The sequence below is a fragment of the Panicum virgatum genome, chromosome 7N (genome assembly GCF_016808335.1).
Source record: "Panicum virgatum strain AP13 chromosome 7N, P.virgatum_v5, whole genome shotgun sequence".
Taxonomy (NCBI): Eukaryota; Viridiplantae; Streptophyta; class Magnoliopsida; order Poales; family Poaceae; genus Panicum; species Panicum virgatum.
In genome coordinates, this window is record NC_053151.1 from 40,142,981 (window position 1) to 40,279,839 (window position 136,859).

Sequence of the window (136,859 nt, forward strand, 5' to 3'; positions counted from 1 at the left end):
GACCGCGACCCGTCAGGGGACACCCGGCCCGCAACGACCGCTGCTTCGTTTCCGAGAGCGTCAGGGCGTCAACGCGTACGAGAGAATGCCATGGCGATTGCGAGCGAAGAGCAGGAACAGGCGATGGGAATGCGAAAAATGGAACGAGCAAAAGGACTAATCCATATGCTCGATCGTGCGCTCGCCACCAACCTGCCACCACACACCACAAAGGTCGTAGGGCACTGTGCATCTAGCTAAACGGCTGCGACGGCCCTTTAGTTGTTGTTTTTTTCCGAAAGCAACGTGGCGATGGTTGTCAACGTCTCTGCCTTTGCTGATGGGAATAGGGCCACCCCAAAAGTCAGATGTCGCGGAAGGAAATGGGTGCGTCGCAGGTCGGCGAGGATCGAGTTCGTACGACAAAGAGGAGGGAGCGGGCAAGCGTTGCTTTTGGTTTGTGTGGCGCGAATGGCCAAGAGATAGATCTGCTTTCGCACAAGCACAGCGAGGAGAGGATCCAAAAACCCAAGACCGGGGGATGCCAGGAAACAGCGAGGAGGGTTAACGCAGTAAATACACTACACTATGGAAACCAGAATTTGAGCATCCGCAAGAGACAAAATGGTTTACGTACTGGATCATGTTTTACTTTGGAAAAGTTTGGATTGTTCATACAAATCTTTTACTGGGATTATAATTAATATACAAATCTGGTGTTACGGCTGGGCCTCATCATCATGGCGCGCAGACCTCTCAGTTGGCCCAGCACGGGGAGGGAAGTGAGTGTGTTGCCTAGGGCTGTCTAGGCCTTTGTGCCGCGACACTTACTGGCCCATCTAGATTTGACCGGCGGGAGGGAAAAAAAAGAAAAAAGAGAGATGAAGAGGAGAGAAGCGTAGAATGGGCCGTGGGTAGGGGAAATCGCCGATGAAAACGGGCCGGACAAGGGAAACCCTACAAGAAACCCCCCAGTCAGAGGCATTTCGTCGAACACCGCCAACGCAGCCATGCTCCTCACCAAACCCCAAGTCTCCAACCCGCTCCTCCCGTCCGCGCCGCCCTCCAACCCCGCTCCCAGCTCCAGCCATGCCAGGCCCCTCGCCGCCCGCGCCGCCCGTCGCGGCCGCCTCCGCGTCTCCGCCGGGCTTAGCCGAGTGGACGTGCTCTCGGAGGCGCTCCCCTTCATCCAGCGCTTCAAGGGCAAGACGGTGGTGGTCAAGTACGGCGGCGCCGCGATGAAGACGCCGGAGCTCCAGGCGTCCGTGATCCGCGACCTCGTCCTCCTCTCCTGCGTCGGCCTCCGCCCCGTGCTCGTCCACGGCGGGGGGCCCGAGATCAACTCCTGGCTGCTCCGCGTCGGCGTCGAGCCGCAGTTCCGCGACGGCCTCCGCGTCACGGACGCGCTCACCATGGAGGTCGTCGAGATGGTGCTCGTCGGCAAGGTCAACAAGAACCTCGTCTCCCTCATCAACCTCGAGGGGGGCACCGCCGTCGGCCTCTGCGGCAAGGACGCCTGCCTCATCACCGCGCGCCCGTCCCCCAACGCCGCGGCCCTCGGGTTCGTCGGCGAGGTCGCGCGCGTCGACGCCACCGTCCTCCACCCCATCGTTGCCTCGGGACATATCCCGGTCATCGCCACCGTGGCCGCCGACGAGACTGGGCAGGCCTACAATATCAATGCCGATACGGCGGCCGGGGAGATCGCCGCTGCCGTGGGCGCCGAGAAGCTGCTGCTGCTCACGGATGTGTCTGGGATACTGGCGGACCGTAATGATCCGGGGAGCCTGGTGAAGGAGATTGACATCGCCGGGGTGCGACAGATGGTGGCCGACGGGAAGGTGGCAGGTGGAATGATACCCAAGGTGGAATGCTGCGTGCGAGCCCTCGCACAAGGTGTGCACACTGCGAGTATCATTGATGGGCGCGTTCCACACTCGCTACTGCTTGAGATTCTCACAGATGAGGGTACTGGCACCATGATCACTGGCTGAGGTGGTTATGACTTGTGGTATTTTCTTGCGTCTCTCTGCTCTTAGCCATGTATTTTATGGTAATGTAGACTTGACTCAAGATTGCAATAAGAATGCATTACTCACATTGTGAGAAAATTAGTTTGGTTGAGGTTGTCTTGCGCCCATTTATTTGTGACTTCGCTGGCTTCTAGTTGAGAAGATGTAGAGATCGTGTAGTTTGTTTAGTAAATTTGATCAATTAAGTTTAAAATCTATTCAAATGAAGTAGTATTTGTTGTGCTGCATTCAAAATTTCAAATGAAACTTTTTATGAGATTGGCCTACAAAGGCTGTAACTATGTAATACTCCCTCCGTTTTAAAAAGTAGGTTGTTTTGACTTTTCTAGATTCATATATTTTGCTATGTACCTAGACACATGTTATATCTAGATGCATAGCAAACACTATGAATCTAGAAAAGCCAAAACGACCTACATTTTGGAATGGAGGGAGTACATATTAGCTGCAGACATCATGGGAAGTGATATGATGCTTGGACTAGTTAGTGTTTTCCTTGAATGAGAGAACAGAGAAGACGCATGTAAACAGAGAGAGGTGTTTTCAGTAAGTTCAATTGAAGATTAAGTTTGCAAAATAAGGTGTTTGCTTTGCGTCTGAGACAGCAATTGGATAGCCTTTTATAAATGCTTGATTTGTGAATCTGTTATATATGTAAATTTGACATAACTATAGTATATGCCTGAACAGAATTGGTCTAAAGGCACCTAATGAAATGTTTCAGTTCTGCTCTTCTGCCCACCATCTGTTGTCCTTGAGGCACCACCATACTGCCATCCTCAGTTGACTATACTTGATGATTTGATGCTTGTAAGTAACATGAACTTGAACATCATTATTTCAGCAACTCACTAGATAATACATCAGAGATAAATAGATGGTGAAAATGAGGACCAAAAGAGTGCCCATCTGTAATCTGTAATTTTGTCAATCAATTTAACATGAGTTAATTTCACAGAACTACAACCGTCTGTGTAGCTATCGAAGAACTAGTACAACTTTCAGGATCAGTTTCTCGTTAATACAACTTTTATGTTTCACAAATTTACAACATCGCATGGACTCACCTATAAGCCACACAACCACAAATTGACACGTGGGTCCACACATAACTTGTGTGGCTTGCATATGTGACATGGATGCTTCAAGTTGTTTAGTTTTATGTAACTGATCCTAAAGGTTGTTTTTATGCACAAATAGTTGTACTTGTGTGAAATTAGCATGTATACCTTATAGTCCACTCAATGCCTGTGTACTTTGGAAGGCCTTGTGCTTCAGGAAAAAGACCCTTCTAACTATTGATGTTGATCAAATGATGTGATCAATTGATCATTGCCTCCATGCTACCCTTTTGGGCTGTATGACAGTCATTCATCTTTGCTTTGACGTTTGCTATTGTGTATGGCTACTTTCAGCAAGAGACACCAGTTGAAGAAACCAAATTTAAATTGGGAAAATGAGAACTTTATCAAGTTTATATCCAAAATAAACCTGCTAAATTTAATGAAACTACTCCAGTCTTTTGCACAAGGAGATACTATGCTCTCAATCACATCACGAGAATTCTTATGAGTAAGCTGCATGCCACCCTTTTCTTTAGAGGGATTTTATTCGAGAAATCTCCTAATGTGGCTAAAGAGATTGTTTTTTTTCCTTTTTCCCAGTAGTGGCTAAAGAGATTCCACTCGTAAGAAATTTGAAATTGACCTGTGGACTGCTGGCCTAGAACGCATAACAAAGCATATCTCTGATAGTACCTTGGAGTCAGGATGATAAAATTTCCTTGACTGGCATTTTTGACCTGTTCAAATGCAGCAGCCCATGCACAGGTGTCTCAACTTGGCAATTGCTTTTTTTTTTGTCGTGCATATTTTATTTTGTATATTGTTCCATGGTTCCTATGGGTTGATCTGAACATCTATATTTTACTTCGAAATGGTTTTCTAGCATTGATGTTAAGCATCTGATTACTCCACTCCTTTAAATATTGAATCGGAATCATGGCTTCAAGGAATGTAACTCTGGAGTGCATTTCATGGTTAAGTCGTGGAAACCGGAAAGTGGTGGTTCAGAAATAAAATAAACTATGTTGGCCGGTGACTAAACTAGTACATACGCCTGGCCTGAGTCTTGTTCAGCCGGTTCAATCTTGACGTTCTTGAGGTCTTGGCTCTTGTCGAGCTCCTGTGTTCATTGGCCCACTTGCTACTGCTGTGTTTGCTTTGTAAACATAAAACAAAGGTTGTGACGGCAAATGACAAATCCATGTCCGAAAGCATAAAGATTCCATTTTTCTGCAACATTCAGAGTAAAGTTGTAGTGCCAATCGAAGTTACAGGTTACACACAGTTGCATTGGTTGGTACAGAGGTTACACTAGTTAGTTACCCATAAATTCTACGAATAGTTAGCCCTGTTGCATTAGTTGGTGCCGACTTGCGGGGCTATGGATTGGAGAAAAGACTTTGACATGGCACCACCACTACATCAAGCCCCATTTGTGCTACTCGCAGTCGCAAGGATTGTTGCGAAACCTGAGGTGGTGGATCACAAAGATCACAACAGTCTTGCAGAAAACTCCACTTGGATCCAATGGACGACGTGGGATGCGGATGCCTGCCTTTTGGTTCTTGACCGCGCACTCGTGGAAACTTTCTGCCGGCTCGCAGCACATTTCTGAGTCCTGGCCTGGCTGACCCGTTGCCGTGAGGACACCTCCTAGCCCTAGGTATTTGAATGAACACGTCATCAATTTGATCCCGTGCAGTGGCAATAGGCACTGCGCTGCAAGCATGTGATGTGTACCCGGCCGGAGTATTGTGTGCAGTGTGCTGCTGTTTATCACTGTACTGTAGCATCTCGTCTGGGTCGTCGGCCGGGGAACAGGATCGCCAACGACGGCGTGCAGTCCTTGACGTGGCAGTGGCCACAGCACCGGATCTCGGACGTCAGTATAGATGCCATGATGCTTCGAGAAAAGCGGGGAGCTCCACCCATTCTCGCATTCAGCGGTTGTTGCCGAATCTGTTCCCCCATCGTGCTATTGCTGCCCATGTCTACTGCCTTTTTCTCGTGCCTCATGCATATTTTTAGTGCTGCCTGTGCGTCTGCTGTGCTTAAGCACTCGACCCAAGCCCCTTGTTTTATTGTTACAGTGACAAACCCTTTTAAAACCTCTCCCCGTGCCGTGTCCATTATTCTAGTTCTTGCCTTGTTGGCAGATGAATGGGCGAGGAGACGAAAGCGAACGGTGTGCTGGCCCCCTGATCGATCAGCTCCGTCCGGCCCACCGGCCCTGTTCTCGTCCCCCCGCAGCGCCCTCCGGCCGGCAACAAACTTAGCGGCGCTCACATTCACAGCACGTTTTCCCGTCCCAGATCAAACGTGGCCGTGCCGGCTGTTAGCATCGCCCACTTGTCTGGTGACGACAGCTCGGGTTATCATCGCGGCCTTCGCGGGCAAACCGGCCGGTGGGCTCTCGTCGGAACGACCACTGAGCAGCGGCAGTGAGCGATGGGCGATCCCAGGCGGCAGGCGCCACGATGATGCCAGCGGCAAACGAAACCCGCCCTTGGATTCCACTCCCGAACGGCAAGGATTCCCACGCCAAAAACCTCCAAAAAACGCCCCTCGATGCCTTTCAACTTTCAAATAAGATGCCGTTCACACAGCACCGCTTCCTAATAATCCATTTATGCAACAGGGTATCCTGCCATTAATTTTTGTTAAGCGCCCACGTCACGAGATCCAACCCAGCTTTTTTTTTTTGAAACGAACCCTCCTGCCAAATTTAACCAGGCGCCAAACACCAGCAAGCGAGCCACTGGGCACTCTGTGGCCAGCGACCGATCGAGACCGCACGCCCGGCGCACAACACAACGCCTGTAGTATTCTTGATGAATTCTTTCCCATCGGCCGATCTCGATCGAATGGCCACGGAACAGCTACTCCAACCTGTCTTTCGCTCTCCAGCTCTAGCTCCGTGAAGCGACGGACCAACGCCTCTCCTCTCTCCTTCGCTTCGCGTACTTGTACACATGTCTTCGCCGCTGGAATGGATAGCTAGCTAAGTTGTTGTCATCGCCTCCGGCAAACCCGACACGATATATCAAGGACCCCCGCGACCCTTCCACGGCTCGCGCAGACCCAAGGCGACACGTCGCAGCACGCACACAACCAAACATGTCTCCACACACCATCGCCGCCACGCACGCCGTCCTGCACCACCACCACCACCCACGCCACCACCGCGCGCCGCCGCCTCGCCGCTGCTCGCGCGGCGGCGTCCGCGCGGTCCGAGCCACCCCCGCATCCGGGGCCGCGGCGGCGGCGATGGACTCGCTGTCCGCGGCGTTCTGGGACTACAACCTCCTCTTCCGGTCGCAGCGCGCCGAGTGCCGCGACCCCGTGGCGCTCCGCGTCGCCGAGGGCGCGATCCCGCCGGACTTCCCCGCCGGCACCTACTACCTCGCGGGGCCCGGGATGTTCACCGACGACCACGGCTCCACCGTCCACCCGCTCGACGGCCACGGCTACCTCCGCGCCTTCCGCTTCGGCGGCGCCGGCGAGGGCGCGCGCTACTCGGCTCGGTACGTGGAGACGGCGGCCAAGCGGGAGGAGCACGACGCGGGCGCCGCGTCGTGGCGGTTCACGCACCGGGGCCCCTTCTCGGTGCTGCAGGGCGGCGCCCGGGTGGGCAACGTCAAGGTGATGAAGAACGTGGCCAACACCAGCGTCCTGCGCTGGGGCGGCCGCGTTCTCTGCCTCTGGGAGGGCGGCGAGCCGTACGAGCTCCACCCGCGGACGCTCGAGACCCTCGGCCCCTTCGACATCCTCGGCCTCGGCGCCGGCGGGGCGGCACCAGACGGCGATGCGGCGGAGCGTCATCGGCGCCGGCGGCCGTGGCTGCAGGAGGCAGCCATCGACGTGGCCGCGCGCCTGCTGCGCCCGGTCCTCAGTGGTCTGTACCGTCACCACCTCGGCGTGCGGTGGCACACCAGACCGGACCTGACGTTTGTGCGCGCGCGTGGCTCCCGCAGGTGTCTTCCGCATGCCGGCCAGGAGGCTGCTGGCGCACTACAAGATCGACCCCGAGCGGAACCGGCTGCTGATGGTGGCCTGCAACGCCGAGGACATGCTCCTCCCCCGCTCCAACTTCACTTTCTACGGTCAGCACCTCGCGCAAATCTTCACACCACCTGCTCGATCACTGACATTGACGACGACGACGCAGAGTTCGACGCCGACTTCGCGCTGGTGCAGAAGCGGGAGTTCGTGTTGCCGGACCACCTGATGATCCACGACTGGACCTTCACGGACAAACACTACGTCCTCCTCGGCAACCGGATCAAGCTCGACGTCCCCGGTACGGCTCGGATTAGACATTTTTTTTAGTCGCTCAGAGGCTAGTTAGTGTCATTTGGATTTTGGCGGCGTGCTTCATCACGTGAATGGCGTCTGGGGGCCGGGCCAACAGGGTCGCTGATGGCGCTGACGGGCACGCACCCGATGATCGCGGCGCTCGCCGTGGACCCGAGCCGGCAGTCGACGCCGGTGTACCTGCTGCCGCGCTCGCCGGAGGCCGAGGCCGGCGGCCGCGACTGGAGCGTGCCCGTCGAGGCGCCGCCGCAGATGTGGTCCGTGCACGTCGGCAACGCCTTCGAGGAGCCGGACGCCCGGGGCGGCACCACCCTGCGGCTCCACATGTCCGGCTGCTCCTACCAGTGGTTCCACTTCCACCGGATGTTTGGCTACAACTGGATGAACAAGAAGCTGGACCCGGCCTTCATGAACGCCGCAAAGGGCAGGGAGTTGCTGCCCCGCCTTGTTCAGGTGACCAAACACGATCTGATTTGGCGCCTTTCGATCGATCCATCCATGATGTCGATGTGCGAGGAGTTTTGTTTGCAGCGACAGCTGACATACTGACAAGGATCGCTTGTACTGTACCTGGCGTCCAATGATCGAACGCAGGTGTCAATCGACCTCGACAAGGGAGGGGCGTGCCGGGAATGCTCCGTCAGGAGATTGTCCGACCAGTGGACCAGGCCGGCGGACTTCCCGGCGATCAACCCGAGCTTCGCCAACCGGAGGAACCGGTTCGTCTACTCCGGCGCTGCCTCCGGTTCACGGAGATTCCTCCCGTTTTTCCCCTTCGACAGCGTGGTGAAGGTGGACGTCTCGGATGGGTCAGCGCGGCTGTGGTCGGTGGCGGGGCGCAAGTTCGTCGGTGAGCCGGTTTTCGTGCCCACCGGCGGTAGGGAGGAAGACGACGGCTATGTTCTGCTAGTAGAGGTATGTTCAGCATTTCCATCCAAGCACACCAACACGGATAAATGCTGATTGTTGTTTCGCTTGCTTATTGCTTCGTCTTGTTTCGCTTGCTTCTTTGCAGTACGCAGTATCTGATCACAGGTGTCATCTGGTGGTGCTGGACGCAAGGAAGATCGGGGAAAGCAATGCTGTGGTGGCAAAACTTGAGGTGCCCAAACACCTGACCTTCCCAATGGGATTCCATGGGTTCTGGGCAGATGAATGACACTAAGCATCCAATCTAACAGTAGCCAGGCCAGGAGCAGTTGACAGTAGAAGGCCAGGAGCAGTTGACACTTGCTCAAGCAAACCGAGATACAACCGAAATACAGAATACTATGTAAAAGTCTGTGCAAGTGTTGACATGAATATAAATATGTAAATATTTATACTTTCTTTAGCAACCCTCACCACAGCTTTAAACTGAAAAGAAGCAAACTTGATGTTTAAGACATAAATAACTCACACGATAGGACTAATTCTAAAACTAATCCTGTACAAAAATTACAAAACTAAGAAATCACTAGAATGCGAAATCGGCGAATTGTTGTGCTCATCAGTGTATACGAGCTATAGTTACCACGATGAAGACAAAGACAAACACAGAGAGCATGAAGGACATCCTCACTACATCATCAGATATGTATCTGTTGATGTATGTGTATAAGAGAGTGTGTGTAATTGTGTAATCTTGGAAGGACTAAATTGTAAAAGGTACACAAATATATGGGAAGGAACCGAGAGGGATCGTTGTGTGTGGCTCCAGAAATTTCCCCAAATCACTCGACTCTACATGGTGTCAGAGCCGGTCGAGGCGCAGGCGCGGCAGCAAGCAGAGGCGCGGCGCCGGAGCAAAGCAGCAGGCAGCGGTTCAGGTTGGTGGTGAGGCGCCGGACGGAGGCGGCGCAGGTGACGCAGAGCAGCGGGGCAGCCGGACGCCGGTCGAGGAGCATCGGTGAGCGTGCCGGGAGCCTGGGAAGTCGCGAGCGCGGAGGGGGCGTGATCCCGGGCGAGCAGCCACGCAAGGAGGCGAATCGCGGATCAACCTGACGGAAGCTCGAGCTGTGTGGTGGATTGGAGGGAGAGCGTGTGGTTGTTCAGGGGGTACTTGTGTGCTGGAGATAGACAGGGAGAGGCTGGCTGCTGCTGTTGGCTGCCCGGTTGGGATTGAAGGAAGGCAGCGGAGTGACTGGTGCTGCGCGTGGAGGTGTAGAGCTTGTGAGGGGCTGTGCAGGTGTGAGTTGCAGGTGTTGTGTGCTTCATCTGTGATTTGGAGGAAGGCAAGGGAGAGGTCTCTGCAGATTTGGTGTCGGTTTGCTGCTACTAGTGGAGATTAAGCGTTTGAAGCAGAGAAATTGTAGTTGCAGCTGAACAATGGGGGAAAATCAGGGCATTGAGCAGGTCCTAGGGAAACTGGTGGAACTGCTTACAACAAAGAAGGATGAGGCTCCATCTTCTAGCAAGGAAATTGTGCCACACATGGATGCAGTCCAGAAGTTGGAATTGCCACCAATTGACATCAAGTTGGAAGGCATAAAAAATTATTTGGCTTGGTCTAGACGGGCATTGTTGTTTTTGAAGGCTAAGAAGCTTGAGAGCTATATTAATGGGGAAATGGCCGAGCCAAAGGATAAATCAAGTAATGAATGGAAAAACTGGGATGCTACTAACTCTCTGGTGGCTGTTTGGTTATTAAGTTCAATGTCTCCAACAATTGCCGCATCTGTAGATACTATCACTAGTGCTTCTGGAATGTGGGAAGCTGTATCAAAAATGTACTCAGGCAGTGGGAATGTTATGTTAATGGCAGAAACAGAAGATAGAATCTATCATCTGAAACAGGGAGAGTTGCCTCTAATGGCTTATGTTGCTGAGTTGAAGCGATTATGGGCTGATCTAGATCACTACGAGCCTATTGAGTTACCACACCCAGAATGTGTGGCATGGGTGAAGAAGTATGTGGAAAAAAGGAGAGTTCTTCAGTTTTTGAGAGGATTAAGCTCAGAATTTGAGGGAAGGCGTGCTGCTATGTTCCATCAATCTAGTCTTCCTAGCCTGGAGGAAGCCATAGCTGCTATGGCACAAGAAGAGAGTAGGCTGAAAGTAATGAAAGGGAATGCTCCATCTCTGCCTCAGCCAGCGTTTGTGGTGGCAGAATCACATGAAACCAGAATATGCTATAATTGTGGTGAGAGAGGTCATCTGAGTCGTATTTGCCCTCAACCACAAAGGTCTCATCGTGGAAGGGGGAGAGGTAGTGATAGAGGTACATCGAGGGGAGGTGGATACCGTGGGGGAAGGAGAGGCTATAGAGCTAACTTTGCTATGCCTGAGGAAACTGCATCAGATTTGGTCACAATTCCAGTTGCAGAGTTAGAAGAGTTGAAGAAGCTAAGAGAGAACAAGAGTAACTCAAAATATGATGATCAAAGAGCAGTGTCAACCTCATTTGGTAATGTTGCCAATCTTGTTCATTCTGATTCAGGTATGAGGAACAATGCTTTGGTAACCACAAAAAAACTTAATTCGAGTTGGATATTAGATTCGGGTGCATCCAAACATGTCACGGGCACGCCAAATGAATTTGCATCATATATACCATATCCACATTCTTATAAAGAGACAATTCAAACCGCCGATGGAACATCCCAACCCATCAGAGGGGTTGGCACGGTGAAATGCACTCCATCCATAACATTATCATCAGTGTTATATGTTCCTTCCTTTCCAGTTAATTTGGTCTCAATAAGTTCATTAGTTGATCAGATGGACTGTCGGGTTTCCCTTGATCGTGAAAATTGTCTAATTCAGGAAAGGAAGACTGGAAAGAGACTTGGGACTGGAGTTCGAAATAATGGACTCTGGTTTCTTGATAGAAGGAAGACCGATGAAGCAATATGTCTAGCTCTCACAACAGTAGCTAGTGAAGAGGAGGCGAAGGTAATGCTTTTGCACTGTCGGTTGGGGCATATATCTTTTGATGTTATGAGTAGAATGTTTCATGATGAAATGTGCAAGGTAGACAAACGAAAATTAGTATGTGATGCTTGTGAATTTGGGAAACACACGAGAGCCTCCTACGTGAGTAGAGGACTACGGAGTGTGAATCCTTTCATGTTGATCCACTCAGATGTGTGGACTTCTCCTGTTGTTTCAGTGAGTGGAATGAAATATTTTGTTACCTTCATTGATTGTTATTCCCGTTTCACATGGTTATATCTTATGAAGCACAAAAGTGAGGTATTAAATTGTTTTAAGGACTTCTATGCATGTGTAAGGAATCAGTTCAATACTCATGTTCAAATTATTAGAACTGATAATGGGACAGAATATTTGAATAATGAATTTAGAACCTTTCTTTCTAAAGAAGGGATATTACACCAGACATCTTGTCCTGATACACCCCCACAAAATGGAGTAGCAGAAAGAAAGAATCGCCATCTACTAGAGGTGACCAGGTCACTCATGTACACAATGAATGTACCTAAGTTCTTATGGAGTGAAGCGGTTATGACCGCGACTCATCTTATTAACCGCATGCCATCAAGAGTGCTTGGTATGAAAACTCCATGTGAAATGCTCTTCGGGAAAAATGAATTTATTGTTGCACCAAAAGTTTTTGGATGCACTTGCTTTGTGAGGGATCACAGACCTTCTGTAGGGAAATTGGATCCCCAAGCTATCAAATGTATATTTGTTGGGTACTCATGTGGGCAAAAAGGATATAAATGTTGGAGCCCATCTGAACATCGTATGTTTGTGAGTATGGATGTCACTTTTAGAGAATCAATTCCTTTTTATGGAGAAAGATCAGATCTGAGTGATCTATTTGCTATACTTGAATCTCCTAGTGTGGATGAAGTTACTCGTGAGGGGGAGAGTAAGAATGTTCAGAGTGACTCAGTTGAGAAACAATCAAAAATAGAAGGAGTGATAAGTACTTCAGCTTCTCAGGAAATGAGAGTGGAAGGGGTTAATAATGAATCAATCTCTTCTCAAGATAGGAACTTTGAAGATGGGAGGCAACATGATAGATATTTTTCAAAGGTATATACAAGAAGGGAGTATAGATCTCCGGCAGAGGCAACAGAGGTGGCACCACCACCTCCAATACATGACAGTACCCAGGAGATAATTAATGTGCCTTCATCACCGGAAGTTGAGCTTGATCATCCTTTATCAGATGACTTGCCCATTGCATTGCGAAAATCTACACGGATTAATGCAGGAGTGCCTCGGCCAAGGTATGGATTTGAGGATGATATTAGTAACTATGTTTCATATGCTTCTTTATCCCCTTCATATAAATCATTTCTAGCCTCATTGCAATTAGTGCAAATTCCTAAAGATTGGAAGGAAGCAAAACATAATCCAAAATGGAAAGAGGCCATGCTTGAAGAATTAGCTGCTCTAGAAAAGAACAAAACTTGGGATCTTGTACCTCTCCCTATAGGTAAGAAGGTTGTCGGTTGCAAATGGGTATTTACAGTAAAACAAAATCCTGATGGGAAAGTAGAGAGGTACAAAGCTAGACTAGTTGCAAAAGGGTATTGTCAGACTTATGGAATTGATTACGATGAGACGTTCGCACCAGTTGCAAAAATGAGCACAGTGAGGACATTAATCTCTTGTGCAGTTGTTTATGATTGGCCATTATATCAGTTAGATATTAAAAATGCTTTCTTGCATGGAGATCTCCGAGAGGAAGTCTATATGGAAATTCCACCAGGATTTGCTACTGATCAGACTAAGGGCAAAGTGTTGAAGTTGAAGAAGTCATTGTATGGTTTAAAGCAGTCACCAAGGGCTTGGTTTGATCGATTAAGGCGAGCAATGTGTAACATGGGATACAAACAGTGCAATAGTGATCACACTGTGTTTTATCATCATTCTAGAGGTCATGTCACTATTCTTGCAGTGTATGTGGATGATATGATTATCACTGGTGATGACACTTTGGAGATAACTCGACTAAAGAGGAATCTAAGCAAGGAATTTGAAGTGAAGGATTTGGGACAACTTCGATATTTTCTGGGCATTGAAATAGCAAGATCTCCTAGGGGAATTGTTCTTTCACAGCGCAGATATGTACTTGATCTGCTAGATGAAACAGGTATGCTTGGATGTCGCCCAGCTTCTACCCCTATTGAACAAAATCACAAGATATGTGCAGAATATGGAGACCCTGTAGACAAAGAAAGATATCAGAGACTTGTGGGACGGTTGATCTATTTATGTCATACAAGACCTGATATAACGTATGCTGTAAGTATTGTGAGTCGCTATATGCATGACCCAAGAAGCGGCCATTTGGATGCGGTCTACAGGATCTTGCGATACTTGAAAAGTAGTCCAGGAAAGGGGTTATGGTTCAAGAGAAATGGCCATTTAGAAGTGGAAGGTTATTGTGATGCAGACTGGGCTAGTTGTCTTGATGATAGAAGATCGACATCTGGTTACTGCACCTTTGTTGGGGGAAATCTAGTGGCATGGAGAAGCAAAAAACAACCAGTAGTATCTCGATCAACTGCAGAAGCAGAGTTCAGAGCTATGTCAGTATGCCTTAGTGAGATGTTATGGGTGAAAAACTTGTTATCTGAACTAAAACTAATGAAAGGCACTCTGAAACTTTGGTGCGACAATAAGTCAGCGCTTAGCATTGCAACCAATCCTGTTCAGCATGACAGAACCAAGCATGTGGACATCGATCGCTTCTTTATCAAGAAACGATTGGATGATGGGACTCTTAAGTTGGATTTTGTGACTTCAAGCGAACAGGTAGCAGACTGTTTAACAAAGGGATTAGGAGTTAAAGATTGTGTATTAGCCTGTAGCAAGATGGGGATGATAGATATTTATCACCCATCTTGAGGGGGAGTGTTGATGTATGTGTATAAGAGAGTGTGTGTAATTGTGTAATCTTGGAAGGACTAAATTGTAAAAGGTACACAAATATATGGAAAGGAACCGAGAGGGATCGTTGTGTGTGGCTCCAGAAATTTCCCCAAATCACTCGACTCTACAGTATCTGTCGTAGTCCTTGTCCCCAGTTTGAAACAACAAATTCACAAGCCCAATTATTTTCTCAAAAAATTCCTTGATTTTTGATTGGGTGTTTTCCAGGACCCACATAATGAATCCAGGAGCGGTAGAGCTTTCCTTATTAGTCTCCTTGGCTGAACAGGAGCGGTAGAGCTTTCCTTATTAGTCTCCTTGGCTGAAAAGAGAGATAAGTTGCATCAGATAAAGATCCACCCAGGAGTCCCACATAACTAAATGGGTGGGCAGGCTGCTGATAACTAAAAACAGATTAACATGGGATGAACATGGAATGAAAAGATGATACAGATTCATCCAACGTAAAAATAAAAAGATGATGCAAATTTATCCAACGTATTAAGAAAAACTCCAACTTCTAAATGGATTATTTTATTTGTGCGTTTTAACAATGATCTTTTAATGATGCTGAATTAGCTAGATGTTTGGTTACCCATACCAAGATACAAAAGGCAGAATCTGTCACATACCATCTTCGAAGGATCTCTAGAATTCTTGTACCACCTCGTTATTCGTCACAGCTTGCCATACAGCCTTGTCAGTTGACAAGGCCACGACCATTTTCTGCATGAAGGATGTCACTGTTCAGCAGGAAAACTAGCGCAGATAGTATATTTCAACGGCTGCTAGTAATGTGTCAATATTTTCTGGCACCAAATTAAGTTTGCTAGACGTCAAGAATAGTCAAGAATAAAGTCTAGCCATATTAACCTGAAGGGAAGTGTTTTCGTTCAATAGGCGGACTGCATCCAATACACTCTTATGTTCCTTTGTCACCTTTGTCAAAAGTTGAGCACTTGATTTATGAGCAGTTTCACTCCATTCAGTTTCACTCCATTCATATGATCTGACATCTAATGCATCAGATTCTATAGCAAAGTGATTCTCAAATATCCCAAATGAAGGGTGCCCTGAGATGGGCAATGCAAGCGCTAGCTCAGGCCCATCAGAGTCCACGGCAGAAAAATTATCAAACACCCTGCAGGGATCAAATAGTTAAATAGTTAGTTTGCTTAGGTATAACAATCATGTCACACAGAATGAATTTAAGGTTACATGCTCTAGATAATATTGATGACAACTTCTTCACTAAACAGGATAAGAAGGATAAGAAGCTCTATAACTAGAGGCAATAACAAAGCAATTCGCCCCACTTAGCGGGAAAAAAATAAATTGGACACCCAATCCAAACGCTTGACGTGGTATTGCACATCTTGATGGCAACGCAGCGCGTAACAATTTGAAGGATACACGAAACAAACACAGAGTTGGCACGCTAACTTATGCATGACTAAATTTGCAAATTCGTGCAAAATAAATTGCAACTCACGGGAGTGATTTGGGGCACGCTAACTTATGCATGACTAAATTTGCAAATTCGTGCAAAATAAATTGCAACTCACGGGAAATTTCGCCATGTAGTTCTGTAAAAACTACCATGCTCTATTTAGTTGCCAAAAAATTTCCTACACTACCCGTCACATCGAATCTTCAAATACATGCGCAGTTGAAAAAAATAACAGTTCAATTGTAAATGACGAGATGAATATTTTAAAATTAATTAGTTTATGATTAGACATTAATTGCCAAATAACAACGAAAGTGCTGCAGTACTCAAATCCAAAAAATTTCACGAACTAAGCATAGCCTAAAGTATGCAGTGACACCTGACAATTTCCGATCTTAAACCAATCTAATCTGATAATCCAAAGGCCCTAGCTAGCTAGAATCTTACTGTTTGATGCTGGCCACGGCGGCGTGGACCTCGTCTTCGGTGGGCGGGGCCCCGAAAACAACCCCCTGCTCCTCCGTCGGCTCCCCGCGGGAGCCGGGGGCAGCCCTCGCCCCGGCGGCGACGACCTCCTCCCAGTCCTCCTCGCCGTCGCTGCGCAGCGAGCGAGAGTCCCAGGACGAGGCGGAGCCGCGGATCGAGTACGGGGGAGGCGGCGACATGGCGCGCAGCGGGAGGCCCCCGCCGCGCGAGAGCGAGCGGCAGGCGACGGCGGAGGAGGGCTGGAGGGGAAGGCCGGCGCGGCGGCGCTGCTGGAGGCGAGGCGGACGACGTTCTCGCCCGCTCTCCTTCTCCCCCTCCTCGTGTGCACTACGTAAACCACCATCCTCTCCCCTCCGATGCGTCTCGCCTCAGCCTCCTTCGATGCTGTTGTTGTGGTGGCGACCTCGTTGGAACTTGGAACGAGGGTTTTGTCGGTTAAAATACTACAATACGCTGTCGCAGATTCGGTCCCTGGATATTTATTAGAGAAAAAAACCTAGCTTTTTTATAAAAGAAACTGATGACGGGAGATGGCTGCCGTTTATTCTCGAATCTGACGGATAGAATGTACTTTGCTTTACAGGTTTTCTCTTTATACGGGACCGAACATCATCTATTTTCGTAAAAAAGTGTACTACATTGCACTTGCACGTTACATTCACTCTCTCGTTGGAAATAAATAAACAGTGTCACAAAAGATCTACTAGAGTAGATGCATTTCTTAATTCATAGAGATTAGTAGTAATGTAGTAGTATAGTTTGCAGCTTTAAGTGAGGACGTATCACATATTTGAATCTAATAATACGGAGAGGTATTAACTGTGATGAACCAGTATCTAAATTCTGGTCTGCTAGCTCTTCCCCAATGACACTTAGCTTGCGGCTGCACTAAGGCAGTTTCTTCACATATTTGAATCCTGGCAGCTATCTCAACTACACCAAATTCTTGTATTAGCTACACACTTTAGAATTATAAATAAACCCTAAAATAACTTGAATTATTCATTCAACTCTTTAACTCAGTGAAATAATTTATTTCGCAAATACTATTCATCATACACAAAAGCATATGAATATAGCCTAACCACTTATTAACTCAGTACGGAATTATCTACGGGTGTGGCTATTTTACGGTCAACCGTACGGAGGAGCTGCGTACAGTCGATTTTCCGACGTTCTTTTTTTCCTATTTTAGTCAGTTTTTTGTCGTTTTCTGATTTCAAGAAATTTTTTCAGAGAAAAAATTTTTGAGAAAAAAAGACAGAAAATTTTGACGAGAAAAATTTTAGAGAGAAAAATTTGAGGAAAAAATTTAAGATGGAAAATCAAAGAAAAAAATTGGAGAGCAGAAATATTTTTGAAAAAAAAATAGGAAACAGGGAACCTTCAAGAGAAAAAAATCGAAAAAAGTTGTACGAACAAATTAAAAAAATTCAACAGAAAAAATTTTAAAGAAAAAAATGTTTTGAATAAAAAAATAAAAACGAAAAACAGAAAAAAAACAAAACCCTACCGCCGCCGCATCGTTGTGCCGCCGCCGGGGGCGAGCGCCTGGGCTGCCGCCGCCGGCGAGGCCCAGGGAGCGTGCTGCACCGCGCGCTGCGTCTGCCCAACCGCGCCGCTCAGCTCCGCACCACCTCGCCGCGCCGCCCCCGCCCCTGGCCGCGAGCTCGGGCAAGAAAGGTCGTCGCCGCTCCGCCGGGGGGGGGTCGCTGCCGCTCTGCGCCCTCCGCCGCCTGCCACGCTCAGAGAGAGAAAAGAGATAGAGAGAAAAGAGAGGAGACGAGTGGATCTCGGAAGTGATAAGGTTCCAGGCTCAAAGAGTAGAGAAAAGAGCGGGTCCCACCATGTGCGGGGGGTCGGACGGATTGACAGTAATTTTTCTTGCGTCCGGCCAACCGTAAAGGCAACATCGCGATTATCTATTTTTGACGGTACCATTTTTTAGCATAACGTTCGGGCTTTTTAACTACAATCGTCTACTAGTTTCTTGCCAATGAAGTAATAATATGAGGCCAGCGATATGATCTGAGGTCAGCCTATCTTTCCTTTTATTTTGTGGAAGAAAACTGTGTGTGTTGCGTGATCTCGCCAACAGCTTATATAAATATAAAGTACCAATGAGGCACTGTCAGCTGTAGTTTTCGTTTTGAAGAAGCAATATGGAGTATCAGTAGTTTGAATAGCACCGCCGTGCCGTATTAGGTGTTCGTGTTTTTGTTAATAATAATCTTACTATTATATGCCCTGCCCACTTTATAATGATCACGCCGTTACATTTTCATTTTTGAAATCGGGCAGTGAAGATTTTCCGTGGATCCAGAAGAGAAGAGAGCGCGGCATCCAAGCAACGGGCCCGGCAGGCCACCGCCAGGGGCGGACAGGGCCTGGCCCTCTGGTTCTCAAATTTACATTAGAAATTTAAATTTTGATTAAATTTTTATATAAATTTATATAATTAGTCCTCTTTAATAATAAAAAAAATCAACTTCCTGACTCCGTCCCTCCGCGCATCAGAACCCACCTTTCCCTGGCGACAACTCCCAGCCGCATTTGCCCGCGCGTGCGGGGCAGCGGCCGGACCGGATGGAGAGGACTCCAGCGTGCGTCGCTGTCGCGGCGGTCAAGTTGATGCTCTTCGCGGATTCCTCCGTAGCCAACATTGGCACGTACGAGTCAATTATTATTATCAACATCGTCAATCCAACTGAACTGAACATTGTTCCCTATGTTATCTAGATAAACTGCTACAGCAACGATCACACAATTGCAAACCTAGAAAACTACACACAAGTTCGATCAGCACATACGAGTCCAACACAACTACACATAGACAGAGAGAGACGCCTCTACGTCCACCACGACAGGATGGACGCTCCCATGTCGTCAGGCGTCAGACCACCACCGTCTCCACGTTCCCGTGCCGCGACGACCCGGCGGCGGCGTCCGGGGGGCAGGCCAGGACCTGGTGCGCCAGCGCCGCGACGGCCGCGCCGATCATGGGCCCGGCCCAGTACACGGCCTGGTTCTTGTAGTCCCCGCTGACGACGGCCGGCCCGAACGAGCGCGCCGGGTTCATGGACGCGCCCGTCAGCGACCCCGCCGACAGCACGCACGCGCCCGTCACCAGCCCCACCGCCAGCGCCCCCAGCGCCGTCGCCGCGAACCCCCGCCGCTTCCCGCCGCCGCCGCCGCCCGCGCGGAGGTCGCCGGCTACGTGCACCGTGTACACCAGCATGAACGTCAGCACGCCCTCGATGATCGCCGCGCCGAACCCGGTCATGTGCACGTCGATCCCCGTCGTCGGCACGGCCTGGCCGGCGGAGATGTAGTGGAGGACGAGGCAGGCGAAGGTGGCGCCGAGCATCTGCGACGCCCAGTAGAAGACGGCGCTCGCGGCGCCGACGTGCCCGCCGAGGGCGAGGGCGAACGTGACGGCCGGGTTGGCGTGCCCGCCGGAGACGTCGGCGGCGATCAGCACCGCGGCGAAGAGCCCGAACGCCTGCGCCACGGCGGTCGCCACCAGCGACGCCGCGTCGGGGGCGCTCCCCTTGGGCGTCGCCATCCCTGCCAATGCACAGCACATCCCGCGCGAGACTCGTCAACCGACAGCCGCCCACAATGCAGCCAACAATAACGCGCGAAAACCATCAATGAGCGCGCGCGCGCGGCGAGAGCAAGCGAAACTACTCGTCCACGTACGGGCGGAGATGGCGGAGCCGACGGCGGTGAAGACGAAGAGGAAGGTGGAGATGAACTCGGCGCAGTACGAGCGGAGGGACGCCGCCGAGACGCTGCGACTCAGGTGGGCCACGAGGTTGGTGGAGGACGACGACGCCATGGCAGAGAAGTTGTTTTGTCTCCACGAACTGCTCCGATCAGTGTAGTGCGCGCTCAGATTCCCCGCACGGGATCTCGACTTTAAAGCGAGGGGGAGGGGCGCGTCCGTAGAGTGAAACGGCGCCTCATGGGGTAGTTCCCGGCGGTTGCTGCCGCGCGCGCGCGCGTCCGTTCCGAGTTCACACGCCCGTTGAGCCCTGGCCGTGGCCGTGCTGCGGCGGCGTATGTATACACGTATGCGTATACTCGTGTGTAACAAAATTAATCACGTGCACACATTCATGTTGTCGCACGTGCAGAATATGTACTTGGGAACGTTGAACCGTACGTGTGTATATAGATCGAACGGTTCTCATACAAGTTGTTGGCATGCATCTTCGTTGGTGAAATCCAAAAGGGAAATGCAAAGGAGACCGAACATAATCACAGGACGAGGAGGCGAGGTGGTGACGACGACGACGACGACGGAATTGGCACGATGGATGGTGGGCCAGGGCTTTGTGTGCTGCTCATGGGTACTCCTGCTGGCCGACGGGCTGGTAGGAGGCGATGAACACGTCGCCGTAGACGAGCCCGGCGAGGCCGCCGCCGATGAGCGGGCCGACCCAGTAGACCCAGTTGCCGGCGAAGTTGCCGGCCGCCACGGCGGGGCCGAAGGAGCGGGCCGGGTTCATGGAGCCGCCGCTGAAGGGCCCGGCGGCCAGGATGTTGGCGCCCACGATGAAGCCGATGGCAATGGGGGCGATGGTGCCCAGGGAACCCTTCTTCGGGTCGGCCGCGGTGGCGTACACGGTGTACACCAGCGCGAAGGTGATCACGATCTCCATCACCACGCCCTCGATCTCGCTGATGCCGGACACGCCGTGCGTCGGGATGGCCTGCACACGCACGATAGCAAGCACTTCGATCAGCTTTTCCTTTTCGGAAGGTGTGCTTCAGTGAGGAGGAGGAGGAGGAGGAGGAGGAGAACAGCTGTCGTAGCGTGCGCCAAGACTGAACCTTTCCGTGGGTGACGAACTGCAGGAGAAGGCACGCCACGGAGGCGCCGAGCAGCTGGGCGACCCAGTAGAAGATGCCGGTGAGGATGGTGATGTGGCCGCCGACGGCGAGGCCGAAGGTGACGGCGGGGTTCAGGTGCCCGCCGGAGATATTGGCGGCCATGGAGACACCGACGAACAGCGCGAACGCATGGGCGATGGCGATGGCCACCAGGCCGGCAGGGTCGAGCGCGCCGCCCTTTGTCAATTGCGCTGCACGGGGCGAATTCTCGGTTAACAATGAGGTAGAGCAGGATGATCGATCGTCACGTACTAGTAGGCGTGGTGTGAAATGAGATTTGAGAGGAGGAGTATTTGAGATGGAAGAAGCAGCTCACAGTAGGCAATGGCGGAGCCGACGCCGGCGAACACGAAGAGGAGCGTGGCGATGAACTCGGCGACATAGGCCTTGAGGGAGGCGGCGCTGAAAGAGTCGCCTAAGCTTCCAAATGCAAGCTTCACCATCTTTTCCCCTGCTTCTCTGCTTCTCTCTGACAGTAGTAGAGGAGGCCTTGGGTTGCTATTCAGAGGAGACGGCTGCCTTATCTAATGCGAGGAGTTCCTTGTGGTTAGTGCCCTTAAATACTCATCCTAAGGCGCTAATGACCTGGTGCCCTGCCTCAATTGTGCATTACAATATTATGGGCGGTGTGCAATGATCACCACAAGATTGATAATTCAAATTCTGATCGTGTTTTGTGGCTGATCTTGGCCGACCAACCGCCCTAATTTGCCAAGTTTTTGTGCTTATTATGATTGTTTAGACGGAGCCACGTTAGGATGCATCATAGGACGGTGAGGAGAAAGATGACTTTGGAGCATATGTTATCTCATCTCCTGCTTAAATAAAATCATTGGCGGTGCTTTGGCCATATTGCTGAACTGTATGTAAGATTGTAAGTACATTAATATCATTTCAATTTTTGAATATTACTTGAGCAAAGTTACTTTTCCCATTCCTTCATAGTGTAGTCCTTATAAAAGAATAAGGGGAATTGGTGTTTCTACCCCAACTCTACAAGCTAATTGTGATTTTACCCTCCCTTTTCGCAACTTTGTGATTTTGCCCCTGTTTTACCAAAATGAAGCGTCCGGCTGCCCCTTCTTTCAACTCCATCAGTGGGATCTCGAATAAACAAATTAAAAGAAAAAGAAAACCCCTTGGAAATAAGATGGAAAGACATTGGTACCCTTTATGTTGTTTACGTGCTCCACTAGAGCCTCTCCCGAGTCACAAATATCTTGAGCCCTCTCTCCCAGTCTCGTGGTGGTGGCGGCGGCTGAAGGCCGGTCCAGGCGGCGGCGATGGTGGGTCCAGGTGGCGGCGTTGGCAGCTCAGGCGGGTCCAGGTGGCTGCGGATCCAGGCGGCTCGGGCGGCTCCAGCGGACGCATGTCCGATGGATCGAGGCGGATAAGGTGGCGGCTCAGCGGATCAGGCGGAGAAGGCGGCGGCTCAGCGGATCTAGGGGCGCGCAGGCCTGGCGAGCGCAGGCGCGGGCGCGCTGCACGGCTAGTGCCCCCGTGGAGCTCGCGACCCAGCCTAGGGCTCGTGGTGGCCTCGGGGTCGCACGCTGGCCTGGCGAGCACCGGCGCGGGCGTGGGGCTAGCGCACTCGCCGAGCTCGCGACCCGGCCTGGGGCTCGCGGTGGCCGGAGCGATGGATTTGTCCAATCTTGGAGAAAACCCTAGGTAATTTCTCTTGTTCATGTGGCTGTGGTACTGATGTTAGATTTTGGGGCAAATCGATTTGTAGATTTGTAGGACGAATTAACCTCGACATCTAGGATGATTTAGCTAACTGTGTATTCACCACTGTGATTTGTAGGTCAAATCATAGAGAGATAAATCTTGCTGTTAGAGTACGGTCGTTTTTCAGTTTGCCTGATGGTGGTCCAAAGTCATGGATGCAGGGCAAAACATTGCCAACTCAAATTGTTGACATACATGCCTATGGTCTGCAGCAATTAGTTGATTTCATTGCCGGGCATTACATGTGGGGATCAAAGCAGTACATATTTTTTTCGCGTGAGTTGGAGACCAATTCTATTGAGATAAAATCAGATGAGGATATGCTTGAGTGGTTTGAGTGCAATCTTAACAAGAGAGTAGCCCAAATCAATGCCCAGGTAAATGAGTTTGTAGGACCACTGCAATGTTCACCAACCAAACGTAGGTGTCACCCTTCTCTTAGAAATAAAGTACATGCAAATGAGAGAGGCACTAGTGAGTCACAGACCAATGAGAGATCCCAAAATGAGAGAGTGACATCCACCACCAAAAGAAAAAAAGAGCCACCAAAGCCAAAAGCAAAGGTGCACATGATGATGAATGTGTAGGAGTTGATGAGGAGGGCACGCATTCTGACACTGATTCTCTTGTGGCACCGAGTGATAGCAGCTATGACAGTGATTTGGCTGCATCATCTGACTCTGCTGATGGTTGCTCTGACCCAGAATTTGACCCTGATGGTGAAGTATTTGATGATGATGATGAATATGATCCTCACCCCTTTTCATATGATGTCGATGATCCAACTATTGATGTAGGTATTGTGTTCCCAGATGTGGATCAGTGCAAATCTGCAGTAACCCATCATGCTATCTTGAATAATCATGTTTATCAGATTGTGAAAAAGGATAGACGAAGGTTTAGAGCCATATGCAAGAGGGCCAAAGAAGGTTGTAATTGGAAGTTTTTTGCATCTACGAGCAAGAAGTACCTTGGCTGCAAGGTAAATTCAACATTTTGGTTCAATTTGTAGCAAGTATGAAGTATATTTTTGTATCATTTTCAGAAATTTATTGTGCTGGTTTTTTTGCAGGTTAAGATGAGTGGACCAAAGCATACATGTGGTTCATTCAATAATTGCGGTGAAACGATGGCCTCCAACAAATGGGTAGCCGAAAGAGTGGTTGACTTGTTGCGGGACAACCCTGAAATGGGACCAAAGGAGTTGCAAGATAGGCTAAAAAAGAAGTACTCCATTGAAATTCCATATGATAGAGTTGTGAGAGGCAAGATGAGAGCAATGGACACCGTATATGGGAAGTGGGCTGACAGTTATGATTTGCTACCTACCTATCAAGCTGAGATTTTGAGAATGGTACCTGGCAGTATTGTTGAGATAGACACTGAAGAAGATGACAATGGCTATGTGTGTTTCAGCAGGTCCTTTGTTGCTCTTAAACCATGCATTGATGGGTTTTTGCAAGGATGTAGGCCTTATATTGCCATGGATGCCACACATTTGACAGGGAGATCTAGGGGTCAGTTAGCAGCAGTTGTTGCAGTGGATGGTGAGAATAGGCTATTTCCAGTTGCTTATGGAGTGATTGAGACTGAGTCCAAGGAAAGTAGGACTTGGTTTGTCAATAACTTGAAGAAGGCTATTGGTACTCCTTCAGGCTTGGTCATTAGTACAGATGCGGGGAAAGGAATAGAGGGGGTTGTAGATGATGTGTACCCTGGAGTTGAACATAGAGAGTGCATGAGGCATTTGTGGAAGAACATGAAGAAAAATGGTTATACTGGTAAGCTTTATGGTAAGAATATATGGGCTGCAGCTAAGAGCTTCACAATTGACAAGTTCAATTACTTTATGGGAAAGATAGAGGAGAAGGATCCTAGTGCACTTGCTTGGTTGGATGACAATCATCCATATGTGTGGAGTAGAAGCAAATTCTTTGAAAATTGCAAGGTAGATTACATCAACAACAACCTCTCTGAGTCCTTCAATAGCTGGGTGTCAAAAACAAAGGATTTTCAAATTGTGGATATGCATGATAAGATAAGACAGATGATCATTGGAAAATTTGTTTTGAGAGCCAAGATTGCTAGTAACATGACAGGAACAATCATCCCATCTATCATAGCAGCCCTAAATGCTAAAGTTAAGAGTATAAAGGACCATGAGGTACTAATATGTGGTGCTGGATGTGCTGAAGTGACTGTGAACAGATTTATACATGCAGTTAACTTGGAGCATCATACATGTACTTGTAGGGCTTGGCAAGTGACTGGAAAGGCTTGCACCCATGCTTTAGCTTTCATTGCTAAGCTGAGTAGGCAGGTACAAATGGATGACTTTGTCCATGAGTACTTCTCTGTGGATAGGTTCAAAAGGACATATGAATGCACTTTCAACCCAATGACATCCAAGGATAGATGGACATGTGTCAACTTAGACTACAAAATCCATAAGCCTATACTGAGAAGGAAACCAGGGAGGCCAAGAAACTCTAGAATCAAGTCCTATGATGAAGCAAGCACAAGTAAGAAAAAGAGGCCTTGTTCTGAATGTAATGAACTAGGCCACACAGCTAAGTATTGCCAAGGAGGCCTCACAGCTAGTCAAAAGAGAAAGCTCTTATCTTCACAAACTGAATTATCTTCACAAGTATCAACGTGAGTCATGCAATTACTTACTTATTTGGGCATACATAGTTATTGTACTTGTTGACTGAACCATTTTCCCCTTTTTTTTCTTGTAAAGTGTGAGTGAAAGGGGAAGGGGAAGAGGAAGAGGAAGGGGAAGTACAAGTGTAAGTGCAAGTGCAGCAGGGACAGAAGGTGCTGAATCAGGAAGGGGAAGGGGAAGTGCAAGTGCAAGTGCAAGTGCTGGTGAAACAGAAACAGAAGATGCTAGATCCGGAAGGGGAAGGGGAAGGGGAAGTGGAAGAGGAAGAGGAAGAGGCAGGGGAAGGGGAAGGGCCAATACAAGTGAAACAGGAACAAGAGATGCTGGAAGAGGTGGAACAATAGAAAGAGGGAGATCCAGAAGCTTGGCTGTATTGTTAGGGATAGATGCATAAATTTATTCTCAATGGGCATGTAATACCTCTCTAGTAGTTGATGCTTGGGTCCCTTGATGCTTTTGGTGCATGTGCACGTGGATGCCATCTGGTGTTGTACTTCTGCACCTATGATGTTGCTTTTGCTGAACCTATGATGTTGCTTTTGTTGCACCTATGATGGATCTTATTTATCTATGCATGTGATCCAGACTTTATAAATGCAAGTTATGTTATGATGCTGTCAAAATTATTGCTCAGTTTAAATCTTGTTGATTTATGTTGATAAAATTATGGGAAAATTATTGTGGTGTCTGATATAATGTTGTCCATGGAGTCAAATTTTACAGCTATATGGTTTATGTCAAAATGGGGATAAAATCACAAACTGTTCATAACAATAGGGGCAAAAATGCAAGGGTATAATTGTATTTTACCTGTCCATTTAACACCGTTGCGTCCTGTTAACATAGTAGGGGTAAAGTCTATCTTCGTTTTAAAAAACCAGGGGTAAAATCACAAAGTTGCGTAAAGTGGGGGTAAAATCACAATTCGCGACCAAAGCAGGGGTAAGAACGCAATAGCCCCAAAGAATAACTGTTTTTTAAGCTACTTCAATGTTAGAAGCAGTGTAATTGGTGGATCATTACTGAGTTGTTGCGTGGAGCATAGGAGTTGGTTCTCCTGCAACAAAATAACAAAACAAGCCTACTATCTGACCGAGTAACATTTTAGCTAGATTAACATTGTAACAGCTCTCGCATTCAGGAATCTATCCGTCACTACATACTGATTACTGAAATATGTAGTGCGGGTCTATCATTCATGTTAAGGATGTGATACAAAGCGCAGTTTAGAGAAAGGTCGAATCAGGGACTGAGACAGGAATCCAATGAACAACCCCCATTCAGAGTAGGTGAGGCAAACAAGATTAAATCCATGGACCTTGCAGCTGGTACAGCAATTGAAAACTGCAAGTGGCAAGCTGATGACAGACAGGGCTCCTATGAGTGGCAATGACTTCATTGCACAAACGGAGATGATGAGACCAAAACAGCCTGACTTTCTTTATGCAATCCTTCGTGGTGGTTCAATCCATCCTGCACAGTGTTTCCATGAACTCACTTTTGCATATCAAACGCATGCGCTCCATGCATATCAGACAAGATGTTCTGGCCCACTGTGTGGGAATATCCCTGAACTTTCTCTGAAAGAAGCCTGGGGTGCGTGTGCACAGCTCAGCCATTCGCAATATGTAAACAGACTAGGGGCTTATCAAGAGCCTAGGGTTGACCAAGATCTGAAGCAGAACATGGTTTCGCAGAATCACAGTAAGTGGATAAGCGAATTCACCGTGAGACTAGTTTCTGATCATTCATCGAATTGCAGCAATGGTGACAGACCCGTCTGCAGGCGTGCCGCCATTCTGGAATGATCCCTTCGTTTTAGAAACATAATATCTCCGGATCAGATGATGGATTTTGATCAAGCACCAAATGTCACTGTTTCAAAAGTCAGTTTAATTTCCTTGTTTCAAAAGAAGAGAACCGTTTAAATTTCAGTCGTTACAAGGTGCAGTTTTTTTTTTCTGTTACACACTAACCAACCATATAAGCGAAAGCTGCTTTCTCAAAAATATTAGAAACAGGTTAATCAAAGGCCTAAATTTCTTAGTGAAGTGGTTAGAACTTTTGGCAATAGCCCTAACTCCAAAGTGAAGCCAATAATGCCTAAGGGTAGGTGTCATGTCCTGCTCTCGTTATAATTAAAAATGCATCATTATGTTGTGCCCAAGGTCTAACAATGCTCTAATTGTTCCCTATGTTATCCCATTAGGCATATTATTGAGCAAATTACAACACATTAGAGACTGGGCAATGCATCCCTCCCACCTCACCCTTCCCTTTTTCTTTTTTAAGTTCAAACACACGCTTCTGCACATACAGCCAAATCGCAGCATATTCTAATGCAGCGTCCTCCAACTAAAGTCTAAACACAACATTCGCCTGTCAAACAACCTGAAACTTGTGTGGTGTCCGTAGAAAGTTTATTTGCATTGGATAAATTCTTATTCTTTGTGTATAGAAATTGCATGCTCTTTCTGAACCTGACCAAACATTTGTTTCTTTACAACAAAAATCTATGAACTAAGCACCTTATCGGATAATATTTCCTGTTACAGGGTTATTTTTTTCTGGATAAAATTCAGTTGGCAAGTTATATGAGGTATGTCTTTTTAAATCAAGATATGATCTGGAAGGAGAGGAATGCCATGTATCCTATGCCAAGTTCAGGTCTGTGGATGAAGTTTGTGGCACCATCCAGGAGCAGGCGCACACCGGTTTGAGGAGCACCATCCTTCGGCAGGAAGTTGTCGCACACCGGTTTGAGGACCTCTGGCCCGTTTAGCCTTCTGGCTAATTAGTAGTGGTGCTCTTAACATGTCAGGGTCTCTAGATTGAGGCACCAAGCACATTGGATGGGGCCATGGGGCTCTACTAATTAGGGGTTAGTTCCAATGTCTTGCTGGGGAGGGGGGATGGGATGTTTTAGAAGTTATTCTTCACCCGTGTCACGTTTTTAGAGTGTTTGGAAGAAATTGGGTGCTCTTAGTGTAAAAGGAGAAGAGGTGAATTAGACAACTTAAAACTTTAACCTATGACTCCAACTAGAATTGGACAAAACGTAAACTAAACATGCTATCTAGATGTGCAACTATGATTCTTCTGGTGTGTAACCCTCATCTCAAAAAGAGTTTTGCACCATATAGCCAATCCTAACAAGATACTACACTAAGAAGGTAAAGGCACACAAGTTGCAAGTAAGAAATTGTTATCGCCATAAATTAACAGGATTAATTTATGAGCCGAAAGCAAGATGGGCTTGAAGCAGGAGATTGAAGAGGGCTTGTAATTCGGCTCCTGCGTGAGCGTTTGGGCCACATGGGCCATGTATCTTTAGATTTAGTTCAAGATTAGAGATAGAGTCCGATCGGGACGAGATTAGTTTAGATTGTTTCCCAAGTCTCCGGACTATAAATATGTACCCTTTGTTATTCATGAGGGGAGAACGTCATCACGTCTCACAAACAACAATCTCGGCGCATCGCCACCCCTAACCCTAGGGTTTCATCCAAGTAAGCGCCATGCTGCCCTGATCGCTTCTCGCGATCAAGGCAGCGTTGTTCTTACCTTTACCTTGGTATTACTCGTACTGAAGCGTTTTTGATGGCGAGTAGTACTAGTTATCTTGATGTTCGTAGCATGACTTTTAATAGATCTATCGTGCATTGTTGCTTATCATCTACGAACATCATGTTGCCTTTATGCGATCATGGCATCATCTTATACTAGCTCTTGTTGCATAGAGTTAGCTGCGTAAAGGCAACACCCTGCTTCTTTTACGTCTGGTAGATCTAATCTATTATGGTTTGCTCTTTTTCTTAAGAGTTGGCGTAATATCTGCTAGGTTAGGCCTTGCAAACGGGTTGGATGATCCGGTGGCGTGTTAGATGCTCTGCTCTAGTCTTAACAGGGAATTGATCCGGGAATCGGCTCTTGCTAGTTCTTAGGCCTCTATTTTGGTTATGGTTTAGTTATCTGTTACGTTTATTAGGCCCAATCACGTGTAGGATGTTCCGATCTAGCAGTGAAGTTTTTACCGTTGTGGATTAGATCAATTAGATTTAATTGAAGCAGCTTTACAGTTATTCGCTTTAATCATCAATATCCGAATGCAAACATATCTCATCTGACACCGGGACTCGATCGGCTCTTTAAAGCCGATGCAAGAATCGTCCCGGGGAGCCGACTACGGCTCGGACTTATGTTTCCACGTGTTTGTGTATGCAGGCAAATCATTGCAAGCACGTCCGTACCTTCCTGATCGGATATAGGTCAGGTGGCACGCCCTGCATCTTCACAAGCCGCGGCGTGTGCTGGAATTGCGGGCCATCGACGAGGGAGCAGTGCCTGCCAGTGCCCCGGCAACCTCCCAGCTCTTCGTGTTGCCTGTCGCTGCTCGCCGGTGGGTTTCGACCGACAACACATTCTGGCACGCCTAGTGGGACCTTCATCAACAACAACGCCCACCGCAGAGATGGCAGGAGCTCAAGATCAAGAACCCGCTCCCAAGCCCATCACGTATGAAGAGCTGACTCCAGAACACAAGCTAAAGTATGATGAGATCAAAGCTCAGTTCGAAGCCGATCTCATCGGCTCTTTTGAGAGGACCCACAACCATGGCATCAGGTGGAAGGGGTTCTCACCAGAAGGCGCTCTCGACAACGTTGATCTGTCTGTGCCATCAGGGGAGCGTACCAGGGCTCTACGCCAGGAGATGAACTACATGGTGGCTCACACACTCCATCGGCACTCAGAAAGCCTGGTGAACGAGCTTGAGCGCGTGGCACATCGCGTTGTCCAGGAGGTAATCAAGAACCAGTACTCCCCATCGGGACCAACTCTGGGGAGTCACAGGGGGGAAGCTGCATTGCAAACCAAGCCGCCAGTGTCCTACTCGCTCGCGGCAGCAATACAGCAGAATTCACCGATCTACGTCGTCCACAAGATCGGCGGCGATCCTGGAGAAGGCCTGTTCTTGACCGAGCCACCCAAGGAGGTCCCGCACGGTTACACGTGCGCATACATCCCTGACAGCGTCAATCCAACATGCTCGGTGCAGTTGGCAAACCCAGGGGCTTCTGGAGCAGACGCAGAGAAACAAGCGTGGCTGGCAAAGTACGCTACCGGGCCGAGTGCTGAGCCATCGGCCCCAGGAGTTCTTAGTGTGGAGCAGGTCAGTGCAATACTGAGAGACCAGTTCGGCATCCTGCCCAAAAGAAAAGCGATCGGCTATTCCAAGCCGTATCCGAGTGACTACGACTTGATCCCATTGCCACCCAAGTATCGGCTCCCTGAGTTCACCAAGTTCAATGGGTCAGAAGGAGCCAGCTCCATCGAGCATATAAGCCGATACTTAACGCAGCTTGGGATGATCTCAGTATCGGATCCGTTGAGGGTCCGGTTCTTCGGCCAATCTCTTACAGGCCCAGCTTTTGGATGGTACGCGTCATTGGCTCCAGATTCGATTCGAACTTGGAGGCGGCTGGAAGATCAGTTCCATACCCAGTATCACTCAGAGGCTGCTGAAGCTAGGATTGCCGACCTCGCCCAAGTCAGGCAGAAGTGAGGAGAGACTGTCTCAAAATACATACATCGCTTTAGAGAGGTCAAGAATCGATGCTACTCATCACGCATCACAGAGAAGGAGGCAGTCGATCTGGCAGTTTTGGGACTCGCTAAGCCGATCAAGGATCTGGCTTTTCAGTTGGAATTCACCTCTCTGGCACACATAGTGCAGAAGCTTACGGCATATGAACACTACCACCCTGAGCAGTATCAGGACAAGTTCAAGCGCCATGTAAATATAACCCAGGCGGATGAATTTGATGACTCTGGCGAGGAGCAAGAAGTGGCCATGGCAGAGTGGACTCGGGGGGCAAACCCCGTCCTGTGCAAATGGATCAAGCAGCAAGGGCTTGTGAAGGGCTTCGACTTCGACGTAAGCAAAGCAGAACAGATATTTGATCAGCTGCTCAAAGAAAAATAGCTGAAGCTCCTAGAGAATCACAAGCTGCCAACCGCACAAGAGCTGCAGGGGAGGCTATACTGTAAATGGCATCATTCGTTCACTCATGCCACGGGTGAATGCAAGGAGCTCCGTCGTCAGATTCAATCGGCTATCGAGCAAGGCCGATTAATCTTGGCTCAACACACGATGAAGGTTGACACGAAGCCCATCCCGCAAGCCAACGTGGTAGAGTTGTCAGACTTCACTCCTACGGGCTAGAATTTTTCATTCCAGATCAACATGGCGGGGCCTGTACGTCGTCATGACGAGCAAAGGAGAGAGGCCGTTTCTGGCAAACGGCCCCAAGATCAAAATGAGCCAGGGCGACAGCATATTACTGACGAGCAAGTGCGTCACATCCGTAATCAGCTTCCTGCTTCCGATCGGCTTCTGCAAAAGTATGAATATCAGCACAACCTGCGTCGCCGATATCAATCGGAAGAAGAGGAGTACAAGTACCGCACAGGGAGAACGCTGGGAAGGTGCCAGGCTGTACGCGACCACTGGCATTGCCCGTTCTTCAGGTACTGCTGGAATTCCGGCATGAGCCAATTGCCCACTATAGATGATTGTCTGGAGTGCAGGCCTCGGACACGCCAGTCAGGCGATACTTCGGTGTTCCGGCACTTGGGTCCCAAAGTGCGTCACGACGATCATGTTGAGCGGCCGACCAAGGGTGATTCCGAGCCAGAAGTAGACAGGTACCATCGCCCAAGGTGGTGTCCTGACGGGCTTAATCGCTCACAGAAGCGCAGAGTGCAGCGCTTGCGCAATCTAGAAGAAGCAGAAGCAAAGTACCTTGACGTGCTGAGGAAGGCCCGTCCGGATCTCGGGAACAAGTCAAACACCCGCGGAGGGTGGAAAGGCGCCCTCCAAGAAAAGAGTGGCGCCCCAAGCAGGCAAAAGCCGATGAGAAGCCATCGGCTGATGTGAACATGGTGTTCGTGCTCCCATCAGTGTTTCGGACACCCCAGCCGGAGGATTTGCCTATTGCACAGTTGGATCTTGGTCCCCAGCCGATCATCTTTGAGAAGCCAAAGAAAAAAAGCTACAAACATTTGAAGGGGCTGTATCTCAAGGGCTTCATCAATGGTAAACCCGTTAACAGGATGCTGGTTGACACCGGTGCTGCAGTCAACCTGATGCCATATTCAGTGTTGCGCCGGTTGGGGCGTTCTTTTGCCGACCTAATCAAGACCAATGTGATGCTCAATGACTTCAATGGACAACCATCAGAGGCAATGGGGGTTCTTAATGTGGAGCTAACAGTGGGTCGCAACACGATCCCGACTTCGGTCTTCATCGTCAACAGCAAGAGTACATACATGGTACTGCTTGGGAGGGATTGGATTCACGCCAACTATTGTATCCCTTCCACAATGCATCAGTATCTCGTCCAATGGGATGGCGATGAAGTGGAAGTAGTCCCTGCGGACGATTCCAGCGAAGTCTCGCTTGCAGATATGAATGCCTGGGACGCAGAAGGACTAGAGCCGATCTCAGGGATCGCCCTGGAAGATTGTGATCGAATCGAAACGACAAAAAACGGATTGAGGCTGGTCTTATCCACTGGCCACACAGAGTAAACACATCCTGACATGCTACGGGGTGTAATAGAGATAGAGAGGCTGGTCCCAACGACCGGCCCCGAAAAATAGAAAAATCCTATTTGGGGTCGGAATTGTTACATCATGTACATACGATGGCCTGCTCTAGCAGTTGGCCACTCATTGATTGTTTGGTTTCGAATGATACTGGAAGAATAGGAATGGCCAGCCCATGTGGTTGGCCAAGTAATTTTTCTTGTCATCTCCCTGTGTTTGCAGCTGATCTTGTGGATAATAAGGACTCGCCTGCGTTCGCAGCTGGTTTTTCAGACGACGGCAAGCTAGGATACGGGTTCACGTCAGCTGATGATTTGGAAGAGGTTGACATCGGTCCTGGGGATAAGCCACGGCCGACATTTATCAGCAAGAAGTTGGATCCGGTCTTGCGTAAGGAGATGATTGCACTGCTGAAAGAGTATCGGGATTGTTTTGCATGGGACTACACTGAGATGCCTGGTCTAGACAGAAGCATCGTCGAGCATCGGCTCCCGCTCAAGAAAGGGTTTCGGCCGTTTCAGCAACGGGCACGTCAGATGAAGGCCGAAGTCCTAGAAGAAGTCAAGAAAGAGGTGGAAAATATGTTGGATGCTGGGTTTATCAGGCCGTGCCGGTATGCAGAATGGATCTCCAGCGTGGTACCGGTGCAAAAGAAGGATGGCCGATGGCGTGTCTGCGTCGATTTTAGAGATCTCAACAGGGCGACGCCAAAGGACGAATACCCGATGCCTGTTGCAGAGACATTGATCAATGCAGCTGCTGGCCACAAAATGATGAGTTTTATAAACGGTAATGCCGGCTACAACCAGATCTTCATGGCCCCAGAAGACGTGAATAAGACCGCGTTCAGAGTTCCCGGCGTGATCGGCTTGTTCGAATATTTGGTTATGACCTTTGGACTGAAAAATGCCGGTGCAACGTACCAACGTGCCATGAATTACATTTTTCATGATCTCATCGGCAAGCTGGTAGAAATTTATATTGATGATGTCGTGGTCAAATCCAAATCAGCTGGGGGGCACTTAGAAGATCTGCGTCAAGTTTTGGACCGGACTCGAAGGTTTGGGCTCAAAATGAACCCAAAGAAATGTGCCTTTGGAGTATCGGCCGGTCAATTTTTGGGGTTCCTGGTGCACGAATGGGGAATAGAGATCGGCCTGAAGAGTCAAGAAGCTGTGAGGACGATGAAGCCACCTACTACGAAGAAAGAGTTGCAGAAGCTCATCGGTAAAATTAACTTTGTCAGACGATTTATTTCTAATCTGTATGGGCGCATCGAACCGTTCATGAGTTTAGTGAAGATTAAATCCGATGATGAGTTTCGCTGGGGGCAGAACAGCAGCAAGCTTTCGATGAAATTAAAGAATATTTATCAAAGCCTCCAGTGTTGGTTCCTCCTCAGCAAGATAGGCCGTTCTATGTGTACCTATCTGTGGGTGACACTTCCATTGCTTCGGTGTTAATCCAGAAGCACGACGGCCAGGAGAGGGTTATTTTTCTACCTCAGCAGGCGCATGTTAGATGCTGAGACCAGGTACCCTGAAATCGAGAAGCTTTGCCTTTGCTTATTCTTTACGTGTACAAAGCTTCGTCATATTTTGCTTTCGGCGGAAACAATTGTCATATGCTAATCGGATGTCATAAAACATATGCTGTCGGCTCCTGTCCTGAAAGGCCGGCTTGGAAAATGGATGTTTGCATTGTCAGAGTTCGATATTCGATACCAGCCTGCGAAAGCAGTCAAAGGACAGGCACTGGCGGATCTTGTTGCAGAAAGGATCAGCACTGATATTACTGCACTATTTATTCATGCTTGGGCTATGTTTTTTGACGGATTGGCTTGTGATGATGGGTGCGGTGTGGGAATTCTGTTGGTGTCGCCTCGAGGGGCGACTTACTCTTTTTCCATTAGGATGACTGCCCCATTGTAAGCATCTAGGCCCTCAAGGTATGTTTCGGTGATTAATGACAACCATTATTGTGACTAATGGGTTTGTCCAGGTTAATATATCATTATCGCTCATTTGGTCATATGTCAAAAGAGGCCCCTCAATTTCATTATCCAAAAAGGCGATCTCGGTATTCAACTCACTTATATGTCAAGACTAAGGATCTTTCTAGTCCTAAGTGTCACAAGGTTGAGAAGGACACTTAGGTTAGTATAGGTTTTATAGTTTTATAGTGATCGCACTATTAAGAGGGGTTAAGGCCAAGTAACTTGAGCATGGACATGGTCAATCAAAAATGGATGCACACTATGGTCACTCAGGTTCCTAGAAGTTCAAATAAGTGGTTCTCAACTTATATGTCAAGAATATTTGGATTTCATTCAAGACTCAAAACAGAAAAGGCAAAATCAGAAAAAGTCTTTAACACCGGTTTAACCGACGCTCACATTTTTCTATACGTCGGTTAAACGAAGTCAGCAGAGTCTGGACAAGTCAATTCACCGGTTAAACCGACGCGTTTGAATTGAACGTCGGTGCATTAGTCCAGAGTTGGTTTTTCCAGGGTATTTCAAGGTTCTATACACCGGTTAAACCGACGATGTTTGAATTAAGACGTCGGTGCAATTGACCAGTGAGATGGTTTTTCCAGGGTTTTCTGAAGTTGTACTCACCGGTTAAACCGACGATGGTTTTGAGTTAACGTCGGTGCAGTTGTCCAGAGACTTGGTTTTTCAGTTGATCAGTGGACAACTACACTCACCGGTTAAACCGATGATACGTCGGTTAATCTGCCCAAGTTGTAACGGCTAGTTTTCAGAAGGGGCAGTTTACATTCATCGGATAAACCGACGCTGGCTATTGGAGGATCGTCGGATTAACCGGCGCTACGCAGTTTTCTGGCAGCTTTTCTCCAACGGCTCTATTCGTGTGAGCTACCTATATATACCCCTCCAATGGGTCATTTTGCCACTTCTTGACACCAGGCAACATCCATACACTCATAATATAGTCAAGAGCCACCTTGAGCTTCATCCTTCACATACTTGTTCATTCAATCAATCAAGAAGCAAGATTAAGGACTTGAGTAGAGAGAAGCTTGTGTGCATCCGTTTTTGGTGATCGGTTCTTGCTCAAGTGAAGGCCTTAGCTTGTTACTCTTGGTGATTGGCATCACCTAGGCGATCTCGGTGATCGAGGTGTTTCTCGCAGAGCTTGCCAAGGATTGTGGGAGCCCGGAGAAGAAGATTGTACGTGGCTTGAGCTCCACCACGCCGGGATGGTGAACGGAGACTCTTAGTGAGCGCCCAAGTCTCGGTGACATGGGAGGTGACAAGACTCTTAGTGAGTGTCACAACGTGGATTAGGGGTGTGTGCCAACACATCGACACCACGGGAAAAAATCCGGTTGTCTCTTGCACTCTCTCTCATTTCAAGCACTTACTTTCATGCAAACTTTCATGTGCTTGACCTTAGAGATCATAGCTTAGCTCTACCTTGCTTAGTTTCATATCTTTGTTAGCTTGTGTAGTTTGCTTTGCTTAGCCGGTTGGTGAATTGAGCCTTACTAGCTTTACATAGGTTAAGGTTGTTTTAACTATCTTAGAATTTTGAAAAAGGCCCAATTCACCCCCCCTCTTGGTCCATCGATCCTTACACCCATGCACCAATAATTTGGTGGAATATGAAGCTGTTCGCAAAGGGATGGAACTACTCCTCGAAGCTGGTGCAGAAGCGGTGGAAATATTTGGAGATTCGAAGCTGGTGATTTCTCAGCTCACGGAAGAATATAGATGTGAGAGCGAGGCTCTTTTTCCAATATGGATGCAGTGCTGTGAGTTGATGTCACGATTCAGGTACATCAATTTCCACTGGATACGCAGAACTCTGAACAATGAAACCAATGATTTGGCACAGATGGTTTCAGGGTACAAGGAAACAGTCGATGGAGTCGATGTAGAAGTTCAGTTTCTAGAACCCGGAGACTGGAGAGCTGATATCTTCAATTACTTGAAGGATTCGGCTCGGGGGGGCACCCAGAAGGATAAGACTCAAGGCCATGAAGTATGTTCTGATTGGGGATGACATGTTCTACAGGACCTTGGAAGGACTACTGCTTAAATGTTTGGGACCCTCAGAGTCAAATCGGCTCTTGCATGAGGTTCATGAAGGAGCCTGCGGTACTCATCAATCGGCTCATAAGATGAAGTGGCTGATTAGGCGATCAGGTTATTACTGGCCCACTATGCTTGAGGATTGTTGTAAATATTACAAAGGATGTCAGGCATGTCAGAGGTTTGGCAAAATTCAAATAGTGCCAGCATCAGTAATGAATCCTATCATCAAACCGTGGCCATTCAGAGGTTGGGCCATGGACATGATTGGTCAGATCAACCTGTCGTCTAGCAAGGGTCACCAATGGGTCTTAGCTGCTACGGATTATTTCACAAAGTGGGTAGAAGCAGTGCCCATGAGATCAGTAGCGTCAAGAGATGTGATCAGCTTTGTCAAAGAGCACATCATTCACAGATTCGGGATCCCTCAAACCATTACGACCGATGGAGGATCGGTCTTTATATCAGAGGAATTCAGGAAGTTTGCTGATGACATGGGGATTAAGCTGATCAGATCATCTCCATATTATGCCCAAGCTAATGGACAGGCTGAAGCATCCAACCAGAGCCTCATCAAGCTCATAAAGAGAAAGATCGATGAATATCCTAGGTGCTGGCATGAGGTGTTGTCAGAAGCTTTGTGGGCGTATCGTATTTCATGTCATGGGTCCACCAAGACATCGCCGTACCATTTAGTCTACGGCCAAGACGCTGTGTTACCATGGGAAATCACGGCCGGATCAAGGCGTGTTGAGTTTCAGAATGATCTATCTGCTGAACAGTATGCAGCCTTAATGAATGATAATGTGGAGGATCTGACAGAGCTAAGGCTTTGGTCGCTGGAGAAGATCAAGGAAAATAGGGCTAAAGTTGCTCGTGCGTACAACAAGAGGGTCAAGCCAAAGAATTTCCAGGTTGGAGATTTGGTTTGGGAGGCAGTATTGCCATTGGGAACTAAAGAGAAAAAGTATGGCAAGTGGTCTCCAACTTGGCACGGGCCATACAAGGTTGATCAGGTTTTGTCTGGGAATGCATACATGCTTGAGGAGCTGGACGGTGTCAAGTTTCCTGTTGCTGTCAATGGTCAACACCTCAAGAAGTATTTCCCGAGCATGTGGGAAAGCGAGTAACAAGAGCCGATGAGACCCATCTGACTGAAAGCGAGTAACAAGAGCCGATGAGACCCATCTGGCTGTAGAAAAAGGGCCAACACGTTGAGTTGGCCGGTAAAAAAAAAGAACATCATCACGTCTCACAAACAACAATCTCGGCGCATCACCACCCCTAATCTTAGAGTTTCATCCAAGTAAGCGCCATGCTGCCCTGATCGCTTCTCGCGATCAGGGCAGCGTTGTTCTTACCTTTACCTTGGTATTACTCGTACTGATGTGATCAGCTTTGTCAAAGAGCACATCATTCACAGATTTGGGATCCCTCAGACCATTACGACCGATGGAGGATCGGTCTTTATATCAGAGGAATTCAGGAAGTTTGCCGATGACATGGGGATTAAGCTGATCAGATCATCTCCATATTATGCCCAAGCTAATGGACAGGCTGAAGCATCCAACCAGAGCCTCATCAAGCTCATAAAGAGAAAGATCGATGAATATCCTAGGCGCTGGCATGAGGTGTCGTCAGAAGCTTTGTGGACGTATCGTATTTCATGTCATGGGTCCACCAAGACATCGCCGTACCATTTAGTCTACGGCCAAGACGTTGTGTTACCATGGGAAATCATGGCCGGATCAAGGCGTGTTGAGTTTCAGAATGATCTATCTGCTGAACAGTATGCAGCCTTAATGAACGATAATGTGGAGGATCTGACACAGCTAAGACTTTGGTCGCTGGAGAAGATCAAGGAAAATAAGGCGAAAGTTGCTCGTGCGTACAACAAGAGGGTCAAGCCAATGAATTTCTAGGTTGGAGATTTGGTTTGGGAGGCAGTATTGCCATTGGGAACTAAAGAGAAAAAGTATGGCAAGTGGTCTCCAACTTGGCACGGGCCGTACAAGGTTGATCAGGTTTTGTCTGGGAATGCATACATGCTTGAGGAGCTGGATGGTGTCAAGTTTCCTGTTGCTGTCAATGGTCAACACCTCAAGAAGTATTTCCCGAGCATGTGGGAAAGCGAGTAACAAGAGCCGATGAGACCCATCTGGCTGAAAGCGAGTAACAAGAGCCGATGAGACCCATCTGGCTGTAGAAAAAGGGCCAACACGTTGAGTTGGCCGGTAAAAAAAAGGCCAACAAGTTGAGTTGGCCAGTAAAAAAAAAGATAATATAAGTAAGACAGCCGATGTGCGATCATCGACTTAAGATCTTTTAAACAGTTACAAGTTTCAAGGATTAACAGGCAGTACTAATTGTTTCTTGAGCCTATCTATTGGTTCAGGAATTCTACTATGGCATGGATGGCTTCTGTGCGGACGGCGTCTGCTCGTGCTATGATTGCTTCATCATCCTTGTCATCGCCTGTTACTATTTGCCGACTCAAAGTGCTTATCTCTGCACACTCCGCTTGTATCTGCTCGGCCATTTCCTGGGTTTCTTGTTTGGAGTTTGCGATGGAAGTTTCCTCGGCCTGGATGAGTTTCTTGGTGGTACGAACCTTTTCTTCGAGTTCTGCCAGTTCTTTCTTCAGGAGGTCGAGTCGGTTCGTGTTGGCAGACACGTCAGCTTTGATATCTAGAGTTGCCTTCTTCTGGTTGAGGGCCTTGCACTTTTGAGCAATGTCAGCTTTCAGAGAAGCTTGAGAGCGACGTGCTTCTATTCTTTGTTGTGCTTTATTCACTTCTATCCGGAAGAATGGAAGATTGCTGGCTGGCCAAACCTTGATTTGCAATGGCTCTAGGAGTTGGGATTCTATTTGCTTGAAGATGTTCTTTATCTCGCTGGAATCACCAACTAGAGCAGTGAGTGGAGCAGGTAGTAGATCCTTGATGAGATGAAGCTGATGTGCCAAATTAGCCGATTGCTGCAAAGATGGTGTTTTTGCTCCAGGGGCAGTCAGACCCATTGATACTGGGTCGAAGGAAAGCAAACTTGAAATGTCAAAGCCCTGTGGACATATCTGAAGTTAGAACAAGATGCATTTATGAAGCTATCGGCTGGTTCAGAATTAGTTCTTGTAATGTTACCTGTTCTGAAGAAGAAGCGTTGGGCGGTTCAAGAGCGATCGTCCTAATAGATCTTGTGTCGTCATCAAGAACATTGACTGTGTCAGCCTGCCCCTCGCTTGCCTCTATCAGTGCATTGGGATTTGCAGTCATCTCATGTTGTACTGGGCTTTCTGCATTGGAGATGTCTTCAGCCATATCCTGAAAATAGAATTACAGTCAACCAGAGTATGTGCGTATGCAATAAAGAAGTTTTAGAAAGATGAATTGCCTAGTTGGTGTTGGACTCTGATGGACTCGGGGAAGCTGGTGCTGGTTTCTTGATAACGTGCCTCGTGATCATCTTCCTTTTCTTGGTTAAGACTCGGGGGGCAACAATTGCAGAAGCTTGTCTTCGTTTGGAAGCCGACTGAAGTAAGTCTGGCTGAGTGGTCATTATCACTTTCTTCATCGATGGCAATCCTTTGCAGAAGAGTACATCAGGGGCAGTTGGAAGAAAGTGGAATGGCTTCCCGTTGCTGGTCATAGGTTCTGGACCATCTTGTTGCTGCAAACAGGGTGAGCAGGATTAGTCAAGTAAAGGAATGAAGGACTTAGAAAGGATGTATGTATAAATTCAGTACCTCTTCCTCGGGGATTACATATTCAGGATCAATTTGCTGCAGTCGAGGACCTAGAGCTTTCCTGAATATATGTGTTTTCCACATTCCCCACCATGTGCTAAAATCGATCGATAAAGGATCAGAGGATAGATCGGCTGGTATTGGAATGTGGAGGTCATCGAACATGCTGTAGCATCTTGAGCTGGTGAGACCATCAGACAGATCGGCTCTACTCTCCACCAAGTGGTGAATATGAAAGTGGGGAGGGACCTGTCCTATGCCAAATTGCCGAGCTGCTATGACTGGTTGGTAAGATTCATAACCTGGCTTGATAATTCTATTAGAGGTGCTAATGCCAACAGGAAGGAAACCAGGTCGTATCATTAAAGAGTATAAATGCCGAGTACTGTCGTCATCAGCAAAATTATCTAGTCTAAAGGCAGTTGGGTTCTCAAAGGATTCAGATTCAGTGAATGGGAAATAGAGTGGATTATCCAGTCCCTTGTAGAAGATTCTGAACCAGTTTACTGCATCTGCTAAATTCAGTTTACTGCCAGGAAGACTAAATAAAGCTTGGCCATAGCTAGTACATCTAATTGGTTTGCCACTCTCATCAGGAAAAGAGTTCTTGGTTAGGCCTTGGAAGTTCGGAATCTGGTGCTGAAAGTACAGTTGTGTCCACAATTGAATAAACCACCAAGGGCCTCCGGTTCTCAGTTTCTTTTGGTTAAGCAAGTTAGATGTCATCAAATGGAGATATCTGTAGGTTTCTCCAAGAAAAAGTTTGCCTAGGCCGATGTGGTTGCCATGGGCCAGGTGATAGGCCAAGGGAAGATAGTTCTTAGTTGGAGCTAAAGAAGGGCCACAGAAGATGAAGTGCTCTAGCCAAAGATTTAAGAAGGCTGTGTGTTCCTTCTCAGTCACTCGATCTTTTGTTTTCATGTGCTGATTCATGTAAGTGCCCCAGTTTGTGCAGTTTGCCTTGGAAGAAAGTTCGAAGGGGACTTCTGCCATTTTGTGGGCAGCTGGATTAGGAGATTCAATATCTAGGCTAGTGATCATGGTGACGTCTAGCAGAGTGGGAGTCATGGGTCCATGACCAAAGAGGAAACAGTTCAGAGCATCAGACCAGAAATAGCTGATGGTTTTCAGGAGATTCTCATCTTTGTCAAGAGGAGATAATGATAAGTTAAGTGCATCAGCTATGTTCAAATCCTGCCACAAAGGCATATAAGTTTTTGCTACTCTGCTGTACCATGTATTCCAGCTCTTAGGAGGGTTGGGCCAGGCTCTTAAGCAGTCAGCCCAGAGGTTCAAATCGATGTTTTGACTACGAAAGGGATCCTATTTGCTTCACAAGAGATCAAATCTATGGGATTTTCATAGGTTCGTGGGCCAAGACATAAAGATTTTGGATTGGAGCGATGCGGCAGAAGGATGTCTGACACCTGAAGTTCAGAAATTCAGAAGTTCATATATGGTGTCGTGTTTCAGAGTTTAGTGTTTCAGAGGCTTAACAAGCTGAGGGAAACTAAAGGATTAGGCCGAATATTACCTTCAGGCCGCAGATTGTCGCATCACCGGTTGCATCGGCAATAGTAGGATTTGTTGTCTGAACTGCAGAGTCTGCCATGGCTCAGATCCGTTGACTTGGGGTTTGGTTGCCGTGGGCTCTGATTCGAATTCCGGATGCTTGGAGAGTTTTTGCTCGAATTTGTAGAGATGGGTTTTCGAATTACGCTCGGATTTGAGAGCTTGTTTCGAGTTCGGTTCAAGGTGGAAGTGATACTCTACTCTTATTCGGGTTGCTTCTAGTTTGAATTTCATCGGCTTTTGGATATTTATAGAAGCCTGATGCGTTGCCATCGGCTTTTTTGGAAAGTAAACATCAGACACACAGAATTGAAGGAAATTGATTTCATTAATACAAGGTCATTACAAGGAAAGCCGATTGTTACAAATGAATTAATCCTTCGGCTTTACGATCCTACCCCTACGATGCTACGGTACTACTTCTACTGCTCGTAGGTATCTAGTACCTACGGCGCTTGGGGCTTCGGGCCGGCGCGTCCCCGCTGTCGTCGTCGTCATCGTCATCGCTGCCGAAGGCGCTGCTGCCGCCCTCGGACCCGAAGTCGCTCCAGCCGTCGCCGCCGCCGCTGTTCTCTTCCTCGCTGTCCTCCTCGGAGGACCCGAGGAACCGGAAGGGCTTTCCGCCCATCGGCTCGTCGTCATCGGAGGAGGAGTCGATCTCCTCTTCCGAGGAGGAGTCGGCTCCCTCCGAGGAGTCTTCTTCATCGCTCTCCAACTCCTCCTGGAACAGGAGTTGGAGGTCTTCTCCCTCGGTCTCGGGCTCGTCCTCCTCGGAGACGACCCCGAAGTCGAACTCCTCTGCATCCCAGTGCAGAGGAGCCAGTGCCTCGTAGGCTGCTATTGGGTCCCATTCGGGAGTCGGCTCCCGACTCTCCGGGATGGAGTCGATGGAGGAGGCAGAAAGGGAAGAAGAAGAAGAGGAAGAAGAGGAATCTCCGAAGGAGTTGGATCCAGAGGAAGAAGAGATCGCCATGGCTGGCAGAGGAGTGGGGTTTTCTGCGCTACTTGGCTTTAGGAGGAAGAAGGAATTTGCTGTGAAGAAGAGCCGATTCGGGGTGAGATTAAATAGCGAAATGATGGAAGACGGATCGGCAGTTTCACGTCCTACGAGGAGCCAGTTGCAGAGACGTTGCTTCCTTGATGGTTGCAGTGTGTTTAATGAGCATCAACAAGAAGATGAAGCGACGGAGTGGTTTTGGAACTATCATTGCCAAAACCAGGGGGGCATGTGTTATCGCCATAAATTAACAGGATTAATTTATGGGCCGAAAGCAAGATGGGCTTGAAGCAGGAGATTGAAGAAGGCTTGCAATTCGGCTCCTGCGTGAGCGTTTGGGCCACATGGGCCATGTATCTTTAGATTTAGTTCAAGATTAGAGATAGAGTCCGATCGGGACAAGATTAGTTTAGATTGTTTCCCAAGTCTCCGGACTATAAATATGTACCCTTTGTTATTCACGAGGGGAGAACGTCATCATGTCTCACAAACAACAATCTCGGCGCATCGCCACCCCTAACCCTACGGTTTCATCCAAGTAAGCGCCATGCTGCCCTGATAACTTCTCGCGATCAGGGCAGCGTTGTTCTTACCTTTACCTTGGTATTACTCGTACTGAAGCATTTTTTATGGCGAGTAGTACTAGTTATCTTGATGTTCGTAGCATGGCTTTTAATAGATCTATCGTGCTTTGTTGCTTATCATCTACGAACATCATGTTGCCTTTATGCGATCATGTCATCATCTTATACTAGCTCTTGTTGCATAGAGTTAGCTGCGTAAAGGCAACACCCTGCTTCTTTTACTTCTGGTAGATCTAATCTGTTATGGTTTGCTCTTTTTCTTAAGAGTTGGCGTAATATCTGCTAGGTTAGGCCTTGCAAACGGGTTGGATGATCTGGTGGCGTGTTAGATGCTCTGCTCTAGTCTTAACAGGGAATTGATCCGGGAATCGGCTCTTGCTAGTTCTTAGGCCTCTGTTTTGGTTATGGTTTAGTTATCTGTTACGTTTATTAGGCCCAATCACATGTAGGATGTTCCGATCTAGCAGTGAAGCTTTTATCATTGTGGATTAGATCAATTAGATTTAATTGAAGCAGCTTTACAGTTATTCGCTTTAATCATCAATATCCGGATGCAAACAGATCCCATCTAACACCGGGACTCGATCGGTTCTTTAAAGCCGATGCAAGAGTCGTCCCGGGGAGCCGACTACGGCTCGGACTTATGTTTCCACGTGTTTGTGTATGCAGGCAAATCATTGCAAGCACGTCTGCACCTTCCTGATCGGGTATAGATCAGGTGGCACGCCCTGCGTCTTCACAAGCCGCGGCGTGTGCTGGAATTGCGGGCCGTCGATGAGGGAGCAGTGCCTGCCAGCGCCCCGGCAACCTCCCGGCTCTTCGTGTTGCCTGTCGCTGCTCGCCGGTGGGTTTCGACCGACAACAGAAATATAGAAACGTAAAGAGAGGTTGAGAGGAAAACTCTTGACACAAGGATGTACCCGTGGTATCGGTAGACACTAAACCACTCATAGTCCATGTTGTTGAGCCACTCAATCAAGAGTATCGCTTCTCAGCCACCAAGTCTCTTTTAGGACTCTTCTTGACTCGCCACCAAGGCTATGTCAAGTCACCACAGTCACCTTGATCCCACTTTCCACTAAGGAGCTTCTCCATGAAGGATGGGGTCTCCACGTCTCCTGCACGAAGATGTCGACGCCGCTCCACACTAAATCAGAGGGTCGAAGACGTAGTCGGCGAGCCACCAAAACTTCAAGGGTCGGCCCACGCACCAAGATACAATGTTGGTTCACTCTAGAACCATGGCACAAGGCACGATACCTTGCTCACTTACTCAAGAGCTAATTTAGCACTAACACTCTCAAAGCTAGTGCTAAACCTAAGAATTTGATCAAATAGCTCTTTGCTTGGCTTGGAGAACTTCTCTAGTGTGGGTTGACTTCTTTAAACTCCAACAAGCTTCAAATGACCGGGGTGAGGCGTATATATAGACCACCAAGTCCATAGAACCATTGCTCCAAGGGCTAGCAAAATCCAGCAAAGCTTTGGTTAAACCGGTGCCTTAGTGTCAGTTTAACTAGTCATTGATGACTCTAAAGTAGCCGTTCAACCCTCTGACACATGCTGCAGTTGACACATGAACCATCGGTTAAACCGATGCCTAGGTGTCAGTTTAAACGGCCTTAAAAAATTCTCTACGGCTCCTTGCAGTGCTCCCTAGACAATGGAAGAGTGCTTGCACCGACGCCTCTTCTCACATCACCGATTTAATCGATGCCTCTCGGACCCCTGACTTGACTTTACTTGCACAGACCAATGCATCGATGCTCTCTGTCTTGACGCTGTCGATTCAACCGGTGTCTAAGGCAGTTCTGCACTTGCCTCAGTATTGTTTTCTCTCAAGGCAGCCCGGGCTGTGGATGGACCAAAACAGCTCCTACATCTCCCTATTTCAAATGAGGCTTTGCATCAGCTCAATGAATTAGCTCAGGGCCTGAATGATCTACCCACTACTTCAGACCATGATATTTGGACTTACATCTGGGGATCACCATTCTTCTCATCAGCTAAGGCTTATACTCATCTAACTGGTCACAGGTTGATTCATCCAATTTTTCATAAGCTCTGGGCTTCAGCCTGCCAACCCAAGCATAAATTCTTCTTTTGGCTACTCCTTCATGACAGATTGAGCACAAGAAACATTCTTAGAAGGAAAAACATGCAACTGCCTTCTTTTAACTGTGTTTGCTGCCCTTTAAACCTGGAGGAGAACTTGAAGCATCTGTTCTTACAATGTAATTTCACACAGAGCTGCTGGGCAACAATTGGTTTGCATATTGTCTCACACAACCCGTTTGCTGCATTTGGACAATTTAAAATGCAACTTCATGTCAGTTTCTACATGGAAATCATCATAATTATGTCCTGGTGTATTTGGATGCAACGTAATGATCATATCTTTAGAGGAATTCAACCTTCATCGGCTAACTGTCATGCTCATTTCAAGAAGGAATTTGCCTTAGTTATCCTAAGAGCAAAGAATAGACACAAAGAATCTATGTCTGAATGGCTAGACAACATTGTGTAATTTTGCTTATTTTCTCCATTTCATTCTTTGTGTCTTGAACAAGTTTCCTCTGTTTGTAACTCTATTTATTTAATATAATCAGTAGGGTACCCCCCTCCTGTTTCATCAAAAAAATGTTTTGTCCAATGCACCAATGACTTAGTATTAACCGGTGCAGGGTTGTTGGTTTAACCATTGCATTCAATCAGCTTCCTCTTGTCCAATTTGTGGCGGCTGTCATTTGAGCACTCCAAATATATTCACTACGACTTTGACGTCTTGACAACGAATTGGACATATTTGATTACATCTATGAAACCTAAAAATCCTACAAATTTGTTAGTCACATGGATTATGTTGTCACACAATTACCAAAAATCACAAACAATGGCATAATAGGGCCTTGTTCAAGCATCAGGTTCGATATGAATTTGAGTAGCCTTTAAATTTGTTCGTAGCCCACTTCACCTTCCTACACATAAATTAACCAAACTTTGCACCAAGAGGCTCCATTTCTTTCTCAAATCAGCATGGAACAATGGAAGAGATAACCTCAAAAATCAGCAGGTGAATTTTGCAGGTGGTTTAGGAGTGTGCTATATTCCATCATGAGGCACAAGGAAGAGTTCATCACGTGAAAAAAGAGTCATGTCATTTTTCTCTTTTCCAATTTTCTTTTATTTTCATCTAATCTTAGGACTAGTTTATTATATTTTTATTCCTTGGAAAGAGTAAGAAACTTTTCGCAATAGTTTCATAATTTTTAAAAATCTACATACAATTCAACATTTTTTTTACAAAAAATGACCCTTTCAATAAAACAGTGTTCCATCTTTACAATAAAATTGTTTCAATTTAAATAGTGAATATTCCAGCGTAAATATATATATGTTTTAGAAACATAAGCATTTGTTTTCTACTACCATCACAAGAAAAATGTTTTAGCTTTAATGATCCATCTTAAATAAAATGTCGTTGAAATTTATGTATTCAAAGCACTTACGGAATTTCAACATAATTCCAAACCTGCATATAGAGAAACAAAAAAGACAAGTATTTGCAGAGAGTATATTAGACCAACTTAAATTGTTAAGGGAGTAAAATAAAAGATTTTGTTTGCGGTTAAGCGGAGAAAGTGGATTGTTCAAGTGAAGTCAACTTCGAAAAGCATAAATAGTTATTTCAGTGCGTTGACACCTCCAACCTTAGATTTGGTATGAATCTACACCAGACATTGTTCCTACGAGGTTGCTTCCCCCTCCCAACCATTATGCCAAACTTGGAATCAGGAAGCTCCATTTCTTGCAGCATTCAGCATGGAATTTGAATCTGAACCTTAGGCCTCAAAATGAACCAAAGTAAGGCATCAATGGATGGCCTACTTGGTGCTATATATTTGTCCGAGCTATCCCAAGCCAAGTTGATCAAATTCATCGACGCCACACAAGCAACGAGAGACGTTCTGAAAGTTCATCATCATCATGCTATCTAACTCTGTCCTTCAGAGGCTGGCGAGCTGGTGCCCGTGGCTGCTCAGAGATGAGCCGAAGCTGAAGCAGCCTGTCAAGGTTCTCGTCACTGGCGCCGCGGGTATGCGATTCAGAACTCGCAGGCAACAATCGAACAACCGTTCCAATCTGCAAGCGTAGCAGCGAGTTACACTGCTGGATGGATCGGAACTCTGAAGAACACAGCCTCATCGAACAGTCTGGACTGTACTGTGCAGGGCAGATCGGGTACGCCATTGTCCCCATGATCGCGAGGGGCCTGATGCTCGGGCCGGACCAGCCGGTGGTGCTCCACATGCTGGACATCCCGCGCATGGCGGACGCCCTGAACGGCGTCAGGATGGAGCTGGTCGATGCTGCCCTGCCTCTTATCAGAGGTCTGTAGCCAGTAGCCTGGCCCGGTTCCATTGCTGCGTTCAGTGTGCATCGTTTGTTCTCATGCATTGCAGGTGTCGTGGCGATGACCGACGAGGCCGAAGCGTTCCAGGGCGTCAACTTCGCCGTCCTGATCGGCGGATGGCCGAGGAAAGAAGGCATGGAGAGGAAGGACCTGATCGCCAAGAACGTCGCCATCTACAGGTCCCAGGCCTCGGCGCTGCAGCAGCATGCCGCACCAAACTGCAAGGCACTGTACAATTATTACATGCGTTGGCGAGAGGGTAAAAAATAAAATTGCCATCTTGATGAAATTTAACCCCTGTCACGGCGCGGTGGCCTGGGCTCCGCAGGTTCTGGTGGTGGCCAACCCTGCGAACACGAACGCGCTCGTGCTGAAGGAGTTCGCGCCGGCGGTGCCCGCCAGGAACATCACCTGCCTGACGCGGCTCGACCACAACCGCGCCCTGGGCCACATCGCCGAGAAGCTGGGCGTGCACGTCGGCGACGTCAGGAACGCCGTCGTGTGGGGGAACCACTCCTCCACGCAGTTCCCCGACGCCAGCCACGCCACGGCCAGGGCCGAGCACGGGGAGAAGCCCGTCAGGGAGCTCGTCGCCGACGAGAAATGGTAATCGATTCCCGTGTCCTGATCAGGGCCCCGGCTTGGTCGTTCGGAAACAGGGATCGTGCGCACGAATGCATTGGCAGGCTACTGTGACGATGCCTCCCCGTGACTTGGTAATTGGTATCGCAGGTTGAGGGAGGAGTTCGTCGTCACCGTGCAGCAGCGCGGCGCGGCGGTGATCAAGGCGCGGAAGCAGTCGAGCTCGCTGTCCGCCGCCAGCGCAGCCTGCGACCACATGAGAGACTGGATCCTCGGCACGCCAAAGGTCCCAGACTTGTGCATTCTTCTCATCCTACCTGGCTCGAACACTCTGAATTTTGCAGTAAGATGGAAGCGTTTTTGCTCTGCAGGGTACGTGGGTGTCCATGGGCGTGTACTCTGACGGGAGCTATGGCGTCCCAGAGGCATTGGCGGAGGCAGCTGGATTCCTGGGTATTCCCAGGAATACCCAACTATTTTTAAAAGTGAATAAGTATATACATCCATAATACATATATACATACTATATTGACTATACTATATACTCTTGAGCTCAAATTTAGCCCAAATAAATGATCCAACCCACAAACAACCAGCTTCGGCCCACAAAACACGGCCCACAGCAACGACCCACGCCCACCGGCCTGCTCTGACCCGAGTCCCTCTCTCTCCCGTCCGTTGATTGTTCCCCATTCCCCAAAATCTCGTGATGAAAACCTAGATCGGCAGGTGGCGGAGGCCGGAACCGGGAGCTGCGTCGTGCGTCCGGCGACCGCGAGCGCCGGCACCGTCGCGGCACGCGGCCAGGCGGCTAGGAGGCACGGGGGCGCTGGGCGGCCGGCCGGCGGCGGCGACGCCGCGCCATTGCGGCAGGCCGCAGGCCGCTCGGGCGCTCGCCGCTGGGCGCTGCCGTGCTGCCCGCCTGTGCAGTGCGCACGGCCGCACGGGGTCAGGGGCCAAGGGCCAAGGCCGGCAGGCCCAGGGAGGTAGGCAGGGGAGCGACAGAGGCACAGAGCCATATACAGGAGGTGAGCAAGCAGACTAGCATAGTAGCATAGATTTACAATTAGAAAATTTTGAATTCCAATTGATATGCCATTTTGTTAATTAGTGTTTATGTCTTTAAGTCTAGATCATAGAGCTTTGCAAATTGCAAAATGAAGAAGAAGAAGCCGATTGATTTGAGAACTTTGTGGGAAAGAAAGGCAAAGGCACAGAAGGTGGGCTCGACATCAACACCACAGCCAGTTACGAATGAGAGTGAAGCTCATAATCCAGATGCTCCTGTTGTTGAGGCAGTCACAATTGAAAGTCATGTTCAGATTCAAAATCGAAGTACTCCTTCTGTTGAGCCTGACATAGCAACCAATGAGATAGAAAGAGAGGTAACAGAACTAGATATTGCTAGCAATGACCCTACAATAGCAAGCACAACAATGACAGAGCACCATGGAGAACCTTTATCTTGGTTCCCAATCAGAGATGGTGATAACTCAGATAATGAACCATGGAGCTACTCTTTCAAGCCATGAAGGAACAGAAACATAAAGTTAGAGTTAATTTGTAATTTTTTATGTATTTTGTAAGAACTTCCCTAATTCCCTTTGTTTCATGGACATGTTAGAGTTGAACAGCTTTGTACCTTTGTTTGATCGAACACATATTATGCCTTTTACTGTTTATGTGGACTTTTTTATTTGTTTGGAGATGGGAATACCCTACTCTAAAATCCTGGCTCCGCCACTGCCCAGAGGGCATCTTCTACTCGTTCCCGGTGACGTGCGAGAAGGGAGAGTGGTCTATCGTGCAAGGTGAGTTCCTATCGTTCTGCTAGGTTGATAGCACCAAAAAAAACCCCACTTTTCTTGACATGATTTGTTCGTTGTTCCAGGCCTTCAGGTTGATGACTTTGTGCGATCCAAGATGGAGCTTTCGGCGAAGGAACTCGATGAAGAGAGGTCCATGGCGTACGATTTTGTAAGCACTTAAAAATAAAACAGTAGATCACTTGTGTATACAGAAAAAGAATGTAAACGAAAATGGTTCGGAGCTTTGGACCATTGTCGCATAACTACCATCAATAAAAAAAGAGAACGAAAATGTTGCATATCGATCACAAATATTGCTTTCGATAAACCAATATTGCCCTGTCCTCGCTGGTATATTACATGATCATAATGCAGCAGGGGCGATTGTTATCTTACAATCGAGTAACAAGAACGCACTCCAGTTATCTTACAGCTATCACAAAATATGAGGGTCGCCTCTGTTATTGTACTTGTCCATTTGCCCTGGGCAGATAATTGTAACTGCACCGAGGCTTTACTTGGACAGAAGATCATGTATAGAGAGGCACACCATATTCAAAGAATCGATCGTGTATAAACAACAATTTACAGGCATAACACATCTCCAGTTGGATGTAAACTCTCCTTCACGTGGCAGTTACCATACAGCTCCGCTTTCATCTTTACCGCACCATGCCACCATGGCATCTATTTCTCTGAATATGCATCAGGCATCCCTGTCGGCCTGTCCTCTTAATTCCACCATGTTTCTTTCAGAGCAAATATATCTTTACCCCACTGCAGCAAGCGCAGGCACAACTAGTAGCATCCTCCTTTTGTCTACCCCATGTGCTCTCAAGCTTTCAGTTCAAGTTGTGACCGATATGTTCCTAGGTTTTCTTAAGCAGATGCATGATGATGGAAATTCATGGAAATCATCCTGTTTTGGTCTGATATCATCCGGTTCTCCCATAAGACCCCTCTGGACTTTCTGTACCTTCAGCGAAAACATATCCCAGCCCATCTGATTCCATCTCTGAAACAGTACATTGAGTTTCTTTGCATTTGGGCGAATAGTTCTCTTGTGGCCCATGTATCGCCTACACATTTAATGGAGGTTTGAAGAAAGAAAATAGCATCTTAAAAAAAAAGAATGAGCAAGCATATGAGACTACACATGATATAAATCTACAGAAAATAATAAATTCCGTAAAGCATTACAAGATTAAGATAAACAACTAACAAAGCAAAACAAAGGTACATTGGCAGCATGCATCTTCAGCCTGATGACACCTTTTGCATTGTGAGCCAATATATCTAGACAAAGGAGAGGGGCACATACCTTCGACCAGCTAAAACCTTGGCCATGTTTCCATTGTTATTTGTAACGAAGACATCACTTTCATCACAAACGATGAAGTCAATTGCAGCCAGACGTGAAGAAAAAGGAAGGAATGGTTTCAAATCATCGCCAGCAAGATCCTCCTTGGTGTAGAAATTTGGAAAGAGATCCCTGAGAGATTGGAGGGTTTCCTCTCCACCATATATTTCTCCAGAAGCAACATACAGGTTTGTATCGTTGCCAAAACCAAGAGCTCGGAGCATTAAACCAACTTCATGAGGCGTCAATGGGCATTTCCCCCTGCTGCGCTCGTCCTCAGCACTCAACTCCTGTTATGAATCAATCTAAATTCAATTTATCATTCAAAACTTTTATCAGGTGACACAAATCAGGTGTGATAATATCAACTCTGGCAATTAGCATAGTGAATAGGTGATTATCTCAGTCAATAACAATTGAAAGAAAGTAAAATAGAAAATAATCTACGCAGATGGCAGGCTTGTATTTGGAAAATATACAATAGGGAAATCTCACCAAGTTTCAAGAGTCTTACAGGTAATGTATCCCACCGTTTCCTAATTTCACCCAGTCCCTTTCTTTCTTTTTCACCACCACCATAGTAACAGCCAGAAAATGCAAGCATGTCAGGTTCAAACCTGAAGAATAAAGCAATTGTGATGTTTGGAAGTTTGTACTTCCACAATTGACCTTCATAACTTCCATTCCCGAAAAGCACATCGAATTAACATTAACAATTGGAGTTTACCTCAAGTGAACTGCAACATATCGTGGGCTCATGAGTCTCAGCTTACGCACAAGTTTCTGACCCAGAGTATGTATGGAATTTGTAAATCTCAATGCATGAAAATTTACTCGGCAGCGTAGCTTTTGCAGATCTTCATCGAGCTCACTAGTGAGCCTATAATCAAATTTCGTTAATTGCAAAGCCTGCAGAGATTAAAATTGTTGAGTCAATAGGAAAGTATGCCTACTTTACATTTTTCTACAGTCACTTAGCAGTCTAGACATCCATTTCTGATGAATACACCTTTAACACATATCTTCGTAAAGAAACTATAACATATGCTCATATCCAAACCCATGATGCAACCATGCACTAGATAAGCTACCCTATATGATGAATTGATAAGCTTAACAGCCATCCAAAAGATTATATCACTGCAAGGACAGCAAACTAAGAAGGAAAAACAAGTAGCATGCACTAGATCAATATCAAGACAATATGCAAGATAATTTCCAGATCATTACGCTGGTTTGTTATGTTACTTACACGTCTTCGCATGAGTATTGGCAAAACTTCATCAATATAAAACTCGGGCATTGATTTCCTAGGCGCTCGCATGGTCCACGGTAGTTTATCCATTGACAACATCACTTCATAAGGGATCCTTTTAACAATGGTTACATCCTTTGATAGGTAGGAAATGAACCAGTCCACGTCAAAAATGTCAGAGAAGTCACTGCATACAACAAATTCAATTTCAAGTTAAGCTGTTTTGTTAGGATCAGCGAACTTTAGAAAATGTTCTGTGATCCAGTTCTCAGTTCACCTTTCATCCTTCCAGAATGAGTGGTGGTCTAACTCAGGAACAACAAGTGTGGCATTCAAAATCCAGGCAACCACAACAGCATCTGTAATCTGCAAACTGAAGATCATAAAGGTAACACAAGGGATGGTAAAAACAAAGCAACCGGAAGTTAGAAGACAACTTACCCCTATGCGCTGCTGATTCAGCCCCCCGCTAGTAGCAATCAACAAGTAACCAGTGGAACTGTTCTCCGGCACAGCAGCTGAAAGACCAACATATAAAATCACTCAGTGTTATTTTTCCCCTGTTTTCACATGCTTTTAGTTCAAAAAGAGGAAGTGACAGATTATACAAACTAACATCTGAAATTCGTGCTTCTCCCACTGCAACCATAGTAGGTGCTGGAGTACTTCGATTTCCAAATATCAATTGGTTCGTAGATTCTAACCTGCAAATTTTCAGGATTGTAAATAATTAATTGGCCATCACCAATATGGACATAGACATAGCTAACACCCAGGTTAGTAATGGTTGGATTTGCGAAATGTGGCAACTAGCAACACTTCAGGCACTCGATATTTAGAATTTCTGTTACGCTCGAAACTTGAATTGCCAGAAAATATTAAACCGCGATCACCCACTTTCCTCAAATTGTTCCCAACAATGTGACTGGGTATAGCCGTCTAGAGGCCAAAAACAAAGTTTCCTCCTCTCACCTCTACCAGGTCACCACACACCAGAAACCACGCACATACGAAATTACGTGCAATAAGACTGTAGAAGAGTGGTGGAAATCCTAAACAAATTACCTGCCTGGATCGCCACCGGCTCCGGATCCGCGACCAGTCAGCGTCGGTGACCACGTGCCCCGTGAACAGGGACACGAACCCTAGAACGAACAGCGCGGTCCCCAGGAACACCGGGGAAGGCGGGGCCTTCCGTGCCGTCCTCGGCGAGGAGGCGCCGCCGCCGCCGCCGCCGCCGCCGGCGGCGGCGGCGGCAGAGTAGTGCGGCTTGGCTACCGCGTCGGGCTTCCTCCCCATGACGCGCCGCACCAGATCGTGCCCCCCAGACGGCCAGCTCTCGGCATCCGACGCCCAGGCTCCGTTCAGGTTCGCCGCATGACTCGCAGCGCTAGATCGTGGAGGAGCCCGCGGAGGGCGCGCCCATGGCGACCGGAGGAAGAGGAGGCAGGTGCCAGGCACAGGCGTGGGAACGGGACCGGGGTCTCGGGTGGTCCCGGGGAGTGTGGACACGAGCCTCAGGTGGGCTGAGTTTTGGTGATGGGCCGTCATCAGTTGGTCCACGTTGCGGCACGGCGGCCTGTCAGAACACATGGTTCTACATGGGCCAGCTCCCCTAAATTCGGCCCGCGCAGACACTGGGATAAATGGGCCGCATAACGTGGCGGGGCAGGCAAGACAATTTTGCAGGCCTTTTTTCATTTTTATATTTAAAAAAAATAAAATTTCAAAAATATATGCTGAATAGGGAAATTTTCAAAAATGGGTGCCTGTTAATGGGCGACAGGGTGCAGGTCGCCCATCCAGTTGGCGACAGGACCTAAATGTAAAAAAAATTACATTTAGGTCCTGGCGCTAGGGCGCATTAAACAGTGAACTTATAAATCGATATAAAATTGTAGAAAATCAGAAAAATACAAACTCAACTGTTATGAATTCTATGAAATAAAATCTACAACTTTTGTTACATAAAGTTTTTCATTTGATCAATGTATCTAAATCAAGAAAAATAGTTCTTGTACCTAGAAAAATCTGAAATAATTCATTTGGTCTAGTTGTGCTTATCTAAAATTTACCAAACTTTTTTTTATAACTCTTAGGAAATAAAATAATGGTACTGTAAAAGTTATGGCTTCTAATACTCAGTATAGCAGCATGGATAAATAACACATTTAAACTAGACATATTGCAAGATCTAATTTTAAAACTTATTCTAGAAATGTTTTCTGTGCCTACCAATTTTGTACAAGCCTATGCTCACCATATTCAACACTCTGGCCAAAGATGACATGCATCCAAAGGATGGATCTTGAGATTTAAATAAAAGTGTATTAAACTGATATTTAAAATAGAGCAAGATACATTGATCAAATGAAAAACTTTATGTAACAAAAGTTGTATATCTTGTTTCATAGAATCCAGAACAGTTGAGTTTGTATTTTTCTAATTTTTATACAATTTTATATCGATTTTACAAATTCACTGTTTAATGCGCCCTGGGCGCCAGGATCTAAATTTTTTTTTTTACATTTAGATCATGTCGCCAACTGGATGGGCGACAGACACCCTATCGCCCATTAGGGGGGCAACAGGCACCCATTTTTGAAAATTTCCCTATTCGGCATATATTTTTGAAATTTTATTTTTTTTAATATAAAAATGAAAAAAGCGCAATTTGCAGACGACCTGGCCCAGCGAGAGGGAGATAGTCACCGCGATTGGACGATGGTTCATTGTTCAAAGGCTCTGCCGACTGTGAATTAAAAAAAAGTCTCTGCCGACTGTCCTTGCGGGAGCTGCAGTTTCCACGTTTTGTCTACAGTGCCGGTACTGCCTCCTGCAAGTTGCGCCGCGGTACGGCGCGCCGGCCGTATTCCCTCGCCTCGCCGGGGGGCGGGGGGCGGAGGCCGAGGACAGCGCCGCTGTATCATCGATGGCATCCATGTGGCTAGGCTCGTGACCCTGCCACGGCTGGCGACCATAACAACTAGCAGGACGGGCCAGAGGCCTCGCGGTCGAGGCGCAGCCGCGCAGGCACTGCAGCTAGCTGCGCCACCACCACGGTCCACTAGGCAGACGCAGGCACCAGGCAGGGGCGCAGGGTTCTTGTGCTAAACCTACCAGTCCAGTGACTTGCTCGACCACCCTCAAACGACAGCGGCAATCATCACGGCAAATCTATTTATTGCGAGCGCGGGTGGGAGGCGCCGCGTCGTAGAAGGATGCTCTATCCCTGCAGGTGGGCCCGTGAGTCCTGTTTATCTTCCTCCTTGAGCTTGCAATGGCTAAAGGAAAGGGGAGGAGGAGGAGGTGGAGCGGTTGCCGACAAGAGGTGGTAGGTGGGTGGAGCGGCGCTGTAGGCGAGGTTATCGGATGGTGGTCGAGGCGGCGGAGCCTTTAATGTTCTAGGTTGCCGGGGCTTCCATAGCTGGCGGTCCTAAAGGAGGAGGGCGGGGCGACAGCGGCCCGGCGATGGTGGCGGGTAGACCGGCGGAGAGTGAGGCGGCGCGGGAGCACCGTCGGCTTGGGCAGGGTCAAAAATCCGTTGGGTGGTATGCGGCGGTAGGGGCGAAAAGAAAACGGTGGCGGAAGAGGAATGTGCGTCTGCGAGTTTGGTTAGCATTGCTAGCGGTGGAGGACAGCGGCGGAGACGCCGAGGATGGCATTGAAGCTGGAGGAAGCCGAGACGCTCTCTGCTACGATTAGATTGATTCCAATGACATGCGGTGATGAATAGACGCCCCCAATCATCCCGAGCCCGTCTCTCGCGCCTGCTAGCGGGAATTGAAAACGAGCGCGGCATCATGCATCCGTGTGCGTGCGTGCCCGGTGGTAGCAGCACAGGACACGAACACGGCTTGCCAAGCACGTATACGGTATACGTAAACGTGCGTACAGCGCAGGGGATTGCTGAGCATGATGCGGCTAAACTAGGGGTAACCCGTACGTATCTCCCCCCGACGCCCAACACGGGGGTGCCACTCCCCCCAAAGCGCAGACATACCCCCCGTTTCCCAGCCAATCGGAGCCTGGCCCGCGCTGTAGCGGACACTGACCGCTGGACCGGGCCGTACGGGCCCCCGGCCCTGCTGCGCCTGCGCGCGCGCGTACGCCCCCGGCCTCTGCCCCCGTGCGCCAGGCTTTTCTTCCCGAGCTCCTGTGGTGAGGCTCACGTTGACAGGTGGGCCGCGAGTGAAGGTTGTGGATTCGGGTACGTTGCGCGCAAAATATTTTGTGGCGTCCGGTTCCGGATATGGGTTCTTTCGCTCAAGTGGCAGAGGCGTTCCTTTTGTAACCACCGCCGCGTCAGCCGTAGTAACAATGACAAACGGGTCCCTCTCACTGGAGCCCGCACGTCAGTGGAACGAATATATCTCCTCGTGCGCCTTCCTGGTGAAGAAGGAGCGGGGCGTGATGCCACGCAGCGCGCAGCCTTTAATGGGGGTGGCAGTGATGCCAGGCAACAGCAGTCGGCGGGGCCCGCCTCGGATTGAACTCATCAATGACACCCCTCCATGTGGCCGCGGCCCCGCGGTCCCGAGCCCGCCGCGTGGGCCCATGGTGCCTGCACGGCTCCTGCCGGGCTAACTAGGCCCTGTTTGGTTTAGCTATCATATCATAGCACACACTTTCCGAAAAAAATTTCATATGCATGGAGTACTAAATGAAATTTATTTGTAAAATTTTTTCATGGATGGATGTAATTTTTCACGACGAATCTAATGATAATAATTAATTGATGATTGGCTACAGTGATGCTACAATAACTATCCTCTAATCGTGCGGTCAAAGGCCTCATTAGTTTGGTCTCGCGAAATAGCGCAGAGTTGTGGAGTTAGTTTTATAAATTGACTTTATTTAGTACCCCAAATTATTGGTCAAAATAGCACAAACCAAACAGGACCCTAGCCAGCTGTCTCAGTCCCTGCCGAGAGATCCCACATGTCAGTACGGCGCACTCGCTTCGCATCCCCCGCTTCCCAGTGGGCAGTGGGCTGCCGCTTCCTCCCCGGGAGGCTCGCATCGCTGCCCGGTTGCTTTATATGGGGGTGCGGGGTGCCCACGCCAGAGCCGGTCGTAAACCTACTGCCTGTACTTGCAGCAGCAGCCGCCGCCGAAGCTATTCCGATCCACATTGCCTCGCGCCACCGTCATAGCCGGCGGGAAGCGGGTGGGTGTCGTGACGACGACGTAGCCATGGAAGGAAGCGGCGGCGGAAGCGGCAGCGGGGGCAGGAGCGCGAGCGCGGCGCCGCCCTGGGATCTCGGCATGCACTGGGCGCCCGCCGGCTCGTCGCCACCCTACCCGCAGCAGCCCTTCGTGGCGCGCCCGGGAGGCGGTGCCGCCAGTCACCACCACCGCCACCAGCAGCAGCAGGAGCTGACCTGCCTTAAGCTGGGGAAGCGGCCATGCTGCTGGGCCGGGGCGGTGGGCACCCCGGCGGCGCAGGCCGGTGCTGCCCTGCCGCCGCAGGTCCACGGCAACGGCGCCGCCGCCGGTGGCGCGAGCGGGACGGCGGCTGAGGGCAGGAGGAAGGAGAAGGCGGGCGCGGCCACGGCGGCGGCGGGCGCGCCGCGGTGCCAGGTGGAGGGGTGCCACGCGGAGCTGGCGGGCGCCAAGGACTACCACCGGCGGCACAAGGTGTGCGCGGTGCACTCCAAGGCGCCCCGCGTCGTCGTGCTCGGCGCCGAGCAGCGCTTCTGCCAGCAGTGCAGCCGGTCCGTACGTCCACTACACATACGTGCGCGAGCTCTGGTACTATATACAAGCAACTTTGGTTTCTGATACGTACGTGCACGCGCGGAACTTGTTCGCTGGCTCGTGTGCGTTCCTCTCTCTCGTCGCGCGTATACGCCACGCGCGTGCGTGCAGGTTCCACGCGGTGTCGGAGTTCGACGACGCGAAGCGGAGCTGCCGGCGGCGGCTGGCCGGGCACAACGAGCGGCGGCGGAAGAGCAACGCCAGCGAGGCCATGGCCAGGGGCGCCGCGCACCCACACGGTACGTCCGGTCCTAGCGTGCGTACGTGCGTACAGTACGACGCCCGAGGGGTACACTCCGAATGCAGTAATTCTTGCGCCCAGGACGGGGAAATTAAGTGACGCAGGGCGCCGGCAGTGGTAAAACCACGCGGTGCACGACCACAGTAGCTACAGGAGTGCGTAGTCATAGAAAGAAAAAAAATTCTTGGCAGTCTGGTAGTAGGTGGTTTGATCCCGGGAGACATGGAGAGAGAGAGCTGCTGCCTTGCTGGGCTCCTCGTGATGTGCGACGTGCAAAGCCCGTTAACGCACGGATTTCAACGTGCACGGTGCACCTGCCTGCTGCTGCGATGCCGGTGAGTGGCTGGCTAGGCCGACCGTGATATCATGGCTTTACAGGAGCACCCCACAGAGCGGTCGTTGTTAGAGCATGACTAATAGTTACGCGCACATGGCCGTTTGGGATGCATGTTATTATAGTGGTGGACTTCACTGGCTCCTCCAATAGCAGTGAACGGAGAGCTCTCGGTCAGCTTGAGTCGACGCATGGTGAGATACCCATCTCCTCCTCTCTTTTCATCCACGTAGATTTTCAACCTGCTCTCCACCATCTATAATATTTGCTCTTACTGGCATCGGCCATAGCCGGCGGCCGTGTCAAATTTGCCGGAGCCCGTGCGTCGTTTATACGGGTGATGCTACATGGTGGTACAATACAGCTCTACTGTTGCGGTTGCGCTAACTCTCCTCCTTTTTTATAGTGTACTTGTATAACTACTAGTTTTTCCATGCTAAAATTTAAACTTTTTAGTACTTGATAATTTTCTTAAAAAAAATTCATTATTATTATTTGATTGAAGTGGCCTAGACCAAGAGATTTTCAGAATAAAGGGGTTAGTTGTGTAGAAATATAGTTTTGTGAATTTATTTATTCCCCCTTTAGTAGTATTTTGCCATCATAAAATTTGAAGCTTTTACTAATGCGAGACCTTTTCCTCGTACTAACCATATGATTAATTTTTTGAGAACTCTGGACAAGACTAACCACAGGTTCAACGAATATAAGTTACGGAGTACGGGCATTGTCGTGGGCTTTTGGGGGTACCCACAGCCGGGTGGCGGAACGCACCCGTCTATTCCCCGAGGGGAAGTACTCGGGGAAGTGCAAAGCGATTAGGCCGATCTAGCTTGGGGGCAAGAACGCAAGAACACACGGATTTAGAGTGGTTCGGGCCGCCGGAGCGTAATACCCTACATCCACTGTGTGATGTATTGCTCTTAGTATGAATGAGTCTATCCTCTGCCCAGCCGGGCTTGAGTCCTTCTCTAGCGGGCGTCCCCCTTTTATAGTGCAAGGAGGACGCGTACACAGGCGTCGGACCCCGACAGGTGGGCTCAACAAGGATGTATAATATACTACGTAGGAAGCTTCAATGGAGCTACAGCGGTTGAGAATCTCTTCTCAGATACGCTTCATTGTCCTGTAGACTCTCTGACCGAGGGGGGTTTCTTAATTGTCCCATCGGCGAGGCGCCCGTTGGGGGCAATGTAGCTTGCGGCGTAGTCTGTCGAGGCTACCGTGTAGGCGTCATGATGGGCGAAGCCGAGCCGCCGCGTCCAACTGGCATAGTAGACTGATATACGCGGCGTGGGCGGCGCCAGCGACTGCACTGCGCTCCTTGGTAACACGCGACCAATAGTGCAACCTGGCAAAAGCCGCCTCGGGCTCTGCTGTGGCAGAGCGCACTTCCGCCTACCGCATTGAATGCAGAAGGTAGGCGTGGCTTCCAGTGGAAGCCACGCGGCCCCGCGCACGTGCCCGCACCTACGGACACGTGGCGGCTCCGGACCAGCCCCAGGTAGGGTGTCGGTTCCTCCCTGCTGAGGGGTCCGGATAGTATATGGGGGTCCGGGACCCGGCGGGGGTCCGGTACTCCCTGTGAGGTCCGGAGCCCCCGGCTGTTTTGGCTGAGGGCTACCTCCTTCGGGGCATGTGGCGTCACCGGACCTTCCCCAAGCGGAGAGCGGATCCGGGGCCGTTTGCCGGGTAAGTAGGGCTCCGGACCACAAGGGTCCGGCTGCTCGGTCGTCAGGGCGTAGTTAAGGATAACTACGAGACTCTTGTCTAGACATAGCAAGAGGGGGTACCCCAGTCCCGAGGTACCGACAGGCATAAATGAATCCGGTATTTCCTGGCCTAATCTTTGTATAGTACATTTGTACGTCCTTGATTTGCGTATTCGTCATGTGAACATGTTGTGCTCCCTACAGGGAAACACAATACTGCCTTTACTTGGATGTCACTACGGCTCGGCCTCGCATCGCATTCACTGACAAACATGTGCTAATTAATACGTTACATGCCGCAGCAATGGCGCCGTTCGGCCACGGGTTCCTGCCGCCGTGCGGCCTCCCGGCGGCGTCCCCGGCTGGTGCTCTCTCTCTTCTGTCCTCAGCCAGAGGCGCGGGCGCCCCCTGGCTGGGCCCGGCGCCCTACATCTCCGCCCGCTCCAGCGCCGCGCTCGACGAGCTCATCGCCGAGAACCGCGCCGCGCTCCTCGCGTGGCACTTCTCGGACCGCTTGGCGCCCGGCCGGCATCGTCTCGCCCCTCCTTCGTCCGCGGCGCACCACCCCCACAACGGCGCCGGCGCTGGCGGCGGCGGCCGGTACTACCACGCGGCGCCGGCCAGCGCGGGGCACACGACGCTGGACCTCATGCAGACGGCTGCGGCGGCGGCCACCACCGCGGCTCCCGCCGGCGCGCCGCCGTTCCGGCCCGTGCCGGAGCGGGCCGGGGCGGCCGCGAGGCCTCCCAGGACCAAGGACAACGGCGGCGCGGCCGGGTGCAGCTCGGACGACGCGTGGGCGCCCGCGGGTGGAGGTGGAGCCCGCGCGCTGTGATATGCGGGCACGCTCTCGCGGGCGCGCGCGGCTTGGGCCTTTGCCCTTTGGCGGTCGCGTCCGTGCCATCAACTCGAGGTGATTGCGTCTCGTCGTGTGGCGGCAGGTGGTGCGGTCGGTGTGCTCGGCTCCAGTCATGTTCCCCGAGGGGCTGGGGCGTGCAATCCTGTGTACTCGAGCTTTGTGCATGGTGCTAGCTAGTGTAGGTTTTGTGGTGGAAATTTGGCAATGGCGTCTCGATCACTGGCTATCTGAAGAACTGAATTTTACAACAGCCTTTTCTTCGTTTTCTGCTAATCACCAGTTCACCAGGAGCTACGAAATGATGGTGCGGCACCTTGGGTCTCCTTGTGCTAGGGACTCAGGGAGGGGAAACAAGAGATGAATGGTTTTGACTGGGAGAACCAAGATCTTACACGGTACGCTGACCTGGACGCGTAGCCACCGATAAGGATTCAGGAGTCGCTCACATGACTCTTATCGCGCCGTGCCATGGCAGAGAAGAACGGAGGGCGTAGAGCACGAACAGAGGGATCGGACTCCATGGTGAGCCGTGCCTGGGCTCCTTGTTCCCCAAAGCCAAAGGACGTTCAACCCAACGTACTTCAGCTAGTGGTAATGGCGTTTGCGTTTCATTCCTATTTCGTAGGCGCTATGAAGAACATAATGTATTACTGCTATTTGGTAGTAGTGAAGTCAGTTGGTCATGCCAGTTGTTGTGCCGAATTGAAACTGGATGGAGCAATGTGCTCTCCCCTGGGCGAAACTTGCAAACTTAATAACTGACGCCGCTATTTTTCTCTAGTGACCACTGACCACGAGCAACGAAATGGTGCCGCTCCTGGGTCTCTTTTGAGTCTCAGGCCCGGGGACACAGGGATCTGGGATGCTCAGTCTCGATCAGTATAGCATGATCTGCATGGCGCCGTGGCATGGCAGAGAAAAGGGAGCACATAATAGCATAGTTACTAGCCAGTACTCCCTCCAAATAAAGTCGTTTCATAAATTGACACGGTCTCCAAAAATAACTTTGATCTCTATCGTTTTACTATAAAAATTTATAAAATACGGTCAATATATACTTTTACAAAACTATATTTAAAGATGAATATACTTACATAGCTTTTATATTTTCAAACTCAACTAAAATAAATTTATTTATAGTCAGAATTTAAAATATTTGATGTAAAACAAACTTAAAACGACCTTCTTTGCAACACGGAGGGAGTACGAACGAGGAATGCATAGTAAATGGTTAGCAGTGTAAAATCCATATGGCAATTCTATGCATATGGACCGCAGCCCACACAAGTGGACTGGGCTATGATTTTGATGCAAACCAGGCCTATGCTATTCGGGACATTGCCTGGCCAGACAAAATAAAGGGCCGGGGTTAGTGAAGGGAGATCGGAGATGGTGATGGAAAAGAAAAGAGGGAGGAGCAAGGGTGCATTATCTCCACTCACTAATATAAGTTATTTGTAACACTGGATCTGATCTATAAGGTAAAATTTAACTAATGAATTTTAGGGAAAATATATATAATATATGAAATTAGAAGGATTATATGTTGCTCCAACGTAGTACTTAGCCTCTTTTTGGAGTAAATGTACGCACATTTGGTGTGTGCTTACAATAGCAATGAAGTGAAATAGCATCGTGGATGACACGATCGATAGGTAAAAAGGGTTCAGGACAAAGGATATTCTTTATTTTTGTAAGGATATTCTTTCTTTTTGTAGGGCTCACGGGAACGGAAAACCACGCTAGTGTAGCCCGTAGTATACTAAGGCCTTGTTTAGATGTTTTGCAAAAAAAATTTGCGATGAAATCTTGCTAATTTGAAGTATTAAATGAAGTCTATTTACAAAACTTTTTGCACAGATGGGTTGTAAATCGTGAGACGAATCTAATGGTGCTAATTAATATATGATTAAGCAATAATTAGCGGATGGTTACTGTAGCATCACTGTTGCAAATCATGGATTAAGTAGGCTCATTAGATTCGTCTCGTGATTTACAGCCTATCCATGCAAAAAGTTTTATAAATAGACTTCATTTAGTAATATATGTATGTGTCGAAATATTCGATGTGATGTTTTTTTTGGTTTACGGGGTTTATGGGGTGGAAAATAAACCGGGCCTAATTCAGCGGTTTAATATAAAGAACTTGTAGTTGGAAGAGGTCTACATACTAATAGCAGTGCTCTATGATTGTGTCAGATCGAAGTACCACTACAGTTTGACTAACAATTAAGCGATGTGACAGCAACCTACCTCGCTAGACAATCTAATCGATCTGGCTTAGCACGATCCCCGCTTTGCCAGAAAGCACTTTTTAAGTACTGGCAGAACACAAGGCCCCAAACGGAGACCATGACTCGATGTCTTCCTTCAATTCTTATCCGTAGGAAGTTTAAGCATCACGTCTCAATGAAGGAATAATGTCCATCATTAAATGTTATAATTAAACTGCTTAACGCTGAACTCAAATAATACTGCACTACATAACACTCCGTTCTCTTTCGATAGACATATAATAAACATATAAGGTGACGATAGATGAGGCAAACTCTCAGGTCAGATATCATGATCAACATTGTATTAGAACAACAATCGATCTCGCTCAAGATTTACTGAAAACAATCGAATTTGAAACGTGAGTTGTTTAATCGGTTTCTGTAAACTCTCATTTCAGTCAAGTAATTCCTGCAAACTTTTACCCACGCGCGCGTGCAGCTCCTACGGCAGCTGTGCGAGACTAGTACTCACAATCAATACACACTGGCGACCACTGACGACGGAGGCCATGTACACGAGCAAGTAATGCACCTACGGAGTACATATCTAGCTATAGCTACATACAGTATGGTGCTAGCTACCCGCATGGCAGTGGCAGAGGCCACCCAGGCAGGAAGAAAGAACAAGGCAGCGGCAGGAAGGAACGACCGGCCGGGGGAAACTAGCTTAAACCCCCACTGACCAGACCACTTTGAATGAGCATGTGAGCGTGCCACTTAAGTTTGCAAGGACACATCACCTCCGTGCATGCATTCACACACCGTACCACAGTGTGGAGATGGAGGTACTCCAAGGCTCAGCTCGTACTGGCCGTAGGGATTAGATAGAAAAAAAAGGTCTATTAAATTCTCTTCAATGCAAAACCGGCCCTGCGATGCAATACATCGGGCCCGGCTGGCCAGGTTCCATCCGATTCTCCTAGAGGTATGTCGGTAGATGTGATCCTTGTCCATATATCATTCGAGGTAGCAACGGCTTTATCAAGTACTAGTTTATAATCTATATGCATGCATGATTTATGAAGCAGCTCCAAGGCCGGGTATGCATGCATGTAGCTATATCTAGCCAGCAAGCTCCCAAAGAGTGATCAGCAAGTAAGCTATGCAAAGCTAGAATTAGGAGTACAGCTTGGTTGTAGTTTGTATCTGCAAGCAAAGAAATTAAAGCAAGCAGTAGCTGGGAACGAAGAAATGCACTCCCACCAGAGGAGAGGAGGACGAGCTGGAGAAAGAAACCTAGCTAGCTACAAAAGCCACACTGTCTGGTCTTTTTTGCTACATGACACCTAAAAAGGACCAGGCGTAGTACAGGTGCACGGTAGGGCCGCTGCCACTGCTACTACTGTGGGCGAGCACAGCTACCTCGCTCGCTCTGGTCCTGGCCTGGCCTGGTGGCCATCAGCTGCTGCGTGCCTCGATCTCCATTAACCCCCGGCCCTAATCCTCGCTCGGCTCGCTCCTTTCCAAAATACTGTTCATCCCAGCAGCAGATCTGAACCTTCTGCTAGCAGCTACTCCAAGAATCTTGGAGAGTCAAAATTTTTCAAATTTGACCAAATTTATATAATAAAATAATAACATTTATGATACCAATTAAGTATCATTAGATTCTTTGTTAGCTATATTTTCATAATATGTCTATTTGATGTCATAAATCTTTGTATTTCTCTCTATAATTTTGATCAAACTTTGAGATGGTTTGACTCTCCAAGATTTTTGGAATAACTTATAATTTGGAACAGAGGGAGTAGTAAACTCTGGAATCAACAGGCAACGAGCAGGCAGCAACACTGACCAAAGAGCATATTCTATACCGACTGTTCGATACCAAGGTAATCATCGCATTTTCGTACTAATTTTTCCGCTTAACGAGGAGAGAAGCTTAATAATTAGTTTTAGGACTCTGGATCAAAACACACAGCTTTTCTTTCACGGTGGGCATGCATCGTTTGGTTCGTTGCGCCCAGAAAGATTTGCCATCCGATCGAGGGCATGCATGGCAGAGGGGCTAGACCTCGATCGGCCACAAGTGGAGGAGCCTGCAGGCTCGGGCTTGAGGTCTGTGGAGCATGTCCTTGTCGGCCACTACGGTCTCCGCGTACGGATCGTTGACCCCTACATCAACATGGCTCGGCTTGGCAGCATGCAACGTGATGGCCACAGCCCGGCTTCCTCCTTGAGTTCCCCAAAATCACATGTACGATCAATCGGGAGAGCAACTACTAGTATGTAGTATCTCGGCAGCTAGTACTACTACATGCATGCTTGATGTGTACTGCTTCCTAGAAATTCCTCTCTTTTTCTAAGTAGTTCTTGCTAGAGTGAGAAATGGATCGGAGAAGTCGACCCGGCCGGCCACCCGGGCGAAGAGCTACATGCGGTCCAACGCATGGATGCTCAAAGCCTCAAACTCCCAAACAAAGCAAAAGCTATGCCAATTGAACCAAAAGTCCAGGAGTTAGTGTGGTGCATGTAAAAGACGGTTAAGCAGATCGCCCGATGATTATGCTAGCAGTATACTTTCTAAATGTGAAACCATGCAATATTATGTGGTGAACTTTTTTTTTGAGGGCATTATGTGGTGAACTAATAACAACGGTAGCTTGGAGCTGAAAGGAACAAGAGAACAGCACTATATATTCTAGTCAAATACTACTAGAAGAAGCATAAGATATTTATAACGAGCAAACCAAGCCAACATTTCCATGCATATATATAGTACTGAACATAGATAAGAATCAGGCTAACAACCATTCCTAATCCAAGCAAACATACATATACAAAAGCACATAGTACACACACACACACACACACACACACACACACACACACACACACACACACACACACACACACACACACACACACACACACACACACACACACACATCAGGCCAGCTAACTCGATCGGTTACTAGGTCATATAACTATACTCGCTAGTCGTACTTAATACTGCCTGCCGGGTCCGTCGCGATCTAGTATTAGCTAGAATCTTCACGATGCGGTAGAGACTTCATCACCAAGGTCGTCAGGCCCATGACCTAGCTAGCTACAGCCAGCTAGCCAACTAACACAGGACGTCCTTGAGCAGCTTGTACCTGCGGCCGGCCACCCTGGTCGTCGTCGTCGCCCGCCGCCCGGCCTCGGCCTGCTGGTGCTGGTGGTCGCCGCCGCCGCCGGAGCTCGTGGTGGACGACGACTCCTGGCTGCTGCCCGCGGCGTGCTGCTTCCCGGCCGCGGACGACGGCGACGGCGACGACCACCTCGCCTTCCCGGCGGCCACGTCGCTGAGGCACCAGTCGCACGTGCCGGAGCCGGCCGAGGCCGGCGCGCCGTCGCCGTAGTAGCTGGTGCAGTATCTGCATGTCGCCATGGCATCCAGCGTCAGTGGCGAGCATGAAGAGATTGAGCTGGGGGAAGGGGAGGAGCTTGGGCGCATGCAGAGGGAATATATATACGTACGAGTGCTGGAAGCGGTGGCGGCAGCGCGCGCACCGGAAGAGCTTCTCGGGGAAGCCTACGTCGCCGCACATGGAGCAGACGGTGGCGGCGGCGCCGGCGCCGGCCATGGCGAGACGCGGAGGAGGAAGCAAGCAGGAGAGACAAACACAAGGAGAGGAGAAGAGGATGGGAAGGGGGAGTAGAGGAGTGATATGGAAAGGCAGGCCGGAGGAGAGGGTTCGGCGGGCGTTAAATATGAGAGAGAGGCCGTGTTTGGTTACATGTGAGTTTTTTCGCGCACGTTTTTCGAGAAGAGAATCTTGTACGCATGGAGTACTAAATGAAGTCTATTTGCAAAACCTTTTTAGGGATGGGTGTAACTTTTCGAGACGAATCTAATGACGGTAATTAATTGATGATTTGCTACAGTGATGCTACAGTAACCATCCTCTAATCATGCGGTCAAAGCCCTCATTAGATTCGTCTCGCGATTTACACGGGGGGTTGTGGAGGTGGTTTTGTAACTAGACTTCGTTTGCTACTCTAAATTTTGGGTCAAAGTTGCTACAGTAAAACCACGAAAACTAACCAAACACGGCCAGAGATTGGAGGTGTACGTGCATGTAAATAAACACAGGGGGAGAGGCCGGGGGCGGGGCCGCAGGGAAGCGAGGCACGCGACCCGACAACCTTATTAATCCAGCGACCGGCGAAGGGAGGAGGACGACGACGACGCGTCGAGCCGATCGATCTCGAAGCGGCCCGGCCGGGCGGCCGTGATATAGAATCTTGGTCCATCGCCACCGGAGCCGGTTCCGCTGATCTGCGTCTCCAAGTCGGCGCTTCTTCGCTTGCAGGCAACCCTCGGGAAGAAACGATTGTGTACTGCACTCATCGATGAACCTGATGCATTCCGAGCGAAATAAAGGAGCGCGGTGGCTTTGGATTCAGAGCAGATGGGAGAAGTACCGAACGGCGAGGAACAGGCCGGCGATCGGTCGTCAGTGCATGATATGCACGAAACCTACAAGCAATGGACTGCTAATCGCCCGAGTCCGCGCTAGCTGAACCGTGCACGGCGCCGCCGCGCTACGTGGGCACGATGGCCGGCGAATATATATTGTAGAGCGATCGAGCGGCAGATTAATTAAACTGACGCTTTCGCTGAAGCTATCTCGCTAGACCGACATGCAAGGACATGGATAATCAAAGATTATGCATCTCCAAATCCTCTGCTTATTAGCTAAAAAAAATCCATCGATCTATTCCCCTCGATCGACTTTTCCCGTGGATCGATCGGATCTCTGACGGGTACGTCATAGAATATCCATCCATGTAATAATACAATCTAGCAGAAAGATCAGAGGTGCGCATGCATGAATAATCCAATGCTGCGGCGCGCGGCTAGCTAGCTCCTAGCTGTGTGCGCCGCCGCGCCGTCAGGTTTTGCATGCCCACCCAGTGCCCAGGAAATAATGGACGGCGATCTTCAGATCTCCCGTGTGGCGGGCGCCGATGAGCCGTGTGGCATGCATGTATTCCGGACCGAGCCAGCAGCTAGCCGACGCCCCAGCTGTGTGCGCCTTGTACGTGCTTCTACTGCTACTACCGGCAGCTCGGAAGGATCCCGTTGTATTGTAGCTCCGTCACAGCTCGTGGTCCCTCGCAGACGTGACACCAGGCATGCGTGACACAGCAGCGACGTGGCTACATGACACAACGGCGCTGTCAGTATTGAAGAGAAATTTTAGGAAACAAAAGAGAGACGATGCCCAGCTGCGAGCGTAGGATCTCCTCCGCGTCGCCCTCCGCACGGGGCGACTCGGCGGCGCCCCCAGCCTCCGCCGCCGCGTAGCCCCCATCTCCACCCCTCTCCTCGCCGCCGTCGGAGGAGTCCGCCCGGAAGCCCGCGCAGCCCCGAGGAAGACGGTGGCCAGGACTTCGCACGGCGGAGAAGACGGCGGCCAGGACTTCGCACGGGCTAGCCGCGTGCTCCGCCGTGCGGGGGCGGCGCGCTGTCAGCCGGCGCCGAGACGCGGTGCGCCGACGGCGCGCCGGATCCGTGGCGCTGGTGGCCGGATCCGGGCCCCCCACGGCCGGATCTGGCGTGGAGCACCGGCGGCGAGGCCAACGGAGGCCGCGGTGGCGGTGTCGATGCGGCGTGTTTCCACGCACGGCGGAGGTGGCGTCCTCGTTCTTGGCGTCCTCAGCGGCGACGGTGCGGGGCGCGGGGCTGCGCGCGCCGGCGTGGAGCGAGCTGCCCTCGCGCGGCAGCGGCCTCGACGCGGGGCGTGCGGCGTCCGTGCGGCCGGCGAGCAGCCGCGGCGGCAGTGGCATCGGCGTGGAGGAGGCTGAAGGCGGCGTCTGCGAGCTTGGTGTCCAGAGGAACGCGCGGCCGGGGTGCTCGCCGGTGCGGGCGGCAGACGGCGAGGCCGGTCGGCGGGGCTCCTCCGGCGTGCCCGGTGCGCGGCGTCCGTCGTTCCCAGCAGTGGCGGCGACAATGCGGGCCGCGGGGCCGCGCGCGGCGGCGGTGTCGGCGTGGGGCCTGCGCGCGGTGTCGACGTTGGCGTGGGGCAAGGTGCCCGCGCGCAGCGGCTGCCTCGGCGTGGGAGTGCTTCCCTCGCACGGAGGCGGCCTCGGTGACGGGCGTGCGGCATCGTTGCGCGACACTGCTTGCGGCGATCAAGTGCATGGGCTTGTGGAGGCGCGGCGGCGGTGTCGTCCCGGACGGGCTGCTGTGGCGTTGGTGTCGGTTTTGCCACGCCGTGCGCGTGCAGTTTGGGGTTGGGATGCTCTGGGCGAAAGCCCTCGCCGGCGTTGTTGGTGGGATGACGGCGGCGTCCTTGACGTTGCTTTCCTCGTTGGGGGTGTCATTTTGGAGCTACAACTCTGCTGCACGGGGTTCTCTGGGTGAAAACCCTGTCCTCTAACGAGCGACGAGCGACGGCGGCGCTTGTCGTCGTGCCCTTCTTGAAAACGTCGTTCTCTAGAGACCCAGCTCGGTGTGTGGCTTCAGCGGTCCTTGGTCATTAGCGGCTTCTGCTGGGGGTCGATTTTTCCACTGCTTGGCAAGATGAAAGGGTGTTGCATGGCGGTTTGTTAGAGATTCAGGGGAGCGGGGCATCTTTGCTCACCACTCCGACGACGACTTCTGAAACGGATCCTGGGCGTAGAGTTACGTGACGGGTGTGGCGAGGCCTCCGTGCGCAGATGTGAGAGGTGGAGTCCAACGGCGGAAGCGGCGAGGCCCCCGCGCGTTATGTTATCGTGGCGGCGACTGTGTGGCAGTCTACGAGTGGCCCGGATCCGGCGTTGTTCACTCCGTCGGGTGGTGCATTTGGTTGCAGCGGCATCACGGCGAAGGATCCTGTATGGCGGCGACCCTCTTGATGCGGTGGTGTCCGCCTCTTCGTTCTTTTTCAACGTCGGGTTGCGTCGAAGTTTTTCGACGATTTATAAGAGTGGAGTGTGGATGAGTGCTGCTATACTGTTTTCGACCTTGTTGACGTTTTGTGTGGAGTGGTTCCACTGGGCCTCTGGATGTAGTTTCGAGTTCTCCTCGTGTTGATGACCCAATCCAACCGAGTGAGTTGAGTTGAGTTCCCCGTGTTGACGTCCCAATCTAACCGGACGAATCTTTGTTTTTTTCAATTTTTTTTGTTTTCCTAGCTATGACCTCCCAGGGCTGTAGACTTGTATTATTCTTTTATATCAATGAAACTCGCACTATCTTGTGCGTTTCTAAAAAAAGATAGATATATACCGCGCGCATTGATCCTGATGCATGTCACACGGGCGCGGGCCGGGGTAGCTACTAGCAGCAGAGGGCGGGCGTGTACGTGGTAGGGTACTTTTGGCCACACGATGCGCGCGCGTGCACAAGGCCATATCTAGGTAGGTCCGTAGGAGAGAAACGATATAATGCACTGGGAGATGAGCGCCGATGATGAGGCAGGCGATGCTAGCTACTGGACAAACGACCGCGACGAGACACGGTAACCGGTACTGTTGTGCTGTACTACGCACTTGCGTACCGCCTGTGGTTTCACACACTGTACTATGGATCCCCCCGCCCCCCCATATATAGGCCTCATCGCTCTTGATGTGTATCGCTTGTTGGCTCAAGGGTCAAGGCCAACCATCAACAAAGTTTTAAGTGCATCCGTGTTGCCTCAAATTAAAGATCGCTGAATGGAAACCTAGCTATTCCGGTCTAGAAGAGGGTTAAAATAAACCTAGCTAGTGCTCTAATGGTTGTTGACGTAGTGCTTGCTCAACTTGGTTTGATCGGTAGCCGGTAGGCAACGACATACATGTGCATGCATGTTACTGATTTCTTCACAGAAGCTTGCATTGCATGCAAGAGGCTATAGGCGTTGTTTGGTTCACCCTGCGCTATTCATTCTATAAGAGAATTTTCTATGAATGAAGTAGTAAATGAAGTCAATTTGCAAAACTTTTTCAGAGATGGGTGTAACTTTCAGCGACGAATCTAATGATAGTAATTAAGTGATGATTTTGCTACAGTGATGCTACAGTAACTATCCTCTAATCACGCGGTCAAAGACCTCATTAGATTTTTTAGGGTCGCTAGCGCGAGGGTTCTGAAGTTGATTTTGTAAACTGGCTTTGTTTGACACCGTAATTAGCGGTCAAAATATCACTATTTACTAGCACGCTACAAACTAAACGGAACCTATTAGCATATCCGGTCCCTGACATGGCATGCAGCATGCATGCTCCGATAGACGAGGCGACGATCGTCCGGCGAAGGTGAGCCGAGACCCTACGCGCAGGCATGCACGCACAGCTACTGGAGGAAGGGGAACGCGCGCGAGAGCGAGCACAGGCAGCAGACAGCGCAGCAGGGAGCAAACGGTCGCCATGGGCAGGCGATCAGGGACTGCGACGGAGCAACGTGCGGCCATGATGGTGTCGACGGAAAAAAGGCGGTGCGGCGGGGTCAGCCCAGCCGCGCCCAAAGGCGGACGACGGACATGGGGTGGGCGGGTCCGCCGGGGAAAGTTGCTGTACGTGCGCAAGTACCAGGACCACCGCTTCCTGCCGCCGCTGTCGCGCCTGGCCTGGCCCAGCCCGTCGTCCCCAACCACAATAAACAACAGCAGGCGATCGAGGGGGGAGGAGGAGCAAGGAAAGGAAGCGGACGGCGATCATATCGCCGCGGACCGCACCGGGCTGGCAGCTGGCTCGATCATCCGCGACGGATGGCGTGCACGGGCCATGCCAATTGCCAATTGCCAATTGCCAATTGCCAATTGCCAATTGCCAAGGCCTCTGCCCCGCGCCCGTGCCGCGCCCTGCCCTTGCCAAGCCAACCCGCGCAGCGCGCCGGCTGCTGGTGGCTGCCTGCCAGCTAGCCGGCCAGGCCTCTGCGTGTCAGCGTGTGCGTGCCGGCTGGGATTTCCTTTTCTTGGGTGGTACGACACTCGCGCCGCGACGGAACCAGCCGCTGCGGAGCGCGCCCAGCCTAGGCTAAGCCCAGGTAGTGTGCAGGCCGATATCTCGGTGCTGAGATCCGCGGCTGCGGCTGCGGCTGCCACTGTCGCCGCAAGGGATGCCGTCCCGGCCCCCTACTCCGGAGCAGGCAGCACCGCGCTCCTCTGCCGGCCGGCCGCTGGGCTCATCGGCTCGGGCCGTGTGCGCGCGGCCAGCAGCCGTACACTTGGTCCGGGAGCCTACCAAGCGGCGTGCCGCGAGCCCGCGACGCGCGAGATGCGCGCCTATCAGCGCCACCTGCTAGCGGATAATTTTGCCAAGGGTGCAGTACACAATTTAAAGTAGCGTGTCCAAGGAACCACGAGGGGGTGTAGAGCCTTGTGGATGGGAGCCAGGGCACCTAAGGGTAACAATCTAGCGATGCCGATTTCATATGTTGATGCTATATTATCTTCTGAGTATGATAGATACAGGTTCAAAGAGTACTTAGAGTCTTAGATTTGCAGTCTAGGAGGTTAATTATCTAGCCATGAGTAGATCATGAATAGTTGATCAACATCAATGAGTAATCATGTCAGTATTTGCAATTATTTTAAGTGGAAACGTATGCTAACCTGGGTGATTACAATGTAGAGTCGAAGTATAAAATGTGTATCACTATCCATAGAACACCAGAGTTGTTGATCATCCGGACATTAGCACTTGGGCAGGCCCATGGAGAGGTCTGATCCCGCCGTCGTCTTCTAATCTTTGATTGAAATGGCTTATGGCTCCAGGCTGCAGGGCTTGGTAGGCCAGCTCTGGCAAAATAAATAGTTCTTAACCATATGATTAATCCCAGACCTAACCGAACATACCAAAACAATTGCCGTGATGGAGCTCGAGCAACTGATGAGCCAGCGAATAAGCATGTTACCTTTCTGCACAATACCGAGCACTACACAGTACAGAATATGCTGCAACACTGTATAGCCTGGCCCGGGGGTCATGGTCCAACCTGTCCTCCGAAACCCTCCCAATGCTGTGCGACTGCGACTCAGAACCTGCAATTGCGGAAACAGCATCAACAAAACCCACTTTATTAGTACAAGAGGGTGAACGCCAGACTAGATAATTGAAATAAGCTGTTGAAAACAAAGGTTGTTGTTCAGTCCAACAGTAGGAGAAAACTTGAAGCATTTTGCACCAGAAGTTTCTGATGATCTGACCTCAAATATCATATAGCAGTGATGTTAAATTGATCCATTGCATAACAGACCTATTCCCTGACTTCTGATGAATAGCAGAAAACCTCACAAAAAATTACTTCTGCAGAGCAGAGTCTTCACAAATAAAGAAATGACCAAATAAGTTAGTCATCATGGAAATAAAAACAAAAATGGTAAATCGATTTCTCTCACCACTGCACTGCACATGCCAATTGGACTCCACAGGTACAACACTTGAACATGATTACATGAAGTCCAAGACCGGCAGTATGATCCCCTGACTGGCAGAGATATAGTATAAAAATAATTGCATCTGAGACACACTCCTAAATTAGTTGTCAAATGGTAAGTGGTTACAGATCCGGAATCTTATGTTTCAACATTAGATTTGCTACTTTTCCCAAAGCAAAGTTGGGTTTCAAGAAAGCAATGCTGCTGCTACTACCCTTACATAGATGATTGTATTTATTGACCTGATGGCATGAGAGCATACGTCACATGCACAAAACCACCAATTAAAGCTATGATGTGCCCAATACTTTTAAGCTAAGCCAACAAGCAAGTAACACTATCAAAATAAACTGAAATCGTCCATAAGTCCATCATGGCTGGGCCATAACAATGCAATACCAAGTTCAACAAGTAGAAGTGTAGTGGATCCTTCTTTACCATTTCATTATTCATTCAAAGTACTTTAGAGCCTGATCCACAGCATCATCAAGTCAAAGCAGCTAATATACTTGAGCAAGTTGGTGTTCTTTCACATAGGAAAACATATACGGACAATATCAACTTCCTTTATCAATTTTTTTGGAGAATATCTTACAGCGAGTACAGCATGAATCAGACTTACAACATAGTATCCGTAGAACAAAACAATGTACAGGAAAAGAAATGGCATAGTAAAATGTGAAGTCTATGCTGGGAAAGCACAAGGTTCCCCAAATGTTCTTTTAGTCAGCTTTGAACTTCAGACACTATCCATCCCAAGAATATGGAGCCCGCTCAACTACTAAATAGTCCCCTCTTATGTCCTTGGCGACCCGTATGTCATCATCCAAATATACGGTGTCAAACCTGAAAGTAGGGATAATGATTCAAATGAAAAAAAAATTGGAAAGAACTGACAAACTAAAAAATGTTTAACACAGATGTTCCGCTTTTATAGCTTTGCAGGAATCCTGCTTGATGAAACCACCACCACCAAGTAGAAAGCTAACATTATAAAACATTTAGCCTTTCACTGGTCAGGACATATTTTTCCATTTTCACCCAAGCACTGAGTGAAGAAGTCAGATCGTGAAATAAAGCTGCTTAAGCGTTTAATCCAGCCCAACTTAACATATAAGCAGGGATTTTTTCTATGGTGGATCAAGGACAAACTGAGTTTGTTAGAGAAGCAAAAGTAAACTAAACAAGAGCAAAAATGAGGACCTAACAAGACAGGAATTGGTTTGCCGCATCTAGTACCAAGAAGGATAGCAGCGTTGCTAAGTTTAGCTGTTACAGTGATTCAGGAAGGAGTCTTTTTCAATTTCCCGTTCAGTTCAGTCAATATGCCTGCAAAATTCCTTTTGATGTACACGATTTCTTTGAATCGCAGTGTACACAGTCAAGTTGCTGTACTTGCATTATTGCTCTAGTTCCTATGCAATAAAATGATTCAATCTCAACCAAAATGATTCATGTCGATGAACATGCTGCACTCACCATCCTTTCCCAAATGGTGGAAAAGGTACCTCCCAGTTGCTTCCTCTCAGTATAGCGCGTGTGAACCTAGAACAAGCACATCAACATTACACAGTAAAATGTAAAACGCTCATCAGTGATCCAACTACGACCAGGTGATCAGACAAAGGACAAATGTTATGTGGTAATGAACAAGCATAAAAAAAAACCTGCCTAAAATTGACTCGCTGGGGTGGCTGGACCTCGATGGCGCCATTGACGACAAACGCGCCCGAAGGCGGAAGCGTGATGACGTTGTTGAGGGCGCCGCCGGGGATATCGATGACCTGGAGCACGTCGCCGGCGGCGGTCCGGAAGAAGGGGGCGTTGCGCACGATGAAGAGCTGCTCCTGCTCGGTCGTCCAGAGCAGGCGCCAGGTTCCGGAGAGCTTGGCGGCGTCGGAGACGGTGTCCGCGCCGGGGGATACCGCGGCGAGCGCGTCGACGCAGGAGACGATGTCGGCGAGGCGCGCGGGGTCGGACTGCGTCTCGAGGCCGCGGCCCTGGTCGGCGATGAGGCGGAGGAGCTCGGCCTTCGCCGGCGGCGGGCGGGCAGGGAACAGGCCGCGGAGGAAGGTGGCGGCGGAGGGCGGTCTGGGCGCGAGGCGGTGGCGAGCGCGGGAAATCGGTGGTGCGAAGGTTTTGGGGACCCCTTGGTAGAGGAGTGGCGCCATCAGCGAAGGAAGATTTGGTTCGGGACTTCGGGTGGTGGAGACGGCGAGGAGCAAGAGCAACACAGGCGCACAGCCTTCCCTCGAAGGGGAGTTGGGCCGAGTGCCAAGATATGGGCCCATTTTCTGCCTTTTTTGAGGGCCCGTTTCCTGCCTCGATGGGCTGCAGAACTAAGCCTCCTCCTACAAGGCTACAAGCCCCATTTGCTGCATCGAACCCTAACCCGCAAGTCGAATCTACAAAACCCCACTAGAGCGTGACCGAAGAGCTCCTCCGCCTCGAACCCTCTCGCGCTTTGACTCCACCGACCTCGCCGCCGCAGCCATGGCGATCGACATCCTCGGCGAGCGCCAGTCCGGCCAGGACGTCCGCACGCAGAACGGTAACTGCCGCCACCCCTTCCTTCCCTTGCCTTCAGATTCCGCCGGCGGGCGTGCGGGGGTCTGTGAGATCTATTGGCCCGAGTCGCCGTTGGGCGCTTTCTGCTTTAGTTACTGAATCTTCTCGTTTGATCGCAGTGATGGCGTGCGGGGCAGTGGCCAACATCGTCAAATCCTCGCTCGGCCCCGTCGGGCTCGACAAGGTATGTGTGTCTTTCACTTTGATCTATTTGGTGTTTATGACATATCACTCATGCTGCCTTTGATGGATCCAAACTTTAGATTTGTAAATCACAGCATCATCTTATGATCTGTTGTTACTCGAAGTCTAGAATGGTATTCTGCTCATCTGAATGCTGCTTCGTGCTCTGCTAATTACATAGATTGGGCTCAGTGTCGTCACAGTTTGAATAATTCTGTAACAAATCTGAAAAATAGCCAATAAACAAAAGAATTGAGTCTATGGTACTCTAAGCAGGAATAGTGAAAACTAATTCAGCATATACTGCTTACAGATGCTAGTGGATGACATTGGTGATGTTATAATAACTAATGATGGAGCCACCATACTGAAGATGTTGGAAGTTGAGCACCCAGCTGCCAAGGTGACTCCTAGCCACAAAATCTGAAAATTGAAGTCTTATGTTTTGATTGCTTCTGTGTGTTTATATTTTTTGGTGTCTATCAATTGCTAGGTTCTTGTTGAGTTGGCTGAGCTCCAAGATCGTGAGGTAGGAGATGGAACAACTTCAGTTGTCATCATAGCGGCAGAGTTGCTCAAGGTAATATATGCTTTGCTTTTCTCACTGTTGTCGATTTCCCAACCAGTTTTCAGGTGCACTCACACAGTTCTGTTTCAGAGAGGCAACGATCTTGTGAAAAATAAGATCCATCCGACCTCTATAATCAGTGGCTACAGGGTGAGTTTCGGTTCTTATTGTAGCTATAGTAACATTTGAATGTTAAATGGTCACTTTAGTGGCAAGATGACTGGTTGACATGTTGGATGTTTTTCCTTCATATTCTACCAGCTTGCTATGCGTGAAGCCTGCAAATATGTGGAGGAAAAGTTGGCAGTCAAGGTAATATACTTGTCTCCAAAGCAAATGTCAGAAGAGTGCTGCCCCATTCCATGCCTATTGTTATACTGATTTGAATTTGAATTTTTATCTACACTTCCAGGTTGATAGACTTGGAAAAGACTCCCTTATTAACTGCGCAAAAACTAGCATGTCATCGAAACTGATTGATAGTGACAGTGATTTCTTTGCAACTATGGTAAGTTCCTGTGGTCATTTAGCATTTAGGTTAGGGGATTCTTTGGTTGGTCATTTAGCCTTCTTGTTTGTATACATAGGGTATTGCATTACTTTTGAGCGTGTAATTACTACCTGTAAAATCCTTATTCCATACTGGCTCTCTGCATTTGTGCTCTCATAGTTCTCTTGAGATCTGTAATAATGTGCCGTTAGCATTTAGGTTAGGGGATTCTTTGGTCGGTCATTTAGCCTTCTTGTTTGTATACATAGGGTATTGCATTACTTTTGAGTGTGTAATTACTACCTGTAAAATCCTTATTCCATACCGGTTCTCTGCATATGTGCTCTCATAGTTCTCTTGAGATCTGTAACAATGTGCTGTTATGGTTTCCGACTGACAGTTTATTTATCCCCAGAGTCAACTGCTAGGATTTCAAGTGTCTTTCAGTTGGTATTTCATTTAGTATTGAGTTATCCTGACATTTGGTTTTTAGGTCGTTGATGCGGTTCAAGCTGTGAAGACTACAAATGCCAAGGGGGAAGTGAAGTATCCAATCAAGGTCAGTCAAAACACATTTTTGGTTACAGCACTGCTCAACTAAATTTATTCTATCATAAGGATTTGCTTTATTATTAATAAGACATCTCTCTGGTTAATCCATTCACATTCACTGCTGAAGTACTTTATATTGGTACTTGTTGCCAATTTTGGACAATGTGCTGTACCATAATAAATTTAGATGACGTTAGATGTTACCTGCAACCCCAGGCACGACGAATTCCTTTGAGCCCCCCTAGGTGGTCTTTTTACCTATGCTGGTGACTATGTCAAAGTTATTTTATTTTATTTTTTGGCTGCTCAGTTCATGGGTGGCAATTTTCAAACATGAAATATTGTTATCTTTTAAGCTGGGGTTTTGTGTTAACTATTGTTATCAATTGAGCTTTTCATAATACTATCATCTAACTATGGTTTTATCTGATCTGCAGAGCATCAATGTTTTGAAAGCTCATGGTAAAAGTCAGAAGGATAGTTATCTGCTGAATGGGTACGCATTAAACACAGGCCGTGCAGCTCAAGGAATGCCTACTAGAGTAACTCCTGCTAGAATTGCTTGTCTCGATTTTAACCTTCAGAAGACAAAAATGCAACTTGGTGTTCAAGTTCTTGTAACTGATCCAAGGGAACTTGAGAAGATTCGTCAAAGGTATTTGCATCCTGTATCGTGATACTTTATTATTCTTGTCTATTTCTGGTTTGATCATGCTCTCTTTAATACCTTTTCCATAGTTCTTGTTTCTTATTTATTTTGGCTGATATCCCTGCCTATTTTATTTGAAAAGCTAGCATTTCATTGATCAGATCTCAAATGTTAATCCTCGTAATATACTCTTTGGCAGAGAATCTGACATAACAAAGGAGCGAATTGAGAAAATTCTCAAGGCTGGAGCTAATGTTGTGTTGACCACCAAGGGAATTGATGATATGTCCTTGAAGGTATGTTTTCCATTATTCAGGCAGAAGTGTTTCTGAAATTTTCCCTTATACTTTGTGTCTAGTTGTGAAGCACCAAATCATTTGTTTTCTTTGGTCACTCTGGTCAAAGTTGCTTTCATGCTGGTACTTTTTTGGTCTTCTGTTCTTTTTTTTTTTTGCATTGCACTTGAGGACTTAAGGTGGTACACTGGTACTCCCTCCGGTAAGGAAAAATTGACATCCGAACATAAGGAATTAGTTTAATTAATGAATGAGTTAGCTGTCTGGGCATCAAGATTTCATGGGCTGAGGGAATATCTTTTACTTGATTATTTCATGTAAAATTTACCAGAGCTTTCACTTCCATATTATTTTTGTGCCTGTGTCATTGTGGTTCATATGGCTTTTGAGTTCTCAAGATGAACCTTCCCTTCAGTGATTTATCATAAAGACAGCTATCAGGATCTTTTAGAGTTCTCTCGCTAATGTTTGTACGCAGACTTATAATGATGATGACTGTTATTCAATGACTTTGGAACTGTGTCATGAAACCTATTTCAGTACTTTGTCGAGGCTGGAGCAATTGCAGTAAGGCGTGTGCGCAAGGAAGATTTGCGTCATGTTGCCAAGGCCACCGGTGCAACTATGGTATGCTTACAGAACAGAGTTTTCAAAAATACTGTCAGAACTTGTATTCATGTTCTCTAGGAATAAAGCAAGATTATATATAGCCAAGTGATAATTTTACACGCTTTGTTTGTATGGACAGTGGATGTGGCTTAATAATTGAACCTTGCAGATTACTACTTTTGCGGACATGGAAGGCGAAGAAACATTTGATTCATCATTCCTTGGACATGCGGATGAAGTTGTGGAGGAAAGAATTGCAGATGATGATGTTATCCTGGTGAAAGGCACGAAGAACACCAGCGCGGTTTGTACTGCTTCCATACCAAATTTAAATTAGCTTTCTATGGGATGGACAGCATTAATTTGAAGATAATGGCATAATGCTTGGTTTTCTGTTTTCTATTGTGTAGGTGTCCATAATACTTAGAGGTGCAAATGATTTCATGCTTGATGAGATTGAGCGGTCCTTGCATGATGCCTTATGCATTGTGAAGAGAACCCTGGAGTCAAATATGGTAATCCTTTTGTTCAATTATGTGTTATTCACCTCCATTTAATAGGTGAACATATAGTGACAATTTTTACTGTTTATTTGAGGCAATGTATGAAAGCCTAAATGGATGAATAGTTGTGGACTACTTGCATGCCTGGAACAACCAAACAGTTCAACATGCACTTTACTTTTATTTCTGAATAGGCAAATGCTACTTGTTATCATTGATGGTGCTAGTGTCCTTAACATGGTTGTGCAGGTTGTTGCTGGCGGTGGTGCAGTCGAAGCTGCATTATCAGTTTACTTGGAGAACCTTGCAACAACCCTGGGATCTAGGGAACAGTTGGCAATTGCTGAATTCGCTGAATCTTTGTTAATCATACCCAAGGTTTTGACCTGTTTATTTTGCTTATATTTACATTTTTTACCAATCAACATAGTATATTAATGGTTAGCATGACCTTGCGCTGACAGGTACTCTCTGTTAATGCTGCAAAAGATGCAACTGAGCTTGTAGCAAAACTTAGGGCATATCATCATACTGCTCAAACGAAGGCTGATAAGCAACATTTCTCAAGGTAATGATAATTATAGAACTTGTCATTTTTAGTCATTTGATTAAAGTGGCTCCGGTTCATCTGTTTTATTTCTGAAGTTGTGGTTTTCTATTTCTATCAATTCCTTCTGAAGTTTTTTCTATTATACTGCAAGGAAAAGAGATATACTGGCTCACTGTTCAATACATATGTGCTTAGTCATATCATCTCAGTATTTTTTGTTTACCGTGTTACAAGCTCCGTGAAAATGAGCGTTGATTTATAATTAGGTGCAACATGCCAAAACTTTGCAGCTGCACCTAGATGAATCTTGGTAGCCTCACAAGTCATAATTGGTATCCATCGATGCTTGCTATTAATGTTTGTTTCTTTGTTTGTGCAGCATGGGTCTTGACCTCTCTAAAGGTATCATTCGCAATAACCTTGATTATGGTGTGATTGAACCCGCGATGAGCAAAGTAAAGATTATTCAGGTTGGCCCACTTGTTCCCCTGTCATCGTAGTATTTGTAATGCCTGAGATCTGTTCAGTCATCTTTTGCGTTCTCGTTGCAGTTTGCCACTGAGGCAGCCATCACTATCCTGAGGATCGATGACATGATCATGCTTACCAAGGAAGAGGGTAACGAAGAGGAGTAACCAGCTCACTGGTAGGGGTCGTGGACTGTTGTGTGATGGTTGTGATAGCATGTAATATTTGTCTTTCCTTTTTTGCTAGCTGTGGACATTTTAGTAGGATGTTGTACGAGAACTGCAAGTGGATCTGTATCCTAGTGAGTTGACGTTATTTGGAAAGACAGCTCACGAATGAATCAAGTTTCTGTGTACTGTGCGATACATTTTCGGGGCCTTTTATGCCAAAATGGAAGTTATTTCATAGTTATGCGTAATAAGCTATTAAGTTGGGATCAGGATTAATGTAAAGCAAACTTACATTTTGTGATGGTCTGCCGATCTTTTTTTTTCCTGGCGCGTTAGCATCTCCGCCAACATGGCGGTTGTTCATGTTCACCCAATTCCACTTTATATCCCTCTAATTTGAAAAAAAAAATGACTCTTAACTTCGGTTACCGCACGCCCAAGGCCCAACTGAAGTTTGTAGCATGCCAAACAAATTTGGGAAATCCATCAAGATCTTATATTTCAAAAAAAGAAAAGAAATCCTTCAAGATAAACACATGCTCCTGTGACCGTATAAGCTGGTGGGCTGTTGGAGATGGGAGTCGCGTACAAGATGAAGACTTCCTGGAGAAAGAAACTAATTTCTTCTTACATCGTTTGTGACGGCGCCTTCCGGTCCGGTCCAGCCCATTTGAGCCTCTAATGAGTAATGCCCACACCGTCACATTCACACGGCAAGAGCAGCCGCATCCTGGGCGGCAAGCTCACCAAACATGCCGAGGAGTCTGATGCGCTTGAGGACTGGCTGCGCTGCCGCCCCTATAGAGAATCCGGAGGCAAGTAGTATATGTGTTGCAGAACAAGCGAAAGCTTCAGGCTTCAACCCTGTCATACAAAGAACTGGGTTGCAATATTTTTCTCATCATCACATCTGACATGCATGTACAGATCGGTCCGGCTCGTGTGCAGGAAACAAGAACACAAATAATAAGCCACCTAAAGAATTAATGATATGTACACGGATGTCTGAAGATTTCCAAATTCACCTGAAGAATTATATTTACATCACGGAACACGCCCACCGTTGCTGCCGCCGTACAAGTTCTGGTTCCCCAGATACTCGCTGGAGGGTGATGGAGGATCGCCATTTGCACCAGGCCACCGTTGCCCCGGAGGTTCAGGCTGCTGCTCCTGCCCCCATCCGATGCCGTGCGGCGACTGTGGCCAGGGATCCATCAGAGTATCGCCGGGAAGATCGGCCGCCAATGTCGGCGGCGGCGCCCCTTGGAACCCGACATTATTGGCCATCAGCTGCTCCTGGTAATAGTACATCAACTGCTGCTCTGCCGGCAAATGCATCGTCTGCTGCTGGTAATATCGCTGCTGACCGGCCGGCGAATCCTGCACTTGGTAATGCAGCTGCTGCCCGGCCGGCAATGGCACCGCCTGTTCCAGATATCGTGGCTGCTGCTGGTCGGCCGGAAAATAAATACCCTGCTGCTGGTAAGGTAGCTGCTGCCCGGCCGGCAAATGCGCCGCCTGCTCCTGGTAACGTGGCTGCCGATCGGCCGGAAAATAAGCCGCCTGCTCATAGTAAGGTGGCTGCTGCATGGCCGGCAGATGCGCCGCCTGCTCCTGCTGATACGGTAGCTGCAGGGGCCATGCCACCCCTTGGAACAAGCCGTTGGCCACCTGCTGCTCGTTGTCATGCAGCTGCTGCCCGGCCAGCGTAGGCGCCGCCACCGCCTCCTCGGCCCACCCGATCTCTCGGAGGAAGTCGTTGAACACCGCCTGTTGATCGTCATGCGGCTGCTGCTGGCCGCCCGGACAATGCACGGCCTGCTGGTGGGGCAAGGCGGCGCCGGCAGACTCGTCGCCGCCTCCGGTCGAAGAACTGGCCACCAGGCGGGCGAGTTCCCTGTCCAACTCCAACCACGCATCCTCCTCCGTCTGCTGGTCCGACCACTCCATGCTGGCCGCGGCATCCGTTTCCATCACGGCGGCGGCCGTTGGCGCCGCCTCCAGCGCGCGCGCCCCGGCGGCTGCGGCGCTGCTGCCCGCCCGGTACGCCTGGATCAGACGACCAAGCTTCTCGCGCTGCTCCTTGAGGTCGTGCATGCCGTAGTACTCCCTGAAGAAATCGTGGTTCTGCTCGCGGAGCTCCTTGAACACTGGACGCCGATCGAATCAGGGAGACAGGTCAGAGATCGACGCGCGTCGATCGGCGAATGTGGAGATTCATCAAGATAAGACTTTAAGCGAATTCGAACAAGATGCATGGCGATCGACGTGAGATGATCTCACCGGCAAACGCGATCCATGTGGGCATTCCCTCCTCGCGGATCACCCGGAACATCTCCGCCTTGTTCATGCGTTGCTCCAGGCATCTTTCGATTGTCTTCTTGACCTTCAATTAGACCAGCATTGGATAAGTGGGTTAAGTTCAGGCACTCGTCGCACCATCAGGATTTGAAGTCAGGCCATATACTTACTTTAAAGATGAATTGGCGTGCCTCTTGATCGTCTCCCTTCTCTGAAGGGCCTCCCTCAGGGATAAACTCGACATCGGGCATGGTGGTTGAGCGACGACACCTGGCAAGATCAGTCTTTCCCACCCGGAGAAGAGGAACCTATAATCTAGGAACGGATGAAGTGATCGAGTAGGGTTTTACGACAGATCACAGTATTCCACAGCTGCATGCAAACGAAGAACGAATAATTGTATTTGGTCGCTTGCTTTCACGTCAAAGCAAGAGGAATTCTATTCCTGAGAGCCAGGGGTGGAACGAATGCATGTGTGTACTCGTAATTCGGTTAGATGCGAATTCATATACAGAACTAGGCAACTAGCTTGTATTTGGGTTTCGGGTGCTCGATTTCGCACAGCAGGAAGGGAAGGGCGTACCTGATGCCTGGTGAATGCTCGTCGCCGGCGAAAGCCAGGGCCGGACGAAGACCGGACGAAGGGGCGGTGCTGCTCGACCAGTCGTCAGCCGCTAGGAAAGACGGGCGGAGTCGCGGAAAAATAAGAGGGAGGGAACGATCCAACTGGAGCACACGCAGTCGGGCCAAACTCTTTTTTTTTTTTTTGAAGTAAAAGTCGGGCCAAACTCTATTCCCCGTCAACATTCTGCTCAACCAGATGGGCCCAAACTAAACGTCGCCTTGAATCACACGGCCCGGCTCGTCTTGAATCTGCCGGCCTGCTGCTGCTCTCCACCCACCGCGCGGCCGACCCGAACCACCTCGACACGAAGAAACGGCAGGACGCGACGCCGCGAGCGTCATCGTCGGTGCGTGCTTGCACCGGCCATCGGTGCATGGCGCCCGGAGCGGAGCCGGCCGGCCAGCCCACCTGACGGCCGGATCGATGAGCTCGCGCGGTCGGGTAGGAAGCTGGCAGAAGTGGCCGGGATCACGGCAAGCTCTGGCGCTCTGCTCCTATCTGCTGCTCGCTGCAGGGACGCCGCCGCCGTGTGCCACGGTCGTGACTTGGCGAGGACTTGATTGGAGGACGACGAGATCCCCGTCGGTCCCTGATGGCGATGGATTAGATAATTGCAAGCGCGGATCCGGGAAGGCAGCGCGGAGTGGAGTTGACTGACCCACCGGAAAGGGGAGGAGGCGTCTCGGGATTAGCAGCCGTGCTCAACTGAAAATAACGGCCGTTCTGACCTGCCAACAGTAATGTTAGCGCAAATACGGACCCCCTCGTGCCAAGCTACTGCTGGTCTCTGCTCGTTTTTGCTTGCTAGTGTACTCCAATAGACGAATAGTACAAATTGCCCCCCCCCTCCTCTTTTTTTCCAAAAAACAAAACGAATAGTACAAAGTCAAGCCTGCTGGAATTGAGAACCTCCCTCACCTCTAATCAGGGACCCTGAAAGTTACAGATAAAAACAATCATATACAGTAGTATAGTACTCCATGCACCAATGTAGGCAGAGTATTATCTTTTTAAAAAAATGTAGGTAGAGTATTTGCCCTTAGGTGGTGACCTGAATTAGGATCTGTACTATTCGTTTAGATTTGGGCTCAAAACTATTCTCACCCTTGGGAGAAAGTCTATGTTTCTTAATTCCACTCTTGCCCTAGTTTAGATTTCACCCCTAACTCCAGTAATATTTAGTCTTTAAATGAAATCATCAAAGATGCCCCTAACTTAGCGAAACCAAATGACATAATCCCATAGGTTAAATACAATCCAGTACTATTCATTTTTAGTAATTATAAATGCCAAGTTTTGCTTATAAACAGTTTTTTTAGGGGTGCTTATAAACAGATGAAACAGTTAAAATGAATGGTATACACAAATACACCATGTCCTCCATTGCAGAAATTGTCCTCCGCATGGACATATGGATGGGCCTTACTTGAGCCAACAACTACAACGACATCCGGCCCATCTCCCCGGATGTGCAGGGCTGCCGACTGCCGTGATTTAGGGTTTAGGGTGAGAAAGAAAAGCCGCGGCCGCGATCCACTGTGCCGCGCTCGTTAGCGGATGGCGCCCGGAGCCGGCCGGCCAAGACGCGCGCCTTTTTCATTTTTATATTAAAAAAATAAAATTTCAAAAATATATATCGAATAGGGAAATTTTTAAAAATGAGTGCCTGTCGCCCCCTTAATGGGCGACAGGGTGTCTGTCGCCCATCCAGTGCGACAGGACCTAAATGTAAAAAAAAAATTACATTTAGGTTCTGGCACCCAGGACGCATTAAACAATGAACTTGTAAAATCGATATAAAATCGTACAAATATTGGAAAAATACAAACTCAACTGTTCTAGATTCTATGAAACAAGATCTACAACTTTTGTTACATAAAATTTTTCATTTGATCAATGTATCTAAATCAAGAAAAATAGTTCTTGTACCTAGAAAAATCTGAAATAATTCATTTGGTCTAGTTGTGCTTATCTAAAATTTACGAAACTTTTTTTATAGCTCTTAGGAAGTAAAATAATGATAATGTAAAAGTTATGGCTTCTAATACTTAGTATAGCAGCATGGATAAATAATCCATTTAAACTAGACATAGTGCAAGATCTAATTTAAAAACTTATTCTAGAAATGATTTATGAGCCTACCAATTTTGTACAAGCCTATGCTCACCATATGCAACACTATGGCCAAATATGACATGCATCCAAATGATGGATCTTGAGATTTAAATAAAAGTGCATTAAATTGGTATTTAAAATAGAGCAAGATACATTGATCAAATGAAAAACTTTATGTAACAAAAGTTGTAGATCATGTTTCATAGAATCCAGAAAAGTTGAGTTTGTATTTTTTTTAATTTTTCTACGATTTTATATCGATTTTACAAGTTTACTGTTTAATGCGCTCTGGGCGCCAGGACCTAAATGTAATTTTTTTTACATTTAAATCCTATCGCTGGATGGGCGACAAGCACCCATTTTTGAAAATTTTTCTATTCGACATATATTTTTGAAATTTTATTTTTTAATATAAAAATGAAAAAAGCGCCCAAGACGCAAGCCCGCCGAATTCCCGCTGAGCCGAGGAGCTCGCGGTGGCGGGGCCTGGCCTGGGACACAGCCGGCAAGGCGGCCAGGATCACGGCGGGCTGCCGCTCGTTGCAGCGTGACGGCCGGGGCCCTCCTCTGCGCCCACCGTGCGATTGGAGGCGCCAGGAGCGGGCGGACGGACGGACGGGGAGGCACACGAGCGGTCGTGACTTGGGGCGGAGTTGATTGGAGGACGACGAGATTTCCGGCGGTCCCGCCCCCGGTTGATCTGAGAAGGCGGCGGGGGACTAGCTGACCGGAGAAAGGGGGAGCCGTGTCTCGGGATTGGCAGGCGCCAGGCGTGGCCAACTGAAATAACGGCCGCTCTGACTCGCAAACAGTAACTGGTGTGCTCAGATACGGATCACCTCGTGCCGGGCTGCGAGCCGCGCCCCTGGCCGTTCTACTTGCCGCCGTGCACTGTTCCACCACAGATTCTTCATGCCGCCATGAATTGAGAACACCCTCTGCTGGGACTCGATCAGCATGTGATCTGGAACTTGAAGAGTAACAGCTAAACATGGATGTGATCGGTGAAATACACCATGCCTTACGAGCCAGGCACAGAGCAGGATTGATCGAGCTAAATTGGGCCGACCGGGGACAGTAGCTCTAGCTCTAGGAAGGCAAAGCAGCAGAGTGCTGGAATTGCTATGTTGCACACCAATCAGATCGAGGAACGGACAAGTGAACTGCACACAAAAGGGCCGGCCGGCCGGCCTAATGGTACTACTAGCCCGCTAGGTCAGTTAAGAGTTCATTGTTAACTAGTACTTCTCATCACTGCGCTCAGCATGTTGACCTTAGCCATGTGCAGGCGATTCGCAAATCCAGCAGGGGAAGCAAGCGACTCGTGAGATCCTGCTATCTCCATGCATACATACATGCATGCATGCCCACAGTTTGGCCGCCTATAAATAGAGCAGCAGCACAAGCTTCTACCCACACACCACAAGCCTTTCATCTCCTTGCCTCCTCGCCTACAAACCAATCCTTGAGAAACAAAATTCGATCAGGAGCAGGCAGAGCATAGCTAGACGACACAGGAAGAAACAGCTATGGCGGCTTCCAGCAGGTCCCAGCTTCTGTTCTTCGTTGCGGTTGCGGCAATGGCCTCGCTGCTCCACCCTTGCGATTCCATCGAGTTCCATCGCAAGCTCTCCGGCTGGTCCAGCGACGGCGGCGCGACGTGGTACGGCGCCGCTACTGGGGCTGGAAGCGATGGTATGTTCTGTCACAGTATTATTCTGCCGAAACATACTACAATTATTGCTAGCGAGTTTTGAGAAGAATTCTCGCCTCATTTCTCGACAACATGCTGAATACACGTAGGTGGCGCGTGTGGCTACCAGGGCGCCGTCGACCAGGCGCCGTTCTCGTCCATGATCGCCGCCGGCAGCCCTTCCATCTACAAGTCCGGCATGGGCTGCGGCTCTTGCTTCCAGGTGCGTACCTGTGCACAATGTGTAAAAGTTCGCTGATACGGTACCACACCATGCACAATGCACCTGCAGGAACTATATGTGATGAGCTGACGTCACTGGAAATATTTAACGCTGGCTCAGGTGAAATGCACCGGCAATGACGCTTGCTCCGGCAACCCGGTGACCGTGGTGATCACCGACGAGTGCCCGGCCGGCGGCGCGTGCACGAACGAGCCGGTCCACTTCGACCTGAGCGGGACGGCGTTCGGCGCCATGGCGAACCCCGGCCAGGCCGACAAGCTGCGCGCCGCCGGTGTCCTCAAAGTCCAGTACACCCGGTAATAAGCATGCCCGCCACTTGATCGACGAACTGTCCTCTGTGTATATTCCTTCCAATCTCCACCGGCTTCTCTTACAACGATGCGCGCGCGTGATGTTGTGCAGCGTGCAGTGCAGCTGGCCCGGCGTGCAGCTAACCTTCGTCGTGGACGCCGGCTCGAACCCCAACTACCTCGCCGTGCTCGTCAAGTACCAGAACGGCGACGGCGACCTCTCCGCCGTCGAGCTGATGCAGACGGGCGCGGGGGCGGCGTGGGCGCCCATGCAGCAGTCGTGGGGCGCCGTCTGGAAGTTCAACGCCGGGTCGGCGTTGAAGGCGCCCTTGTCCATCCGCCTGACCTCCAGCTCCGGCAAGCAGCTCGTCGCCAGCAACGTCATCCCCGTCGGGTGGAAGCCCGGCTCCACCTACCAGTCGCCGGTCAACTACTGATGATCGATCGATGTAGCCGTAACGTTGTGTGCCGATCGAGTGCACGTGTGTAGTATCTGCGTACTGTTTGAGTGTGTTTGAGTGTTTGTACCTACAAGTGACCACAACAGTGGTTGCATGATTGGCAAAGACTGATTGCAAGTAATAAGAGCAAGATAGGCAGAGGAGGAGGAGGCGCAGCAGGTGTGTACGAGCATAGTTCTCCCCTCTTCGCCGTTACTCGACGCCGAGACGTGTTGTGTGTGTGTGTGTGTGTGTGTGTGTGTGTGTGTGTGTGTTATTGTTTGTAATGGCAGATCGGTATCACTGCTAAATGGAATACTAAGTCTTGTGTGTTTTCTTAATGCATACTCCCTCTCTGTTTCGTAGCGTAATAAACTAATAGCTCATCACATCATTGACAGCAAAAGATGCCAATATATTGTGTAGACGCCATAGCAGAATGTATATGCAACCAAATTATTGTATGAATGTCGAACTGAGGTAGGTCTTCGAATCAGTAAAGGTACTCACATTGGCGGTACCGATACGAGGTGGTATGTACTAGTATGTTTGAAAAGTTATATGAAAATTAGTAGCAATATTATCACCATGGAAGTACTGTACTTCAACGTTTATGAAAGATACACAGAAGGGGTGCTCCGGTGTCATTATTATAACATTTTACTTGATACTCGACACTTGTTCGGAAACAAAAACAGCGCCTAAACCCACGCATTAGGAGCCTGATAAGGATGTTCAGAACAAGCAGGTCATTGAGCAAAGAGCAGGGGAATACTACGCGGCTTCTAAAAAATATGACGTCTCATAGATTCAGCTGTACTCGATCGTTTGGGTTCCTTTCTTTTCATGCATGCTCTTTTGTTTCAGCTTAGGTGGCTTATCACTTGCTTGGTAGTTTGTTCTCTACGCTACGAGTGCTCTAGTAGTTGCGTCGTGTAATTCTCCTTCTCTTAATGAAAAATATGCTGAGACACAGACTCCAAAAAAAAAACGGGATTCGTAACTATCACTCGAGTGATTATTGTTGTAGCTTGTCAATCGATTTTTTTCTACGCTTCCGTTCTGCGGCAAAGTTGATTCTCACTTCCTATGCTGGTTTTTGCAGCCGGCCCATCATTCTCATATGGGCCTTGCGAGGGATTCCGCCAGTAAGTGTGCGTGGCTGTGGCGATTAGGGATGATGATTCGATTCTTGCAAGATGGTGAAGGAGTTCAACATTTCTGTGTGTATCTGTTTTTTCGCATAGGCACCATAAAATTAATTCTTTTCCTACTTGTTCTGATCCACATGTCCTGCCTAGATCATGTTGGAAATATTTCTTTGTATTTTTCATTTTTCCTTGTTATTTTTTCTTAGCCTTTTTTATAATATTCTCGCAGCCTTGGGAGAGCTCTACTTAAGGCATGTACAACCCTGCAGACGGCTGCCGTCTGTAACTGGCTAGGGCACCGCACACAGACAACAGAACAGACAACTTGTACAGCGGGTCGTCTATTAGTTTGTCTGCAAGCTATTTAATCCATACTTGGACACATAAAACAAGGTGATCAAACATACCATTGATCTTTGTAGATTATTTTGTTTAATACATGAAAGAATACTTTGTGTATCCAAATAAATAACATAAATCTTTATCAACGATATACAATTGATTTGTGTATACTATTTTGTTGCATATATGAAAGTATGCTTTGGAGATCCAAGTAAATCACATGAATCAATATAAGTGGAATACATGATAATATAAGAGTTCGTGAGAACATAGTACACTAATATTATCCAAAGAAATGTACATGATAATATATATTAATACTTTGTTATTCCATGGAAATTTGATTGCTTATACGAGAATTTTGAACATAACATGAATGAATATGTGCTATTTCATCTATCTACTGCCGCTTACGTGTGGGACCAACAGCCCAGCAGAGAGAAGAGAGATGAGAGAAGAGAGAGAAAAAACAAGCTCTAAGTTTGCAGCCATTTTTGACACAAGAAACCAAGACACTTTGTGAGAGAGACAAATAGGGCATATATCAACTATACAAGTAGACTGAGAGATGAGTTTTAAAAATTCTTACACACCATCAGAAGGCTGTATTTTTAGCCTTGCTCTTGCTTTTGTAAACGGTGGTAAAGGCATAGTTATGGTGGTAAAGGCATAGTTATTGTCCGTGCATTAAACTACTGACCTGTATGTATTATCAATGTTAATTTTTGTTCCGCATGTGTTGTATTTCTTAGGCCAGATTGAATCAAATGAATAGTTTTGTATTGTTTTGTAAGCCCAAGAAATACTTAATGTTTTGTTCATTCTTGTTCCATTAGCTTCTTCATCCTGTTAATGTTCCAGATTTTGTGTGTTATTTAATCGACTGACACAGATAAAATTTTCAGTCGAATCTTTGCTGAGATCGACGGATTTCAAGCATATTGTCACTCAAATTTTCTATACTAGCCAAGCGATGTGTCTTCACCCTATTGGTTTGGAAAATTGAGTGAAACTGGACAGAAAAAAGGACACAGCTAACCCGCGACGACCCCTTCTTCTTTCTGATTTAGCGCACGCCTCCTCCCTCCCACCGGTGAATGTCACTTTCGAGGTGCGACGAGGAATCCTATCCGAATTCCATGCAGGTTCATTTTTCTAACATGCAACTACTTCAAATAAATATTTTATCTCTTTTGTATAACATCTGTTTTGAATACCGATTGCACCACTGTGTTCTACGTGATAAGACGAACAAAATTAGATCTCACTTGCATATATTTTGAAGACGTTTTGCACTAGTAGCAAGTTGCTATTTAATACACAAAAGTTGTGAAAAAAATCAAAGGTTTCGTACACACAAATTGCCACGTATATAACATATAAGTTACCGTAAAAATAGTTATAGGTGACTATAAAAAGAAAGTTCTCAGAAAAACATAATCTACTACGCATGAGTTGCCACACATATAACATATATGTTACTGTAAGTAAAATCTACCATACACTCGTGCACAAAAAGTTGACACAGAATAAAAGTTTTTATACACATAAGTTATCACCACAGTAAGTCAATATGCATAAATTGCTAGAGAAAGAAAGCAAATTGCCATAAAAAAGAAGTGTGGGCCACATGTGCGAGTTCGGGTCAAATTAAAATCACTTGCAGATACGAAAATGGCCTTTGGAGGGAGGGTGCGGGCCACGTGAGGGGTGTATGAAGGCCTTGAGCCATGGTGTACATAAGTTGCGACTATACATATACTAGTAACTTATATATGTATATTGTAACAACTTTTATAACTTTCAAATTTAAATTTACACATAAGTTGCTACTAGTACAAAATATAGTCAAAATATATACAAGTGGGGTCTAGTTTTATTCGTCTTGTTATCTAGAACACAACAGTGCAATCGGTTGTCGAATCAGAGATCATATGAAGAAGATAAAATATTTTTTAGCCTCAAATTTTTTGTGCTTAAAAAGCTCCAGAGTCCACGGCGGAGAGGATGCGGGCCACGTTCCGCGAGGGTGGAAGGAGGATACAAAGGAAGGCCAGGTATCTAAAAATATGGGCCGTGATTTCTTCAAAGGCCGTATGCAGTCCGGCGGGTCGCGCAGACGCAGGATGGAGCGACCGGTCGTCCAACAACTTTAACCAAAAAACATTCGGATGTTGTAGAGCCATTCCCAAAAAAAATCTGACGTCTGAAACCTCACAAAAACAAACAATGAATTAAACTGTTGTACCTGGGCCTATATTTCGAATTACGCATACTTCGTATGCCATCATGGCCCACATGGTAGTTGGGCTTACGTAGTCTAGTCTGGGCCGGCCTCTCAGAATCAAAAGTGGTCGGTTCCAAATCCATGGCCCACTTGTAAATCGGGTCGGACGGATTGCGCGTGCAGAGAAGATAAACAGAAGTTGAGAGTTGCCTCAGAATCAAAAGTGCAGAGAAGATAAGTTTTTTTTTTCGAGAGAAAAAAAACAGAAGTTGAGAGAGCTGACCACAGTGTCGTCGCACTAATAAAACAACAGAGGTCCACAAACCCCCAAAGCGTTGGAACCACCAATCACGGACCAAAGCCCCAACGTGCGCACGAAAAAGTCAAATAAGATGCGAAATTCTTCCCGTTTGTTGGCGCAACAAACCCTGGATGCATATGCTCCAGTCGCGGCGGCGACCCTCCTGAACTGATCAAACGAAAGCGACGTGAGCGGCCCGGGGGATGGGATCGGAACCGGCAACGTCTGCCGGACGGTTGCCGCTGCCGGAGCGGGGCGCAACTCATCCACGAGCCGGTCCGTATCTCCATATAATATGACCCGGGCGCGGATAGCGGGTGGTGTGCACGTTGCAAACGAAATGACAAATTAAATGGACTGATCATTTGTTTATCCGAATCTCCGGGAGTTGGTGGGCGCGATCACCTCCGGATCGCCGACCCGGCCGGCCCAGTTGACCTCCGATCCGCTTGCAGTTTCTCCCCCAAATCAGGCCCGCACGTCCGCCTCAATAATAGATAGTGCAACGGATCGAACACACAAGTATTTCTTTCCAAAAATAAAAAGAACACACACGCACGTATTTGCAGCCACGTCCGGAATGGCGGGATCCCTTGGAACATCCTATATATACACCACCAAATCGAGCTATATAATCCTGCAATGCACCAGCCTCTCTCTGAAGTCTGAACTGATCCAGCAAATCCACTGACCCGGCCGCCTCTGGATCGATCCCCATCTCCGATCAAACAGTAGACGTACGCTCGATGGCCGCCGCCAGTAGTAGTCGGGGCGCGTTCCGGTTCGCCGTGGCGTCGGTGATCCTGCTGTCGCTTCTCGCGAGCCCAGTCTCCTGCGGCGGGGCTCCGGAGGAACCCATGGGCGACGTCGACCACGGCTCGCAGCGGCAGAACGACACCGCCGGCAGCAGCAGGAGGGGCCTCTGGGCGTCGGCCCGGGGCTTCGGCTGGTCCTACGGCGGCGCCACCTGGAACGGCAGCCCGTTCGGCGCCGGCAGCGACGGTGAGTTCTACCGTACTACTAGCTATTACCTGCACCAAGCATTGTGCATCTGGAGTTCTGGACCGCGATGTGGACGGATTCAGGACATTTGTTTCGTTTGGTAACCTGCTCGCTCGGTCGCTCGCTCAAATATAATTGGCCGTACGTACGTGCAGGTGGCGCGTGCGGTTACCAGGGCGCCGTCAGCCAGCGCCCCTTCGGGTCCATGATCGCCGCCGGCGGGCCGTCCCTCTTCAGCAACGGCAAAGGATGCGGCGCGTGCTACCAGATCAAGTGCACCGGCAACAGGGCCTGCTCCGGGCGGCCGGTGACCGTCACCATCACCGACTCCTGCCCCGGCGGTGCCTGCCTCGCCGAGTCGGCGCACTTCGACATGAGCGGCACGGCCTTCGGCGCCATGGCCAGCCGCGGCATGGCCGACCGCCTCCGCTCCGCCGGAATCCTCAAGATACAATACAAGAGGTACTCATGTAGCTAGGTGCCGCATTGCGTTTGAACTGACAATAATAATTTAGTTCTAGTGAAGTTACTCATGTAGCTCATGTTCTGAATGGTGCGGCGTGGCATTGTCTTTGCATTGCGCAGGGTTCCGTGCAAGTACAACGGCATGGCCATCAACTTCAAGGTGGACGCCGGCTCCAATCCCTACTACCTCGCCGTGCTGGTCATGTACGTGAGCGGCGACGGCGACGTCGCCAAGGTGGACGTCATGCAGGCCGGCTGCAACTCGTGGACGCCGATGCAGCAGTCCTGGGGCGCCGTGTGGCGCGTCAACTCCAACGACGGCAAGCCGCTGCGCGCGCCCTTCTCGCTCCGCATCACCTCGGGCTCCGGCAAGGTGCTCGTCGCCAGGAACGCCATCCCCGCCGGCTGGGGCGCCGGGGCGACCTACAGGTCCACGGTCAACTACGGCTACTGATGATCTAGGCGCGCGGCAGGGCCTAGCTAGGAGCGAGTGCTGTTCCAATTTAGTGCTTCGATTTGGGAGGTCTTGCCTAGTCAATTGTGGAACGAGTTTAGTGTGTATGTGCGTCCGGGAAACGGTAGAGAGGCCGCGTTTGAAGAGGAGGTTCGGTAGTGTACGTGTTCTTCCCTCCACGGTCTCGTTGGACCTGTGTTTCCTAAGTGATGTTCCGGTGTCTCCAGTGCAGAAGCTGCAAAGCTGGAGTTATTACAGCACCACCAAGAAGTATTTGTGCTGATCCATGTACCAAAGTCGTATATTATATTATGAACTCTCTCCTAGGTTTCGTTTGGAACAAAGATATATATGGCACTACAGAGTGTTAAGCGTTTGTGTTAATAATTAAAAGTGGCTAGGTGCTTCTTTGGTTTGGATGACTTAGGCTGTAATCAGTTCATGGTGATATACCAGCAGTTTGCTTTGTGTTTTGTTTGAAACTCTCCATAATGGATCGCAGCATGAACAGATACAGGCCCGTAGAAACTCGATAGCGCCCGTCACCTGACATTATCAGATCCCTTCCCTCTTCTCGCCTCCACGGGACCACACCCCTCATGCGAGATGAAATTCTCTCGCCAACCAAACAAAAGGCACTTTCAATTCCACAATAACAAGGTTATGGTCTCCCAGGAACATAACCTTGTATTCTTCTGCTATATTAATAGAAACGCACTCGTCGAGTGTTGTTCGTTCAAAAAAATGCACAATAGCAGGTACCAGCAGTATTTGATTAGGCTCCCGTTACCAAACCCTCAATGCCAAACCAAACAGCACGTTATTAGTTTTATGCATCATTTTGGCTGAGACAGGATATGTATATAGAATGATTTAGTTGTTCTGTGGGAAGTCACTGTTGAGTACTTGATCGATCACGATGATCAATGGACATATTGCTGTCGGATGGTAGCCCAAGTAATTTGTAGTTATAAAATTAGTTTTTGCAAATTTGTCCGCAGCGAATACATTGTGCCGCTCACTGGTACCACTCGAGGAAGCAAGGTGAGTCTGTTCGTAAACCCACATATAATCCATTTCAAGTGCAAGGGGTTTGTTCTTGAACCCACCACATATAGTCCATTTTGTTTGTGAACCCGCACATAGGGTATTTCAAATGGATGAACAATTCCACTTGTATACCCTACCCACCTATGAAGAATCTACTTATATATGAGGCCATATACAACAAAGTCACGAGTTGGTTTTTCCTCAAACTGTCATACTGAAATTAAGATCACATTTAGTTGCAGTTGGAAGAACCGCCGCTACAGTATTGAGGGCTCTAGAACCGATCATAGAAATAATGCATTTGAAGATTCAGTTTGAGACTTTGTTGTGGTGGTGCCTATTTGGGCACCAATTCCTTAACTCCAGGGAGAAATCTTTAGGTCTGATCTTAGTTAGTTGTGCCTGGGAATGGTGCTGTTGTCAGGAGATTGAATGATTGATGAATTAGCGAGGTGAGAACAAATGATCCGGCCTTTTACTGATTGGACCATTGCAAGGACGCTTATGGATGGGTGTCTTTTTTTCCCCCTTGGAGGCATTGCTTTTGTGGGGGTTGGGGGGGGGGGGGGGGGGGGGGGGCTTACTATATATGCTGGCATAATAAGCGCTCACTATTGCATCATATCATTTCATTATTCTGTCATAATCATAGTGGGCTTCCTAACTATGCAGATGTTAGGAGTGATCTTAGGGCAATTATATTACCTTGATGCAATTGTTAAAAGTGCAATAAAGCTTCCATTATAAAAAGGAATACAAACTGATGGTACAGATAGGGACATTTAATTTCACCATTAGACCAATACAAAAGTAGTGTGTATAAGTATCATTGTCCTGGTTGGTTCTAGGCACTAGTCGCTAATAGTAGATTTAATACAATTTTTCATTGTTTTTAGAAAATTCATACATAGTTGGATATAGATGCATGATTTTTTACATAAAAATTGTAGTCTTCTAATTTTTTTAATGAAGAATAATCTTGATGCCCAAATTCTGGCCTGCAATCAATTTGGCAGTCATAATTTGTTGCTGTCACTTTTTTTTTTGTCATTGTTCGTTCATTGCAATTCCTACAACTCCTAAATAGGAACTATTAAAAAATTAAGTATTCTTTATGTCACTAAAACAATTATTAGCATGTGTGTATATATAAGTATTCACGGGATTATTTCAGTTCTAAGTTGGACGTAATAAAAATGGTAACTTATTATAAATGATTAGATCTAATAGCTGTAATTTAATGCTAAAATCGTATTAATGAAGTTTTTAAGTTGGTGTGGTTGAAAAGCAAGGTGTATGTTTGCATTATGTAGTGGATAATAAAAAGTTAAAAAATAATGCAAAATTAGATGAAGAAGTTTTTCTTTAAAAAATGTGGTTCTTGTATGATCTACAACTTTGTATAGTTGATAGCCTTTTCATTTAGATTCATTTATATGTCTATCTAAATATATCATCCAAAATTGCAGGTGTATACATAGGCAATTTAGGATAGGTAGAGTGGTTAGGACTTTGGAGGTATCACGTGCAACACGATGACACTGGTTCAAGTGCTACATTGCTTTGGCACCTGCAAAAGGGTGTTCTTTTAACCAAGGATAATCTTCGAAGGAAAAACTGGAAGGGCAGTAAAAAATGTAGCTATTGCAATTGTAACAAAACAATCAAACACTTTTTTTTCGATTGCCAACATGCAAAGGTAATCTGGAGGACTGTTCAAGTTGCTATTGGTTTAACCCCACCTAGTTCGGTAACCCACATGCTTGGGAATTGGCTTTAAAATTTTAATGCACAAGAGGCCTTTACTATTTTACTATTCTAACAGGGACAGCGGATCTGTGTTGGGCAATATGGCATTGTCGAAATGATATTATCTTTGATAACACTAAACATTCATCCTTTATGCAGGTTATTTTCAGGGAAACCTACTGGCTGCGATTTTGGTCAATGTTGCAGCATAAGGAGACGTCAAAGGATCTATTCATAAAGGTCAGCACTTCTTTGGAGATGATCGCCTTAGAAATGTTTATAAGTCATGGATGGAAGCATGCATAATAATAGACTTTGTCAGGCTTAATTTTGCTTTTTGACTCTCCTGCTAATCCAGCTATTGAAGTTGGAAAAATGTAATAATTAAAGGCTGTGTACGCTAAACCGTAGAGGCCGAAAAATTCAGGCCGACCGGTCTGGGCCTGTGCAGTCCGAGTAGAGTTAGGGTTTGTATTATGGAATCTGTTTGTAACTCAATTTGAAAAGAGTACGTCTTCTCCGGCCTATAAATATAAAAGCCACGGCCAATTGAGGTCCTTCTACCCAATCTAATCAATCAATTTACTATTTTCCTATTTTTCTCCAAACCCTAGCTTTTTCAACCCTGTGCTGTTCTTTGCTCGTCTTTACGGCGTTCAAGGGCGTCTTGGGTGGCCTGCCGACCTCAAGACAATCCCAGATCTTCGAGCTCCGACGGGGTCCCTCCCGAGCTTGAGGTTCTAGGTCTTCGCGAAGCTCTCTGCGCCCAACCGGTCTAACCGGCTGGCGCGACCGGTCTGACCGGTCGCCGGGGCACTTCGTCCGGTTGCGATCGTTGTGATCCTGCGCGTTCTAGCACTTGTGTGTTTGCCAATCCAGCGTCAACACGTGGTGACGATGATGTCGGGGGCAGCATCATCAGCTCCGGCAATCGATGGCACTGCAGCGTTCTCGTACTGAGATGGGGCTTGCAGAGGTGGCCGCGTCTAGTCAGGAGGCCGTAGAGGTGGCATGGAGATGAAGACGGTAGCAGCTCCAGCAACGGGAAGTCAAGATTAGGGGGAGTTTGTTAGGATAATCATGACTTTGGGAGTGTGAGGTGTGTGTCGCCACGTCGACTCGAAGCTCCTGTGGAGCTGCGGCCATAGCGAAGTCCGAGTGCGTCGAGTCATGTTGAGGAGTCCAGGTCGAGCTAGGGGTAGTGGTGTGCATGGCCACGATGTGCATGGATGAGACCGCATCGTTTGACGCTAAGCGGGTCCTATGAATCATGGGTGTGACCTGGGCGTGGAGGATAGCTCTGCGGCAACCCTCGTCTATTTGTAGTCTCAGGCTCCCCTATATATGATTGCTGCAGCGTTTGTTTCAGTTGCAATAGAAGCCAACATACATGCCGTTCATCGATCGGGGTGTTCGTCACCATTTTGAGTGTCCATTGTTCAACTTCTTCCTCACGTTTCATGAGTGAGAGAGAGAGAGAGAGAGCAGTAGCAGCTGTTCCTAGGCAACTCCAACATGTCTCGCCTAGCATATTGAAGCGAAAACATGCAAGTTCAGGCACTCAAACGTGAAGGATACACTCAAAACTAAAGCTAGAAGCAGGATGTTGCCGGTGAGGTAGCAGTAGGTTCGCCTGCAGCTCAGCCTTGCTCGGTGCCTCCTTGGCCGCAACGGCGAGCCACGCCCAGGCTCCCGGGCGAGGTCATGCGCCCTGCGCTCTGTAGGCTGCCCGCTCGCCCCAACCCCTGACTGCTCTCCTGCTAGAGCAGGAGAATCGCCGTGCGGGACAGCGAAAGCTATTCATCGCACGCGCGAGTAGAATCCGAGCTATCGTAGAAGAGCGATGTCGCTCCTGTTCATCTTCTCTGTTGAGGTTAGCGACGACCAGAGCTTGGGGAAGGGGAGGGGGTGGCCGGAGAGGGGTGGTAGGTGTGGGGAGCGGCTAGGGCTGGACGAAAAACTCGTAACTCGCTAGCTCGCTCGACTCGCTCGTTAATGGCTCGGCTCGAGCTCGACTCGTTTTATAATGAGCCAGCTCGTTTTATAACAAGCCAGCTCGTTTTATAACGAGCCAGCTCGAGCTGGCTCGCGAGCCGCTCGCGAGCCATAACGAGCCAGTTAATTATGAAGCCAGCAAATTTAAATGGGTGCATTGTTAAAGACAAAAAATTCTAATGACTCATATTTGAAGAAAATGAGTGCTGCAATGTTAAACAAATTTGATAAATATTTGGAAGAGAAGAACAATGTCATGGTTATTGCTACAATCCTTGACCTAAGTTCAAAATGATATATATTCAGTTCTATTTTAGTCAGCTTTATGACTCCTCAAGGTATGAACAAGAGGTTGCTTATATAAAAAATGAGTTAGAATAGTTGTATAAGAAGCAAGAATTGGAACAATGCTGGAAAATGGGTAAGAAGAGCAGCATAAGAAGCAAGAATTGGAACGAGCCAAACGAGCTATAACGAGCCAAACGAGCCATACTCTGTGATGATGTGTGTTCATATTGTCTCTCTACATTGGCTCGCGAGCCAAACGAGCTAGCTCGAGCTCGCTAACGAGCCGAGCCGAGCTAGCCTGCTGGCTCGTTAGTATAACGAGCCGAGCCGAGCCAATATGTTAACGAGCCGAGCTATAACGAGCCGAGCCATAACGAGCCGAGCTGGCTTGATATCCAGCCCTAGGAGCGGCTGTCGGTGAGATTGCCGACGGACGAGGTGGTGGAGTGTGGTGGCGGACCTTAAGATTCGGAGTTGCCTGGGCTTCCATAGCGGACGGCCCTAGAGGAGGGAGACGGGTGGCGGCGGCCCAGTGGTGGTGCGAGTTGGCCGATGGAAGGCGCGACGTGGGAGTGCCGCTAGTCGGATAGGGTAGGACCCCCGGTGGCTAGGGTGTGGCGGCGGGGGCGAAGAGAAGTTGGTGTGACGGTGAGAAAGCTTAGTGTGGCGATGGTGGAGGACGGCGGTGAAGGCGATAGAGGCGGGGGAAGGCAGGGGAGCAGGAGGCAAATCGAAGGAAGAAGAAGGAAGTGCAAATGTTTCCAACCACATTTTGTGACGAATAGAACTCCTTGCGCGGCTATGTGCTGCGGTCAATAAAGTTAGCATAAAACTCCCTGATCCGCGATCCAATATTTTACACAAAATTCTAAATAAATAGTAGGGAATAATAATCGCAATTCAATTTAGATTTGAAAATAACTAGGTCACGATGAATAACTGTACCAATAATTTTCGTAAAGACCCCTGATAGTTTTCAAAATAGTCCCTAACTTTTTGACGCCAGCGGATCCAATATACAGCACTCCTTCCCTTACGGCGATGGCGACAGCGCGCGATTCCGCTGAGCACCCCAGCTCCCCATCCCCAATATCTTTCTCATTATCGGACTCCCACCGCGGGATTTGGTTCTCGACAGTCCGTTCATCCACAAGGACGCTGTCAGGTAGGCTCGCCGTCGCTTCTCCCCTTGGAGTCGGGGAACAGCGATCTAGCATCCCTACCGCGCGGCAGCAGCCTACTTTCTAGCGTCTTCGTCTCTGCCGGCACGTCCTGTCTCCTTATGCAATGCAGGCTTCAGTGACGGATAGTACCCATCGGATTGATGGCTGTTTTAGCTGCGCTCTGAATGAGCACCGTTCATGTTATCGCTCAGGAGTTAAAACTGACAGTGGGCAGGGCATATGAGCAGAAGCGTTCGGCTGTGTTCTCAAGAAAAGAATTCAGAACTATTTCCGATTTTCTGATAAATATTACATGCTGATAACTAGTGCCAGATTATCAGAGCAAACTTCTCCCTGCCATCACAATTTCTTTAAGACAAAGTACTCATTGAATCTGCAACTAACTGAACCACATCTTTTCTGGAGACAAATTTTAGTGCATACAACTGCTCATTATTACCACTAGAAATTTCTATTCAAGAAAAGACATTGGCCTTGTTTAGATCCAAAACGCAAAATGTAAAATTTTTGTAAATCGCTTGCATGATGTACTAAATGTAGTCAAAAAATAAATCGCATTACACAAATAAACTGTAAATCGTGAGACAAATCTAATGAGCCTAATTATGAAGTGATTAGACACTAAATTGCTACAGTAAATATGTTCTAATGATGGATTAATTGGACTCATTAGATTCGTCTCGCAGTTTACAGACGAGATCTGTAATTAGTTTTGTGATTAGTCTATATTTAATATTTCAAATATTGAAAATTCTCTTCTAAAAATGCAAAAAATGCAAAATACAAAGTGATTTAAACACACCCATTATCAAGATCAAATTTTATATACTTGCTCCAATCATCACTGATTCAACTCGACGCTCTTGTACTCTGCTCCCTAACATATATCTCTAATAACCGTCCTACGGTCCTAGTAGAGCAACCAAAACCTGTCGGCAGAGAGGGCCTCTCCTGCAAGCGCCATCCTAAACAGAACAAACCTGTCCCCTGCAGATCTGACCCTTGACGTCTTAACCGAAAGATACCAATTAACTATTCATCACAAAATAGCTTATAGAACTTTTCCCTATCAACACACACCAGCCAGTTTTTAGTGGGGGGAATACAAACTAGCTTACAAACAGGAACGGAACAGGTTGAGACATTAAAATCCACTGTTCTTCAAAGACCCAGCCCCCTAGGGGCCAGGGCAACCCTTTTCACTATCCAGCTACTGTTTGGTAGCTGCAAACCTCACCAGGACCCCTGATCTGCGGATATCTGAAATTAACTGAAGCGTGCAACCACGAGCCTGCTGGTTTCTGCAAAACAGGCTTGCGCAGTGCTTTTTTTATTCAATTATTTTCGCCATGCTCGATGCAAAAAGGTCATGGCCATACGCAGGCACAAAAATATTTCAATAAAACGAGTAATAATTTCTGTTAAAAAAAAGTAGTAGAACTTGCACAAGGTGAGGTGAGTAGGTGACTGCGCCACTGCTGTGTTTAGTGATCAACGGAAATGAAAGCACTTGTGTACACACAAAGAAATGACAACTTGCTTAGTAGCCCATTATGAGATTGTCTCCAGACCCAGCCATCCAACTGGCCAGACGTGGCAGATTTAGGTAGAAACATAAATAATATTTTTTGTTACCATGTTGACAGAGATTTAGCTAATCTATTATCTTATTATTTGGTCAACAAACGGAGCCTCCACGTTCGCTCTCAAGATCTAGAAATTCCCACGTTAATCGGAGAAAAATAGAAAAAATAAAAATTACACACCACTGCCATTATAATAAAAATTAGCCTAAAATACCACTATGCCTAATTAAATATCACCACCAATGACATTATGAAAAATTAAATATAAAATATCATTTAGCTATGTATTAGTTACAAACATATACTATTAATAAAAATTAAAGCTACAACAATCAATCAAAATAAAATAAAATTAAAGATAATTATATGCATAATATTATTAAAGCTCAACAAATCAAATTATTATTATAGGTAGACCATATTTGAATTATTTTAACCAACAATAAGACATAATTTACGATAATAAATATGGTGATGTATGGTAAAAAAAATAGTATAATCTTAAGTAAGGATAAAACGGCATGCAAATTTTTGAATTTTCAATACTAGCCGCGCAAATGCGCGGGCTATACGCCTAGTTATATGATATACGGGAAATATAATACAAAAGCAACTCGAGAAAGTGGCAAGCGATAAAGTTCAATTTAGCCAAATCAACTTGTTGTGTAGGGCATGACAGCTTTGATCTATTATTATCAGAAATCAATGCTCTGCTTTATTTCAGATACTTTCAGTTTTGAAAAAAAAGGCATTTTGACCAAGCATACCTACAGATGATCGGTTGTTTTTAACATTTTGGGTGTGTGGACTCTGCCAGTCTGCCTCATGCCCTTTGAATGTCAGAGTTAACATTTTCATATGATCAGATCTATTACTTGACCTGCCATTTCTTAAATCCTGGAAGACGACTCTTCTAATTTTCTAAAGATTAGGGCTGGATTTAAAAAACAGAGGTCAAAATTGCCAGATAATTAGTGCTCCTCTCTCCCTCCAACTCCAATGCTGCAATGCATACATTTTTGCAGTAACCCAACAGTCTTTTGTCGTTTGTACATGCTGGGAGCTCAGCACGCGATCTGACCTTGCAAGTTGCAACTGAACGATTTTGGAGGCGATTCTTTCAAAAAAAAAAGTTTCTGGAGGCGGTACTATTATTGCATACAGGCAAACATCATCTTCAACAGATCCATTTCTGTATCCTCACTGCTATCACCATATCAAACTCCTCGATGCTCTTGTCCTCTGCTCCCAAAACACAGCATCCACGTCATCCCCAACCTCCCCAACAGAACAGACGTGTCTGCTGCAGGAACCTTTCCTGCGATCGCCGGTGGTTATTAGAACGCCGCCACCACCCCCTTGGTCGCCCGCAGAGCTTCGACGTCTGAACAAAAGACGCCTCTCCTGCTAACTGCCATCAGAAACAACACTTCCAGCCGGCAAGGGAGGGATTAAAATTAAAAAAAGAAAAGAAGCTGTTCTGCACCAGCCAGGCCACGCGTCATGACGACGGCCGGCAAGGGGTGCTCGTGTTCGTGTACCAGGCGAGCAGGTAGCACGTACGTGTTATGTGTCTAGGATCGACTAGTGCACGGATGAGCGGGTATCTCCTTTCTCTTTTCTTTTCATGAGTACAAAGGGGTCCTAGATCTAAAACAAAAGGGATGGAAGAGTACACAGAGGGAGAGAGGGATAGACATCACCACCAGCGCTTTAACTCGATCCAGCGGCCATCTCTGGTTCGCTGATGAAGATCTGCTCTAGGGCAGCGGCGAGTGACGCAGCAGCTTCACGGTCGCGGCGGCGTTGTCGTGGACGACGGCGCCAACGGCGACGAGTCGAGGATGATGGCGGCGACGGCGGTGGAGACGCCAGTGGAGTCGAGGACGACGACTGGCGTGGCGCAGAGGCGGCGGCTTCCCGTTGCTTCTGCACACCCTCAGATCGGGCTAGGGTTTTTCGGTGGGTTTGGCGGCGCACGGCGAACCTTGTGCTGTGTGCCGCCGGCCTCCACCTCTCTTTATAGCGCAGCGCAACGGGGGCCCACCAACCATGTGTTGGGTTGGGCGCCCCCGATCAGGGCATGGATTAAGGGACTAATAGGCCGTTGGGCCTATTAGGAAGGAGATCAATCCAACATTCTCCTCCTTGATCTCACTTTTTACTTTAACTTGAAACTTTTTATTCTACCTTCCTTCTTTTGGGCCCTTTTATTCTCCAGAAATCACAGGCTTTCCCTTAAACCCATGCCGGCTATGTGTTCCATGAACACATTGGGTGGTAAGCCTTTAATGAGCGGATCCGCAAGCATTTTCTTTGTGCTTATATGCTCGAGTGTAATAGAGTGATTCTGGATTTTCTCCTTCACAATATAAAACTTTATGTCAATGTGTTTGGCAGCACCACTTGACTTATTATTGTGAGCATAAAACACTGCTGGTTCATTGTCGCAGTACATTTTGAGTGGTCTTTGAATGCTGTCTACCACTCTTAAACCGGGTATAAATTTCGTTAACCATTCAACCTGCCCCGAGGCCTCATAACATGCCACAAATTCAGCGTACATCGTCGATGATGCAGTTACGCTTTGTTTGGAGCTTTTCCACGATATAGCTCACCCTGCGAGTGTGAATACATAACCGGACGTGGACTTTCGGTCATCGATGTCCCCCGCAAAATCTGCATATGAGTACCATTCTATCTCTAGGGAATCGGATTTTCTGTATGTTAGCATGAGACCTTTTGTGCCTTGCACATAACGTAAAGCTTTCTTTACCATGATCCAGTGTGCCTATCCTAGATTACTTTGATATCTGCCAAGTATCCCGGTAACAAATGCTAAGTCAGGGCGTGTACAAACTTGAGCATACTGTAGGCTTCCGACAGCTGAAGCATATGGAACCGCTTTCATTTGATCGATCTCATACTGGTTCCTGGGACATTGAAATTTCCCAAATCTATCGCCCTTGACTATTGTAGCAGGTGAAGGTTTGCACATATGCATACTGTACTTCTTTAGAACCTTTTCTAAGTATGACTTTTGTGATAGTCCTAATACCCCCTTTGTTCTATCTCGGTGAATTTCAATTCCCAAAACAAATGAAGCTTCACCGAGATCTTTCATATCAAAGTTTGAGGACAAGAATTTCTTTGTCTCCAATAGCAGACCAACATCGCTACTAGCAAGTAGAATGTCATCCACATACAGGATTAGGAAAATAAATTTTCCACTTCTGAACTTTGCATAAATGCAATTGTCCTCCTCATTTTCTTTAAACCCAAATTTCCTTATGGTTTCATCAAACTTTAAATACCACTGCCTAGAGGCTTGCTTTAATCCATAAATGGATTTCTTTAAGCGACACCCCATATGTTCTTTTCTTTTCATGACAAAACCTTTCGGTTGTGCCATGTAAATATTTTCATACAGATCCCCGTTAAGGAATGCCGTCTTTACATCCATCTGATGTAACTCTAAGTCATAATGTGCCACCAATGCCATTATAATCCTGAAGAAATCTTTACACGAAACCGGAGAAAAAGTTTCGTTATAGTCTATCCCTTCTCTTTGTGTAAAACCTTTTGCTACGAGTCGTGCTTTGAACCTTTCTACATTCCCTTTGGAGTCATGTTTTATCTTGTAAACCCATTTACAGCCTACTATTTTGGCTCCTTTAGGAATTTCCTCTAAGTCCCAAACACCATTGGAACTCATTGATTTCATCTCATCCTTCATAGCTTCCAGCCATTTAGATGAGTGAACACTTCTCATGGCTTCTTCATATGAAGTGGGATCACCCTCCATATAGACTTCTTCTGTATTATAAACTTCATAGTCGCTAGAAATAGCCGATCTTCTTTCTCTTTGTGACCTTCTAAGGGCCACTGCTTGTGGCACATTTTGTGCCTCAACTTCTGGCACATTTTCCATAGGGGGCTGTAGATCATCCTCCTCATGTCCAACCGCGGGTTCAGGCGGTTCCTAGATGACAGGTTCCAAACCTTCGCTCACTGTTGGTATGGGTGGAGTTGCGACAGGTGTTGTCACCGTAATATCTGGAATAGTTGGCGCAGCAACAACCGAAGAAGGTACTGGTGTCACTATTTCAGGAACTTTTGGTGTAGCATCAACAGGTAGTGAGAAAAATGGCTCTTAAATCATAGGAGTAGGCACATACACCCGCTTCTCCTCAAGGTCAATTTCTCTAGGTACCATGCTCCCCCTGATCATTTCATTTTCTAGAAAGACAACATGTCTCGTTTCTACAAACTTTGTTTGTCTGTCTGGACAGTAGAAACGAAAACCTTTTGACTTTTCAGGATAGCCGATAAAATGGCAGCTTACAGTTTTGGGATCCAATTTTTCAATACTTGGATTAAACACTTTAGCCTCAGCTGGGCTCCCCCAGACCCGTAGGTGAGTCAGTGAGGGTTCTCTTCCTGTCCATAGCTCATATGGCGTTTTGGGCACCGATTTGCTTGGCACTCTGTTGAGAATATGGATGGCGGTTTTTAACGCCTCCATCCACAGACTCAATGGCAATGTGGAATAACTCATCATACTGCGCACCATATCCATTAGTGTACGGTTGCGCCTTTCAGCTACTCCATTTTGCTGAGGCTCCCCCGGTGTAGAGTATTGGGCAACTATACCATTTTCCTGTAAAAACATCGCAAAAGGTCCAGGAACTTGTCCATAAGGGGTATGTCGACCATAGTACTCCCCTCCACGGTCTGATCTTACTATTTTAATTCTTTTGTCAAGCTGATTTTCAACCTCAGCTTTGAATATTTTAAATTTATCCAATGCCTCAGATCTTTCTTTAATTAGATAAATGTAACCATAGCGGGAGTAGTCGTCTGTGAATGTTATGAATGAATCATAGCCACCCACACTTTTCATAGGAAACGGGCCACATATATCAGTGTGGATTATTTCTAATGTTCCTGCACTTCATTTGGCACCCTTTTTAATTTGCTTTACAAATTTTCCTTTAATACATTCAACGCATTGTTCAAGATCAGAAAACTCTAGCTGAGGAAGAATTTCACTCTTCACTAATCTTTCAATTCCCCCCTCGAAATATGGCCTAAACGACAGTGCCATAATTTCGATGAAGTATCTTTTGTTCTCTTTATTTTCTTTGTTTCTTTCTCTGACAAGGATTCATTCACATTCACATCACATACAGAATGCACTTTATCACGCATAGATAGTAAATAAAGATCATTATAAAGGAAAGCATCACCAAAACAATTATTATCAAACCATAGTTCACATTTGTCTTTCGCAAAATGACAACCAAAACCATCTGTGTCTAAGCATGATACACTGATCAAATTTCTTTGAAGCGAAGGGACAAATAAAACATCTTTTAATACAAGGATGAAACCATTAACTAGCTCGAGGGAGACATCGCCAACATCTTCCACATCTGCTTGTACTCCGTTCGCGACTTTAATGTGTCTTTCGCTCATTAGCGTAGTCCTTGTCGAACGGAATCCCTGTAAAGAATTTGCAACATGCACAGTTGCACCAGAATCAATCCACCAAGTAGATTTAGAAAACTGTATATACAGGGATTCATTAACAAATAAAATTACATTATCACCATTCTTTGACATTATCATCTTTAAGTAGCCGGGACAATCTGCTTTACGATGCCCCTTGTCATGGCAGTGGAAGCACTCATCTTGAGCTGGAGGGCGCTGTTACTGATACTTCTGTGGCATAGGGGCTTTGTCTTTGGTTCTTTACGATGCCTCTTGTCATGGCAATGGAAGCACTCATCTTGAGCTGGAGGGCGCTGTTGCTGATACTTCTGTGGCATAGGGGCTTTGTCTTTGGTTTTAGAGGAAGAAGCAGCATGGAAGGGCCTTTTCTTGTTATTATGCACAAAATTGGTAGACCCACCATTCTGTTTCTTGATTCTATCTTCCTCTTGCGCACACATGCCAATTGCCTTTTCCGTATTCCACTTCTCTGGCTGTGAGTTATAGTTTACAACGAACATTGTAAACTCTTTTGGCAGAGAGGCGAATACCAGGTGCACCATAAACTCTTCCTTGAGATCCAATTTCATTGGTTTGAGCTTGGAGTTCAAGGCGCACATCCCCATGATATGATCTCTTATAGTACCGGCATTGCCATAGTATCTCTTTGTGACCAACTGCTCTATGATTTGTGTGGCATAAGTCTTTGAAGAACTAGTAAACTGGTTCTTTATCTTTTCAAGGTACTCTGCAGCTGAATCACACTCTCCAATTGAACCCAAAATGTTAGGATCAATTGTGTTCTTTATCACTGCCAGATATTTCTTGTTGGCATTATTCCACTTTATTTTTTGGAGATCACAAGCCATCTTTAAAGGAGCATAGTTCCTTTCTTTTTCCTGCCACTCAGCATCAGTGTCAGATTCCCCTTTCACTGGAGCCGGTGGCTCAGTGGGCTTTGGAGTGGTGATCATCTCATCCACCTCTCCACAGACGAAAGCAAGATCAACCTTATTGATCCATTCGCCATAATTGTCTCCTTTTAGAGTTGGGATGTGATTGATGAATTCCATCAAGTTCATCCCCGCTGAAAATTTCAAAAAATAGTGAGAACATAATAACAACAATTGCATGTAATAATTCCAACGTTGGTCAAAATAGAACATACAACTATTTATGCAATTAAATCTATATCACCGTTGGGTAGAAATAGAAATAAATGCACAAGAACTATACCAAAAATTGTAATACTGCTATTAATAACGTTGGTCAAAAAATAACAATATCATAATTCACTTCTCAAGAAAACTCTTTAAACATGCGCTTAAATTTAATTGTCTCGTTGGTTCGAATTAAATTAAAGAGCAATAACTTTAATCTTTGCAGCGAAAACATGAAAATTACATTTATTCAGAAGCAATATAACCGTAAAACTTTGCTTTTTTCAAAGACAAATTATCTGGTTGGTTCAAATTTGAATAGAGATCAAAAGACTACAAAAAAACATCAAATAAATGCTTCTGAAAAAATAACAAAAAGAATTAAATCTTGCACTGTTGAAGCGGCCTGGGCGAGAAATCAGCCCGGTCCACTCAGCGCGCGCGCCGCTCGGGCCTTCGGCCCAACAGCTAACGGCCAGGCCGCCAAACCGGCCCGGCGCCACGCCCCTCTTGGGCCAAATCTGGCCCTCTCACCGCCGCGTCGCCCCCTCACCGTCGGATCTGAATCCGACGGCCGCCCGCGCGCGTCGCGCGAACAAAAACCGGCGACGGCCGGCGCTCCCCGAACCCTAGGGTTCATTCTTTCCCTCCCCCTTTCCTCTCGCACACGGCGGCGGCCATGGGTGGCCGGGGGGAGCAGGCGGGGCGGCGCCACCGCGGCTTGCTCGCCGGCGCGCGCGCGCTCGCCGGAGGGTGAGCGCGCCGCCATCGAGCCGGCCGTGGACGGAGCCATGCTCTAGAGCCCCGCGCGCGCGACCCCGGCGTCCCGGAGCGGCGAGCCGGCGGCTCCTCTGTGCCGTGAAGTCCGGCGAGCGGCGGCGCAAGCGCGTCCCGCGCACCGGCGGCGGCAGTGGCGCGCGAACCAGGTAGGTCCCGCGCCCTTTCATCTCTAGGGTTAGGGTTTGAAATTTCTTTTCTTTTTCGATTTGCATCAATTTGCCTTTTCTGTGCTTTATTTCTTTCGATTCGTGGACGAATCCGTCTTTTCCCCTACTGGATCTATGCGCTAGCAAGGCGACTGATACCATTGTTATGTGTCTAGGATCGACTAGTGCACAGATCGAGCGGGTATTTCCTTTCTCTTTCCTTTTCATGAGGACAAAAGGGTCCTAGATCTAGAACAAAAGGGATGGAAGAGTACACAGAGGGAGAGAGGGAGAGACCGTCACCACCAGCGTTCGAACTCGATTCGGCGGCCATCTCTGGTTCGCTGATGAAGATCTGCTCTAGGGCAGCGGCGAGTGACGCAGCAGTTTCACGGTCGCGGCGGCGTTGTCGTGGACGACGGCGCCAACGGCGATGAGTCGAGGACGATGGCGGCGGCGGCGGCGGTGGAGACGCCAGTGGAGTTGAGGACGACGACTGGCGTGGCGCAGAGGCGGCGGCTTCCCGTTGCTTCTGCGCACCCTCAGATCGGGCTAGGGTTTTTCGGTGGGTTTGGCGGCGCACGACGAACCTCGTGCTGTGTGCCGCCGGCCTCCACCTCTCTTTATAGCGCAGCGCAACGGGGCCCACCAACCATGTGTTGGGTTGGGCGCCCCCGATCAGGCGCGGATTAAGGGCCTAATAAGCTGTTCTCCACCAACCAGGCCACGCGTCATGACGACGGCCGGCAAGGGGTGCTCGTGTTCGTGTACCAGGCGAGCAGGTAGCACGTACGCTCATGCGGGCCGGGAAATGTTTAATGGCAGTACGGCCAGCCTCGCCGCGACAGGATGATCTGCAGGCGGTGTTTGTTTTGTCCGTCGCGATTTGTCATAAATCCAGCCTCGCCGATCACGGATCCCCCCAACCGCGCTACCAGCCGGGACGATCGATCAAGCCTGTCAGCAAGGTTTTTTTATCCGACCGGTTCAACCGAACCGCCGGCCACCGGTTCCGGTTAACCGGACCGGTTGGACCGGTTACCGGTTCCGACCGGCCAAATTCAAAACCGAATTCAAACGTTACCGTTCTAACGGTTAGGACCGGTTAGCCGGCCGGTTTGTTGGTAAAACCGGACCGGTTGCACCGGTTACCGGCCTTTGAACAAAATAAACCGACAATTTTAAATTGGTTCCGTGGTGTGAAATAAAAGGAAATTTTGGAATGAACTATGCACATATTAATGTAAAATACCACACCAAAGTAACAATTTATAATTATGCAGAGATATACAATATTAATGCGCGTGCATACAAATACCATAGTCCTAATCGTGCCTACAAATACAGTAGTCACTGATACACATTAATAATAGTTCAAAGTAAGAATGGGAAGACCCCCATTCTGGACGCCATTTGGTATTCGGCGATGGACATCACATTCAAACCTCGCACTCTAAGCAGTTCAGCCTTGTAGTCTTGCCAAGATTGCCCTGTCCACGCCGATGTTGTCTCCCATTCCTGAACTAACATAGTGTAAAAATGGGGGTCTTCCCATTCGTACACCCATCTCGTCTGTGGCTCCATGCTGATGTCAGGTATGGGATAGTGAAAAGAGTGCCTGGAATCGCTATAGGAGGAAGAAGAGTACTGTGGAGTATCGTTGTCCGTCGGTCCAACCGTTCTCCTCGGCGATTCCGGTGCTCCATGATCGGGGTCCTGTGTAGCATGTGTGAACTGAGTCTCCCCTGCAATTAACCATATATAATAATTAGTACTCATAATCAGAAATAGGTGTGCATATATAGGTGCAATGTATACCTGTGAAACGAATGGGAATACCACCACCACTACCACCACCACCACCACCACCAGCAGCAGCATCTGTACCGTCACTACCGTCACCATCACCAGCGGAGCTGCTATCCCCAGTCTCTTGATACGGTGGACTACGCTCACCATCGCCATCATCTGTGGACGTGTCGCTGTTCACTGATTTTGCTGTTGCTTTTCCTTTTTGTTTTTGACGCTTCGAGTCACCCTTCGTATGCCCCCTCTGGAATTTCCTCTTCCCTAGGTGAGTGTCACCCACATGTCTACATGCCCAATCGCTGATGCAAGCATCCCCCGTAGTGTCACGTAGATCTGAGAGGTTTATTTGATCCCTGACAATATGAGACGGGAGAGGGACGTCTCCGTCATCATCATCCTCGTCCAGAACTGGAGCACGGTTAGATCGACCATATTCCATCAATTCCCGCACCGGATTATTCTCATCATAAAATGAAAGATGGGCCAGCTGGTCGATAAAATCACCTTCTTCACGTATCGGTGGGCCGGAGACCTCCTCTAGTCGCAGACGAAGGTTGTAGTTGACATAGACCAGCTTGTTAAGTTTCTTGTGTGACAATCGATTGCGAACTTTTGTATGCAGCAAGGCAAAAGTATTCCAGTTGCGCTCGCATCCACTGGACGAACAACATTGTGAAACAAGTCGCATGGCAAGATACTGCAGCTTTGGAGTGCTTGATCCGAACATCATCCACCAGGACGCTGTATGTGCAACCAAGTATGTAAGCAATATATTCAAATATAGAGAAAACAACAATATGTTACGGAGTAACTCTTACATGGGGATGTCTTTGGATCCATCGCCATTCTCATTGCCATTTCACTGCCAAACTCGCCAACCTTCTGCCGAAACACCTCAAGCTCCTGCAATGCCTGCACGGCGCTCTGGACATCCGTCATGCGCTCAAATGTATCCTTGAGTCCGCGGAACATTTCTTGAGTTGGTTCCATCGTGTATGAATACCTCGGATTTAGGACAGCAGCTGCAAAATATAAATCACTTCAAATAAGCATAAGTTTCATAGAGTTCCAAAATAGATGACTCGTATAGTCTTACCTGGACCCACATACGTGCCTATGAAAAGGTCACGCATCCTATCGTCCATAACCTTAAGATACTCGTCCCGAGTGGAAACATTATTTCCAAAGAAAGATTGCAGCTCCTGTCTCGTATTCTGGTACGACATCACGACTTCGCACATGTTGGGCCGCTTGTCCTGATCAGCGAAGCGAAGGAACTTGTATATTGCTTGAACTGTGTCGATGACATATTTCAATCCGTCCTACCACTCCAAATTTGAAAATCTGGAATGAGTAAATCGACCATCTTCGGTATCTGCCCATTTGCTTTGTAAAAACTCAGTAGATGCCATCCACTGCATGAAACGATCACGTTTCCGATAGATGCTCTCTAAGAACATGTAATTGGTTCCAAATCGAGTGGCATTCCACTTGACCAACTCACCACCGATTGCGTTCCTCATCATTGTATTCAACTGACCATGATTGTGTAACCAATTAGAAATTCGCTTGCATTGCTTGATCGTACCAGAATGTTCGGGCCTTCGAGCTATATCCTTCAACATCAAATTGACGGTGTGTGCTAGACAAGGTGTCCAAAAAATGTGTTCATACACCTCTCCTAGTGCCTTGCAAGCTTTCTTGTAATTCGAGCCATTATCGGTGACTATATGCACGACATTCTCCGGTCCAATCTCGTCCACCACCTTTCGAATCTCCTGTCAAAATAGGTAGGATTTTTTAGTAAGTTTCAAAATATACTCAAAGTGAATGGGACATGTTTAGGGCCTACCCTAAGCAAATATGTGCTATCTTGAGTTCTTCCACTCGCATCAATAGACTTGTGGAACCACATGACTCCATTGCAGTATATCAAAAAGTTGATGACACTCATCCTCGTCGGCCCAGTCCATGAATCACACATCAACGTGACGCCAAATAAGGGCCAGTCTTTCCGAAACTTTACGTACCTCGTCTTCAAGTCTTGCTCGTTCTGATCAAGGTACTTGCCATCAATATCCCGTCCAGTTGGTGATGCGATACCTTCACCTGCAAATATATGAAAATCATGAGATACAGAAATGTAAGCTCATAGGTGTCATACGAATGAAAGAAAACATACCCCACTTCTGTGTCTCCCTGACCGCGCTGACAAAGTAAGGATTGTCAGCCTGTCTTCCAGGTACTCCCGCAAAATGGAAAAACTTTGACCAAGCTTTACCAATAGCTTCCTTTGCATTCCTACCCTTCTGCGTCCAGGAGCCTGTATCAATTCTTTGTTGGGTCATTCCTCTTCTCCCACCGGATGCCACGTTATAATCCTCCACCGCAGGACTCTCCCTCTGCGAAGTTGCCCTACGCAACATCCTCTGCAAAGGATTCCCCCTCGTCGAACCACTATCCCCTCCATGCTCGTATACACCTCCTCTCTGTTCCACCCCCCGTCGGTACACTGCTTCCGCTCTCGATTGGTCCAAGGCACGCTGCAGCTGAGTCTCCTCATCTTCTTCTTCACCGGGATAGTTTCCCTCCGCTGCAGCCTTCTCCCGTCTCAACCTCTCTCGAGCCCGTTCAGCAGTTGCCTTCCTAGCCTTCTCAATGTCACGCTGAAAATACTCCCGCACATCTGGTGGCACATTCCTGCAATGGACCACCTCCGCCCCGCGGTGAGCCAAATGTTGTTTCAATCTAGTCGCACCACCTCCTGCTTTCTGCGTATTACAATACTTGCACCGCCATCCGGGATAAAATTTTTCACCATGTTCCCATACAATATCTTTATCTCTACCTGACATTGTCTATCTGCATAAATGGACAACAAAGACATATCAATCACATAAATCCTAAATCAACCTAAATCCTAAAAACATATATGCACCTTAATATTCAATTCTACCTAAATCCTTACGTCATACACTTAAATCTTACCTAAATCCTAACTACACCTAGATCATACATCTAAATCCTAAAACAAATCATCTAATACTTGCAAATCAACTCAAAGGGAAAAAAACAAACGGCTTACCTACCTCCCAGGCCGGCTTACCGCCGATTCCGGCCGGCTTACCGCTGCGCCCGGCCGGTTAACCGGCGCGGCCGGTTAGATTCGGGCCGGGGCCGGCTAACCGGTTTTGCCGGCCGGCTAGCCGCGCTAACCGAGCGGTTGGCCGGCGGTCACCGGCGGTCGGGCTTCCTGGCGCCGCCTGGAGGGAGAGGGAGGCGGAAATGGGGTGGGGGGCGCAGGTCTGAAGGTTCTGGGGGGTGTGGCGCCTTATGTGTCGGTGACGGGCCGGTGGGCCTTAATGGGCCGCCTGTTTTTTTTTTAAATTCAAATGCCCCCAAAATATATCAAATGAATGAATATTTCAAAAATTTTGACACCATTACATTCCTCGCAACTTGAAGTATTTTTATGAATTTTTTGGGATTTTTTCATTTCCTGGAATTCAAATTTAAAATTTGAATTTTGCCCCGGTTTGAACCGCCCGGAACCGGAACCGGGCCGGACCGGTTACCGCGGTAACCGGTCCGGTTCCCAGCGGTTTTTTTTAACCCTGCCTGTCAGACGATGCATCTGAATTTCTTTTACGAGTATCTCTGCTTCCTTGCTCCTTCCTCGTGTCCACTTCGCCCGTCCGGGTCCAGCCCCGCCATTGTTTATAGCTTTCCCGCCCCCACAACTCGCCGACGCCTCGTCCGTGTATAAGTAGCCATGGCTTCACGAGCTTGCAGTGGCAGCGCAGTGCGGTGTAGGCGTGTGTGGCCGAGAGCGCAGCTCGCCAGTTGATTCACAGATCCCCGTGAGTCGTGACCACCACCGGAGAAATGGCGTCGCGTGAGCTGTCGTCGGACGCGTTCGCGTTCCCGTGCGGCGACGACGGCTCGTCGGCGGCGCTGTCGCCGGCGGTCGTGGTCTCGGTGCTGGCGTCCATCCTGGAGCGGCACATCGCCCGCAACGAGCGGGCCTTGGCTGCCGGGAGCGACCGCGAGGCGGCACCGGGAGGCGACGGCGGCGAGTCGGCGGAGGCGACGCGGCGGCGGGTGCGGGCGTTCGACGGCGGCACGGAGCTGGACATGAGCCTGCGCGCGTTCCTGGAGCGCTTCTCCCGGTACGCGCACGTCTCGCCGCAGGTGTACGTGGTGGCGTACGCGTACCTGGACCGGCTCCGGCGCGGGGACGCCGGCGTCCGCGTCGTGCGCGCCAACGCGCAGCGCCTGCTCACCGCGGCCATCCTCGTGGCGTCCAAGTTCGTGGAGGACCGCAACTACAAGAACTCCTACTTCGCGGCGGTCGGCGGGCTGAGCGCGGCGGAGCTGAGCGCGCTGGAGCTGGACTTCCTGTTCCTGATGCAGTTCCGGCTCAACGTGTGAGCGAGCGTGTTCCAGAGCTACTGCCGCCACCTGGAGCGGGAGGTGAGCCACGGCGGCGGGTACCGGGTGGAGCGGCGGCTCGAGAAGGCGCTCGTCTGCGCCGGAGAAGCGCGGGCGCGGCAGGGGCAGCACCGGCGGGCGGCGGCGGCTTAGTAATGAGATCCAGATCGTCAGGAAGCTGCAGCTGTAGTAGTCGAAGCCCGGGCGTGTCAGCGTGGTCCGTCGCCGGCGACCGTGCCGGAGCTGCGCGGATTGACCGCCGAGGCGTCGCCGGAGGCACGCCGGTAGAGATGGTGTCGGTGCCCAAAGGGCACGGCACAAGGATGTGCATAGCATAATCATAGCTTTGCCAATGAGTTAGACTTGCAAGCATTGTACTCATCGATCGAAGAGAAAGGTATTCGAAGAGGAAACGTAAAATAACTTCTTCTCAATCTTTCTTGGAAGAACACCAATTGCTTTTAGCACAACCATAAACAACTGCGTCCAGCAGCGATATGAATCACTAAATCAGATCAACAGGGGCCAGCACTAACTTGGCACGGTTTAGTGGCCAAATAAATAGAAAAAAAGGTTCAGTGGCCAAATAAATCTAAAAAAAGGTTCAGTGGCCAAATTGGCAACCGAATGATTCAATCAGACGCGCAAAAAGATCAGGGAAATTATAGAATATTTGCATGATGCGTTCGTGTTGTCGGTGCGACATCGCCGTCAGCTAACTTTGCAGATCATAAAGTCGGTGGGCACGGCACAGGCAGGGCACATCCCGCACGCTGCAGCAACCCAGCTACCCCGCCCCCACCGGAATACGGCGCATACGGAAAAAGGACGCGCCTCCATTAGCTTGCGCGATCAGAGCACACAGTTGAAGGTGGTGGGGCGCCCCGTCCCTCCATACTCACGGTCTTCAAAATTTAATTTTGACTTTTTATTTTCATAAAAATATTTATCGCAAAGTAATATATTTACATTTTTATGAAAGTATTTTTCAAGACAAATCTATTTATATGATTTTTGTATTTTGAAACTCAACAACTTAAAAGTTATTCATGATTTATGTTCCCAATGTTTGACCAAAATCTTGTCCAAAACGACATTTTTTTCGAGTATGGAGGAAGTACTTACTGGCCTATCAACCCATACTAAGTAGCTAATAATTGTAATTATCTATTTTAAGGTCTCTTTCATCTATTAAATATTCTAATAAATACTCCAAAATATATATTTATTATTATCTAATTGTAATATATTTTATTTTGCATCATACATCTATATATGTTTGATACATATCTAACTGAACCATTTGTTTGTGAATTGGCCTTCTTATCTCTTTAATAATACTTGAATATATGGTGACACATATTGTAGGTATTTTTATATAAAAAATAATCTAAATAATATATTAATCATTATGAAATAACAATTTAGAATTTTATATTGGTGCACTTTAATAATTTGTTATAATTATATAATTTAGATTCAAATTTAGAGGTTACTTTAACTTTGAATATAATTGGATAATTTATATGCAAATTTAGGAGGTTATTTGTATTATTTTTATAATGACGTAGATAGGTACTTTAAACAAAGATTAGGGGTTACTTCATTTTTTCACAATAATGGGAGGGGTGGGTAATTTAGATACATGTTTAGGAGGTTACTTTAGTATTTTTTTTATAATAACAGAGGTGGGTAATTTATTAGAAAAGATAACAAATCTCATGACTATTATGATTAGAGTTGTCGGACTGATGGTTGGAGGTTTGTGATTTTTGTAAAGTTTTCTTGAATTTCTCTATTTTTGAAAGTGTCCACTTAGGATCATAAATAGCTTAACATGAAGGTTTAAAGAAACCTCCAATTTGTAATAGTAACTTTTTTTTAGTGGATTTATACGTTTCGGCCCAATAACGAGACAGTCAAGGACATCACTTCTTCCTCCATGCATGGACCCCCAACACAAGGACATCCTTGTCTTTCTTCTTCCCCCTTCTGCACCGCCCATCGCGCCCGCCGTTTGCCTCGCACCGCCGGATCTGCTGGCGCCCTCCTAGCCCAAGACGTTCGAACAATCTTTCCTCTACTTTGTCCCGCACTGCCCCTTCATCGTATTCGGTGATGGGAAAAGCCATCAGATTTGCCATCACCGGTTGGTGCCACCCTAATCCATCCGTGCCGAGGATCTTATCGAAACGCTCCCGCTTCCTTCACCGTCCACCAGATATCTCTCGCCACCCACAACTGTTAGCACCCCGCCCAAACACGGCCACCGAACCCCCAAATTCTAACCCAGCACGACATGATGACAGTGAGTAGTGGCGCGACACGAGGAGGAAGAATGTCACACCATTGGACCAAGATCTTCGAACCACTGAACTCTATATGAAATTAACACATTTTAAAGGTTTTAGGGATCTAGATGATGCACCGGAACAAGTTTAGGAACGGCCGGTGTACTTTACCAAATAATAACAGATAATAATGACATCTTGTTGGATCATGCTATTCTTAGTTGGAACTAAATGAAACATATTGTAGGGTTTACGGCCGTGTACTTTATCCAGCAATTTCCAATTCTTATGTGGGTCTCGGAGTGAGCTATATATGACAAACTTAGCTATTCATCTTTCGTAGTCGTAGGATCGTATTTATGGGGAGAAAATTGTACCATCCTTGAGAAAAGGAAGATGAATAGCTAAAGAAGGCAAGTGTAGGAGGGCTAGGAGCGTACACTAGCTTAAATAACTTGTGGTTATGGTTAACCGCCATTAGACATGCCCAGCTTGACCTTCTCAAGGACCAGTGATTTTGGATATTTCTTTTTTTTTTTCCGATTACTGCGGAAGAATTCTTTTTTCACCAAGTACTTCACGATTGTTAGGCTGACAGGTGTGTCCAAGACTGCTGGGGGACGTAACAACCCCTGGTTTCCTTGCCACGTGTCACTAGCTTAACCAGCGGAAGAAGCTGCCAAAGAGCTTATATATATAAATGGCAAACACTCCGATTAAGCAGTTGAAAAGGCTTGCTGCAACTGTGACCACGAGAAGCGTTTGCCGGTCACAGCTCGCGGCCAGCGAATCTGTCGGGTCGCGCGGCCATGTGTGAAGCCTCCTTCCTGGTACGCGCATGCATGCGTAGCTCTGCACAGCACATTGTCGATTTGATCTCCTCCCTCACCACAGAGTTGCCATGACCAGATGCCGCCGTCCCCGTCACCGCCGCGGCCGCCGGGGCAGCCACCGGAGTTCAAGCACTTCTGCCGGGTATGCAACAAGGGGTTCACGTGCGGCAGCGCGCTCGGCGGGCACATGAGAGCCCACGGCGCCAGCGACGTCGACGGGTTCGGCGCCGACGACGACTCGCTCGGCGACGAGGCGTCCGCCGCGCGGTGCCGCGGCTCGGACGACCAGTGGGACGCGGTGGGGACATCGTCGGCGGCGACGCACGCGTACACGCTCCGGGCCAATCCGAACCGGCTGATCAGGAGCTGCCAGGTGTGCAAGAACTGCGGGAAGGAATTCACGTCGTGGGAGCTTTTCCTTCAGCACGGCAAGTGCAACTCGGAGGACGAGGTGCAGCTCGATGGGTCCGGCTCGCTGCGTTCGTCATCGCCCCCGTCCGACGCCGACGGCGAGGAGGATCCGGCGGCGGTGGCGGCCGCGTGGTCGAAAGGGAAGCGTTCGCGCCGCGTCAAGCTGATGATCGGGGGAGAGGACCATTCAGGCATGGCGTCGTCTCGACAGGACACGTCAGGAGACGAGGAGGAGGACCTTGCCAATTGCCTTGTCATGCTCTCCTCATCGAACGTTGGCCAGACAACAGTTGCCCGCACCGACAAGCAGGAGCGGTGCGCATCGACTGCTAAAGAAGGTGACGGAGGACCGGCATTGCAACTGCAGCCGATCTCCTTTTTCGTCCCACCACCGGAGCCGATTGTGGCATTGCCCTCAGCGGTGGCGCCGCCGCCACAATACATCACACCCTCATCACGCAACGTGTTCGAGTGCAAGGCCTGCAAAAAGGTGTTCACCTCGCACCAAGCTCTCGGCGGGCACCGAGCCAGCCACAAGAAAGTAAAAGGTTGTTTCGCGGCCAAGTTCGAAGGCAATGCCGGTGAGCCAACACGCCACTCAGCCGTAGGTGGTGATTCCAACAATATCACCGGCAAGGGTGCCGCCGTGGATGAAGTCAACACAGGCGTAAGCACGGAGGCTAAGACAAGTATTTATGCTGCTACCAGTGATCTCGACACCAAGACAGGGACAAGCAGTGAGGTAGCGGCGGCATCACTGTCGATGTCGCTCGCGCCCATGGGGCACAGCAGCTCACCGGTCACCACGCTCACCGTCGCAGCACCATGTAAGAAGAACTCCAAGATGCACGAGTGCTCGGTGTGCCACCGCTTGTTCACCTCCGGGCAGGCACTCGGAGGTCACAAGCGATGCCACTGGCTCACCTCGAGCACGGCGGACCCCTGCAACCCGGTGGCTAACATGATCCCGCCTCTGACGGAAGACATCGTCGGGGTAGTCAGGCACCAGCTTACTACCCTCCAGCAAATGGTGGACACGCCGGAGCCGGTGCTCGACCTCACCATCGCAGCGAGGCCAGCAGCACTAGCTGCAGCTTCGGTCGCGCGACCCGAGGCCGGAAGCAGCTCTTTCCATCTCGAAGCTCTAGCACCAGTACATTTACAGCCACTGGCCGTCGCGGCACCTAGTACCGGCAGCCACCGGAAAAAGACTACAGCGACGAGCAGCCACCACGCCGCCGACAAGGTGGCGGAGGACGACGAGGCGGACAGCACCGCAGCCAAGAGAGCTAAGCTTAGCGATCTCAAGGACGTGGTGAGCATGGACGGGGAGCCCACGGGGCCGTGGCTTCAGGTTGGCATGGGCTCCTCGTCGGCCGGAGGTGATGACAAGAGCCGGGAGTCAGCTATTAATTAACCTACTAGTATCGTATATATACTATTATACTATTAACTACTAACTCTAGCTCAGAGCGTGCTTGTGTAATTTGCGAGTATATTGCTCTTTGTTATGTAAGTGATTTGTTCCTGTTTTTCCTTTCTGATGAATCAGTAAACTTACATCATTGCGTGGAGGTAATATGTCAAGACTAACTGTTGTCCTGCTATGAAAGACAAATTAAAAGGTACAATATGAACATTGCTTTGCGTTTTCTTTCACCGAAACTTTTGCCTTTGAAAATGTCTTGGTTACCATCCATTTCCGGCGAGTATTAAGTTCGTAGGAACTAATGTCGTACAACAGAAAATGTCTTGGTTACCATCCATTTCCGGCGAGTATTAAATTCGTAGGAACTAATGTCGTACAACAGCAACATCTATGGGGAAAAAAACTCCGTTGCCGGGATTTGAACCCGGGTCTCTCGGCGGGTCTGTTGGGTGAGAGCCGAGCATCCTAACCACCTAGACTACAACGGATTTTGGTCATATCTAACTGCAGTTTCTTAATGTTGATATCTAAATGGTCGGAGCGAGTAGACAGCTCCAGCCCGTCACTGCTGAACATTCAGCGAATCAGCGAAGGTAGGCACTGGCCACCTTAACCGAAGATTTTACCGCATGATTCAACTGTAATATAATCATTATCATCGTATGGGTACTAATAACTAATTGAGAGATCTCGCGTCAGCCAGGAAGCTTTTTTTTTTCTTTCCCTTTTAGAGGCTGGTCGCTGTGTTTACAACATTGTGCTCGATAGAGCCCAGGAAGGATCAAAGGCTGGGCCGTGCTCCTCTTGTCATTCGGCCCACGCTAGACGAGCTCAGACCTCAGAGCCATCCTCAATTCTGCGGCCCGCAACCAGACGACGAGCTCCATTCTCGGCACAGAACTCGCATCCGTTGAACCAAGCAGGAAAAAAATTGGATGGGGACTGTCCGCAACCGCAAATGGACTAGCGGTGATTCTCTCCTTTAAAGCCCCTTTATTTACTAAATTCCTAAATGTATACGGTTATTTGTTTGGGCGGGGTAATCATCAAGGAATATGATAGGGGAGAAGTAGTATATACTCCTGGGGCGGAAGCGGGTGATTGCGTTATCGCCTAGTCAAACGGCGGACAGAAATAAAAGGCGGCGCCGAATTTTAGAGGCACAAATGGGTACCTCTTAGGGTATCCAGTGCCCATCTTTAGTTTAAAAAATTGTAATATCTCTTAAAATAAATTTCACTTTTGAAAAAGTAGTATAAATTTTTGAACTGAAGAGGACGGTGGATAAGGGTACTTACTTGCACCCGTACCGAAATTATATACCGAGATCAAAATGCATTCGAAGTTACGGTGTACGCGAACATTGGTCATAACAAAAAAAACTAGAGGATGGGCATCCAGAGAAGAAGAGAGGCATCAGGAAAAATGATAGGGAGGAGGAAGCAAAAGGGGTGAAAGGTGTTTAAAATGACCGGACTCTCATTTTTTTTTTGAGGGAAACACCGGGTGGGGGGGGGGCGAAAGATCCCCACCTGAATGAACTTCCATAGATGCCGGCAAGCCGGTGATATAAGGTGCATGGCACCAAGTACATCCGCGACTTTGAAAGGTCGAAAGAGTACAAAAGAGGGAGGGGGGAAGATATTACAAGAGTCACATACAAACCCATAGATCAATTACTCCTAACACCAATGACAAAGCATGTTGTTGTTCAACGAACAGTGATACTACTAAAGGACTTCACTTCGACAATATCCATTCCACAGGCAACTGTAAAGCACCGAGTCGAAGAGACAGACGACAGATGTGATTGCATCATCTTTGAAGCACATCCAGGATCCAATCGACGCCCTCCGACACCCTTTAAGGGGAGGAATCCTCAAAGGAGGGAGGACCGACGATAGGAGAACGAGGAGATCCAAGAGAGGAGACCATGGTCTCGCTAACCCGGCATTTGGTGAGACGATGGAATCAAGGATCCTGGATGGTGACGAGGGAAAGACCTTGGCAGCAACCACGTATCAGTTAGCAGCTCGTGCAAAAATCATGGGAAAGAGTTTGATCACTGTTGGTGGGTTATGGTTGGGAGGTAGACGATTTCCAAGCTGTGAGGGGATTTTGAAAAGCAATGCCTTCCGTAAGGTAACGACATCGTAGATGCGGCCATCGCCCACCCAGAACGGGTTGGGTTTTCCCCCAGAGATCAACACGTAGCATAGTAGCAAGGAGTTCTACGACGACACCTCCAACAAGGAAGATGATGCACGAGAGCGCCATTGCCATCGGCACCGACATTGAGCCGAGCAAGGTTTTTACCTAGTGAGCTCCAAGACAATCATATACCTCCCAAGAAGGTGCCGGCGAAGGACAGTAGCCCAGCGACACAGAGCCATAGTGGCCTCCAGCCCCGGCGGCAGCAGCACGCCGTACCATCACAGCGGAGCACCCGCACTGGACCGAGCCACAAGCAGCATGCCGGCAGCTGGGCCACCACACAGCTGCGGGGGCGCCGGATCCACCTACAAGGGAACCGGATCTGGCGCCCCGAGCCGTCGCCGCCGCCGCACCACCAACCGCCGCTGCCGCGGCATGGAGGGCGGTGACCACTGCGGGCCTCCCTGATGATGGCATAACAGGCTCTCGGGAGACCGGATCCGGCCATGGAGGACAACACGGAGGGGAGGACCACCGCGGATCTGGGCGCCGCTGCCGGAGTTCGTCGAGGAAACATGGCGGGACCGAGGGGGAGAACGAGGGGATGGCGGAGAGGCCCCGCCGCCGTCGTCCTGGCACTTGCACGGACTTCCGGCGAGGTGCTTCGGCGACGGCGAGGGGCGGGGGCGGGAGGTGAGGGCGCTGAGCGCCGGCGGCGCTGTTTCCGCCCGAGCCGCCCCTCGGGACGACGGGGGGTGGGGGGCAACACTAGTCAAGTTTACTTGCCACCGGACTCTCATTATAGAAGGAAGGTAGAATAAAAAGTTATATTCTACTATGTCCCTATGCTTACCGTGAGAGGCGAGAGAAGGATCTAATCGCTGACGACGTGTTACAACATGTTCTCAACATGATCAGTCTTCATCAACTCCACATGTACGAGAAGTCACTATTAAGCTCGACACCGAAGATCTTGCCATCATCCTCACTGTCGACTACTTTTACGACATTGACTACATGAGTCAGATCGTTCTTGCCATCTATTACTATGACCACATCGACTACCAACCTATTCGGCTAGCTGGGCTAGCCGCCGACGCTGGCTGGAGCTACAATAAAATATGAGAGGAAACACACCCAGCCAGCCAACCACGGAAACACGCCCAGCCAGCGGCGGCCGGTCCAGCCAGCCGAACAGGCTGTGCATCGTCGCCAGCAACCATATCTGCCCTAACTCGCGATCACGTCAGCAGATCCCCGGTATTGTCGACCTGTCCTACGCGACTACCTCCGTTTTTTCCTCTTCCCAAAACAGAGGGTATAATTTAGTTTTGAAAATAGATTGGATTGGTTCTAATCTGTTGTTGCTGCTCGATATTTTTCACATCTTGCATGATCGGTAGATCTAGTTTAATTTTACATCAACTTCAACGGTACACGTCGCCGGCACAAAGACCCGTGGCCGTCAACTAGCAAATTGATTTAAAAAAAAATTCTGCTCGGCACGAGGCGTGGCACACGCGGTAGAGGAGCCCGCCATCGCCAGCAAGCACCGCCTGGCTGTTCGCTTGAAGCGCCGCACGTCCGCCAGCAGCGCCGCTACCGCGCTCGTGCACGCCTGCCTGCAGCAGCATCGGCCCGATACGCGCGGCTATTCGCCTGAAGCGCCGCACGCCCGCAGCGACGACCATCGGCACGCGACGGCGACGCCCCTAGCGCTCGGCCGCCGGCAGGCCGCAGCGCCCAGCCGCAGCGCCCGCTCCTGGTTGGGCCTGTGAATGACCTCATCGCTCGGCCAAGCCAGGCGGCCTCGCTCGCACTCGCAGGGCGAACCCAGCCCGTAGAGCCCGCCTCCCTGTCCACGGCAACTTGGAAGCGTACGAAGCGTGTGCCTGGAGCTGCTGCCTGCGTCCGCGTTCCGCAGGCAGCTGCTGGAGGGCCCATCTCCGTGTCATGGATGGAGCCGTCGATTGGCACCGGAAAAAAAAATGAGACGTCGATCTCCAACTGTAACTCCGAAATCTAGTTTGTTTAGGCCAATTTCAGTGGGAGGGTCATGAGAGTGTCATAACTATTAAATTTGCTGATGTGGCTGAAGAGAGAAAAGAGAGTGTCATGAGATGTAAGAGGAGTGTCATCACCATGACACTTCTCCGGCTCGGTTATCTAGTTCACAGTCTAGGTAACTGTGCGATGACACTCTCATTGAGATTGGCTTTATTCATCGGCTCTCTCGATTGAATTCCCTTCAAATTTATATATATAGGACCCAGCTCGGTACCCAACTCGACCATATATAATATAATTAATCAAATTCTTGAGGGTTCTTTCTCTGTGCCGGCCTGCTTTGGTAGTTCGTACTCCTCTCTCGACCGGACCTTTCTTTACTGTGAGCGGCGACCATAGAGCGACTGTACCTGAGCCGCCCTTGGCCAGGCAGAGCATCCGCCAGGTATGCGTGCTCATCGACCCCCTTCCTTTCCTTGTGTGCGAAATCCAACAGTATCTAGTGCCCTTATCAACAACCAATCACCTTCCCTTATCAACCAATTCGGCCAAGTGCCTAGTCAGATCATCTGCTGCTGCCATGTCAAATTGATGGCATCCAAAACCCTAGCTAGTCGCCACCTCAACATTAGGTTTTAAGCATACTTCTCCTAATTTCATAATTGTCACTCTCGTAGAAAAACTATGTTACATTATAGCTAGCCACCTCATGCTCTCCAATTCGTTTGGCTTTCAACTAGCTAGTTTTAATAATAACCCAATACTGAAGGAATTTTATATTGCTGTTTTCAGTTTCGGGATGGGAAATTATGTAACTGGAAAAAGAACAGCAGCACCAAACAACATCCAGGACAAAACGATCTGTAAAAGGGAAATTAAATTTGAAGATCTTCCAGAGGTATATCGTCTTAACGTTGAGTGTATGTAAATGGACTATTTAATCTTCTCTTGATATGCCATTACTTTGTATGAGGACGTACAATGCACAATTTTATCAAAATTGCCTCTAAAAGAGGTTGTTAGAACCAGCGTCTTATCAAATGAATGGAGATATTTGTGGGTTCACTGCCCCAAGTTATCTTTCAACAGTGCTGAGCTGTCTGGGCGCAATAGGTGCATGACAAAATTCATCGATAATGTCAACTCTGTTTTACACAGGTGCCATGGTGAGGTGGTGGACGAACTCAAGGTGAAATTTGGATTTCACAGTACACTTGCTCAACATGTCAACAGTTGGGTTAGTTTTGCTGCATTCTCACGGACAAAAGTTTTTGCTTTTGATCTGGAGCCTATTGACTCTTGTGTCCGAGATGATCGTTACATATTTCCATTTCAACTTTTAAAAAATGAAAGCATCTCCTGTCTACAAAGCATTCAGCATAGCTTTCCTTGGAGCCACCTTTCCAGTTTGGTGGTTTCCCAAATCTGAGAAACCTTGATCTGAGTATGGTGCATGTCACTAGAAAGGATCTCGAAGATACATTGTCCAGTTGTTGTAATATTTCTTCTCTCTCTGGTCTCACTTCGAGTCCTTCTAGAAGTAAATAAAGGAAATGCTTATTCAACTACGGCACTGTCGGACAACCGACCGGATAACTTTCTTACCCTGTCAAATCTTGTCTAAGCATGGACAGATGCCATCTTGGTGATGAATTAAAGGTGGATACCTGTCGGGTGGTAAACCCAGCCGGGTGGCAGAATGCACCCGCCTAAGCCCTGAGGGAGAATGAACTCGGGGGTAGCTAGGATTAGTCCGATCTAGATGCAAGAACACGATGAGCACAGAAGGTTTAGAGTGGTTCGGGCCGCCGGAGCGTAATACCCTACATCCACTGTGTGTTGTATTGCCTGTGCTCACAAGAGATTGCTCGAGAGTGGTTCTAGCTGGTGAGCTGAGAGTGAGGGAGAGAGTCTGAGTCAACTTGTCCTGAGACTAGTGTGTGCTCCCCTTTCACAGTCAAAGGGAGGCACGCACATAGCCGTTGGGACCCCGACAGGTGGGCCCAACGTGGATGTATTTAAATAACATAACGCCTAGCGCTATTATGGTGCTACACCCGGGGAAGATCTTATTTCGGGATTTCGCTGCCTCGTCCGCATGGGTGTACTGACTGGCGCAGACCCTCCGATCGACGTGGTCTTTCCCTGTCATGTTGGTGCGGCGCTTGCAGCTAGCCGGGTAGGCTGCGCCACGCATGCTGTTCATGCCGCGTAGCTTGCGGCGTAGGCGGCATAATGGAAAGGGCCGTGCTGTCGCATCCATTTAATACGGCAGACTAACGTGCACCGCGCGCGGCGCCTGCAGCTGCACTGTGCACCTTGGTAATGCGTGACCAAAAGTGGAGTCTGACAAAGGCTGCCCCGTGCTCTGCGGCGACAGAGCACGCCTCAGCCTCCCGCATTAAATGCGGTGGGTGGGTGAGTGTTCCGGCGGAAGACTTGTGCCCGCGCCCGCGGACACGTGGCGGCTCCAGACCCCTCCTGGGTGAAATGCTGGTTCCCCGCGCGCCGGGGGGTCTGGATGGCATGGGGGGTCCGGGGACCCCCGGCTACCTGCGCCAGGCGCTGCCTTCTCTGGGACACGTGGCGTCACCGGACCCTCCCCCGAGCAGAGAGCAGGTCCGGGGCCGCTGGCCCGGCGAGGTGGACTCCGGACCGCAGGGGTCCAGCTGCTCTGCTCTTCAGCGTGTAGTTTAGGATAACTACGCAAGTCCTTGCCCAGATGCAGTATGAGGGGGGTACCCTGGTCCCGGGGTACCGACAATACCCCTCTACTCAATCTGCTATATCTACGCATTGTACGCTGTGATTTCACCAAGATAGAACTCCATGTTGTGAATGATGTAAGCATTTAGCTATATAAAGCAACCTTTCAGCATGCTTTTGCATCACTTCTCAATGGCCTTCCAAGCATGAAGCATCTGACTTTTCATATTATTTTTCTACAAATAGAGGTTTGCTGTTGAAATAATCTTGATCTTCAATTTCATCTCACCTGACAAAAGCTAGTCTTGCAAAGCCCTCCATTCATCAGGCTCAAAGTGCCCTGGAGCTTTGATCATGATCTTGCGTGTTACTGGCGCCTATCTTCGGGCAGGCCAGAGCTGACCAAGGATGCAGACAATTTTCAGATGCAGACAATTACAATTCAGATGCAGAGAACTGAGAAACCCTAGCAAGCAATATCAGAAAAAACGCATGTTAGTGCTTGCTACGACATGCACACAAATGGATTGATGCCCTGCTCAAACGGATTCAACAACAGCAAGTATCAAGAACAAGAACGACATGCACAGTTCAGGCTCGTGAGGAAGACTCATGCACAAGAACGGGATGATTGACTGCAAGGCCATGTCTACTCCTATGGATCCCAATGTGAGGCTACAAGAAGATGAAGGGAAGGACTTGGAGGATGTGAATATGTATCGACAGCTGGTCATGAGCCTTATTCATCTTACCCTAACTCGGACAGATATTTTCTATCCAGTTGGAGTGGTCAGTCGATACATGAGCAATCCAAAGAAGCCTCATCTTGATGCAGTCAAACGCATCCTCATATACGTTAAAGGCACCATCAGTTTTGGTATTTTATACAATGAGACAAAGGATTGCCAGGTGATGGGATATTGCGATGCCGATTACGTTGGAGATTGTGGCACACGACGATCAACCACAGGATACTTCTTCAGTCTTGGGTCGGGACCCATATCATGGTGCAGCAAGAGACAACACACTGTGGCATTATCAAGTACTGAAGCTGAGTATCGATCAGCAGCATTGGCAGCTCAAGAAATCACCTGGATTAGATGGAGGATTTTCATCAGCTGACGGGATATCAAGTAAGGATTCTCCGCGACAACTTATCCTCTATACGCCTAGCAGAAAATCCAGTTTTTCATGCAAGGACCAAACACATAGAAATCCACTACCACAACATAAGGGAAAAGTTCCTTGAAGGTAAGATCGAGATGGTGCCTACAAAGACAGATGAGCAATTTGCTGACATCTTCACAAAAGTTCTAAACAAGGCAAAATTTGGGAAGTTTCAAGAAGCACTCGGTGTGGTCTACAAAACAAGTCTGGATAGAAGTTTGCCTTGAGGAGTGTTGGAAGAATGCAAGGCAATCTTCTAGAGTATTCTCTACAAGACAATAAGAAGATATTTTCATGAAGTACTCTAGAATTAGTAATAAATAAATATAAAAAACCTTGTAATATTTAGAAATTCTCTAGAGGGGGGGACACATGTCACCACCCTATGATCCGCCTTGGCCTATAAATAGAGGACCCCTTCTTTGCCACGCCATCTATCCAATAATATGGTAGATGAGAAGGGTGAGTGCTAGGATAGCCACAAAGAGAGGGTGTGTTGTGTACTCTTGTGTAATACTATTGTGTTGTAATAAAGCAAATATTTTGTAAGTTTTAATCTCCTAGTTTCTAAGTACTTAGTGTATAAATTGTGATCTATCTGGTTCTGCCACCCGGGATCACAAAGGGTCTGGGTTTCATCGTAGGAAGGCTCTGCCTCCCAGAAGCTAGCTTCATCTATTGGAAGGCTCTGCCACCCGAAAGCGAGAAAGCGGCTCTGCCATCGAACAGACCTTATACACTAAACTAGAAATTGAAAAAGCTAACCAACTCTAGAGTGAGTTGATGTGTCTTAGGTGTAGGTCCTCAGCATAATGGGTATTAGGGCCGCCTTGGTTCCCAACAATAAGAAAGAAAGCAATTTTGATTCTCTCGTGTGATAGAGCTAAGAACTCTAAATTCTGGATTTGGGCAAAATCAATACAAAGAATAGAAAAAACGGAGGTGGTGATCGTGATTCAAAAAACAGAGGTGGTCTCCTGCTCAAACAGATTCAGGAACAACAAGTATCAAGAACAAGAAAGGGCGTGCACAGTTCAGGCTCATGAGGAAGACTCAGTATCTTTTATGATAAGAAAGAATACAATGTTGATTCTATCGTGTGATAGAGTTAAAAACTCTGAATTCTGGACTTGGCCAAAATCAATACCAAGAATAGAAAAAACGGAGGTGGGGACCCCGATTCAAGAAACAGAGGTGGTCCCCTTCTCAACGGATTCAGGAACAGCAAGTATCAAGAACAAGAAGGGCATGCACACCAGAGGACAGGGACCAAGAGCCCGTATCTCTCCCTCAGGGATGATCTCGACACTCTGAAGCGCCCCCTCATAAGAGAAGACTTAAATGTGATACAAATATCAGTCCAAGGAGGCTGATACACATTTATTACATCAGATGGTACATCACCGTACAATCCTCCGAGGAGGTGGACACTCGAGATAGACAATAACAAGAAGTAAAAAGGCTACGGCGATACACCAAAGCACGACCCACATGGGATCCAGCTCGGGCTCAGAGTATCGCGCCAGCGAAAGCATTCTGAACAGGGCCAACACCACAGGCAGAGTTGGGTGCAAGACGGAACCCCTACTCAACGTCATCGGGAACAAAGTCTGGATCTTCCTCTATAAAAATTAAGTAAGGGGTGAGTACAAACGTACTCAGCAAATCCAACCACACCCACGGAGGGGGTATAAACAGAATACATGCACATGGTAAATCAAGGATAAGGCTAGGGTTTAATTTGCGGAAAGCTAATTTTTATGCATGGGTTCATTTGAAAGAAATGGGATTTTCAAAGAAATTATCTTGTACCGAGTAACACTTAGGGTTAATCCACACAGGATCCAAGTCTTTAAATTGCTACCAGACTCCTCATCTACCATAGCACACAGCACAGCTACCGGACACTTTCCAAAACAACTCACGCCAACCCATCCATTCCCAGAAGAAACACTAGTTGTGTGACCAAACCGTAACTCGCCCAGTACCGTGGGCACGGCTATTCGAATAGATTTTAACTCTGCAGAGGTGTGCAACTTTACCCACAAGCGGGGTACCACAATACGATCACCTTAGTGTCGGTGCAGATCCCAACATAGCCATTACCCACCTTAGCTAGACCTGACTAGCCAACACGAGATCCACCAAAGGGCCATTGACCTATCACAGAGGTTTTAACCGGGGCATAAGTCACACAGAGCTTATCCCTTCTCCTTGATCACCCGTTGCTCTCAGCTCTCCTGATGGCTATCAGACTAACTAGTAGGATTTATGCTAAACCGTTGCCGCATACAACAGTCGAGTGGTTTGCATGATAGTGGAGCTAGGCAAGATGACACATCAACTCGGTCCTTAATTGCGACAAGATGAATATCTCCCTTCTTTGCTCAACCACACAGGTACGAACACACCATTCGGCAATTCACACAGAAGTGACATCCATCCCATCTAACTCATCTTTCAAAAATTTCACATTTTCCCTTCTCACACACTCACACATTTTCCTTTTATAAATCAAGTTGTACCGTGTTCGAGGTCCTAAGCGTTCTAGCAGTGATTAACATCCAAACAGAATAAATCATATTCAGACATTAATCTAGGTGGTCAAGGAATGATTATAACAAATCAAGGGGTGGCTATCCAACCATGTTTTCAGCACTCAAAACATATGCCGATTTGTAAAATAGGCCAATAGGTTGTGTTTATAAAACTGGGAAAAAATATGCATCAAAGGATGGGATTGAACTTGCCGTTCTCAAAGCCTTCCGGGAAGTCCTGATCGAGGTATTGTCATTCGGGTCCGGGGTCGCGGTACTGGTCCTCATTCACTTGCTCGCAGTACTGCTCGTCGACGGGTTCTCCCTCGTTCACACCGTGATCTATGACGCACACAAACAAGCACACAATAAAGAAAAAGAAATAAAGATTTTATCGTTGAGCTCGAATCGGAAACAATTAAGATATGAAGATAGGAGTGATATTTTTGGGCGGTTTTCTAATGGTACGGCTAAAATTATGTTGGAAATGACGTGGTAAAGTTTCATGTCAATCGGAGAATGTTTGGCGCATGAAATAATAGGTTACAAAGAGGTTTAGGGGTTGAACCGGGATCAGGGGCCTATTTGTAAATATTTTTGTGAAGGCAAGGGCTTGATTGGAATTTTAGAAAATATCCGGGCTCTTCTGGAAAAAGGGTAGGGATCTATTTTAAAATTAAGTTTGTAAGGTGGGGGCTAGTTCCCTAAATAAATAAAAGTGGAGGGCTTTCTTTGAAAAGATACTAGAGAGAAGGGGAGGCTCTTAATAGAATAGCAGGAAGGGCAGGGGGGTATGGGCAAAATTGCCCTCTTCTTCCACCTCCCCTCGCTGGGAAACAGGGGAGGGCCGAGGGGGGTTGCCGGCGGCAGCCTGGCCGGCGGCCTTGGGGCTCGACGGCGCTCGGGAAGTGGGGGGAAAGGGAGAGGAGAGTGAGAGCCTTGGGGCTCGACGGCGCTCGGGAAGTGGGGGGAAAGGGAGAGGAGAGTGAGAGGGATCGATTCCCGGCCGCAGCTCGGGCGGAGGCGGTCCGTGGAGGCTTGGCCATGGTGGCGGGCGGCGGCGGGCGACGACGACCGTGGTGGCTGCGCTGCAAGGCTCGGTGGCGCCCTGGAGCTGAGGGAAAAGGGAGAGGGAGGCGAGGAGGTTCTTTTCCCCTCCTTACCTCGGGCAGTGGCGGCGCGAGGAGGTGGCTCCGCGGTGGCCGGCGGAGGCGGGCGGCAATGGATGTGGCGGCGGCGCTGGAGAGCTGGAGGGAATGGCTAGAGGTGGCAGGCGGGTCGTGGAGGTGAAAGGCGGCGAGATGGGCCTATTTATAGGCGGGGTAAGGCGGTGAAACAGGCGAGGTGCGGCGGAAGCCGGCGAGCTCGGCGGGTGGCCTTAATGGCGCTCGGTGGAGCGGCAGCGCGATTCGCGGCGGTGACGCGACGGCTCGGGTAGGGGAGGAGATGCAGGGGAGGACGAGCACGTGGAGGGGCTGGCTGCTGTGCTCGGCTTCGGGCTGTGCGGGCTCGAGTGGCGAGGCGGGGTGCTGTGCGGCCGGCGGCGTCGCTGTGCGCTAGCAGTGCGGCTCGGGCGGCGAGTAGGCGGCACTGCACCGGTCGACGGGCGGCACGGCGAGCGGCGCGGCCGCGTGGAACGCGAGCTGCGCACAGGCTCGTACGCGTGCAGCGCGTGGGGGCGGTCGGGTCGAGTCAGCAGTGGCGGGCGGCGTGGCGAGCAGCGTGGCCACGTGGTGCGCGTGGGCAGGGGCGCGCGTCGAGGCGGCAAGGGAGCTCAGCGTGCGCAGCGGGGATGGTGCAGGTGGGCAGGGCGGCGGGCAGGGGCGGCGCGGGCGATCTCCGAGCTCTGCTCGGGGCACTCGTGACCGAGCCCGGCAGTGAGGAAGAGGGAGGGAGAGAAAGAAAAGGGGAAAAGAAGAAAGAAAAAGAGAGAGGGAAAAAGAGAGAGAGAAAAGGGAGATCACGCCGGCAGGATTCGCGGCGGTGACCGCGGCCGGACGAGCACGCGCGCCGGTCGGCGACGCGCGGCGCGTTGTGCGGAATGAGGGAAAGAAAGAGATGGGAATTTGTACCGGTGTCGGGACGGCGGGTCGCCGGGAATAGCTTCGAGGAATCAGGATCTCGGACGAAGGGATTTAGGAAGATTTTGAGCTCAACAATGGAAGGCAATTTTGAAAATTATTTTTAGCGCGTGATTTATCTTGGTAAATTTTTCGGGACGTTACACACTCTAGTCCATCGGCTCACTGACGTCGTCGCAGGTGTCGACAGTCACCGCGGCTCTATTCAGACAGTCGCTGTTCGCGAGAAGGTGGCCGTGTCGGTACATGTCCTGACGCCGACAGAAGGGGCAGCAAACTGATGGTGTACTCTTCCGGGTGGTCGTAGTCTAGTTGTTCAACCAGGTAGCCGCGGAGGCCCATCGGCGTCGGCTCCTTCGAGGTGGTAAGGTAGCGACCGTACGCCACGCTGCGGAGGAGGAGAATGCTGTACGGCACGCCATCCCTGACGAGCAGGTGCATCGCCTATGCCGCGTTGAGCGACGTGCGGTGGGGGTCTAGCGAAATGCCCCTCCCATCCTCGTCTACGTAGAGGAAGGTGTCGTACACCCGGCTCTGCAGTCGCACGTGAGAGCTGTCCTGAAACTGGTCCATACCGTCGTTCGGCCACGCGAGGCAGCGGTGGGGAGGGCGAACAGTGATGCGGGGATTTGGGTTTCTTGGCACCGTGACAGACGGAGAAGAACATCTAGCGGCAGGTGTTGGACGTTGGCCGACGGTTACAATTTGGGGGATTCTTGGCGTCAGAAATTTAAAGCCAGTCTCGACGATAGTACTTCCCACTAACAAGTGGGTCCCTATCCTACTCTCCACATAGGACGTCGATGGCGAATGTCACGTGGTTGCCCGCATTCCATCGAACGCCTTGTGCCCATGACCCGACCACTTTCAAAAACCTGCACATAACCAAAACTGGCAGGTTGCCACCGGCGAGGCCATTCCTCACCGGTGCGCGGCGGAGCTTGGGGAACTAGGGTCGCAAGAGGTGTTGCGAGGCTAGGGTAGCTTCGGGGCCGGGTCCGGTTGCCGGTGGGCTCGCCGCCGGCGAGCCAGGAGCGCCGCTACCCATGACGCATGGGTATAGAGTAGAGGGGGCTGATTGTGAGATTTAGAGAAAGGGAAGGGTAGAGGTGTCAGAAGTTAGATGTTGTAGGGAGTTTTGTGCAAATAAGTAGTTTTAGTTTCCTTTTGCTTTTAACTTGTTTAAATTCCATAAAGTTGTATAAATGTCCAAAATTAGTGAGACTAGTTTTTTATTTTTGATGCATTAAAAATATAAAGACCCTAGGTTAATATTAAGGATTTTATTTATTTATTTTCTTTATTCATTAAGGGATTTAAATTAATACTTAAATCATTATTTTGTATAATTATAAAATATGAATAA

The 136,859-nt window shown here is 48.5% G+C and overlaps 17 protein-coding genes, 1 long non-coding RNA gene and 1 other non-coding gene across 24 annotated transcripts; 12 read left to right on the forward strand and 7 right to left on the reverse strand.

Moving 5' to 3' along the window:
• The first annotated feature begins 948 nt into the window (after nt 1–948).
• Nucleotides 949–2,103, forward strand: LOC120683440 (acetylglutamate kinase-like). Its single transcript, XM_039965522.1, has one exon. The coding sequence runs from the start codon at nt 990–992 to the stop codon at nt 1,971–1,973; it is 984 nt and encodes a 327-aa protein (XP_039821456.1). The 5' UTR covers nt 949–989; the 3' UTR covers nt 1,974–2,103.
• A 4,062-nt stretch (nt 2,104–6,165) lies between these two features.
• On the forward strand, nt 6,166–8,753 carry LOC120683500 (carotenoid cleavage dioxygenase 7, chloroplastic-like). Its single transcript, XM_039965575.1, has 6 exons — nt 6,166–6,971; nt 7,051–7,179; nt 7,245–7,376; nt 7,488–7,843; nt 7,985–8,305; nt 8,406–8,753. The coding sequence occupies exons 1-6, from the start codon at nt 6,194–6,196 to the stop codon at nt 8,547–8,549; spliced, it is 1,860 nt and encodes a 619-aa protein (XP_039821509.1). The 5' UTR covers nt 6,166–6,193; the 3' UTR covers nt 8,550–8,753.
• Nucleotides 8,754–8,985: 232 nt separating this feature from the next.
• On the forward strand, nt 8,986–11,510 carry LOC120683501. The gene is made up of 2 exons (XM_039965576.1): nt 8,986–10,808; nt 11,135–11,510. The coding sequence occupies exons 1-2, from the start codon at nt 9,698–9,700 to the stop codon at nt 11,176–11,178; spliced, it is 1,155 nt and encodes a 384-aa protein (XP_039821510.1). The 5' UTR covers nt 8,986–9,697; the 3' UTR covers nt 11,179–11,510.
• A 7,314-nt stretch (nt 11,511–18,824) lies between these two features.
• LOC120680858 (probable aquaporin TIP5-1) lies at nt 18,825–20,023 on the reverse strand. The gene is made up of 2 exons (XM_039962440.1): nt 19,857–20,023; nt 18,825–19,721 (listed from the first exon to the last, which is right to left on the reverse strand). Exons 1-2 carry the CDS (start codon nt 19,993–19,995, stop codon nt 19,048–19,050), a joined length of 813 nt encoding a protein of 270 aa, XP_039818374.1. The 5' UTR covers nt 19,996–20,023; the 3' UTR covers nt 18,825–19,047.
• A 276-nt stretch (nt 20,024–20,299) lies between these two features.
• On the reverse strand, nt 20,300–21,584 carry LOC120684021 (aquaporin TIP2-3). Its single transcript, XM_039966106.1, has 3 exons — nt 21,370–21,584; nt 20,994–21,244; nt 20,300–20,872 (listed from the first exon to the last, which is right to left on the reverse strand). The coding sequence occupies exons 1-3, from the start codon at nt 21,494–21,496 to the stop codon at nt 20,504–20,506; spliced, it is 747 nt and encodes a 248-aa protein (XP_039822040.1). The 5' UTR covers nt 21,497–21,584; the 3' UTR covers nt 20,300–20,503.
• A 1,570-nt stretch (nt 21,585–23,154) lies between these two features.
• Nucleotides 23,155–28,231, forward strand: LOC120681257. The gene is made up of 4 exons (XM_039962769.1): nt 23,155–23,763; nt 23,854–25,436; nt 25,525–25,652; nt 28,032–28,231. Exons 2-4 carry the CDS (start codon nt 23,860–23,862, stop codon nt 28,229–28,231), a joined length of 1,905 nt encoding a protein of 634 aa, XP_039818703.1. The 5' UTR covers nt 23,155–23,763; nt 23,854–23,859.
• A 19,727-nt stretch (nt 28,232–47,958) lies between these two features.
• LOC120682136 (malate dehydrogenase, cytoplasmic-like) lies at nt 47,959–51,124 on the forward strand. The gene is made up of 8 exons (XM_039963890.1): nt 47,959–48,108; nt 48,245–48,403; nt 48,476–48,651; nt 48,755–49,032; nt 49,159–49,294; nt 49,380–49,433; nt 50,762–50,819; nt 50,900–51,124. Exons 1-8 carry the CDS (start codon nt 48,000–48,002, stop codon nt 50,995–50,997), a joined length of 1,068 nt encoding a protein of 355 aa, XP_039819824.1. The 5' UTR covers nt 47,959–47,999; the 3' UTR covers nt 50,998–51,124.
• Nucleotides 49,902–50,496, forward strand: LOC120682137. The gene is made up of 2 exons (XR_005678230.1): nt 49,902–50,036; nt 50,141–50,496. It is a non-coding gene; the product is annotated as an uncharacterized LOC120682137 (long non-coding RNA).
• Nucleotides 51,122–54,886, reverse strand: LOC120682135 (O-fucosyltransferase 29-like). The gene is made up of 9 exons (XM_039963889.1): nt 54,497–54,886; nt 54,048–54,135; nt 53,873–53,949; nt 53,709–53,797; nt 53,429–53,618; nt 52,904–53,085; nt 52,691–52,793; nt 52,138–52,466; nt 51,122–51,895 (listed from the first exon to the last, which is right to left on the reverse strand). Exons 1-9 carry the CDS (start codon nt 54,728–54,730, stop codon nt 51,664–51,666), a joined length of 1,524 nt encoding a protein of 507 aa, XP_039819823.1. The 5' UTR covers nt 54,731–54,886; the 3' UTR covers nt 51,122–51,663.
• Nucleotides 54,887–58,512: 3,626 nt separating this feature from the next.
• On the forward strand, nt 58,513–63,117 carry LOC120683796 (squamosa promoter-binding-like protein 7). Its single transcript, XM_039965879.1, has 3 exons — nt 58,513–59,148; nt 59,303–59,430; nt 61,781–63,117. The coding sequence occupies exons 1-3, from the start codon at nt 58,628–58,630 to the stop codon at nt 62,311–62,313; spliced, it is 1,182 nt and encodes a 393-aa protein (XP_039821813.1). The 5' UTR covers nt 58,513–58,627; the 3' UTR covers nt 62,314–63,117.
• A 4,170-nt stretch (nt 63,118–67,287) lies between these two features.
• LOC120683797 lies at nt 67,288–68,281 on the reverse strand. Its single transcript, XM_039965880.1, has 2 exons — nt 68,076–68,281; nt 67,288–67,972 (listed from the first exon to the last, which is right to left on the reverse strand). The coding sequence occupies exons 1-2, from the start codon at nt 68,180–68,182 to the stop codon at nt 67,681–67,683; spliced, it is 399 nt and encodes a 132-aa protein (XP_039821814.1). The 5' UTR covers nt 68,183–68,281; the 3' UTR covers nt 67,288–67,680.
• A 5,745-nt stretch (nt 68,282–74,026) lies between these two features.
• LOC120681431 (probable plastid-lipid-associated protein 11, chloroplastic) lies at nt 74,027–77,159 on the reverse strand. Of its 5 annotated transcripts, XM_039962927.1 has the most exons (6): nt 76,622–77,159; nt 76,430–76,495; nt 75,573–75,796; nt 74,912–75,000; nt 74,428–74,833; nt 74,027–74,311 (listed from the first exon to the last, which is right to left on the reverse strand). In XM_039962927.1, the coding sequence occupies exons 1-3, from the start codon at nt 77,119–77,121 to the stop codon at nt 75,697–75,699; spliced, it is 666 nt and encodes a 221-aa protein (XP_039818861.1). In that variant the 5' UTR covers nt 77,122–77,159; the 3' UTR covers nt 74,027–74,311; nt 74,428–74,833; nt 74,912–75,000; nt 75,573–75,696. The 5 variants fall into 5 exon arrangements, with proteins under 5 accessions (XP_039818861.1, XP_039818860.1, XP_039818859.1 ...); XM_039962926.1 differs by having other exon boundaries at nt 74,428–75,000; XM_039962925.1 differs by having other exon boundaries at nt 74,074–74,311; nt 74,912–75,796.
• A 129-nt stretch (nt 77,160–77,288) lies between these two features.
• Nucleotides 77,289–82,804, forward strand: LOC120681429 (T-complex protein 1 subunit alpha-like). The gene is made up of 17 exons (XM_039962922.1): nt 77,289–77,501; nt 77,638–77,702; nt 78,015–78,104; nt 78,195–78,281; nt 78,360–78,419; nt 78,531–78,581; nt 78,682–78,777; nt 79,253–79,318; nt 79,749–79,966; nt 80,160–80,256; nt 80,797–80,883; nt 81,035–81,169; nt 81,276–81,380; nt 81,618–81,746; nt 81,833–81,936; nt 82,298–82,388; nt 82,470–82,804. Exons 1-17 carry the CDS (start codon nt 77,444–77,446, stop codon nt 82,551–82,553), a joined length of 1,623 nt encoding a protein of 540 aa, XP_039818856.1. The 5' UTR covers nt 77,289–77,443; the 3' UTR covers nt 82,554–82,804.
• Nucleotides 82,805–89,406: 6,602 nt separating this feature from the next.
• LOC120682569 (expansin-B15-like) lies at nt 89,407–90,330 on the forward strand. The gene is made up of 3 exons (XM_039964528.1): nt 89,407–89,513; nt 89,634–89,830; nt 89,937–90,330. The coding sequence occupies exons 1-3, from the start codon at nt 89,451–89,453 to the stop codon at nt 90,259–90,261; spliced, it is 585 nt and encodes a 194-aa protein (XP_039820462.1). The 5' UTR covers nt 89,407–89,450; the 3' UTR covers nt 90,262–90,330.
• A 4,624-nt stretch (nt 90,331–94,954) lies between these two features.
• On the forward strand, nt 94,955–96,625 carry LOC120682568 (expansin-B5-like). Its single transcript, XM_039964527.1, has 3 exons — nt 94,955–95,287; nt 95,443–95,749; nt 95,873–96,625. Exons 1-3 carry the CDS (start codon nt 95,032–95,034, stop codon nt 96,204–96,206), a joined length of 897 nt encoding a protein of 298 aa, XP_039820461.1. The 5' UTR covers nt 94,955–95,031; the 3' UTR covers nt 96,207–96,625.
• Nucleotides 96,626–112,881: 16,256 nt separating this feature from the next.
• LOC120683828 lies at nt 112,882–116,524 on the reverse strand. Of its 2 annotated transcripts, XR_005678948.1 has the most exons (6): nt 115,629–116,524; nt 115,299–115,555; nt 114,543–115,224; nt 114,265–114,468; nt 113,456–114,187; nt 112,882–113,382 (listed from the first exon to the last, which is right to left on the reverse strand). XR_005678948.1 is itself a non-coding variant. In XM_039965924.1 (5 exons), exons 2-5 carry the CDS (start codon nt 114,685–114,687, stop codon nt 113,012–113,014), a joined length of 1,452 nt encoding a protein of 483 aa, XP_039821858.1. In that variant the 5' UTR covers nt 114,688–115,224; nt 115,299–115,506; the 3' UTR covers nt 112,882–113,011. The 2 variants fall into 2 exon arrangements, 1 of the variants encoding a protein (XP_039821858.1); XM_039965924.1 differs by lacking the exon at nt 115,629–116,524 and having other exon boundaries at nt 115,299–115,506.
• Nucleotides 116,525–117,066: 542 nt separating this feature from the next.
• LOC120683971 (cyclin-P2-1-like) lies at nt 117,067–118,313 on the forward strand. The gene has a single exon (XM_039966055.1). The coding sequence runs from the start codon at nt 117,332–117,334 to the stop codon at nt 117,875–117,877; it is 546 nt and encodes a 181-aa protein (XP_039821989.1). The 5' UTR covers nt 117,067–117,331; the 3' UTR covers nt 117,878–118,313.
• Nucleotides 118,314–121,077: 2,764 nt separating this feature from the next.
• LOC120681258 lies at nt 121,078–122,829 on the forward strand. Its single transcript, XM_039962770.1, has one exon. It carries the CDS (start codon nt 121,078–121,080, stop codon nt 122,827–122,829), a length of 1,752 nt encoding a protein of 583 aa, XP_039818704.1.
• A 415-nt stretch (nt 122,830–123,244) lies between these two features.
• On the reverse strand, nt 123,245–123,329 carry TRNAE-CUC. The gene is given in 2 exon segments: nt 123,245–123,279; nt 123,292–123,329. It is a non-coding gene; the product is annotated as a tRNA-Glu (tRNA).
• Between the last annotated feature and the right edge of the window lie 13,530 nt (nt 123,330–136,859).

Coding starts and splice junctions, on each gene's coding strand:
- LOC120682136 (XM_039963890.1), top strand. CDS start 48,000: ATGCTATCTAACTCTGTCCTTCAGAGGCTGGCGAGCTGGTGCCCGTGG. Junction 49,033..49,158: donor CTCGTCGCCGACGAGAAATG/GTAATCGATTCC, acceptor TTGGTATCGCAG/GTTGAGGGAGGAGTTCGTCG. Junction 50,820..50,899: donor AGAGTGGTCTATCGTGCAAG/GTGAGTTCCTAT, acceptor TCGTTGTTCCAG/GCCTTCAGGTTGATGACTTT.
- LOC120681257 (XM_039962769.1), top strand. CDS start 23,860: ATGAGTGGACCAAAGCATACATGTGGTTCATTCAATAATTGCGGTGAA. Junction 25,437..25,524: donor TTATCTTCACAAGTATCAAC/GTGAGTCATGCA, acceptor TTTCTTGTAAAG/TGTGAGTGAAAGGGGAAGGG. Junction 25,653..28,031: donor AAGTGCAAGTGCAAGTGCTG/GTGAAACAGAAA, acceptor GATAAAATTCAG/TTGGCAAGTTATATGAGGTA.
- LOC120682568 (XM_039964527.1), top strand. CDS start 95,032: ATGGCCGCCGCCAGTAGTAGTCGGGGCGCGTTCCGGTTCGCCGTGGCG. Junction 95,288..95,442: donor GTTCGGCGCCGGCAGCGACG/GTGAGTTCTACC, acceptor ACGTACGTGCAG/GTGGCGCGTGCGGTTACCAG. Junction 95,750..95,872: donor CTCAAGATACAATACAAGAG/GTACTCATGTAG, acceptor TGCATTGCGCAG/GGTTCCGTGCAAGTACAACG.
- LOC120681429 (XM_039962922.1), top strand. CDS start 77,444: ATGGCGATCGACATCCTCGGCGAGCGCCAGTCCGGCCAGGACGTCCGC. Junction 77,502..77,637: donor GGACGTCCGCACGCAGAACG/GTAACTGCCGCC, acceptor GTTTGATCGCAG/TGATGGCGTGCGGGGCAGTG. Junction 77,703..78,014: donor GCCCCGTCGGGCTCGACAAG/GTATGTGTGTCT, acceptor TACTGCTTACAG/ATGCTAGTGGATGACATTGG.
- LOC120681258 (XM_039962770.1), top strand. CDS start 121,078: ATGCCGCCGTCCCCGTCACCGCCGCGGCCGCCGGGGCAGCCACCGGAG.
- LOC120684021 (XM_039966106.1), bottom strand. CDS start 21,496: ATGGTGAAGCTTGCATTTGGAAGCTTAGGCGACTCTTTCAGCGCCGCC. Junction 21,245..21,369: donor CGGCTCCGCCATTGCCTACT/GTGAGCTGCTTC, acceptor CGCCCCGTGCAG/CGCAATTGACAAAGGGCGGC. Junction 20,873..20,993: donor AGTTCGTCACCCACGGAAAG/GTTCAGTCTTGG, acceptor GTGCGTGTGCAG/GCCATCCCGACGCACGGCGT.
- LOC120680858 (XM_039962440.1), bottom strand. CDS start 19,995: ATGGCGTCGTCGTCCTCCACCAACCTCGTGGCCCACCTGAGTCGCAGC. Junction 19,722..19,856: donor CGGCTCCGCCATCTCCGCCC/GTACGTGGACGA, acceptor GTGCATTGGCAG/GGATGGCGACGCCCAAGGGG.
- LOC120683501 (XM_039965576.1), top strand. CDS start 9,698: ATGGGGGAAAATCAGGGCATTGAGCAGGTCCTAGGGAAACTGGTGGAA. Junction 10,809..11,134: donor TCTTGTTCATTCTGATTCAG/GTATGAGGAACA, acceptor TGTCTAATTCAG/GAAAGGAAGACTGGAAAGAG.
- LOC120681431 (XM_039962927.1), bottom strand. CDS start 77,121: ATGGCGCCACTCCTCTACCAAGGGGTCCCCAAAACCTTCGCACCACCG. Junction 76,496..76,621: donor CCCCAGCGAGTCAATTTTAG/GCAGGTTTTTTT, acceptor TGCTTGTTCTAG/GTTCACACGCGCTATACTGA. Junction 75,797..76,429: donor CCACCATTTGGGAAAGGATG/GTGAGTGCAGCA, acceptor CCCTACTTTCAG/GTTTGACACCGTATATTTGG.
- LOC120682569 (XM_039964528.1), top strand. CDS start 89,451: ATGATCGCCGCCGGCAGCCCTTCCATCTACAAGTCCGGCATGGGCTGC. Junction 89,514..89,633: donor GCTGCGGCTCTTGCTTCCAG/GTGCGTACCTGT, acceptor ACGCTGGCTCAG/GTGAAATGCACCGGCAATGA. Junction 89,831..89,936: donor CTCAAAGTCCAGTACACCCG/GTAATAAGCATG, acceptor GATGTTGTGCAG/CGTGCAGTGCAGCTGGCCCG.
- LOC120683440 (XM_039965522.1), top strand. CDS start 990: ATGCTCCTCACCAAACCCCAAGTCTCCAACCCGCTCCTCCCGTCCGCG.
- LOC120683796 (XM_039965879.1), top strand. CDS start 58,628: ATGGAAGGAAGCGGCGGCGGAAGCGGCAGCGGGGGCAGGAGCGCGAGC. Junction 59,149..59,302: donor TTCTGCCAGCAGTGCAGCCG/GTCCGTACGTCC, acceptor GCGTGCGTGCAG/GTTCCACGCGGTGTCGGAGT. Junction 59,431..61,780: donor GGGCGCCGCGCACCCACACG/GTACGTCCGGTC, acceptor TACATGCCGCAG/CAATGGCGCCGTTCGGCCAC.
- LOC120682135 (XM_039963889.1), bottom strand. CDS start 54,730: ATGGGGAGGAAGCCCGACGCGGTAGCCAAGCCGCACTACTCTGCCGCC. Junction 53,619..53,708: donor TCATTCTGGAAGGATGAAAG/GTGAACTGAGAA, acceptor TGTTGTATGCAG/TGACTTCTCTGACATTTTTG. Junction 52,467..52,690: donor AACGGTGGGATACATTACCT/GTAAGACTCTTG, acceptor GATTCATAACAG/GAGTTGAGTGCTGAGGACGA.
- LOC120683971 (XM_039966055.1), top strand. CDS start 117,332: ATGGCGTCGCGTGAGCTGTCGTCGGACGCGTTCGCGTTCCCGTGCGGC.
- LOC120683828 (XM_039965924.1), bottom strand. CDS start 114,687: ATGTGCGAAGTCGTGATGTCGTACCAGAATACGAGACAGGAGCTGCAA. Junction 114,469..114,542: donor AGGCACGTATGTGGGTCCAG/GTAAGACTATAC, acceptor TATATTTTGCAG/CTGCTGTCCTAAATCCGAGG. Junction 113,383..113,455: donor TATTCCCATTCGTTTCACAG/GTATACATTGCA, acceptor GGTTAATTGCAG/GGGAGACTCAGTTCACACAT.
- LOC120683500 (XM_039965575.1), top strand. CDS start 6,194: ATGTCTCCACACACCATCGCCGCCACGCACGCCGTCCTGCACCACCAC. Junction 6,972..7,050: donor GCTGCGCCCGGTCCTCAGTG/GTCTGTACCGTC, acceptor TGGCTCCCGCAG/GTGTCTTCCGCATGCCGGCC. Junction 8,306..8,405: donor GCTATGTTCTGCTAGTAGAG/GTATGTTCAGCA, acceptor GCTTCTTTGCAG/TACGCAGTATCTGATCACAG.
- LOC120683797 (XM_039965880.1), bottom strand. CDS start 68,182: ATGGCCGGCGCCGGCGCCGCCGCCACCGTCTGCTCCATGTGCGGCGAC. Junction 67,973..68,075: donor CGCCACCGCTTCCAGCACTC/GTACGTATATAT, acceptor GGCGACATGCAG/ATACTGCACCAGCTACTACG.